We start from the raw sequence: 144,179 nt of genomic DNA, 5'->3' as shown, positions 1-144,179 counted from the left end.
AAATAAATAAATAAGGATAAACAAATTTCTTCTTGAAAATTAACAACGGCCACATCCTGTTTCTATTAGCTTGCCAGATCAAAACTATCAAGCTGGTAACTTGTTTCGTTTTTTTAAAAAAATCCTAACTGAACACCTACGGTGGTAGCTCATTTTTCGTTAAATAGTTGACTATTTTACAAGCTACCAAATTATCATGTCAAACACGCACTTAAATAATTCTCGTACTGTATATTTGAATTTTTACTCTTTAAATAAAAATATTTTTAAAAGATATTTTTCCTTACCAAGTGCTATGACTTCTAATCCCATTAAAGTAACTGATAAAATCATTTGATTATGGTGTTTGGAAGACGTAATAGTTAATTGAGCACTAAATTCTAGAAATTAAAGAAAAAAAAGCATAAAGGAAGCATCAAGGTTAGTTCCATTCCAAAATAGAATAAAAAGAAAAGGTTTGAATATTATCCACGCTGACCTGACCAACAGCCAGTCTTGACTACACTCCCAATTGGTTTTGCTTTGCTACAAAACACACAAAAGGTCACCACCAAAACACTACTTAAAAACCCACTCTTCACTAAGCCTCAATTGTCAACTAAACCATTCAATATAAAAGCCCATTCCCTCTCACCCTTTGTCACTTCCATTTTCATATACATCTCTTTATGCTTCCAATTTCCAATTAGATAAAACCAACTGATCCAATTCATAGTATTATCCCAAACATGAACCCATCCGACATAACCACCGTCCACCCCGACATCATTCAAACTCACATCCTTAATCGACTCGACGGTCCCACCCTTGCCTCCGCCGCCTCCGCCGCGTCTCATCTCCGCCGTCTCTGCACCGAACCCCACCTCTGGCAAAACATCTGCACCGCCTATTGGCCTTCCCTCAACCACCCCCTCGCCACCGACCTCATCTCCGCCTTCCCCGCCACCCACCGCGCCATCTTCTCCGACTCCTTCCCCTCTCTCCACTATTCCCCTCCCAACCACCGCCCAACATCGCAGCCGCCGGAACAACTCGTCTCCGCCGTCGACCTTTATTACAAGGGAAAGCCCATCTTTTCCCGTGTCATCCAAACCGGAACCCGAAAGGGTTGGTTCCTCTGTTCCCCCCTCTGGGTTGACCTACTCGACCCCAACGAGTTGGTTCCCACACCCCTCAAGTTCCCTCACGGCGACGAAGAACACTTGCTCAACCACCTCCAGGAGAATCTCGCTCTAAGCTGGATCATCATCGACCCGAGCCAAAAGCGCGCCGCGAATTTCTCGAGCCGGGTTCCGGTGGCGGCGCGGCGCCACTGGCTAACCGGGGAGATGGAGGTGGTGTTCGCGATGGCCATGGAAACGGTGCAGTGCGTTATAAAGGTCACGTGCTGCGGGAAAATTGGAGGAGCGATGCACGTGAGGGAGATGAGTCTTACCCTGGAGGACACGGAGGGAAGACACGTGCTAGGGAGGGATAGTTTGGTAATTTTGCAAGGGGCGATGGAGAATGGAGAGAGGAAGAAGGTGGATGCGGCGGAAGTGAAGTTGAGATATGAGAAATTCTGTTGCGTTAAGAGAGAGAGAAGAGAGAGAAAGATGAGGAGAGATAGAGCAACGGACAGGGTTGCTATGCTCGTCGCTTTCACCCTTTTCGCGTTCCTCTTCTGGTGTATGACTTTTTGAAATTAACAGAACCAAAACTATATTCAAAATGTTAATAGTACCCAAAGGCAAAATAGAACCTGATAGTTGAAAAACACACACATAATTGTGTGTATCTTATTCCTCTTTCTTGATTCTTTTTCTCTATTGACCCATACCATGTAACCTCACTACATTATATTCATTTTATGATTTTTTTTCCATGTCCTAGTTTTGTTGCCAGTTTTGATGTTTCCACTTTGAAGTTTATACACTACTTTTTTATGGTGGTTCACAATCGCCGATATATGTTTGTTCACCGCATATATACACTTTGATTATAAACTAATTTGTTTTTCGGGTAAAATTAGCATGAGTAAGTGTGTGCTTTCAATTAAGTTTTCACGTTAATCACTTTTAAATAAACGTAATAAATTGTAACTTATATCAAATTATAAAGTAATATCCAATTTAAGTTTGAAGTTCATTTCGATGCTTATTGCATATTGATGTTAGTCAAGTTGTTGAGATTTTAAGAGTATAAAAGTCGTAAATTCTTTTTGAAAAGTATTGTTTTTTTTATGATATTTTTTGTACTTTTCTTCTTTCTTAGAATGAGTTGTAAAACTCTATAGTCAAGAGAAAGGATTAAGTCTAAAATAAGTATATTGAGATTAAATTTTTTGAATTATTGTTTATCTTTTATTTTTATATGCAAAAATTATGAGTTGTTATTTATTATTAAATTAGGGTTCTTATATAATTTTAAAAATTATGTATAAATTAGCTCAAATAATGAATTACATGAATTTTAAGGTTTAGAAATATTTTTTAAATTTTATGTATTTTGTGGATTGATTTTGCGCTTAATCTATATTTATGTTGAGATATAGTCCATTCACTTAAAATTCTTTTATTAATCTAATTTTTTTAATTTAAGTGTATTAAAAATTTAACTAGAATTAAAAAAATTCAAACCGTCCTAATCTACAATATTTTAAATAATAAGATTACCATTTATTTTTTGAAGTTATTATTTATTTTGTTATAAATTTTTATTATGCTTTAATTATAATTTTAGAGTTTTTTAATTCAAATAATTAATATTATCTAAATAAAAATTTTATTGATGAAATATTATTTGATAAGTTAATATTTATTGATGTGTTGCACTTACTAAGTAGTTATCAAATTTTTAGTACCTATATCAGATATTTACTGTTTTATTTTAATTTTTTTTTTTGTGTTATCAAAAGCTAGAATAAGTAATCTTTAAATATTATCTTTAAAGATGTTCTAAGACCAACTTTAACACTAATTTTTAAGAGTTGTTCGGTGCTGAGAGAGAGAAAAATAGTGTAGGAATGATATTTTATCAAAGAAACATTCATGTATAAAAAGTGAAAGATTTGACATATTTTTTATTTATTTTAGTTGCGGTGAATGATGAGAAAGAGAAAAGAAAAATGTTTAGAAGATAAAGTTGCCCTTGCAGGAAGTGTTAAAATGGTGTGCAAGAAACTTGAATTATGTCAAGATACCTGTAGTTATTATTCTGACTTCGAGGTTCAATTCAAGCTAATCATTTATTAATTCGAGTTTGGCCATGATTCAAAACGGAACGCGATTATCAATGGTTTTTTTTTGCTCTGGATCCATTATAAAGTCTCACTTGCAAACTGCAACTCAAATCTTGACTATAATCAATATACGTATGAGTAAATCCTCTTATTAATGACTATTATAAGTTTAATAGTTTATCATTTTCGGTCTTGATTTCAGAGAACGGATCTTCTACAGTTTATAATTTTTATTTTTTTTTTATTTCCTCTTCATCTTAGCTTTCTCTTCTTTCTTCTCACTTTTTTTCTATCTCCTTCTCCTCCCTTTCACCCAACCTCCCTCTTCTTTCCTATCTTAGTCTTTTTTTTTTCTCTCTTCATTTAACTTTCTTACCTTTTATTACTATTCATTTTCAATCACTTTCTCTTTTTATCAAGCCTTTTTCTTTCCTTTTTTCGCTTTCCCTCACCCTCTCTCTCTTCCACTTTGGACTTTATCTCTTTCTCAGTCTTCCTTTCTCTCTCTCTCTCTCTTTTTTTTTAGTTTTTTATGCCTATTTTTGATTTAGACAAATTTTTTCATTTTTATTTAAGAGAATTTTGTTGGCTTAAAAAAATGCACTACAAGATATAGTTTCCTCTAAAACTGAAGAGGATCTGAATTCTTGATTTCTTCTATCTTAGTTTTCAATAGCATTAAAAACTAAATTAAATAACTTTAAGTATTTGGACCTTTTTTTTTAAGCCAAATTTTGAACATACTGATTATAAAATTTGAATTGAAAAGTTTTTATTAATTTTTTATTAATAATTTATAATACATTTTATCATAATTTATTATTTTAACTATTTAACCCTTACCTTAAAGACACTAAAAACAAATTCAAATAATGTTTTTAGTTACGAAAAAATGAACAACTTTTTTATAAAGTCAAAATCAAAATAAAAAATTAAAATTCGAGGAAATAATTAATACTTACGACTAATTCCCAAAATTTAGTAACTATAAATTGAGTGAACGAGTCATGCTCGCATCGCAGTGGTCACCATAAAATCATCATAGAAGCAACTATAAGGAGGCCATGGCCACACGGATCAAGCCCAGAAACAAAGTGTGGTTTTGTGACCCTCTTTCAACATAGTTATTAGTTAGTTTGAGACGTACAATTTAACTATTTAAGGAACTTCCAGACCAATAAATATGTAGTTGCAAACTTGCAATTTTCATATACGACATTTAAGGTTGCAAGCCCACGAAGATAGTTTGAAGGAACTGAAATGCAGAAATAGTCAAACTATTTGTATGAAGGAATAGTTTCGGTATTTCAAATTATAGTTAGTCTCTTATTTAAGAAGTATGAAAAATTTGCATGAAAATAGATAAAGGTTTGGTCAACATAGGCAATCATTATTAATTTCTTAAGCATTGATGGATTGGTTTGACCGATATCTGGCCATCAATTCTATTCGAATTTGTATCCACTATGACTTGGACTCATTTTCCTTTATTAGTTTTTATAAGTAATATATATTCTTTTTAAAAATTTTATTCCATTTATAAATATAAATTTTGAATTTTAAATTCATTTTAAGTGATGACATTATTTCTTTTACAAATAGATGCCTTCAACTTCAATTTTGTCTTAATTGTTCTTTAAAATTGACATAAATAACATTAAATTTTAATATCATTTAAATCCTTGAATGTATTTTTTGCCAATAGCTTGTAATATTATATTAGAAATAAATCATTATAAAACAATTCCAAACATTTATTTATCTCAAATCTCATTCATTTATTGGTTTTTTTTTATTATATCCATTCTTTTTAAATATTAAGTAATTATTTGGTGGGCATGGTATGATATGAAAGGATGAAATATAAAATGTGTAGGATAAATTTATCATGTCATGTTGATTTAATAAACCAAAATAAATGGATAGCAAAAGAAAAAAAAATTATCAAACTTTGTTATCTTATTTTGTCTATAAAATAATTTCTAAAAATATCAAAACTCTAATTTTAGAAGAAAATATAAAAATAATTGAAAAGTATATTATAATTTTTTTTTGTTTTGGACCTTTATTTAATGTCGGGAAAAGGTTATTTCTGAAAAAAGAAAGTTAATAAATGAGAGAGATTTAGGTAAAACAAAAAGTTGGGGTGTATTTTTCCACAGTAATTTAATTCAAACTTAATAGAGTTGACTTTTTACAAAATAAGTTTAATAATTAAGAATCAATTAAAAAATAATAAATTCATTTTAAAAAGAGTTGACTTTTAAAAACTGAAATAAAAATAGAATTTATTAAAATTATTTATAAATACAATAAAATTTAGGAAGGTTATTTTTTTAAAATAAAATAAGTGAGACTAGACAGAAGTGCACAAGGAACTTAAAAAAAATACGTTTAAAAAATATATATATATATATATTTATTTATTTATTTATTTTCACTCTACGTATAAAAATATATTTAAAAATAAATAATAGAAAGGTTATTTTAAGAAAGAGTATACGGGTCACGTGGCAACTCTTTGCAAATAGTGCATGTTCACGTGCTGTTTTTTTAATTATTATTATTTCTTTATGACACGTTCACGTCATTTTTAATATTTCAATCGTTATTTATCTTAATCAGTATGAATATATATAAAAACAATAATCAACTGAATTTTTAAAGGAAAAATTGTTGCTTCTAAAAGTAACTGAATTTTTCACAATAATCAACTGATTCTCCGTTTAGACTTAACCTCTTGTTCTTTTCAAAAAAAAAAAAACAAAGTTAAGCAACTCTATTTATTTTCTTAATGAATAATTTTTAATGGCACATATTTTAAAATTAGGGTGAAATATCGCATAGATATGGATTATTGCCACTTAAGTTGTTGTTCACAATTAACATGATGTTTATTGATTTTTTCTACGATGACTCATACATGTAACATAATTTGTTGGTGAACTTGTGTTTTATTTACCATGGTAGAAAAATATTTTTAAATATAGAAATTAAATCAACATCATAGTAATATTTATAAATAATAACAATCATTTTATAATATATATATATATATATATATGTATATAAATAAAATTAAATAAAAAAAGTAAATTTTGTATTTCTTCTATCTGATTCATCTCTCATTCAAATAAAATATTAAGTTTAAAGTTTATTAGGGGTCCTCACAATCAAGATGCAGCATACTGCACACCGGCCTTGAATATTGTCCAACCACATCCAAACCAAACCTTGGCATTGCTATTTTTCCAAAGATCAGTGCCCCAATATCAATATTCAGAGTGGAACATAAATACAAATCATTTTATGTTACAAAAATCCCCTAAAGTGCTTTTGGCATCACACTGAACAATGTGTACTAGCACTTCAAATTTGTTTGTTTTTTGGGTCCAGGAAAAGTATCAAATATCAATAGCAATAGCCATATCAGTGTCAATTTTGGATACGTAATTGAAGGACCTTGGGCTTCTAATGAGTTGAATGACCAAGTTAATTTTTTTATTAGTGCATGTTCGTAATAATTTAATTTTAGAATAATTATCATTATTCATAAAAAATTACTAAGAATTATTAAAAATAAAAAAACACATTTTTAATATAATGTTTTGTAATTTTTAAAAAATTGATATATAAAATAAATGTATTATTTTTAAAAAATCGAATAATTGTAAAAATATAAATTTAAAAGTGTATTAATAGTATTTTTCTTTAACCTATTGTGCAAGAAAAGACTAACCTTTACTTTGTTTAAGGTATTCTTTGTTGGTAAAAGTTTTCTTTAACCTAAAGGTTTGCTTGTGTGCATGAAAAGTTACTTTTCTTTCGTAAAAGTTTGTATCAACACTAAACGACGGAAGGACTTTTTTCTAAAATGGAACTGTGACATGTTCCCAATGCTGAGTTGAGTTAGTAATCAGTAAGTTGTTCTATTAAAAAAAATGAAGCCAATAAGTTTGTACTGTATTGGAGTTAGTGAAAGAAGTTTACACTACATAAATTTTTAAACACAACTCTAATTTTTTAGACTTAGCTTAAGATTAAAACAACTCATTTTGAGTCATCCTATTATTTGAGTTAGTAGATTACATTGTATGAATTCACGAAAAAGAAGGTCTGAAACATGACAGCATTCTTAGCAAACTGCACATGATTATGATTATGATGAGGACAGCATGGATATTATTATTAAAAGTTATTTATTTAAAAAAAGAAGAAATAAGAAAGTGTGAGCAGCATTCCTTGCTAGTCAATGGTGTGAAACGGTGGAAGGGGGTGAGAGAGCATAGCACTTGAGGTGAGGCCACGTCACAAGATGGAAATGGAACCGAACCTTACCTCACCTTCTCAATACCACTTCTTTGCCATTACACATTCTTCGCCGACTCTCTCAAAAGCTCTACGGCCACGCCACTCTATCTTGCGTGCCACACACAACCAAGCAAAGCACAATCACACACACTTCTTCCTCTGCCTCCAAAATAGAGCCACAAAGGAAATAACTCTTCCAACATCAACAGAGGAGACCATGGAAGTGGTTTCCAAGGAAGCCCAGATGTCGATTGCTGCTTCTTCCATGTTTCCTGGGTTTAGGTTCTGTCCCACCGACGAGGAGTTGATTTCTTATTACCTCAGGAAGAAGCTCGATGGCCATGAAGAAAGTGTTCAAGTCATTTCCGAGGTTGAGCTTTGTAAATATGAACCTTGGGATTTACCAGGTTCAAATACTATCCCTCTCTCTCTCTCTCTCTTCCTTTTTTCGTGTAACCCTTTTCTTCAAATTGTTGATTAGTCATAGTTGTTGTTGCTGCCTGCCACATAGAACTTCAGGGGATGAGCTTTGCTTGTGTCTGTCAACTGTTTGTTTCCACTAGCTGATGTGATGTGATATCTCTCTGTTTATTACATGTCATTTGGAAGATGGTGTATGGAGTATAGGTTGGAGGTTCTTACTTGTGTGTGGAAGTGGGTCAGTGGCAACTAAATCAAAATTTGGCAACTTATATACAAATACAAATATTATTTGAATAATGATATGTTTACACGTATATTTTGGGTCTAGAATGGGTAGAACAATGAGAGATAAAATAGAACAGAGAGAAAATAAGGAATGTGATTAAAAAAAAAATACAAAGAAAGAAAAATGAAAAATAATATAAGAGAAAGTTAGTATAAAAATATAAACGTTGTTTTATGTTTTTTTAGTAAGAATTTTTCAAAGATTTTTGTTTGTTCTTAATATAATAAGACTATCCTATTTTGTTAAAATTTTTAACCTCTTAACAATTAATGTAATAATTGAATGTACTTCAATTAGAGATAAATTTAGAATGCTATGTAATTTATATTTGAAAAATCAATACATAAATTATTTTTAACATGTGTGATTTAATTAAAATATTTTTTAAAAGTATGGAAGAGAGTATTTATTTATTCTCGTGGAGAACTTCCTTCGTGAGGCAAGGCTCAAGGTGGTCATTATATGCCAATGCCACTAGTCATGTTGTAATGTTAGACCCCTATGCAAAATTCTAGAAAACAAATTGCAATTTGAAATTGGTATGCACGTTTAGATATGACACAATACTGAAAAGTGACTCACTAGAACTGGTTTTTTGAAAGCAGCAAAATCGTTCATTCAATCAGATAACGAATGGTTCTTCTTCTCTCCCCGTGGAAGAAAGTATCCAAACGGTTCACAGAGTAAAAGGGCAACTGAATGTGGGTATTGGAAGGCCACTGGAAAAGAGCGTAATGTAAAGTCAGGTTCCAATGTTATAGGTACCAAGCGAACTTTGGTTTTCCACTTAGGACGTGCTCCTAAAGGGGAAAGAACTGAATGGATTATGCATGAGTACTGCATCAATGACAAGTCTCAAGTGAGTATTTTCAAGGAAAATTTATATTCTCTCATTCGATTTCTCTAAAATTTGGAAAGATATAATACTTATATGAGAGAAATGAGTGATTAGTGGATTCTAATTAAATAAATTCTCTGTTTGCTGTAATTAATGTATGTTTTAGGATTCTTTGGTCATTTGTCGGCTCAAGAGGAACATGGAGTTCCGTTTGAGTGATGCTCCAAATAGAGCTTCTTCAAGTCAAAGGCACCCCGTGAATTCACATGAAAGTGATTATGCAATCTCAGAAGGTGGTATTGATCCAAGGGGTGTCTGCGAGCAAGACAAAGAGGTTGGATGTAGCTCCAAGCGGAGTAGTAGCAGTTATGGTTCTCCTTCAATGGAACAAATTGATTCTGTCTCTGAATCCAATCAGCGACAACCTAATGAGCCCACTTTGACTGAATCTTCAGGTCAACCAAAGGTATATTATTCTAGATTTAATGCTATAATATTTCTTAAAATTGCTATCTAATTAGTACTGCATTTGATAAAATTCAACAATTTTCTTGCTTTAGGCTTGTTTGTTTAAAAGTTAAAAAATTACTGGTCGCAATTTTTAATAGAAAACATATTTAGTTCAGATTAATTTATGCATGTATATAAAAATCATTCAACAACTTGAAATCAAATTTATCAAAATCAATTCCACTCATTTGTAAGACTAAGGGGCACTTCATTTATTACTATAACAGTACTGTATTGCAGGTGGATGAAGAGGATTGTTATGCTGAGATACTAAAGGATGATATCATCAAATTGGATGAATCATCAATTTCAAGAGAGGGTCAAACAAGATCACAGGATCCTGCACAGATGCATCCTAGCCAAGGCACAGCACAACGAAGAATAAGATTGAGGATTGGGAATCCCAAGCATTCTCCTGCAAAAGTTCGTTTCCCAAGCACAATGCAATCCTCAAAGAGCACCTTTTTCACCACAATGACCAACCGTTTGGTGCTATTTGCTTTCTTCGCTTTCACTTTGATAGCCCTTTATTTTTTGTCCTTATTAAGTGGACTCAAACGATTTAATTATTATGGGAATGTTTGGGGTGTAAATTATGATTAGTGCTACGCAAGTATGGGCAATGTTAAACCGCTTCCTTTCAAATATGTTGCATTATTAGCCTCTGAGATTTCGGGCTTTAAGAGGACTGTTTGTCATGTAGATTTGGGAAGGATGTTATCATGATGGTAAGGATAATATAGATTTTACATTTCATAGAGGATTTTGATTCTTTGCACGTGAATTCACATTCATTCAATCTAAGCATAAAAGTTAAAATCATGTCTAGGCTTAATGTTAAATTGTCAAACTAAAAACTTGTGTTGCCATATAAGATAAAGCGCGTTTGATTGGGGTGTGGAAATCGGGCATACTCATAAGATAGAGTGATTAGCATTAATTCAGTATGTATTTGAAGTTACCTTCAATCTAATTCATGTTTATTTTAATAGAACAAGTTATAAATTTTGTATTAACATATACAACTAGTTATAATTTTTGTATGAACATGTTTAAAGCTGGGTCAAAAGTGATTCCAAATACTTTATTAGTGGCTTTATGGGAATCAAGTTGAGGAGGGTGAACTTTTTGGCATCTGGGTAGATTATGTGTATGATCACTATACAGGATTCCTGCAGCTAGAAGTTTCCTTTAAGCTTGATGGTGACGGAATGGCTGGGCTTTTGTTTCAATCTTACATTTCATGGTAGGGCACAATCTTGCGGTAGATGCGGTGCTTCTTATTCATTGTTCTGCCATTCTTTTTAAGAGTTTTTAGCAGTGGTTTTGTCAATTTTATTATTATTATTTCCCTTTCCCCTCAAAATTTGATCACAGCCATAAATTTTCCAGTTATAATGTATGTCAAGGTGTAAAGAGTTAAATATAATTCAAATACATGTCCAAAATAATCTCAATAACAAATTTATTTTATACTATACAAATAATTTTATTTTACTAACTAACCAAACTGTATATTTCTCAATTTTTTAAAAATTTATATTTAAATATAAAACTAATTCTATCGAAATTTAAAATAAAAAACTTGCTAACGTTTAGGCAAGTACGCATGTGTTTAAATTTAATTATTTTTAGAGTAAAAATAGAATCGGTTATTGTCATGATTTATTATATGAAATTAATTTTATATTTAAATATATTAAATTATTTATAGTCTTTGATTTTCTATTTAAAATAATAAATTGTTGGAAATAAAATTAAAAACTAACGTTTTAATTTTTAAGTGTATAGCCTCCAAATTTTATAAAACTAAAATTATAATTTAATTTTTTATCACTATTAATAAATAAAAAATGTTATATGCACTAAGTTTATAAATTTATCAAATTGTTATGTGTAAATACATAAAAAGAAAAACATAAAACTGGATAAATTAATCGGAAATGGCGGCACAGAATTGCGTCGTAGGATAGCGTTGGGTGTTCCCAACCGTAACGAATCACAGCCTTCATCTTCCACCAGTTTACTACTGTTGACAAATGCAAGAAAAGTCGAAAGTTGAAAAAGAGAAAAACACGGAGTTACGGTGCGGTGCAGTTTTTGTTCATACTACTCATACTCGTTGCCATCGCCGGTAAACAATTTCTAAGCTTCCGAAATCGTTTTGCGCAGTGCATCACTCACACTGTTCCCAATCCATTCCACAAATCACTTCTTCAATTTCCCTTAACCTCGCGTTCGAAACTCGTTACCCATCGATAATGAATTTAGGTTTTTCTCGCCCACATCCATCTGTAAGGCTTCTCCTTTTTAGTGCAATCTCAATTGATATCCCCTTTTCCCTCGCGATTCGACGATCCAACATATTCAATCGAGTAACCCTAATTTCAATTACTAATTTTAGGACTCAGCATTTAAGTGTGCTTTTTTTGTGATTTTTTATGGTGAATGTTATGCAGGTTTTCACCCTGTAATTTGGAACCATGTCGAGGCCCATGTTGCTTGTTTTCCTGCTACTCGTACTTATAATCACATCACAGTTCGAGTGGAAGCAACAGCTTGTGGCCGATGTTGACTCAAATCCCAGCTTGTCTCAGAAGCAGCATCAGATTTCAAAGCCTGAAGAAACCGTCAAGGAGAAGGTCTAGTGCTTTTCTTACCCTTTGTTTTGTTTGATTCTTCTTAAATATCTCTGTTGATGTAATTAGTAGCTTGGGCTATGTGTTATATAGTATCTCTTTCATGTAGTGTTGTTATTGAGTCATCTGCCTACAGTTTGATTCATGCTGCTTTACAATCATATCCTGCACCTTGCATGAGGTTGCATTTCAATTATGATGTGTTGAGATCATAACAGAGATAAGAGAGGGAGGTGTTGAGATTATAACAGAGATGACTACAAGTTTCTGCATTAGCTGTCCTAGGTATCATATATTTGTTTCGATATGGGTGTATATATGCCTGTTTGGATGTTAACTTTTGGATCCATTCATTTCATTTTACTGTACATAAACGTTACAGTATCAGTAGGCGAACACTGCACTAACATGTTCCTTTTGTTCACTCATTCTTGATTATCAAGTCTTTTTTTTATGTGATCTTTTGGAGGATGAAGGGGAGTTTGATGAACACTTTTCAAGAATGGTTTTTTTATGTCTTTTGTTGACGATAAAATTTCTTGTAATCATGACAAGTGAGTAGGTTTAGTAGTGTAAGGAACCTACAATTAAAATTACACATATATAAAATGCTTCTTTGTACTTTTGTTATTAAGTATAGATGGGTGAGAAAAAAAATGAGGAGGATATCCAGCTATCTGGAAGGTAAGTACAGAGTATAAGTATGAAGACAAATGCAGAAAGGAAGAGTATGGAGGAAAAGAGGTACAACAGAATACATTCCACAAACGCTCCCCACACTTCCAATCATTTGGTGCTATAACTGCTCCGCTCAAAATCCCTTGGTTTGGTGTTACCTTCTTTCCCTTGTGAGCTTCTTCTCAATCCCTGAATTCTTGAATCTGCAGCCATCAGTCTTTCCTTGCTAAATATCTCTGTTTCCACACTTGCCTTTGTGTGGCTTCCTTCATCTAGTTTGGCTGAGTCACCATGTTGGCATTTCCACTGGACAGCACCATGGCATTTCCACACTTTCCTTGAGAGGACAATCTTTTGATTACATAGCTTTGGCATCTCATTGTCTCGGACAATCAATATTTAGATTTTTCATCGTTTGAGGGAATTTTGGCTGTATAGAGCAATTATATGAATTAAAAAGTTGTCTTACTGTGGGAAGTATGGGCTTAGATTTGAATGTCTCATTTTCAAAACTAATGCACACATGTAGCAGATTTGTTCATGGGTAACGCAGCATCATATTCATTGGAAAATTGCAATGTGTCTGTTGAATGGTCAAATGTTGATTAATCGTTTGGTGAGAAAGATTATTATTAAGTAAATTTGAGAACCGTAACAATTCCTGCAGAATGCTAACTACTAAAGACATTTAATGTCGCACCACTAATGAGATAGTTTTTGTGGTGACTTATCTACAATGTACAATACTAGGGTTATATTTACATGCTGTTCACAATTTTTGTGTACCATGTTATAATTGTTCTACCCCCATATATGTACTGAAATTTTCTTGAAATGGATGTTTCTTGCCATAGATTATCTTAGTGCAAGAGAAGACTATTCGAAGACTGAATGAGCTAGTGCGGCATCTCCAGGAACAACTGCAGCAGTGTAGAGGAAGCAATGGAACTACAAATGGCACTTTAAGTCCTCTAGCTGAGCGAATTCTTGAGCTTGAACGACAGCAAATTTTAGAGGATTAAGCAAACACAGCAAGTACGGCAATGGAGTTCATCTTTATGTTCAAGTTGTAAAGTTGTTCCTTAATTCGTTGAGAGGGAACATTGTTGAAGATTTACTCCCAGTCTGAATTACGATTTTGAACTCTATCGCAATGAAAAGTGCAGTGTGTTTTGAATCATCTGTTAACCCCATGAATAACAAAACGGGCTTGCCATTATTATGCCTCAGTATCTTACATTAGCCGGATAGACATTAAGATCCAATGGTGTGATTCCAGGCAGTTATTGTCTGCCACTACCCAGTAGCTTTAACACAAGTATAAATGTCTAATCATTAGGCTTAAAAGAAAATCACTACACCAACAGGCCCTCCTAATGGTTAAAATCTCAGTACTCATCTGTAACCGACGGATAGCAGGCGCCTTCATATCCATCAGAAATTTCATATCATTCATTTCCATCTTCGCAGGGAAAAAAATATATTGATTGGCATATTGCTCGCCAATATCCAAGTAAAAATGACTTTGATTTACATTAGTATCAAACGATCCTAAGCTTTACTGTAAACACGCACAAATTCAGCCTAATTAAACCGTTGCTGTATAAATGGACGAGGGCCCGGCCTCTGAAATTAAACACTGTATATATATAAAATATAAGTAATTTATTATACATTGTCAATACAAACTTGTACACACAGGTATTTAATCAATATTGCTATCTCATTTTTTTTCCACATCAAATATTAAATAAAGTAATTTGACTCCATTAAAACTTAAATAAATAAAGCTAATTTCTTTTGTGCCTTCTCTAAGTGGCAACAGCCATCACGAGACCAACCCTGGCCTAATGAATAGATTTTGTTGTAGTTCTTCTCATTCGTTTGATTTCGTTGTTATATTTTTTATCTCTTTTTTCGCCATTTTCTTTCAATAAGAAATGGCCATATAAGAAGCATGTAAGAAATTTTAGATTAGCACAATATTTTTGTTGATCAAATTTTGCATCATAAATCTTTATGATTAACATTATTGTGATTGCTTCAACAAAAAATGAAGCATTTGATATCGATTCAATGATTAAAACCACTCCATTTTCCTAATTAATGAAATTAATTGACTAATGTTGTCATGGTTGTGAGTGTGTTTTTAAACACGTTGAAAATTTTTGTAAAAACAGATCACATATAAAAATCAAAACCATAAATTTTGAAGTAAATATGAGTTCATGATTATTTGAATGTGAATCTAAACATATTGTTAATAATAATAAAAAAAAAATCAAATCATCAAAATCAAGCACTGGAGAAGTGGGCGAAATGAAATCCTTCATGTACCTGTGCCTCAGCCAGCCACCCCAAGCCCATCACTAACCAAGTTGATAAATTTTGTTGCAGTTCTTCTGATTCATTTCATTTGGCTGTTCTGTTTTTAATCTCTCTCTCTCTCTCTCTCTTTTTGTCATTTTCTTTCAATAATAATGATCATAGAAGAAGCATGTAAGAAATTTTAGATTAGCACAATACTTTTTTTTTTTTTTATCAAAATCCTTATTATAAATATTTATGATTACCATTACTGTAATTGTTTCGATAAAAAAATAAAATTGATGAAGCAATTGTTATCGATTCAATGAAAAAAAAGATTAAAACCGCTGCGTTTTCCTAGTTAAATAAATTAGTTGATTAAAACTGTAATGGTTGTTATCAATTCAATAAAAGAAAAATCAAATTAGCAAAGGCAAGGGAAGGAGAAGTGAGCGGTAGTAGAGGGATTGAGATTTGGAAGAAACAAAAACATTGGCAAAGGGACAAGTTCTACTATGAGACCCTATTTGAAAAACTTATAAATTATTTATCTTTCTCATTAATTAGTTTAAATTTATTATATGATTTATCTTACTTATTTCAATAAATTTATTATTAAATTTATAGTATAAATTATTATTCAAAAAACTTATTACAAAATCACTTAAATAAATCATTTTTGTAACAGAGGAATTTGAGTCAATCTAGTTTACTTAGTAATTTAAATGTAAAAAAAATGAGGCGACAATATTTAATTTAGATATTTATGTAAAAGTGATTTTTATTATTACTATTATAATAAAGTTTAATTAAATATTTAGTCTGTACAAAAATTATATAAATCATCCTTAGTTTTTATAATTTTTTATTAAAATATTATTTTTAGCCTATTTAAATAAAGTAATTCATTAAAATATGGCTAAGTGGTAGATTATAGTTAAACTACGTGAACTAAAAAAACTAATAACAACAGTTTTATATCCTAACAAAATATTTTATAAACATTAAATTTAAATTATATAGCTTTTGTAAAGATTAAACACTTAATTAAGCTTAATAATAATATTGATATAACCCGTGATCATTAATGTACAAAATTGCAAATACGAAAAAGTAAAATTGTGAAATTTATCAGAGGGGTAACTGGAAATGACAATTTTTTGGTGCAATCCATAGAAGAAAAGAAAAAAGAATGATATGGATGCATTGATTATTTAACTACTAACAGTACAACGTTCTTTAACGCATTCATTTCTCAATGTGAATAAGCTGTCTAACACTGTAACAGATGCAAACTAATATCCACTCATTATTCCAAATAATTATTTGTCAGAAATTTTATTCAAATTAAATGTATGGCGCCGCGAAGCCATGTTCGAAGTATCCCATGTCCTATAAAACTAAAAAATAAAAAAGGATCAAGTCAAATGAAGGAAAACAAATTAGACCCATGACATTTTTAAAATATTCAAGGAAAACAAGTTTAGGTAATAAAAATGACAAGACTCAATTTTAAAGTACTAGCCTAGACTAAAATTAAACTTTGAGGAAATATAAATCTATGAGTTTACTAACAAATTAAAGAATATATACATAAAAAAAATTATAAATTTAAATAGTTAATTTTTTAAAAATAAACAAGTCATCAATATTAAAGCTAACTTTCTCTTCAAACTATGTATCAAACTTACACTTGAATTCTAATATTTTGTATATTATTTTATTTTATTGACTAAATTATATATCAGTTTAAAAATTGGGGTGAGGGATGGAAGAACTAATAGTCCATATAACATATTTGTTAGAGAATATTCATGTATCAAAACACGAACAAATAAATTACAAAGTGAATTGAATATTATTTTTAATTTAAAATATTAAAACATTAATATTTTTTGATTAATATGTTATTCAGTTTGAAATTTTTAGATATTCATGTGAGACTTTTTTTAATTTATGCTTGTTATTTCAGTATTTAAACACAATTTACCAATTGAAATATAACAGATAATAAGTATATGCACTGCTTGACATTGCTCTTCTTTCCAAATACGAATTCGCATCTGAAGAGGGACAAGCCTTTTTTACAGTTGCTTAGGACCTTTAGCAGAATTTGAATTCCGTATATAATCGATTAAGAGGGAGCAACTCAAAGGTAGTTTTTGAATATGAGATAATTTTATGTCTAAGTTTACAATCGGAATGCTTAGAACATAAGACTTCTCAAACATAAAATATATTACTTCAAACTCAATTTTAACTAATATTATTTTTGTAAAATGAAGATTATCATCTAAATCAAGTTTGTAAATACTCATCAAATACACATTAATCAAACTAAATTGTAAGTTATGATAAATATTTGGTAGAACACCGTACATGACCATATATATATATATATATATATATATATATATATATGAATATCTAACTGCCTTGGTGATTTGGAAGGAAGGATCGTTAGTATAAACTGGCAACAGCAGCACAAAAATGTGGACTAAAAGCTAAAGGATCAATAATTTAATATGAAAAGGGACTTGAAGGCTGTTTATATGATAACTATTCAAACAATGAAGAAACAAATTTAAACATTGTTTAGCTTTAAATTGTGACGACAATTCATAGCTTCTCCAACTGTTCAATAAGGGAATGGTCAAATTTGACAATTCAATTATCGATCTCATTGGCTTCATCAAACCAAAATATATTGCGTATATAGTTTGGATTGATCGAGTTGCAATATTTCCGTGTCAACATGCCTAAGTCGATCGATCAATATTTCTGCATCATTCAATGAAATGAATAAATACGGAGACTTTTTGGTCGATTCTCAATTTAATTAACAAGCACGAAGGGATCGATGTGATTTGAAACAAACCATTTTTACCCCGTGTGTTAGAACAAAGAAAACGAATAGTGTCTAATTGGATCAACATGCAACTTTTGCAATTAATGAAATGGTAGTTGGCGCAGCAAAATTCCATCGCATTCACATATCTGAGCTGTTCTTGCAAGCCTCAATCGTTGGTACAATGTTTTCTCTTTTATGTGTAGGCTACTAAATAACAACAAATAAATTTGACATTAATTTAAAGTCAATCAAACACATCCTCCTTGTATGACAAGATCACTTTTCCTCTCTGCTTCCTTGCTCTTCAAATCCACTATATAACCATGGTTTTCGCTTAACATAACAAAAACGAAATAACCATAGGTTGGAATTCGAAAAATCCTGTTACTTGTTTCTTCTGGCTCCTCCTCCTAGTTTTTCTCCAATTATATACAAAGGTGTTGTTAACTCTCACTAATCAAGTTATTGTAATTATCTTATTGTAAGTAAATCACGAACTTTTATTTCTTCCTCCCCGCCTCCCTCCCACAAACACAGACATAAACTCGTCCTATGTTGGAGTTTCGGGCAAACATGTTCCCACCGCAGGCTGCAAACTCGTCGGAGTGTTCGACATCATCGGAGGTGTCATGCGTGTCTTGGGAGGGTGATGAAGAGATAAAGGGTATGTTTCTCGTGGGTTGTCTTCGATGCCTGATGTATGTTTTGTTATGGAAGGCTGATCGCACTCCCAGATGCCCCAAATGCAAGAGTACGGTGTTGCTTCACTTCCTTAATAACAAGCAAAGCACCAACGAAACAACCAGCCATGAGATGCAAACTATATTTGATCAGAAAGATTAACTGCGTCTATTTATGCTATATTCTAATTCTATTAGTGTTGTTTAGGGAGGTAACATTTATTTTTTTGCTCTCTACATCTTCAAGAGAATACAAAAGTGAATTTTGAAATCACTCTCAAATTACTTTTTTATTTATAATGCTGAAAAAAGTAGTCATTACAGATTAAAGTAGTACCCTATGATTAAGCTACAAAACAAACCGTAAATCCACGAGTTTAATTAATTCCCAGTAACCCAGTAATGTGTGCCCTTTTCTCATTTCCTACTTTCATCTTTGTTTTAAGTGGCCTCAAATTCAGTCTTATAAAAGCTTTTGAAATAATTTTTACATAATTATCAAACAAGTGACACCATAGTTTATAAAAAAAATAAAATTATAAGAACTTGTGTTTTTTTCTTATAGTTTATCCTAATAAATTTTAGTTAAATTTATGATATGTTATTATTTCATATATAAAAAAAAAAAAACTTAAGCCCTATTTGAGTGAAATAACACTTCTTTCATCAGTTAAAAGTAACTTATTTTTTCAAATTTTAGAAAAGTTAAATAAAATTAATTTTAAAGAAATATAAGTTAATTTAATTTATAAGAAGAATTTTTATATTATTATTTTTCTTATAAAAAATTATCTACAAGCTTACTCAAATAAAACTTCGTTAATAAGATAACTTTATTTTTTAGAAATAATAATAATTTTATAATTTGAAGATAAAATTAATTTTTTTTCTTCTAATTTTACCCTTATAATAATTATTATCTCAAAAATTATTTTATATCTTCTTTCTCTATTCGTTTATTGTATAAACAAATTTTAAAATAAGATTAATAGAAAATTAATAGTTCTTTAAATAAAAAAATATAATTAAATATATTTCTTAATTATTGAACTATAACATAAATAGCTATTTTTAGAGACGGATAGAGTATATAATCAAGTTATGTATCAAAATATATCCTTAATGGATCATGAATTATACTAAAGCAATATGTTTTAGAATTGAATTTAAATTTTAATAAATGTGATTATGTCAAATATTTGGAAAAAAATGTTATTCATAATAACTTTACGTAACTTGAATGAGATTATTTATAATAAAAAATTAACTAAAAGCAAATAATGATAAAATTATTTTCAGAAAAAATAACAAAAAATAAAATTGTGTAAACTCTTTTTTGTTTAATTAGACAATTAATTAGTTGTGACTTACGTTTACTATGTAACTAAAAATCAATTTTTTCCACCATTTCAATAAGGTTATTCTATAATATTTGGAACGAAGAATTCTTTTGTAGAGAAATGTCTTACCCGTCTTTCTCAAAGGTAATTTACAAAGAAAAAAAAACCTCAAGCGAACAAATTACAAGCTAAAATTCTAAAGAACAGCAGGAATAGATGTATGATAAGCTTAGAAAAAACAGGATTAAGGTTCAACATATGCGTGCAACTTGTATGCAAAAAAGTGTCAATGGCTGCTGGTTCTTTATAAGATCTAAATGACATGCATGACTCTAATGATTATTATGACCCTGCCTTCTCTAATATTCCTGAGCTGTTGGATGAACACACTGCGTTTCATTTTTATCGGGAACCATCATTTTTGTCTTTTTCTCTGTGCGATCAATTTTCAGTCTTCATCGAATATTTACTCTTAAAAATGGACAAATACACGTAACTATTTAAACATTTTAAATTATATCTGTCCTTATGATTGTATGGCTTTTTTGTTGTTGGTAATAATTATATATTATTCATTAAATTTAAATATATTTTTTATTTTATAAATATTATAAAAATGAATTTAAATTATTTTAAGAATTATAATTTGAATTGTGTTTATTTTAAAGATAATATTTAGTCTGTATTATTTGAGTCATATTTGTGATACAATGGCGTAGAAAAGTGATGTCATGGTGATAATAATTGGGTTGGGTTGATGGCAATGCACGAACCTCTTCCATCTAAATTATGCAGTACCTAGGACGCACATGGAGGAAGTAAATCAATCATTGTGACTGTGAAGGGGTTCTCCTCAAACCATAAAAAGTAATTAATATTTAGAAACAGGTTACAGCCAACTTTAAACATTAACTGAACCCCTAAATTTTAACTTTTTTGCAGACTGTTATTACAAATTTTTAAATTGTCAATTATTTAATTGTAATAATCATACTCAATAGGTTATTTAGTTTATTTACTGAATGGTTATTAAGGAAAATAGAATAAATCCTTTAAGTGTTAAATTTTTATACTACAAAACTATGTTAAATTTGGGAAAAGTTATTTTAATATAGGATTAAGTAAGAAAAAATATAGTAATATGACCTATTTTGTATTTTTACTATAATATGGCTTTTTAAATAACGCAAATGATGATTTGACGTGAACAGTATAATTGTAGCGGGTCAAAATATTAAAGAAAGTGGTAGGTGCTTTTATAAAAAAGCCATATGTAATTTTTTAGTCACTGTAGCACATGGAATTGGTTTAAAATAGGTCATAACACACTGAAAAATCGCATGTGGCGATTTTTTATCACGTTGTCTGACCGCTACAGGTGATGTTATGTCGTTTGGAACAGGTGGTGTTGTGTCGTTTGGAGCTCTGAATCAATGCAAACTCGCGACCTATGAGTTTTGACCTCTTAATATGCACGCCAAGCATGCAGGAAGTGGCAGAAGCAGGTCTGAAACCTGAAAACTAGCAATTTGCGAGTTTTGAATACTGTTCAAGTACGCAGAGCAACTATTGTCAGGAGAACTCCAAAATTCTTGTGTGTTTTTTGCCCACATATATCACGTCCAATTCTTGTTACATGTGCGAGAGGGTATTTTTGAAGTAAAGAAGAAGCATTTTAAAAATGAAGAAGTAGTAGGGTGTGAGAAAGAGAGAGTATTTTCAGAAAAAATTCAAAAAATTAGCAAAAAATTTTGATATTCATAAGTTAGAATTTGGGAGAAAAAATGGTTAAGGATTCAACTGTTGACTCAATGAAGCATATTTCAGAACAAATTCAAAATCAAAATGTAAGTTTTATTATTTTATTTTATTCATTTTTTATGTATTTTTTGTAGAAATTCTGTAATTTTTTATTTTATTTATTATTTTATTTTGATATTTTTAATTTATATTTTGTAATATTTGTAAAAACTATTATAAATTAGTAATTAAATATAACTGTATATAAATTATAATTTGTAATTAATCAATTATTTAGTAATTTCTAACTTGCATGCAAAATTTATTATAAAAAAACAGAGAGAATTAATTTAAAATAAATTATAACAATATTGTTGAATTTTTTGATTGAAAATAATATTATGTTCTCTAATTAGTTGTTAGAGTTTTGTCAAAATTTTAACTTGAATAATTAATAAAATTAAGTTCCCAAGAAATTATTTATTGCATTTTAAATAATTAACATATTTAATAGTTATTATGTAGGTTTATTGCTAATCAAGATTTTTGGTATTATTTGTAAAAGGTAATAAGATTATTACGGTTTCATCACTTATCAATAATGTCTCCTAAGACAGAAATTATAGAAATTTTATGGCATGCCGGCTTAGATCGGATTTCTCAACTTTGTCAAATGCAAATAATCCGTTCGCTTATTAATGCACTTGTGGAACGGTAGAGGCCTGAAACTCATACATTTCACTTAGTTTGTAGAGAATGCACAATTACATTGCAAGATGTTTATGTGTTACTTGGAATTAAGATCAATAGTGTAGTAGTAATTGGTTCTAGCATAGGAATTGTGTGATAATTTAATAGAGGGCTGACCAGATTCAAACAACATTAAAGGATCAGAAATTAGATTATCATGATTATCACAACACCTTGGTTGGCTTCCTTGTAATTTCGACGTTAGGTTACAACAACATGCTTGTGGGTATATTCTTTACTTGCTTTGATATGTTTTTGATGCCGAATAAAAGTAATGCAGTGGTACATTCAAAATTTTTGCCGTTGTTAATCGATGTTAATCAAATTGAGAATTACAGCTGAAGATTAGCATGCTTGCCCTCTCTGTATAGAGGGTTGGATAATGCTTCTAGATATGATGCCAAAGGAATATGTGAGTGCTTGATACTACTACAGGTGTGGGCATGACATCGCCTCTTATGGCTGACTCCAATCCTGAGTTCACCAATAGTATTTCTACTTGCTCTAAGATGAAGACGTATGCACTATCCAACAAATACACTGTTTAAGAATCTTCAAAATATTATATTAGCATTGGATCAAATGGGTGTTAATGAGATAAAAAGTTCTACTAATTGTTATTAATATGTTACATGATGATATGATTGTCAAACCTTTATATAATGTGTAGAGCATGAGTTTGTGACATTTTTGCTGTAGCGAAAGGAGTCTCGTTGTAGCGAGAAGGTCTTGGGAGAAAATTGTGATTTTGTTGTGTTCTCGCTATAGTGAAAAGGTAACAGAGAGGGGTGCATTTCTGTGTTGCAGTCTCATTGTAACGAGAAGATCTTGCTGTAGCGAGATTCTGCAGAAATCATAGTGCAGTTTCCTCTGAGATTTTTGCTGCAATGAGAGGGGGTGTCGCTATAGCGAGAGATGACTCACTGTAGCGAGATTGTCGCGACTAGAAGAGTATTTTTCCATTTATCTCTTTGAAATCCCTTCAATCCTCTTGACTCTCAACCATATTTCATCATTTAAATTGCCTCCAAAATCGTTTGGGTGTAAGATTGAAAGTTGGAATTACGTTTGGAGGTAAGTTTTGATGGCTAGAGTTTCAGTTTTCATCCCTATCCAACGACCATCCACGGTGTGAACTGAGTAAGTCCCTGAGGTTGAGGGCATCAGAAATAGGTGATCATAGTGTCACAGTGAGCATAGCTAGTGTACAGTGAGCGCACGTGGGCGTTGTACGATGAAATGTTTGATAGTGCAATAGGTACACCTATTTGTGATTGAGAATGAAATGATAAAATTATTACCTTATACTTGTTAATGCATGATTTAAAATATATTAGAAAATATGTGGAATGGGCAAGGTGAGACTTTATGCTTGTTTATGTGTGTGTGTGATAGTGTGGAGCACTCACTAAAGCTCAGTGAAAGGATGGATGATACTACTATAGAGCTTAGAATATTTATTTTTAGAACTAAAATGTATTAATTAAGTCCTGTAGCAATGATTGATTCAAACTTATAATTTATCCTTATCTTAAAAACATTTTATTGAACTATGTATCGGGAATCGCTTGAATTAAAAATTTTATTATTCTCATTTTTACAAAATTTATTTATTTTAAAAAATTAAATTAAGATGTTACATGATACATTTACGACAACCCTTAATTCCTTCTTGTATACATTGTATACTACATTGATTGTATAGACTTTATTCACTTAAGTACGTCAGTCAATGTTTTGACTATAACAGGTAGCAATCACGTGGCGCATAGATATATACCAGTTTGCAAGTTTTCACAATCACAATAATTTCATCTTAGATGAACTAGATATTCCTCATTATTTGATAAATCCTACACATGAAAAGGCTCATTGCGTCTGTCAAACTGAGTCACACGAAGGTTTCTTGAGTCATGCTCATTTGATTCAAAACGAATTATTATATTTTCTGACAATAAATGTCCAACATTCTTACGTGCATAAGTCTCGCTACCTTTATGTGTAAATAATTGTGCCAATTGAAGTAAGTGGGTCTTATAAGTGCTGCAATAGGCAAGTTGCGAGCACCTTTTAAAATAGAGTTAATGCATTCCATGAGATTGGTCGTCATATGACCCCATCAATGGCCATCGTCAAATGCTAAAACTGACTTTTCTCGTGGTATTTCATTAAGCCAATCTGTATAAATTTATCTGCGCTCCTGTATTCGCTCATAATGAATACTAGATTCATGCTCCGTTCTTGAGTAATCTGTAAATAACAAATTATTTCTTGCATTAGCTTAAACAATGTCATGTAAGAGTATATTAATAACATTATTTTAAATATGAAACTCAAGTTTATTACCCATACGAACAACAAGGTTATGCAAGTTGGGAGCCTTGAATCTTTGCAAGAAATTTGTAGCTATGTGCTTGATACAAAACATGTGAAATACTCTTGGAGGTTCCTACTGGCCATTACTTCTTCTTATTGCTGCTATAATTGACTCAAAAATTAGGCCAATGCCATCTTTAGTTACGACGTATTTTCATAAATTTTTAAGAAAATAACTTCAAGAATTTGCTGTCTCACCCTCAACTAATAGAACTCCTTTGTATTTTCCATATAAATGTGTCCCATCGACCTGCATAACTGCCTTACAATGGCGGAATGCTCTAATGCATAGACTAAAATTCTAAAACACTCAACAAAATATTTGAACATTGAGAACTAATTCATCATTACGATAAGCTTGTGCAGCATCTAATTTCACAACCAAACCTCAAATAGCATCACATATTGCTACACATCATTGGGGCAAAGCTTCATATGACGCTTCCTACTGACCAAATAATTTTTCAATTATCTTTTGTTTTGCCAACTACACTTTCTGATAACTTATTGTGTACCCAAATCGAGACTGAATTTCCTCAATCACTACTTTAATTTTAAAAGAAAGATCATATTTTGTCATTGGCTTTATACCTTCTACAATTGTGTATGTATCCAACTTTCTCTGATCTTGAGAAATGATTACAACAATACAAGTGTGTGGATCGTTATGTTTTCAAAAATACTCATTCTTCCTGAAACTAGCTCGAAAAGCTACCTACAATCTAAGTCATACACTATACATTTGCAATAAAATGTATTTGGTTCTAACTCGAACACTTTGTAGTTAACTCCTTTGGATATACTTTGAATAACAACTTCTTTGTCGTTGAATTGCCTTCCAGTTACAATTCATCATCTATCTCAATGTTATCTACTAATAGCGAACATAAACTTATCAACAAAAATATAATTAATTTCACTAACATAAATATAAAATATACATACCTAAGTTTGCATACTCTGGAAACTCAGAAACATTCATAGTATCAACATTTAAATCACGCATGAATGGTGGCTCTCCATATGGATGTAGACCAACCAAATGAGGTCCTCTCCCTCCGCATCATCATCATCAAAATCTTCATGGCTTTCCTTGCTTCCATGTTCACCTTCAAAATCGTTGTCATTACTTTCACAGTTGTTTTTTCCCATTCTATCTCTGTGTGTAGAATGGTCCATACATATTCTTCTTCAACCAAATTATTTTTAAAAATAACATACAACTTAATGGTATCACTTAGAGGATGATGTTGCTCATGTATCTGAAACATTTGTTTAACATCAATATCGTTCGTTATAGAAATTATATGATATTACATAAAACTGCCAAATATCGATACTAGACATCGATACATAACACTTTTTACTATTTTGGAAAACAAAATTTTAATATATTGACTGAGCCAATACTTTAAATCTCCAAATGATACGATGTATGGAATATATATACATGTTGGTTTCTCACATGTAAAAATCACACCTTCACTCGTACTTGGTATAATCTCACCATTGAAATAAACAACAATGGCAACACTCATTTTTTCCTTCTACAGAGACACAAATTTCTCAAAAACTAGGAAGAGATATGTATGCAACCACAAATGGTCGAGAACTACCAAAAGTTTCGTATTTATAGATTCATCACTTAAAAATCGCAAGTTACAATTTTTTACTATGTTTAAACTATTGTCCTTGGTCAAATGTTACCATGGACGAGTTTAGAGTACTATTTCTACTTTCTTTCGTGATCAAATATCACCATATTTTTAAAATTTATTTTTTAATTTAATTTAGTTAAAACTCGCGCAATACGATTTTTATAATTCCACTTTTGCTTTTTGATAACTTGCAAGTTGTGATTTTTGTTATGCAAAATTTGATTTTTGAGAACATAAAATAATTGTTTACCTGACATATAAAAATGTCAGTTGTGATTTTTATAAATCACCATATTCAGATAATATTGCCAAATTTGCCATATTCTCATAATTTGGTTTAAATATAACCATAATTAAAAAAAATACCCTTAAATTTGTGTATATATATCCATTAAATAAAAGTTGATAGAAGTATTTAATATTTTTAATAGAAAAGCATAACCCTGTCAAGTGAAAAGAATACTATGAAAAGATCCATTCCCAACGAAGAAATGACATAATTAAAATATCGACATCCCCCAAAAAAAGAAAGAACAATGCAAGCCTTTTATGTTGTACTCTAATGTTTGTATTGTTTATCAATTAAAATAATATTAAAAGATTTATATTTAATATTATTATAAATTATTAAAATAAAACTATAATCTTAAATAAAAAACAATACCACAAACATTTGGGTCAGAGATACCAGGTTGTGGGACATCCTTCACTTATATATTATTCTATTTCTTTATTATTTATTCAATATATAGCCTCTTCACTTATGTTTAACTTTCAATATATTGCACCAAAATTTATTTCAAACATTAAATTCAGTCGTCTGGCACTGGACTCCCTCACCCCAAAACCTTTGAAAATGACGAAGGGTGTTGGGCTGTTTTTCGAAAGCAATTGGATTCGGCTAGTCAGATTTAATACTATTTTTTTTCAACTAAAATTAAAGTTTTACCATGTTAATGTATTTTAACTTTTTATATTAACTTTTTTTTCTAACTTAGCAAAATAAAACCTTATTTTAATATAAAAAAAGAACATTAACTGTATTTATAGTATTATACCTAAGTTCTATCTTACTTTAAGAAATTCAACCTTAGCTATCTTAGGATTAACAATTCATGATCAAATTAGGACATAGAATTAAGTTAATATCCTAAACAGAATTGATGTTCTGAAAGGAAAAGTCAATTGTGTAGCTATTCTTCATGTAAGTAGGGGGTTCAACCACTATGCGGATATTTTAGCAAAGGAAAGTTGCTTAGACAACTATCTCTGGGCGTGTTGTTAATATGGTTTATTTATTGCCCAGGATGTTGTTCTCAACATATCTATATTCTAAAATTTCAGAATTTGATTTCGGAAAAGAAGAAAAAAATGAACATTATATTATCTGAAAATTTCAGCATTCTAGTAGTTTTTAAATTATAATTTTGTCTAACTTCAAAACTGGATATTGGTTTTGATATGAAATCCCGTTATAATTGGCTCCTAATCAAGCTTAGGCTGTTGGAAATATTGGATTGGCATTTAAAATTATTATAGATGCATAACGAAAACATCAATTGATTTTGTGAAATAAGTACGGAAAATGGCCTAAAAATAGATGCATGATACTTCAAATTAGACGCATATTTTCACTGTTTCCCAGATCTAGGCTGCACTACCATTTCCTGTCAACTTGAATATATAATATTATTTTCGATAAATCCTTTTATTTAATAAATAAATATATTTTATGTTTTTGAGATATCAAATATACATATAATATTTACTTAATTAGATACTGATAAATCGATTAAAAAAGAAGAAGATTTATAATGTTGCTCTTTTCAGGATATGAAGCTTCGATTTAAAAGCGAAAAAAAAAAAAAAGCAAACATAAACATCCTGAATCCACGGTTTTCTCTCCTATTCTACTGTCCTCATAACTCAATTGTCTGTCTTGAAGTTTTCATCTTTGAAAAATTCAAGAAATACGGTACTCTTGCACTTGGGACACTTTGGATCCACCTCTGATAACATAACATACATGAAGCATCGAGGACACCCAACGAGAGCCATGGCCTTTGTTTCACGTTGCACGTTCTCTTGGGGCCCCGAGGAAAGCGCACATGCATCCTCAATCGTCAACTTTGATGAATACGATACTGAAGAAGAAGATGATGATGATGACCACGATGATGATCTCGCACTCTCCGGCGATGAAGGCCTGTTTGGATTCAATTCCGAACCTGGACACTTTCTTTTGTTCATCATGAAGTCAAACCTTCTCAAACCAAACTAAGTGTTCCTCTAACTATGAAGAGCAAGAGCGAGAGACACCAATTAGCAAAGCATAAAGTGAAAAGTAAAGGAGATATCATGTGCTGACCTAACATAGAAATTAAGTTGAACATTTAAATAATTTATCGAAAGGATGAATTTTTGGGAGAAAAATTCAAAAATCTCGTTGCACTAATAGCTTGGTTTTTGCTAGGTTCAAAATAAATAAATATATATTATTAAAAATTATGATGAAAATATATTAATCATATTTTATTTTTTTTAACCAGTATTTTAACGACACTAGACTAGCATTTGTGATATAATAAAGGCCTTACAGGACTAGACAAACCAAAACACACATACATAGAATGACTGGATCACGTTTGGCTGGAAACTTTGAGACAAGTGTATAAAATGGAGGGGGGATCCGAGACCTAAATCCAACTTCCTTGTGTTATAGCAATATGTCAACAAGTTAATTTGATGTCGAATCAAAATTTTATTTACGAACGGTTATCTCAAAACTATGAATCTTTTATTTACTTTTTTTATGTGTGGTAACTGTGTGTGCTTATTGTCAACTTTACCAGCTTGAGTAGGATAGCACAGCGTAATCCAAAATTCACATAAACAAAAGTTGAAGAAGTTAATATGAGAATACCTTATGGAAAGAACCAGATAGCTAGAGCCAGCGCCCGTATATATGTGTGTATAAAGGATTGGAGCTTTGTGGGAATTGTTGGGGGAGAAGGATCAGTGAGTACCCTGATTATACAGTTCCATCATCAGCCAGAGGAACAGCAGCGTATACGTACCAATCGCAATTTGAGAGTAGTAGTTGGTGATTGAGCGAACCGATTGAGGGTCTATAAGTAAAGTTTTGAGATGTGAAATACAGTGAAGGAAAAGAAAATTTATTGCCCTTATCAATGTCAAATTTACTTCGGCCAGAAAGTGGGGCTCTGTGAAGAAAATCTGGTACACTTTGACAATAATAATAATAATAATTCTTTTTAAAATGATTATTGGTACATTAACCCATAATTTAATATATAATAAGATTTAAGTATAATGTTATAAATATGTTTAGTGATATTTTTCAACAAAGATAAGTTTAATTTAAATATTTCACACAATAATGACGATTGAAACATATTATTAAGATAAGTTTAAGTCTTAACTAAAGAATAATATTAAAAATATTTATGACACTTAAATTTAATCATTTTAATTTATGTTAATATTGAATTACAATGCTATTACAACTCTGTATTCCCGAAAATAAATTGTGAATTGACGGAATAGACCACTGCCACCAAAAAATCAACATTAAGATTTCTTCCCTTGATATATTTTTAAAATTTACAGTAACAATGCAAAAGATATATCATACTAAACTTTAACATAATAGTTCTTCATTAACTTAGGGGGTGTAACATTTATCAAACCATCTCAAATAAAGTCTGGTTTAAGGCTTGTTGAAGCGTAATTATGCTTACACGTACACTTAAGGCACCATACATGCTCACTTCACTAAAATTTCAGGGTCTTTTAGTGTTAAGCCGCATGAGCTCTCGCTATAATAACTTAGTTGTGCATCATCCATATTTAAATTTTACATATAATCACTCATTGTCATTAGATGAGGTATGTTATTTATTCCTTCTTAATTATAACTCTATTAGTGTAAACAATAAATTAAAAATTAAAGTGCCTACTGTGACTATTTTTGTCCTTTATCTTGCACATACCAACATTATTATAGCTTGACCTTCAGACCACGCTAAACTCATCTTCCTTGGATCTGTTAGAATGATATTAGATTAAATTAATGATATAATTTTTAAAATACTCAAATTATCTATTTATATAATATATCTAAAATTGTCAAAATAAATCACTCAAACTAATTGAATATAAAATTTCATTGGTCCAGACTAAAAAAATACACTTTTTTATTCAAACTATTAAACATAAACTCAACCCTAGCTAACTTAACCAAACTTTTATAGTTAAATAAAATATAATAAAAAAGTATAAATAGGTCAGGCAAGAGTATTCAAATTTAATTTAAACCTAATATTTAAAACATAAATTTTATATTTTAACCTACTTAATCAAACAAATTTAGTAAGAATAGTCAAATTTATCAAGTCTCATATATCATCTTATCAAAATATATAAAATAATAATTATATATTAACATTTTAATATTTTGAAAGGTTAATCAAATTCTAGATAATGATATACATATATATATATATATATATATATATATGTTCAATTTTATTTAAATATAAAATACCAGTTAGGTTAGAGTTGAAGTTATGTTTAATAATTTGACTAAAAAGTGTGTTTTTAATTAGTCTAGATGAATGAAATCGTGCCTTCAGTTCAATTAAGTGAATGGTATATTAATAGTTTTTTTCGTATTAATTTTCCTTCACTAAATATTCTTTTAATAAAATCAAAAAATTAATTCAATTTTCCATTCTTCGTTGTTTTATATTGCCGACAGTTCTTCTTCATTTATATTTTCAGTGATTAAAGAAATCGAAGAAATTAAAAGTGATTAAATCACACCAAAAATTGGCTTAAAGAAATTAAAATCTAATTATTTTTATTTTAAATATTTAATTTATCATACGTTTATCGAAGGGAGCACAATGTACTTTATATCATGGATTTTTTTTTTAATGAATAGATCAGTGTCAAATTTTTTAATAAAGAAACAATTGGAAAGTTATTTTGTAGCATATTTCTTAAATCTATTTAATAAATCTACACTACATATTTCGATTGAAGTAAAATTATTGAAACCTTTTCTTTTAGATATTTCTTTTAAAATTTTGATTATTTACAAAAAAATAAAGATTAACTAAATTTTTAAAAAAAATATCCATTTATAAAATTAACAAAAACTAAAGAATTAATCGAACCAGAAGTAAAATTTATGATATTTGATTTTAAAAATAAAAAAAACTTTTAAATACTTATTTATATAAAAAAAAAGTAAAATTTAAAAGAATTGAACAGTCTTTAATTAAAAAGAAAAGGCTAGAGAGCCTATTTTGATTTTGTACGTAAAGCATTCAGCCCATTATGACACATCAAGGCAGTGTCGGGGACCGTGGAGCCGCGTGTCGCGCCACACGGAAACCTCACGTGGGTGATTTGAAAGCCAAAAATATCCTTACCACTTCTTCTCTTTCTCTTTCCCCTTTCAGTTATCTTCTTGGCAACTTAGAGCATTGTTGAAGGTTTTTCTTGGCATAGCGATAATTAAAGATTTGATGAATATTGAAATTTGAATCAGTGTCTTCAAAAGTGTATGAAAATGTGAAATTAAATTTAAGTGATGTGTTTAATATTAAAAAATTAATTTTATTACTTAAAGTGATGTTGTCCAACTCAAATATAATTGTTTTCGATAAAGATATATTTAATTAAGTAATATATTTATTTAGAAATATTTGATGATTAATACTTTATTGTCTTAAATGTTTATTCAAATTCAATTCCGTTTACACAGTTATTAGCTGCATTTAATTTTTACTTTGTACTTATATTTTATGTTTGAGTTTATGCCACAATCTTGTGCTCGTTTAATATGAAAAGATTATCTCTAAACATATATGTTAATAGTACATAAAACTTTACTTTAAGGTAATAAGTGCCAATAAAAAAGTGTCACATTAAATAAATAATATATTAATGACAAAAATTAATAATTTAATAACTTTAAAGTTGTAATTAGACGTAGTATATAAGTTTGTTTAAGCGATTATTTTTAAGTTCATTTGTATGTCTCGTATATTTAAACAGTAATGTCAAAAATAATAATTTGTTTAATCAGACTAATTGAAACAAATATTAAAATAAATTGGTGGTATATTTATCAGAGAGAATCCTTATATCAAAGTTAAATAATATATAGATGATAAGGTAGTTTGAAGTTTTAAATTAAACGTGATATTTAGATATTTAAATTTCTTTTCATGTCTCAACACTTTAATGTTTTAAACTTTTAGATAGATTAACAAATTAATATTCTGTGTGTTAACAAATTTTAAGTTTAAATAAAAAAAGAATTTAATACATATACTTATTAGATATCTATAGTTTGTAATTTTTGCCTCTAGCGTGATGTTCATTAGTGATTTATAGCATCTTATAAGATTTAATGAAAAACTCGTATTTATTAGTTTCCTGAACAGTGTATACATTTAATTAAATATTAAAATTAATAACACATTTGCATCATTTTGTACATAAAAATCGCAGAAAAGCAAGTCAAATTTGAAGAAGGTTTTACAAGGATGAAAACATAACACGTTTATTAGCTTAATTTAGTCTTGGTTAATTCTTTTGCTAAATATAACCTTAAATAATCACACCATATATAAACTACTAATGAATGGCTTGGTTCATTTGAAATTTCTATCATTAGTGAGGTAAAAGGAAAAATAAAAAAGATGTTTATAACTAAATTGGGGGGTGGGGGGAGACACTAACATTCAGAGGGAACCAGTTTAGACGACGTCGTTGAACAAAATATGTCTTTTCGACTTTCGACGATAAACTAATGTTTTGAGTAAATTTAGCTGGACCCCATCGTGGAGTAAGTTTGACGGTAACGTAAGCGAAACGGTAAACTTTTGCCAGTGTTTTTTTTTTTTTTTTTTTCTATTTATTTTACTTCTTATATATATATATATATATATTTTTTATTTTTATTTTTTTTCAAAAAAATTAAGGAGCGCAAATTTTTTATTTTAAAAAATTTAAATTATAAAAGTAAAAGAAAAAATAGATAAAAGTAAGAGAGTGCATTTGCTCCCATCAACCTGCTGTTCACAAGATTTTTACTTAAAAAATAAATATAAATATTTTTTTAATAGTATTTTTTTAATAATATTTTATTTTCTTAATCAATGCACCTGTCCCTAAATAAATTATTTTAATTTATTTACATAAAAAAAAGTAATAACTATCTTTAATATAATAAATATATTTCTTAGGCAATAGTTAAAAGTACATTTAAAATTACAAAAAATAAGTTAATGGGTAGTTCACTCTTATATTAATTAAAATTATTTAATAATTTTAAATATATTTTATATCAACGAAAATTGATTTAAGTGATAAATTATTTGATATCATTTAAAAAAAAATTTAAATTTAAATTTTTGTATATATATAAAAAATTTAATAATAAATTTATTCACTATATTTAAGTATATAACTCAAATTAAATCAGAATCAAATTAAATAGGAATAAATAAATAAAATATATATTTTATCTATCTTGATTATTATTTTGATATTAACAGTACATTGACAGACGTCGCCCACTTGTTTTTATGACAACATTATTCACCCTTTCTGTACATGGACCATACAGAAAAGGCTAGGTAACTCCTACTACCTCAAATTTAATTAATCACAGATTTTAATTCCCTCAACCACTATACTTCACCTTCGATTTATTTCTGTTTGAGACTGGACTCACTATAGTGCAATTTCAATATATTACAGCGATTTTTTTATGAATTAAGTTCAAGCAATTAATAATAATAAATTTTAATTAACAAATATTTATTATATTTTTATAATTTTAAAATAAAGAATGTATTTTAATGCAGTTTTTTTAACATTAGATAGTCAAAAGTTAACAAAACAACTTTTTTTTTTAATTCAACGATGGCAATTAATTTTAAAACACTCGATATACATGAATTATTTTGGCATTAATTAGTTTTGTATTTACATTAAGTAATTGTAAAATAATAAAATAAGAAAAAAATAACCAAAAATTCATCATTTATTATAATCTTCAAAATTTTGTTTATTATTGAAAAGTTTTTTTATTGACATAATCTTTATTGATATTTGAATAGTGATATTAATAACTCCTTTTATCAATTAAAGGCTTAATTAACTATATAGACTAAAAACATAGTCAAATCTTGATATATTGAATAAAAATATTTAATATTTTTATGCTGTTGGTATTGTTTTTAATTAAAAATAATTTTTACTACATTTGATTTTACTCTTTCGTTTAACACTTTCCTTAAAATGTATTACGTTGATCGTTATGAGGATTTTATTATTATTGGAAGGCAAGCATTACTCTTAAACTATCATGGTTAATTAATAATTATAATATCTATTTTTATTAATTTTTTTATTTTTAAAAAATATTGTTAATGAACATCTTAAATTATTTAATATTCTCAATAATTTAAAAATAAACATTTTTAATTTGTTTGCAATTTTTTAAATAAAAGCTATATACTTTAAATACCTCAGTTTAAATTTGTCTTTTTATATATATATATATATATTTGGTTTCTTTCACGTTTTAATGAGTTGATGCCTCTAAAATGAAAAGAATGTTGAATTTGCTTATGGAGTGAAGTGGGGTTCACTAAATATTCATATTACAAGCATAGTGCGTGACATTACATGTTGGAATCTAAATTTGGAAATGTGGAAAACGAATAATCAACGACTTGCCGCCGTCTTTTATGCACGTCACAATATACATATATAAGCAGTGTTGTATTATTTTTGGTCGGGAATAATTTTTTTATTTTCTTATTTTTAGTTTCTGTTTATTATTTTTAATTTCTAATTTTACTTTTAATCTTTGTATATTGATATATTTTATAAAATATTAAGTGATTAAAATAAAATAAAAAAGTATAGAAAAGTAGATAGAAACTTAAAAAAAAATACAGATAAAGACTAAAAAAAAGTAGAGAGTAAAAATTTATTAAAGCTTTTATATATATAGGACAAGGAAAGACAGTCGGGTAATATTTATTTATTTTTGGCAGCATGAGAAATAAATTAATGTGATATTTAAAATTTGATAATTAGGGATGTTTATGAATGACCTAGTTTCATGCAATGTAAATTTCAAAATTAAATTAATTAAAAAAATATTTGAAAACATTCAACTAATAACTTTTATTGAATTAGATCAAATTTCGGATTCTGTTTTTTGAAAAATGAACTAATTTAATGTAAATAAATTATATGTGTATATATAAATTTTATTTATAAAATTAACATCTCACTCATATTTATATAATTATAAATTTATAATAATTAATTTTTATGATTTAAATTTCAAAGTTGCATCTTATAGTTATTTTTTAGCACATATTTTATTAATTTAATATACTTGTAAATATGTTTATTTTATATTAATTTAAAATTATTCTTATACATCTTATATTTTAATATATAAATTTTATATAAAAATATTTAATTAAAAATAGTGTAAAAGAGAAAATATATTTTTTATTATTTTATATTAAATTAAAAATCGTATGATCTTATTTAATTTAAATTATTTTGAATCAGATCATAAATCGAATTACGATACATTTTTTAAATCGGAAGATGATCCCAGTTGCAATGCTCCCGTATATATTATACACACTTACGAAATTATGCAGGTATTATTTTATTTTGACTGACAAAAAATTCAACAATAAATAAAAATATCATTCAGTGTAGATAATTTTTATTATTTATGTATTCAATTAATTACAAAGAACATACAAAAGTAAAAGAAAAATTATAAGTCATGTGACTTATTAACCTAACCATTTATATCTTAATTGAAAGTAAAAAAAAAACGTAACGAAAAAAAAAGAAAAAAAGAAAGCGACAATTACTGTAAAATATTTAAAAAATATTGCATTGGAAGTTGTCAATAAAGCCCTGTATTAATTTATCCGTGCCCAGCCTGTAAAGAAAATATGAGTAGCCGTTAATTAGGATATTTAACAAGCGTTTTACGAATAACATTTGAATAAGAATGTAATGTTGGAATTGATTTAAAAAAAGAATAAATAATAATTTAGGGTGTTAAAAATGAAAATGATGAAAGAGTGTTGGAAATGAATAATTGACTGAGAAAACATATCGAGTGGCAGTGATGTTACTTGGGAGAGTCAAAGTTAGTGGACGCGTTGAACATAGACACCAGTTATGCACCCTTCACAATAATATGATTCTCATTCCCCACTTACACTGAACTTGCCCCACCCACCGCTTCAAGCACATACACACTCTTCCCCCTTACCCATCACCCTCACCCTCACCCTCACGTAACCCACTTTCGAAGCAACATCTTCGCCTCCCAACTTTCCTTTCAAATAAATAAAACCCTTCATGATTCCACCACCAACAAAACAACCCTTCGCTTCCTTCATCTTCTTTATTCTCCTCCTCCTCATCGTCCTCATCTCAAAGCCAAAACAGATTCACTTTTCTGAAATGGGTGTGCTGGACGAAGACCCCAATTCAAAACCCATCTTGATCCGCGAGGTGTGGGCCTCCAATCTAGAATCCGAATTCGAGGTTATTCGCGAATTGATCGACAACTACCCTTTCATTTCCATGGACACCGAATTCCCAGGCGTTATTTTCCGCCCCCACGTGGACCCCACTAAACCCTACCTCCGCCGCCACCTCCAACCCTCCGACCACTACCGTTTCCTCAAGTCCAACGTGGATACCCTCAACCTTATCCAAGTCGGTCTCACCCTCTCCGATTTCAACGGGAACCTACCCAACCTCGGAACCGGCAACCGTTTCATCTGGGAATTCAACTTCAGCGACTTCGACGTCGAGCGTGACGCTCACGCGCCGGACTCAATCACTCTCCTCCGGCGCCAGGGGATCGATTTCCGCCGCAACGCCGCCGAGGGAGTGGACTCGGCGCGGTTCGCGGAGCTGATGATGTCGTCGGGGCTTGTCTGCAACGAGTCGGTGAGTTGGGTGACGTTTCACAGCGCCTACGATTTCGGGTATTTGGTTAAGATCCTGACCCGACGGAGCCTGCCGAACGGGTTGGAGGAATTTCTGAGGATGTTGAGGGCGTTTTTCGGAAACAATGTTTATGACATCAAACACATGATGCGGTTCTGCGACACCCTGTACGGCGGTTTGGACCGGCTTGCTCAGAGCCTGAACGTGAACCGGGCGGTTGGGAAATGCCACCAAGCTGGGTCTGACAGCTTGTTGACGTGGCATGCGTTTCAGAAATTGATAGACATTTATTTCGTGAAGGATGGGCCCCAGAAACATGCGGGTGTGTTGTTCGGATTAGAGCTCACTTGTTCTGTCAGTTAAAAATCTGAAAATGAGATAAAAACAGATTATACATAAATAAAAAATTCATTGATTACTTCCTTTTTTTTCTCTTTCTCCCGTGATAAGGAAAGTCCCTTACTCCTCCAATTTGTCTTTTCTATGCGACGATGAAGAAACCCCCTCCGTTGTTTCTTCTTAACGTAACCGAGGATTCGGAGATTAGGAGCAATCTGCCAAATCACCTTTTCATCCCCCATTTTTCATTCTAATTTCATCGCTGCCCTTTATTTCACTCTTTTCGAATTAAAGGTATAGCTTTCAAAATCTATTTTTAACAATAAATAAATATTATTTTCAAATTAGCTTTTAAAAATTGGTTTGTTTAATCAGTGTTTAGATACATGCAATAAAAATTTAATAAATGACTTTTAATTTAATATGAAAAATTATATAATTTTAAATAAATATTTACTTCCTCGAGTCTTTTTTTATAAATATATTTTAATTTAATCACATGATAAAAAATTGTTATAAATAATTAATATCTTGTTTTAAAAATTTTATCATAGAATTTTACGTTTATTTCTTGTATATTATATCAAATTTTGTTTAAAATATTTAAATGAAAATTTGAAGGAAATATTGTATGTACGTATTACTAGATATATTTAAAAATATCATATTAATTTTTATTTTACATTGATTTTTTTGTTGAAACACGTCAATGAGAGAAATTAAAATAAAAATAAAAAAAGAGATAGGGGAAAAATAAAATAAAATAAAATAAAAGTCACTAGAGCATAAAATAATCCTCAAAATTATCATAATTTATTTACTCACTTTTGTTACAGCAAATATTAAGTAATTTTTAAAGAACATGTTTAAGTTTTTGAGCAACAAGTTTATAAACTCTTTTAAATTAATAACAAAACCAAACCATATCAAGTAAGAATTTTATTGTTTTTGGAAATGTCCATAAAATTGTTGCTTATGTTTTAATTGTTTTGTAAAATAATCTTTAAAAGATATTTTTCTAATGAGAAAAATATTATGTTTGATAATACTGTTTCAAAAGTAGTTTTAGAAATTAGAAAATAAAAAAAGAATTTAAAATATATTAAAAAGATTTTTTCTTTTTAATTTAAATATAACTATCTTGTTTTGAAATTTCTTAAAATAATTGAATAATAAATTTTCAATAGTTTTTTTGTTCTAAAAATTTAAAATAAACGAGTTCTTAATTTTCTTAGTTTTAAAATCAACATATGTTTTTAAAAATAATAAAAATATAATAATTAAATAGAAGGTTTTAACGATTTTTTTATGAAATACCTTATAATCATTATATTTTTTCACATGCTCTTAATAAACAAAGTTTGTAAAAGTCCACATTTATCTTTTTAAAGATTAAATTTTATAATACGATTAAATTTAATAGTATTCAATAAAGGTAAAATTATTATACCACAGTATTATTTAAAAAATAACGAACTTTGATTACTTATCTTATAAAAGGAATGAGAGTAGGTAATAATAAGCTTTGAACTCCGAGGGATGTAATTAATGTTTGAACGTTTTAACCTTTTCTAAACTTTTAAATTTGATAAAATAATTGCAGCTAAAGTTTGACTGCTGAGTATTCTGATCTGTCGTGTGCAGTTACGTTTGCCCATGTAGCAGTTTTGCAAAATAAATGGTACAAAATAAAAAGTTACAGCGAAGACGTGGTCCATCACCATGGTATAACTGCCGACAATTAAAGTTAGTTTTTTGTCATGAAATCTGCACTATTCAACGTTACAACTTGCGGGCAGAAATTGTGGCCCAGTGCCACTGGCCCTCCCTGCACCTGCAGGTTGCTTTTCCTCTTCTTAATCTATCTTCTTTATTTTTTTACCCTTTTTTGCCAAATATAACACGAAAAATATAGAAAAATCAGTAAACGGTTGCCCCATTTTCATAATTATTTCTTCAGAAAAAGAAATAATTTCCATAACAACACAAACAGACCCAATAGAACAAAGGAGAAGAAAACTACAACTCACTTCATGTAAGAAAGTGGGAGAATTTTGTCTGGATTATCCATTTTTATAGTACGACGATGATAGAAAGGATTTGAACCCTGTAATAGCCATAACAAGAAAATTGGATAATGGCTGCTTTTTCATTACCATGATAGGAAGATTGGTGGGAGATTTGACAAATTAAAAAATTCATGCTCCGGCATTAATTATACAGAGATTATAAAGCCGCTAAATCAAGTTGAATAGTCGTTAATGAAACCTTTTACTGCTGAGTTAGTGTGGTTAATTTAGATATTTGTTGAGAAAATTAGCCTATATAAGGCATGTACGTTTTTTTACGTACAAGTAATAATATACAATTTCTCTCTCGTTGCTTTTTCTTGCTTCCTTCTCCTTATTTTGCAACATTGCATCCTTAACAAATTGGTATAAAGAGCTTGAAGACCTTCGGGCCAAGATTGGAAAGCATTTCAAATATGTAGTTTGAGTTTTATAGCGATTATCATGACGGGTCTCAACAGTCACATTTATAAAAATTAATTTGCCAATTCTTGATGGCAAGAATCGGGACAAATTAAGTGTTTAGATGAATGCACTTTTTGATTTTGAGGATGATCTTAATATTGTCAAGAATGATTATGAATCACTTGTTAAAACTGCTACTAAAGCTTAGAGACAAACTTTCAAGGAGAATAAAAAAAAATGAGCTTAAGACTCTATTTTTTTTCCATCAATATGTTGATGGTTCTCACTTTGAGAAGATTGTTTCTGCTGAAATTTCAAAAACTACGTGAGATGCCTTGGCTAAAGCTTATTTCGGTGATGACAAGTTAAAGAAAGTGAAATTGCAGACATTGACACAAAAATTTGAGTTGCTCCAGATGGAAAACAATAAAAAAAAATCATAGATTACTCTACAAGAATGTAAATTCTTGTGAATCAAATGAAAGTGTGTGGTGGTACCATTTCAAATTAGTTAATGGTGGAGAAAGTGATGTAAGATTAGAGACAAGCTTTCAAGGAGAATCGAAAAAAAAAAAAAGAGTGTAAGACTCTATTCTTTTTCCATCAATATGTTGATGGTTCTCACTTTGAGAAGATTGTTTCCACTGAAATTTCAAAAGTTACGTGAGATGCCTTGGCTAAATCTTATTTCAGTGATGACAAGCTAAAAAAAGTGAAATTGCAGACATTGACACAAAAATTTGAGTTGCTCCAGATGAAAAACAATGAGAAAAATCATAGATTACTTTAAAAGAATGCAAATTCTTATGAATCAAATGAAAGTGTGTGGTGGTACCATTTCAAATTAGTTAATGGAAAGATCTCAATAATGCAGGTAAAGGAGTTGCAAGGAACTCTTGAAGCACATGAAAAACGTTTGGTTGAAAGAGACCAATAACAAGAGACTCACCATACCTTACAAGCTAAGGTTGGTTTCAAGAGAGATATTGGCAAGAAAAATGGAAGGGCAAAGAGAAAGTGCAGTATCACAAGGATGGTGGCAAGGAAAATACCTCTAATAATGATAATTCTGATGGTGATGAAACTAAAACTTCAAATAAGAAGGGTGGAGGAAAAATAATTGAAAGGCAAAAGGAAGAAAAAATTTGATAAGTTCAAAATTGAGTGTTATAATTGTGGTAAACGTGGACACTTTGCTTGTGAGTGCCGGTCAAGCAAAGGCAAGAGAGAAAATGATGAGGCACATGTAACAGAAGAGGAAGAAAGTTCAGATTCTAAGAATGTTGTGCTTATGGCTACTACAGGATCAGAATCTGAGGATGACTCTTGATACATTGACATAGGGTGTTCCAATCATATGACTGGACACAAAGAGTGGCTTATTGATCTTGATTCAAGTATCAAGAGTAAGGTCAAATTTGTTGATAATAGTTTTGTCATGGCTAAAGGGCTTGGAAAGGTGCTGATCCAAGAGAAGAGAGGTAACACTACAATAATTCAAGTGTCAAACAGCTAGTTGAAAAGGAGTTTTCATTCAAAGTTAATGATGTTGGATTGAATTTATATGATCAACAACATAGACTTGTCTTGAAGGCTCCACTTACAAAGAATAGGGCTTTCAAGACAAGCCTATCAATTGCCTCTAATTGTTTAACAGCTTTAGTGGATGATGTGAGGTGGTTGTCGCACCAGAGATATGATCATTTGAACTTTAAAAGTTTAAAGTTACTTAGTTGAAAGAAGATGGTAATTGGATTGTCTAAAATTTAGATCCCTACAGCACTGTATAAAGAGTGTGATAAGTAAACAACCAAGGAAACCTTTAATTCTACTGCATTATATAAACCAGTTTGTCCACTGGAGATTATCTACTTAGATATTTGTGGACCAATTGAGGTACCTACACTAGGTGGCTGCAGTACCTCATATCTTTTGTTGACGAGTTTACAAGAAAAATTTAAGTATTTGTCATTGGTAGAAAGAGTGTTGCTTTCATAGTGTTTCAAAAATGGAAGAAGTAGGTAGAGAAAGAAAGTGACAAGTGTATTAAGTTCCTAAGAGGGTGATTCTGTGCTCCTTTTACTACAGCGAGATATTGTTGCTGTAGCGAGAGTTCCTTGTGTCGTTGTAGCGATAACTATCGCTGAGCGAAAGACAAATAAAATGACCTAATTTTCATCTTCATGTCTCGCTACAATGAGGAGGTGTCACTGTAGAGAGATAAGTTCGTACAGACCAGTATAAAAGGTGACTTTTATGTTTTTGAAGATGTTATTGTTTCATTTTCATTTCAGAAAGAGAGAGCGGCGTAGGGCATAGGAAAAGAGTAGGAATACTCAATTTTTGATGTTCTACTTCGTTTGTGTCTCAATTCTTGGTGTTATGGTTGCAATGAGCAACTAAACATTGTATGTGATTGAATATAAATCTTCAAACTTGATCTATTCTCAAAAATTTATATAAATATATTTGTTTCTTTTTTATTTCAATTAATTTGGTAATTTCAATTCATTTTAATGGTTGAATCTGTCTATTTGATGGTTTATGGAGTTCAGATCTGAGTTATATTTGAAAAAGTATTATTTAGATCCAGATCTGATTGATATTACTCAATAACTGGTTACTCTAGGAATAGATTTCAAGTTATTGATTGTTTTTAAATCCAGATTTTAATGCTGGATAGTTTGTTAACTATTTGAAAAATCAACATTTAAGAAATTATCTTAGAAATATATTTTCAAAGAATTAAAATATATGATTTTTGTATTTTGCATCAAATTCATTGAAAATGATTGCTATATTTATCACTGAATTACTTAGAATACAGAGAGAGATAAATGAAATTTAATCCCAGTTTCTTAAATCTAAATTTTACTATATTTTACCTTATCATTTTACATTATAATTGTTACTTAAATTTCATGAAAATCGTCAATCAATTCTATTGTATATAAGTTCAATTATTTTGTATCTTATTAATTAATACGTTTGAATTGCTCTCTAAATATGATACTCTAATACTCTATCGGTTATTACTTGCAATAGATCCAGTACACTTGCCATGTTTGAAAGAAAAGTCCTAACAAGTTGCTGAAGAAAGTGTTAGAATTTTAGATGATTTGCCTCTAATTGATGAATTAGAGTATGAGTTGTACAATGAACTTGAAGCTGAAGAAATAACTCCTACAGTGCCTAATAGGAGGTCTTAGAGAACTAGGACTGAAAATGTCAAACTTGGTGATTATGTGAGGTTCTCTGATAATGCAATAAATGAGGAAGGAGATTTGGTTCACTCGGCACTTTCTGCAGAAGTTGAACCAATAGATTTCATTGAAGCAATGAAAAGTGAAGTGTGGAGAAAGGTTATGAAAGAAGAGTTACAAGCCATAAAGAAAAATCAAACTTGGGAATTGGTAGATTTACTTCCAAAGAAGCAATCCATTGCAGTAAAATGGGTGTTCAAAGTGAAACTGCTTCCTAATGGATCAATCTCAAGATACAAGGTCAGGTTAGTAGCAAAAGGAGTTCTTCATAAAGTAGGTGTTGATTATCATGATGTGTTTGCATCAATAGCTAGATTGGAAACAATAGGGCTAGTAATTGCAATTGTTGTTTCAAGAAGATGAAAGTCCTTCCAACTAGATGTTCAATATGCTTTTTTCAATGGAGTTTTGAAGAAGTGTATGTAAAACAACCACTTGATTTTATTCTTAGAGACAAAAAGGAAAAAATATATAAGCTAAAGAAGACACTATATGGATTGATACAGACTCCTAGAGCCTAAAATAAGAGAATTTATTTTTATTTATTACTGTTTGGTTTTAAAAAGCTTGAATAAAGTATGGTGTTTATGTGAAAAATAGCAGCAATGACAATTTGTTAAAATATACTATTTTCTGGTCATATAGACTTAGGTGCTTTAACTTTATTTTCTCCTCATTTAATTTAAATTAAAAATATATACTAATTATTTTGAAATATATATTTTTATTAATATATTATTAAAAAGTACAAAATATCTTCTTAATATCAAAACAATTAAATATATAAATATTCTCTCTCATTATTTATATATATATATATATATATATATATATATATAAAGTTTATCTATGTTTAGATTGGTCAAATAAGAAAAAGTGGAAAAAAAATGATATTTAAATAATCTAAAGAATTTACGTAGGTGCTCCTTATTTATGTCCATTGATAACAGTGGGACGGTGATAAGAGTAATTTTTGTAAGCATGGACACGTCTAATACAACAGCATTACGCATAGTCAATAAAAAATTACAATTAGGTGAAATAAAATTTTAAAAAACAATATAAAATGTTAAAATATGAGAAAACAAATCATTAATTACTTAAATAACTCACAAAATTTATTTTAAACTCTAACAATTATATCTATATTAAATATTTAGAAAGAGAACAAAGTATGATATATGACACCTTATTTAAAAAATAAAGTTTATATATACTTTCACAGAATAAACTGTCATTAAAGTAAATCGAAAAATTATATTTTAAAATTTAAACTGATATAATATTAAAGAACATTATTTAAAGGCTGATATATGGGTTAAGTGTAATTTAGTCAGTATATATTTTTTTTTCTTTTTTCTTTCATGCGTCTGAAACTGTGCGGCTTTTTTTTTTCATGCGTGTTGAGTAATATCTTTTTGGGTCAAGGGGCTGAGTAATTGCTGGCGACAGGATTTATCATAGGGAGGCCCAGTTTGAAAGTACTGCTATATTTTTTTAACTGTATTATCTTTTGACAACAAAAAAAACTGTACTAATCCTTTTTTTTTTCTTTAAGCTTAATTTTTAGAATTATTATTTTTGAAAAATAAAGTATAATTTTTTTATTAATTGATTTAATAATTTATAAATACATAAAATCACTTAAAACAACATTTATAAAATATATTTTCAAAATTATTTAAAACTATTTAATACATGTACTTTAATATATCTATTCCAAATATCGATCTAGTAAATTATACTTCACCAAAAATAACAAAAGTCATACGTTGAATAAATGCGGTCCCTATATTCTCAAATACGAAAGGGTAAGATATTGCTTCAGTACTTTATATAAATTTTCAAAAAAAAAGATAATGTAGCTGCAACTTAAACTCAAGAGTCAAGATATCCCTAGCTCTCCAGCATGTCGCTTATATAACAATTAATCGATAACTAGGCATAGAAGAGTTTCTCGTCAAGCAAATCTAGTAGCAATAAGAAGAAAAAGTCTCACTGGCTAGGCGTAGTTTATCCTTTAAATTAAACATAAACAAATGACAGGTTTGAAGTGGAAATGTAAACCCACTGATTAACAGAATGGGTTAATATGCACAAAACATAAATGTAAATGACTGTGTAAAGAATTTCACAGTGTAAAATTTAACACTAAAAGAAATAGAAACAAATAAAGATAAGAAATAAATTTATACATTACAAAAAATAATTATATCGTTGCATACTAAATGTATATTGTTGCATCATTGAATGAAGTGGCATTACACAATTGAATAAAAGCTTTACACTAAAAATTAAAATTAAATTCTGAAGATAACAGATATATATTTATCTCCTTCATTCGAGGGATATTATACTTGACTTTCCCTCCCTCTGTTTTACAGCAAAAATTCAAATCTCAAACCCTTCAAAAGTTCAATAAATTTTGAACCGTTCTCCAACTCCTTCCAACCCCACCTACATAACAGATAGATAGACGAATAAATGGGAGAGAATGATAAAATGAGATCAACTTGAAACCGTGACGTTTCCATGCAGCTTCTTGCCACGTGTGAATTCAATGCCTTCACGTGGCTTACACATGCATGATCAGCGCTGAGCTAGCATCACCATTCACCGACTCTTTCGAATGTTCATCATCTGGTTCCTGCGACACGGTTCAGAAACACCACCATCATCACTAATATTCTTCTTAGGGAACGCTTCTTCGCAGATCTCTATGAAGGCTTGGACTATGACTTGGTGGTGACACGTGGCATTCAGTTCAAGAAAACATTCGAGAAGCTCTTGAAGATCGGGTTCTGAGTAGATCTCTCTCTCAAAGATCATTTGGAGCATGGAATCTCGGAAATCGTTATATGGGTCCTTTGAGTCCTTCTCAACGGCGATGCTGTCAATGAGTTTTGGGTTCGGTTTTGCCGTTTCATTGTTTTTGTTTTTGTGGTCGTGAAGTGTGTCGGGTTCGGAGACGGTGGTGGAAGTGAAGTCTTCGTCGTCGAAGCCGGAAGTGGTCGATGAATTGAGGCTACTAGGGTTTGTGTTTTGGTAAATGGAAATTTTAGGTTTTGGGGTGGGATCGTGTACATCGGAGGACTTTGGTGTGCTACACCCGCAGCCTCCGTTTCTATTGAATAGGGTTTTCATGAGCCTTCTCTTGTTGGAAAACATTAATATAGTATATAATAATCTATGATCACGAAGAGAGAAGAGGATATGATCTTGCTTCTAGGGTGTGTTTTGGAAGGTATGGATGGTGTTGTTGATAAAGGTTCTTTTCAATTTCTAATCACTTTTGTGTTGAGTAGATGGAAACAGGCAGAGAAAGCGAAAATGTGAATGGAAAAGAAATGTGGGGTTGTGGATAGGAGTTTTTTTGGGAAGGGTTTGGTGAGAGAAAAGGATTTTGGGTTTATGTGGCATTATTTTTTGACTTGGGATGGGAGTGTGAAGGACTAATCATGTGAACGATCTTTCGGAAGAGACCCTCATGATAAGATTCTTTAGCTTTTATTATCAATTAACAATATTTTTTGGGGAAAAATATTTCACGTTTGATTTATTAATTACTTCCCTAGTTGGTGCCTTTCAATGATAACGGCAGAACAAACCTTGTTAACGTATGATAATATGTTAATTACGTTTTTAATAAGCAACAAACTTCACCTCAAATTAAGAAAAATAAATAAATCTAGTGTTAAGACTTGATAGGTTGACTTGGAAGGCGCAAAATAGATAATCTCATTATTATAACTTTAATTCTTAGAATCTTATATGAGTTGCGTTTTCAGCCATCCATCTACTGCATATCCAATCAAATTTTTTCGCTTTTTTTCCCCCTTCTAAAGAAGATTTTGTCTTTACATTTGCGCACAAAGATATTCAAATTAATAGTCCAAGGAAAGAATCACCAGTTTCTTCCGAAGTAAGCTATTTGAAGTTAGACAATGCATGAGCCATAACTCATCGACTTCCAGAAGTAAACAACCTGATGATTGATTTACACACCGTTTCATACGATCAAACTACATCTTTAAAAGAAACAAAAAAACAAAAAAAAGATCAAAATCAAACTGCATCTGATAACGATAAGAGAGGTAAAACTATTCTTTTGTTAAATGTCAAATGATTTATATAATACCTTATTTTGTTACACCGCAAAACTGGCCTGAATAACGTTATTTATCATTTATATATTCAATTATTTGAAAATTAATATTTTATTTTTCCCCGTTCATAAAATAAATAAAATTATACATATAAGTATTAAAATTGGTTATATATTTTGTGTAATTGGAACTCTCAATAAATATTGCAAGGAATTTTGGTAATTTTAAATTAAGAAAAATCAAGAATGAAAATTCCATTTATCAGAAAATTTGGAGTAGAACAAAGGGGGGCTAGTGAGAATTCGGACCTACAAAATGCCATATGAAGAATGCTAAGATAAAAAGTGGTTTTAAGGAGACATTGTGCTCACTGCTCAGCAAAAGGTAGGAACTAGGAGGGCTTAGAACTTAGAAGGGAGTAACATAGAAATCCTGCCGCAGACTCGTAGTCGCTTGCCATAATTGATACTGTTAATATTGAAATGTATGGCTCAAGCGTTTGTTGTCGTTGCAAACATTACGAGCCATATCTTCCATTCCAAAAGCAAAAGCTTCAATAAAAACTAGACTTTTCAGCAATATGAAACTATCAAAATAACTTCTATCACTCTGAATTTTATCCCAATCAATGTAAAAGGTGACTGGTTTGAGATTATGTTAAAGGAAGTACTTCCCTGTTTTCGTACATATATATATGACACAATCCTGAAAAAAATTGTTGTGCAAATTTAATCTATGCAGGTTAAATCAATACTAAATTGGTATCATTATTTTAGACATTAAATATAAAGACACAAAGATTAAATACAGATTAACAACATTAAGATATGTATAAATTTCCAGCATGCTTCAAGAAGAGCAGAAGACGTTAATAATAATGCACCATAATATTCAACTAGAATAAAATTAATCCAAATCAAGCATTTTTAGCAATAGGGAATATATCATCATACCATTTCGCAAGAACAGGATCAACATATGGTTTAACTAAGAAATGATGTAGAAGTATCTTTTATGCTTATAGCTGTGTGTAATACACCAGAGTTTCTCTCTACCATGCTATTGCTTTGAGAGTTTGTCCATGAACTCAGTGCCTGTTATATGTATTGTAGTTCCATACTAGAGTATTTTATAGAAGAACTTGTTAGCCTTTTCTGTTTCAAATTGATTACATAAAGGAAATCACTTAAAAAATTACCAAGAAAGTAAATCATGAAGGGAGGAATTAACCGGAAAATTACATTTTCTTTTTATGAGGGACTCTATTCTGATTCTTACCTAAGTAAAGAGTTTGATTGCTAATTGCTCGTTACGAACGACAATGGCAAAGAGACATCAAGTCAACATCTTCCTGGGCCAAGAACTTGGATATTGTATAAAACTAGAGTGAGAATAAAGGGTCTTTGTTTTTTTTGTCAAAATAATGATGGGTCAAACCAAGAACGAAGAAGAACTAGTTAGAACAGTGTCATTGAGATCAGGCCCATTAAAGCCACACTACATTCCAAAAGAATAAAATAAAAATGTGAGACCCAAAACATAGGTAAATAATTTTCTTTAGAAGTTGTACTTTTCATGTTTAGAATTATTCAGACAATAGTTTTGGAAAATGTGCTCATATTTTATCATCAACCACAAAATTATGGAGTATCTTCTTAAATCGAGATTTGTTATCTACTTATCTTTTTGGTGTACTGGATAGGTCTTTTCCAAGAATTGTATCATTTAATAAGGAAGAAAAGGTCGAACAACAATTTTTCACGGCTTTAATTTGTAACCATATCTAGTGTCCAAGTTTTGTTTTCTTTGGCCCACTTTTTTCTAGTGTCTCAACTATTGTTCTGGATTTAGCATTGGTGACAAATAGATGAAGGCAAAATAGAAGAAGACTCTCAAATTCTGATTACACCAAAACAAAATAGAAGAGTGTGGCTTTCCCAATAGCAATTGCAAATGAGGCAACAAGCCAACCGATCTGTATCCTGTTCAGATCAAGCTGCCACTTGTTTGCTAGTTGTGTCCAAATTCAAACCACCTCCAATAATTATGTAATGCAGCATTATTTTAATCAAGTTTAATTTATATGTCAAGCATTACGCGAAAAATCTTAATATTGAATCGCCAAAACACGTGAATATATCTCACCTTAACTAGTATAGCTTAAAATTTTATTTATTTTTTAATTCTATGATGAAAGAAACCAAAAAGATAATCAATTTAACAGTTAAAATTACTACTTTTAAATGGAACAATTACTTAATTAGGACTGAAAAAAATAAGAAAATGGTTGAGAGTTAGTCAAGATTGTGTTTTAAATCAATGAAAAGAGATAAAATACGTGGAATCTTTGAATGGAATGATATTAACTTTAATTATTTGGATTATTTAAAATAAGATAAATAAAACTGATTTTACTATAAAAATATTTATATAATAAGGTAAAAATTATTCACACAAAAAGTTTTTGATATATACCAAGCTGAAGTAGGATTAGTTCCTAAAGCACGCTAGTCAACGAGAGGAAGGGCATGACAGTGTCAAAATTTCAATCTCAGTTAGTCTTAAAAGGAATTTGTTCATTTTGACCGAATAACAGACGACACATTATTAATGGTGATTAACTTTAGGAATGAAAATAGGTTAGGTCTAGTCTATTTGTATAATGATTTGAGCCTGTCTTAAATCTTAATTAATTAGCATAAATTTAATTTATTTGTTATAAACTTTTTTTAAGGTTTTAATTAGCTTGTTTACAAGCCTGGCCGTTTACGTGGCTCAACATCTTTTTTTTTGTGTGTGTTTCCATTCTCGTTAGTGGATATTTAAAGACATCGTAAAATTTTGAAAAAAATATCATATACATATAATATAACATTATATTATATTAGGATAATATATAATTTTAAAACATTATATTATATTCAAGTTTATTTGAAAAAATACTATAAATAATAAAAAAGTGATAGTATATACCCTATCTGCACTCAATTGGTATCTATTTTGTTGTCATCACAAATAGAGTCCACGTCACAGGGTAAGAGGAAGTTGGTGGGACAAGTGCATTCACCTCTTCTTTTAGAATCTGCTTTATCCTTTTGTAAAGCTTCATGTAAAAGAAACCACAACGAATATTTATCCTTACTCAAAATCATTTGCATTTAATTATGTCAATCTCAAGGAATGACTTCAAAAATCTTTTAAAAAGTGACCTTTGCTCTATAATATCCTTTTGCCATGTGGTCCTCACAAAATGCCCTATCCAACACCCAACAGAACAATATTCCTTATATAATTTATTAATTTTTATAAATAGTATTAACATTTTTTTAATCTTTCTCTTAATGCATTTCCATAAGATGTCTATGAAACATTTCTACTTATTTATCGGTTTATATATTGCTTATAGTTAAAAAAATATAACTCATTATTTACATTATATTGCAATATAGGTGCATGTACCGTCAAAAAGTTAATTATTTTTTTGCCACATATTATTATTATTTATGTTTTTATTTGTTAGAGAAGGGAGTAAGAGAACCTTAAGAATAAGAAACTACAATATAACCAAAAACTTTAAGCAATGAGTAGATGGATTTATCTTTTCATGGACTCTAATTTACTCATATTTTATTTTATGTGAAATTTTATTTACACTTGATTTTAATATAAAAGTGATAAATAAGTCGAATCACAAAAACATAAAAATTTTGTGGGCAGATCACATAATTCTTATACTCTCTCGTTAGCAAGAATTAATCCCATTAGTAGCTCAAAATAAGCCAAATCAGTTTTTTAAAATACATTGTGATCTCTCAAAAGAAAATAAAAAAAATCGAATCATGCAGTGTTAGCTATTGTTGTGCGAACGGAGGACATGATCCAAAATATATGCGGGCACTGTAACACTTAATTAAATCATATCAAAATTAATTAACGTATGATTTACCTTAGCGAAAATGGGACAGGGATGAACACGTACACATATATATAACAATTACAAAATAAACTTTCAAACAATTTCGACCATAACTTTTACGTACTTAACATCAAATGGGAGTGTCCAATTCTTCATTCTTCCCTAGAATAAGGACCCAATATACCAAAGGAAACAGAGTCCCAAGATGACCTTGGTCAACTAAGTAGACAACTCCAACAATTCCATCAAATTCGAGTCAATTTATAACAATATGATTCTTCCATAACACAAATCCCTATGTGAAGGAGAAAGAAGAAAACGGAATATAAATATTAACAAAATTGAAAATTGTTAGAATATAATATATTATATTAAAAGATGTCGGGATGCAAATTCATATCCACAACAGAAACAGTGGGCACATTTCTAAGACATCTATTGTCACAAGTCACTTGCAAAAATTAAAGAGAGTAAAAAAAACATGCGTTAGAACCAGTGAACAACCAAACCAAAACTATCATTTTCAACTATTATAGGGCCTCATATTTCATCTTCGGATTTATAGTTACACCTTCCACGAAAAGGCTCATCCACCCAAGAAAACGAGATCCATTATTTGATAAATACATATTTAAAAAAGCTTTCTTATTGCTTTTTGCGATAAATTTTTAAAAATTAATTATAAGTTCAAAATAAACTAAAACAAGCATGCAATGATATTAAGTTTATTGTACAAATTCACGTACACATATATAAAACTGAAGGAGACTTTATCCAATAATTACTTCCAAAAAGATATTAAAAAAAAGAAAAAAAACAGAACATTTATAAAGATGGTGGTTGAGACCAATTAAGAGGAAGAAATTAAGAACAATAACAATAAAATTAAGCAAATTACTTTGCTTAGCCTTAAATATTACTCCTAAACATCAACAATGCAGCTTTGGAAAAGCTGAAACTTCACCGCCGGCGCCGCAACTCCGATGCCGTAATCTCGGTCGCCGGCGAGCCTGATATACGCTGGACAGTTGACGTTGATATGGTACCTTCCAGAAACCCAAGTCCCCACCTTCCACTTGACCCTTCCGTTGACCTTGACGTTGACCAACACACCCCCTGAAGTCTTGTCCTGTTGAAGCACCTCCAACACGTAGGGCGAAACCGGCACGGCGGTGCCGTACAGAAACGGCGACCACACGGTGGTGTCACGGTGGCCCTGGTAGGTGGGGGGCAGCTCCGTCGCGAGTGAAACTTGTTGGCCACGGTAAGAGGCGTAGACATGAAGTTTACTGTAGTAAATGCCGATGCGGGAATTAGGGTTTAGAGCGGAGAGTGTGACTTGCATGGTGAGAGTGAGAGTGTTGGGTGTGGGAACGGTGAATGAAGGTATGTCTCCGGTGGAGGAGAGGTTGAAGGCGTAGACCGTGGCGTCTTCAAGGATGAAGCGTGGTTTGGTGGGTCGGAGGATGATCCATACGAGGAAGATTACGAGAAGGACGAGGATGATAAAGCCGAGGATAGCGGCGAATACACGGCGGAGGAGCTGTTGTTGCTCCTCCTCGTGGTGGCCGCAATCCTTGGACATGGTTTGTGTGTGGAGAGGAATAATGTGAATGGCTTATTTGTGAATGGTGAGTGGCTTTTGTTGTGTGTTTCTAAAGGCTAAGGGAAAATGCAAACTTTGCGTGTAATGGATTCACCGATTTGGAGAATGTTTCTTCCATAAAGTATGAATTATATAGGTAAATGCACGGCCAAACTAATGGCTTCTTTTCAACTAATGACATTATGAGTTTGCTCTTGTTTAGATAGGTGTTAAGGCTTGTGGTATACGGAAAGTTGGCTAAATTTTAATATTTATATTTGTGGTGAAAAAACTTAGGTATAATATCAGTAGTTTTTCATATTTGTTGAATTAAAATTAAAATTCTTTTGATAACTCTCACAATAAATGTTATTGTTACAATGGGTATGAGTTATTGAAGTAAAATTTTAATTTTAATTGGCATAAAAACTTCTTAAAATATTACAATTAAGTTCTTTATATATTTCATTCTCACTCTCTTTCCTTAATTTACTACGATAAGCTTTTAATAAGGATAATAAAAAAATCTCTGTTTGGTACAGTTCGTAATTGTAATATTTAGATGCGCACGTATTACAGTATTAGCTGGTTATATTAAATTTTTATTTTAACCTTACCAGAATGTTTCTACTTTATGTGATTAACACCTGGAAAATATATATTAAATTAAACACACTTAATTTGGCTACACATAATTGAAATCCCCGTATGTATAATTGAAGTAAAATAAGTTGGGAAGGTGTTAATTTGAGAATGCAGGAACTGAGACCGAAGGTTCCATAGAGGTCTGGGCATGGCAGCGAGGGTCCCTCTAATAATAACTCAAAAGTATAGCGTAGGAAATGCCAATTATGACATACTCCTACACTCACCACCGACCATATGGGTCTCTGCCAAACTACTTTACTCCACCTAAAGGTTAACTTCATTATTGTTGCAAACAAAATTTCCAAAACTACATTAGGAGGGTCTAATTTGATTTGCCTATTTATATATGGATTATCTATTTTTCATTTTAGATTTTTGTTTCGTGTTATAGACAATGTATAATTTATATACTGCTATTATCGTCTGAATATGTAGCATTTTCTTTGAACTTCGTTGATGGACACGCAAGTATTCAATCTCCATTTAATTGGTTTGTATGTAGCTGTAATTAAAATACATAGGTCTGATGAATATTTATTCATGAGTAAGAATTTGTCAGTCTGCGTCGGTAGCCTGTTTGATTATTTTTATTCATAAATTTATAGTTCTTATAAGTTAATTAATACACGAATATAGTGAAAAATTTTAGCCAACTGTTAAAAGTAGACACGAAAGTTAGGGGTTCTTAAATTTGGACGGCAGAATCAATCAATTGACAGGTTTATTTGCAGACGTTTGCAACAATTAAGAAGCAAAGCCTATGCTACACGCATTATAGAGAAATTACTCAGAGTGCCTTATCATATAAAGTTTTGAAATGGATTTTTGCTGTTTTTATTTTAGAATATTTAATTAGCTACAAAACAATTCAAACAAATTTAATACCTACTGCAACAAACTTATATCAATTTGTAAAGAAATAATTATTTCGATCAAGAAAGTGCATTCATGCAGAACATAACCACATCGGTGAGTAATTAGATGCCAAATCAAGTTAAGACTCATCATTGTCCCAAAGAAAGCAAAGCACAATCGTAGGAATATATGCCAATATAAGTGAACTGATGTAAATCTCACCATGAACTTGAATATATAAGAATTAAGATGTACCTAGCATGGGGCCAGCTAGAATCTCAAGATTTAGACAAAATCAATTTAATTAGCATGAAGAGTTTTTTCGGTACGTGCCCTCATAAAGGTTTGACTTCAACACCACATGAAAGGGGGTAACGAAAATAAGAAACTATTTTAGTTTACTAGGGAAGACGATCAACACATTCTCCATTAAGCATTGGATCCAGAGCAGAGATAGCAGGGGCATTCCAGTCACAACAATTCTCGTGAAGATTCATCTCATAATAAAGACATAATAGTTAGTTCCTTGAGACATTAATTAAGAAAAGTAAAAGTTTAAAGTTATTATTACTTCTTGTATTATGAAATACGGATAACTTAAGAATATCGTATGTAAATAAATTAATATTTTTCCTTAAAATCTAGAAACTTTTTTTGATAATGAGATAAAAGATTAAACTGCCATTTTTCTAATATTATGTACTTTCTTATTTTAATTTTTATAAATTATTTGTATACTTTATTAAAAAAATGATTTTCCAACTTAAACATAAAACATATTTACATTAATTTAGATACATATTTCGATTCATTATATTCAACAATTTAAAATTAGTTCTACCAAACATTATACCAAATACTCCTATTATTTTATCTCTTAAAAAGAAGAAAATGGTCTAATTTTATAATTACCAAGACAATATGCTAAGCAAAATGTAGAGAGAATGACAAAGTTGACAAAAAAATAATAAATATTTCTTGCCATGTAACTATTTATTATAAAAAATGCAGACATTATTTACCAATTAGATTTTTGAATAATTTGAAGTATTTACTATGGTATATTTATTGTTGTAAGTGTCTTAGCACAAGCCTAGATTTGGCTAAGGAACATGTAACGAATTCAATTAAATGCCTTAAATTAAAAGTATAAACAAACTTTTCTATAATATAAGTATTTTTTTCTTATTAATTATTTTTTACTTTTGCTTTTGTAGTCAAACATTTAATAATTATTTTTTAAATGTTTAGAATTTTAATAAGATGTATTACATATTCTTCAATCAATCTAAGAAATACTAGCAATAATCTCTAAGGTGTAATCATGTGTTCAACCAACGTTTGTCCAAGGGGTGGGGTAGCAAGAAAGTTTGACAAGTTTATTTGTTACATAATCACTTCCCATTTTTTCTTAATACTTTTTATAATCTCTGAAATGCATTAAAAAGATTATGAAAACACTTTAGTAAAGATGTTACTTTGCCTAAATCAGTAAACAGCAAGCAAAACCATTTGATATATGCCTCCACTAATTAAGATATGAGAAGTACCGGTGATCTGATACATTATCATATTCACATTATTGATTGTCATGGTACATGCTTCTCTACCTCGTTTTTCTCTTGTGTATTATTTTACCCTTTTAGTTTCGCTATCCATTCTGCCTGGGCATTGGAAAGAAAATAACGAAAGGTAAAAGCAGAGTCAAATCAATGGATGTTATATTGAAATTTCTAGTCACATTCAAGTCCATACCGATGTTACCGAAGTCTGGAAGGGTACCCATTGGAAGATCTGCACATACAGATAGACTAGTACATCTTTTTCCATTGATGCTAACAATTGAAGCCTTCAGGGGGGGGCTTTTTCCAACACATGATGAATGAAAGCGTGATACCCAAACTAATTTTCTTAATTAAAGATAGGATGTAGTGGATACTCTAATTCCAATATCATATTTGGGTCCAACAAAATTTGATTAGAAAGAGGTTGACAGAAAAACGAACTTGTGGGACCCTGACAACCATAGGATAGTCCTTCGTGATTGTTATCATTATTATTTGAAGGTGGTTGGATGTGGGTGATGTATACGTTTGGGAAAACAACCGCTTAGTCCCAGATTTGCCTTATCTTTCAAGGGAGACATGTAGGCCTTTAGGAATTTTTGTACGCAAATAATGTCCTCCTAATGCATGGCCACTTTATGTTCACTTTCTGCATGACTCGTTAATTTCCTTAGTCCCTGTATTTTGAGGATATTGTTGTCGTCAACTTGACTATATATTATTTTTTTTAAAAGTTGGAAATTGCAAATCACAGTGAAAGCTCTCCATTCCTTGCAGGTGCATTGCATTACTATGATTTGTTGTTGGTGATTATCTTGGTCTTCCACCGTATATGACACTACATAAATACGAGTGTCTCTTCTGGGCCCTTCCATCGTATATGACAGTATTTTTATATTGCTTCAAAGCAGCACCTTGAAAAGTTTACCGTAAGACGTTTTGGTCCTTACGAGGTAAGGATAAGCCTTCTTACCACGTGGGTTCTTTGTTCCAGAGTATCCAAGAGGATCCAGGTCTTCCTCTAGATTTATTTTTGTCATTTTCATCTTCTTATTTTTTTGGGTCAAAGTACCATCATTTTATCTTCAAATGAACGAGTCTTTCCAGTGGGCTGGCTTATGTTTTTTGTTTGAACCTTCGCTTTGCATATTCATTATCTGATAAATCACAGTAGAAACATGTGCGCCCAACTCTAGTGAGGCGATGGACCAAAGTATCTGACAGCCCACTCATTCGGAGGTAGTGCTGGGCATGCAAACCGTACGGCTTAAGTCCAAGTAAAAATACATGACCCCAAAAAATAAATACATGTGTTTTACAAGCTCGCTTCTGCATCATGGGTTTGCAGACTTGCCCATAGAAGGGCCCACATGCCTACTCTCTTTATTATTTTGTTTCCTTATAGAAATTTGATCTGTGGGCTAAGCTTTGGACCTTGTTACACTGTGCATACGCATCAGCGATCAAGGTCAAACACCTGGAGTAAGACTTGACAAAAAAGAGACACACCAGGAGTAAAGAAAGAGAGACGATCAAAGATAACCCTGAATACCTGACAAAACCCTGAATTCTAACATGAAATCAACCCTACTCAGAAATCACATAAGATACATTTATACAATCTTTGACTGGTCTTAGTAGGAATAACCCTGTTTTGGCTCAGTGTGTGAGAAATCTTAATTAATATACACAACACCAGATTAAAAATAAAATAAAGAAAAAATTAGCGGGAACGACCACTACTTATAAGCTATATAGGAATAAAGTAAAAACAATCACAGGATATCACTTTATTGATGAAAGATTCGAATTGTCTAAAATAAAATGAGAGGAAAAGTAAGTGAAAGAGAGAACTGACTTCAATCCATAACCTGCACCGTAGGAACATACCAAAACTAGCTACACTGCTGAATACAGGACGAACGATACCCGCTGAATAAATAACCGAAGACTACTACTAGTCCATTTTGAAACTGGGTTACCTTCGCCTCTCTACTGCTTATCCTGCCCTCTTCAGTCTTCATTCACCCGTTTCCTTAGTGTTTGTTTGATTTAAAATTTAGTAAAATTAATTTTAAACTGTTAAAGATAAGTAAAATATGTGCCTAAATTAATGCCAACCATAAACTTCATACTGAAACGTGTTTTGTGCTGAGAGAAATTGATTTTAGGTTATTATGACTAAACAGACACTTAGTTTTCCTTCCTTCTGGGTTTAACCAATTCCATAATAGCACTTGCTACCACCACTTGCTATCACTGAGGCAAACATTTCAGTCTTCCAAGATTTTACCTGCCCCAAGACTTTGTCAAATTTCATCCTAACTTGTTCTTAGTTTCTTGCCCACCCAACAAATGAAAATTGGAGCACAACTATTTCTGCACTCAGATATTTTCCAGGGCCAATAGGTACAAAATTTTTCTTCACTGTGGATGAACATAACAAGTAGAAACGGACAACTGCCGAACCATGACCAATTCCCAAGAGGCCGAGAGGGAAAATGGAAGCCCCAGTTTAATTAATTGAAAAGCTTATTTTATTTTTGGGTCTGAAATGTCACTTGTAAAGCTTTTATCGTCCGCAAGACATTCGTTAACCTTTAAAAAAAAAAAAAGATAGAACAAGGGGGCAGATTTCGGAAAATAGGTTTTCACAAGAATCACAACGTAATTTAAAAATTAAACAATTCACCCCAGGCGCAGACTTTTTTTAGCTCCAGGCAGGAAATAGGTTTCATCATTATGCGTTGTAAAGAAAACGACCAAACGACTAACACATCAGTAAACAGGTTTCGTCTCAAGAGTTGGTATGATGGACGCCAACAACATGCCCACATATGTAATGCCCCAAAAAACATATACCCAAACGAAGAAAAAAGGAAAATTCTTTGATTTTCTATCTTACCTATTAATTAATGTATGTAGACGTACGTGCGTACATACATGTGACCTATGCATTTATTTCTGTTCACAAATGCGTCAAACGCCTCTCCTGTCCCAACAAATAAAAAATGTATTGTATGCACAACAGAATTGCTAAACCGCCACTAAGAAAACTCTACCAACCTTTAAAAAAAATGAATGAGAGATCCACCTATTGGCTGGTTTAGCACTTCGCTATTTGCAGCAGATCCCCACTTCCTAAAATGTTACTCACAAACAGTTCATTTCCGTGTTGCTTACATTGTACACAACAGTAGACAGACAATATGCATGAGTGTCTCAGGAGAGCACTCAAAAAGAGAAAATCTTTCCAGATTTTTAATCATAAAACCATTTCATCTATCAAACCTTTGGCAAATGACAATGCAAGTCTTGATCACAATATCCAATGGTGAATAGATTAATCAAATTTCAAATAGCATCTCTTTCTCCTCTTTCAAAATAAAAGAGTAATCTACAGGCTTTTGTGCTACATGAACAATGCATTCACCTTCACAAACTATCAAATCAGCGTGGTAATCAATATTTATGTGTGGAAAAAAAATAAACTAGAACTCCAGGAAGATTTTCCACAATCACACCAATGCTTGCCTCAGTGATACACATGAAATGTTAAAAAGAATTAATCCTTTGAGAAAGTTAGAAGTACACATGGTTTTTTCACAAAGATCACATCCTAATCTATATTCCAAACATATGGTCATGCAGCAGATAACTGATACATACACAAAAACCCAACTCTCCAACATTCATCGTAAAAAACTGACTTATTGTTGACATGGTAAAATTCAATGACGGAAATTTCTGATTTTGCAACAATCATGACTCTCCAATCTCCAAATTAACAGCAAGCCAGGAATTAGTACTCAACCAATAAAAGCCAACAGACACAAGTGACAGACATCCCTTAAGATAAATGTCAACATCAACAGGTTAATGAATCCGTCTATGGTACTTACCAAAGCCAACACAGATCCCAAACAGACTCCACTGACATTCCAATGGCCACCAGAATGTACCACTCTCAACCAGCCTAGTGAAAAGACAATTCAAGACCTACATCCATGTCAATTCAAGCACCTTTCTAGACTTCAGAAAACTGATAGCTATCCAGTAAGTCAGGAACAACTATTGACATCATCAATGCTTTGCTAGGATTTCTTTCATGAATATCATCTGTTTTTATTTTGTGTTAACATATATGTTCACGGCATAAAATGTAATAAAAAAAGAAGGAACCCAAATTTTGTTTCTTACAGAATAAATTGCTAAGATAAACTGATTTTGTCATAATTTCATCAACCCCCACTTGGAAGAGTATCAAGGTACAGCCAAAACCAGAACTATAAATCGACAACAAGTTTCTTTTGCACAATTATAGATGAGTGATCTGACAGATGGGCTGTTATGCATTCCATAGCAACAGACACCTCAAGTCAAAATTGGCAAAGACCCAATATAGCCATTAATTCACGGAATATTAGATGCAGTCATGTTGCCAATTGAACAACACGTACAAAATCTGCCTGCTCGATAATAAAACCGTGAAGCTTTTGGGATCTGGGTCCAAAGATTATGCATAAATAGAAGAGGCTATCTCATCATACTTGAATATTTTCAACTATCAAAGTGAAACTATTTAGGATTTATCCATCAGTAGGACAATTGATGGCCACACACAACAATTTACTTGGGATCAGTCCCTTCATAAGATTGAAGTTTAGTAAGAAGCCCATGAACGATTTGTTGTAATCCAAATAAACTTCATCACCAGAAAAACCATTAACAACAGCATCAATCAATAGTTATTTGTATCTTTTTCTAATGACTCCAAAAACCGCATTCCTTTTTTTTTTATCATGTTTTTGAATAAAAAAATTCATTAATTGATATGAAACATCTTTTTCTGGATAGTATATGTCCGTACTACATTTAGAAGAACAGAGCAGTCATTTGGTCACTGATATCCAAATAAATATTATTTTTTGCCTCTTTCCCTCTCTCCAATTAACACACAGTTGCAAGTTTCCACGGGCAAAGACTTTCAAGCCTCAACCAAATTGAAGCAAGGGAGAACGAAAGGCAAGCAAACAAAATAAGCTATAAAAATTATATATACAGTGATAGACTAACTAACAAAATTCCATTCAAACCTAAAGCAATTCGCATAGATATATATATATATAAAACCATTGAAAGCATCAATAACTAGATAGATTTATAAAATCAATTTCCTCCCTTTTCAAACCTAGGGTTTTAAAAAACGGGCACCCGGAAGCAAATTCGGGTGAACCCGCAACAGAATTCTTTAATTCAAGTCCACACCTGGCATTCCCTGTCTCCGCCGACCAATTCGCCGGAAGTAACATTCGACGAAACGCCGACGGGAACTTTCCGGCACAGAACCTTGAGAACTCGAGTCCTGAACCTCCACGAACCGGAGCGAAACGAAGTGGGGGCCACAATCTGAACGTCGAAGAGAACAGAACCGCGCGACCTTTCCCCATTGAGGGCGTCAACTACGCGCGGTTCAAGGTACGCGCTGGCAGCAGAAAGTGTGGCGTTGAGAGTGGTTTCAGACTTAGTGTCCTGTTTCAAAGGCGCGAGCTGGGACTCGGCGATGTAGTTAGTGCGGTAGAAAACGGAGGAACGGAGAGCGTTATAGGTGATGGTCATTTTCTTGTTGCCGTTACGGACGAGGAAAGATATGTGCCACGTGGCGGAAATGGATTGGGCGGTGGTGGAGAGGTTAGTGAGGGAGAGGGTGTGGATTGTGAAGTGGGGGAGAGAGGGGCGAAGGACGAGCCATGTGATGATGAGGATGACGCCGAAGATGACGGCGAGGCATATCATGGTGGCGAAGAAGGCGCGGAAGAAGGAGCGAGAGGCGAAGGAGGAGCGCGGAGGAGGAGGATAGTAGTATTGTGGCTGAGGAGCGGCGTAAGGGTATGCGGCGACGGATGGCGGTGGTTGACCGCCGTTGGGGTGGTGGAAGGGTTGGGCTGGGTAGCCCGTGGCGGGTCTGGAAGGGTCTTGCATAAGGAACAACTGGATGTTGATAAACAAGAAGAAGACAGTGGAGTGATGTGGAGAAAACTAGAGAACGACAATGCTTGGTGGTTTTTTCTATGCGTAAAGTGGTGAACCCTTTTCATTTTTTTTTTCTTCTAATTTTTGGCTTTTATAAATGGTTTTTTGGACTTTCTTTTTCTATTTTAAAATTGTGTTTAATTTATCTGTTTTTTTTTTTTTCTTGTAAGCTTTCGTAATCGGTAAGTTATATAATAATCAAAGGTTTATTTTTAAAATTTTATAAATAATTTATAAATTTGTTTAATTTGTTTTGATAAAAAAAATTATATATTTTACAGTTAAATTTTTTACATAAATTTCTATTTTAAAATTATACCCTTATTACCACCGATTAATTTATATTAGTTTACATAAAATTGTTATACCTTAATTTAATATGAATTGGAGTTTATTATCTAATTGGAATAGGATTACCATATACTCTAATTTAGTTTGAGACTAATTCAAAAAAAAAAAAAAATTCTTGTGATTATTAACGTTTTATTATATTTAAATTCTTAAAATATGAAGCCTGAGGGGAACATAATTTTTTATTGAATATTTAAAGGTACAAAATAAATAAAAAATAAAATAATTTTTTATTAAATACTCAATTCAATGTATTGATCATATTAAATATTACAATTTAAAATTAAAAAATATTTATTTATCTTATGCAATTTTAAATAGACAGTAAACAAATTGTCAAAATAATATATATTTTCTTAAATTACATTTATCATAAGATTTTCAATAAACGTAGTATACCAATGGACACCAAAAAGAAAATGATCAATTTGTTTTCTAACTAGTCAATTAATTATCATATTGAAAACATTAATAAGGAATGACCATTATTAATACATTAATTAATATTTTTAGAATGATTAATGTTATTCAATTAGTTTAAGAAAAATTTAATTAATATATTAAGATTTTTTTAACATTGGTCATATTTGTCATGGTTGGTCAATCTTCATCAATACGATAATTAATTGACCAATGTCTTCCTTATGATATCCATCGGTATACTGTGCTTTATGCAAAATCATATGATATTTGTCATTTAAGAAAGTATTTATTATTTTTATTTTCAGTTATAAAATATCTGAACAATGCATTATTTAAATTTTTTAAGTTATAATTATTTATCAATTTAGTATATAAAATTATTTAAAATTATGAAATTAGTCATTTTAGTCTTTCAAATTATATATACAATTCAATTTAATTAAAAATTTATAAATATCATTTGATTTAGCTCTTAAATTTTAAAATTAAAAGTTTTAGTGTTTTTAAAATTAATTATTTTATCTTCTAAAACTATAAATAACTATCAAGTTAGTCTGTAAAAATACGACAAAAAATATTGTTCTTAAAATAAAATAAATAAATATGAATTTAGTTCTCACGTTTTAACAATTTTTTTATTTTAGTTCTTTAAAATAATTTTTTTATTTTGCTCCTTATTTTCTAATAATATTTTTTATTTTTAGTCCAAAAAAATTAACATATAACTATATTTTAATGGACCAGGTCAGCATTAGAGATCAAAAATATTTTTGAAAAGTAAAACTGCAACGACAAAAAATTCATTTAAAGGGACTAAAACTAAAAATTTACTAAAATATAAAAAAAAAATTATTTAAATTTAAAAATTAAATAATTTTCATCAAATTTGTGAAATAATGCATTTCAAGTGATTAAGTGTTAATATATATTTTACATAAATTTATACTAATAGAAGTGGTGTGAATAATTTATCACTTTAAGAATGAAAAAATTATTTTTATAACATTGTTAACATTAGTTGGGTTGCTTTTAATAATTAAAAACGAATTTTTTTATAAAAAAAACAACTTTTTGTTTTCCCAGTTATAATTTTAATTTAATAAATATTTCTTTCAAAATAATATATAGTTTTAAATACTTAAAATTAGACCTTAAAACTAATGGTAGCAACATTTAATTTAATTTTATAGGTTAATATAATTGCAATATTATTTTAATTTTGTAAAATAATCTTACGAACATTGTTAATATGAAAGAAAAAGAAGATTATGTAAACTACAATTGATTGGAGAAAAGAGAGTTTATTTTCTGTGCCATTCTCTTTTCCTTGTTTGGTATTTTTACTTTTTTGGAAGTTTAATAAGTTATGTTAATCAATAATCTCACACCACAACCATATATTTTTCTTCTTACGTTTCTTTTCAAGGGAAATATGACAGAGTGAGCAAACATGAAGGTGGTATTTTTTCATCTATATTTAGAAAAACATGTAAATGGTCAAAGGAATATATATATATATATATATATATATATATATATATATATATATATATATATATAAGCACACAAGTTATTAAGAGGATAAAACTAAACTTTTTAAAAAATAAAAAAATAAAAATTGCAAATAGTATAAGTAACAGTAAAATTAGGGAAAATAAAGATTAAGCAGATAAATAAAAAGAGGACAGAGGAGCGGAGCACGGAATCTGGGGAATTCAGCGTTGCCTTTAATCAACCACTTGTTCTCATCCTCAAAATGGAATATATTCATCCATGCGATGTGCCATTTCTACCACTGTTTATTATTAATTATAAATGTTCTTCTTAAAGAGACTTAACCACAGATGTAATTTCATTGTTTAAGAACTAAGGAAAATGTTATTTATACCACTAAAAAGATACTTAAGTATGTCTTTTTAACATTTGTAGCGTATTTTTATGATAAACTATATAAAAACTGAAATAAATATTTTATTTGTAGAATATAGCATTAGCTCAATATTTAGGGAGAACGCTGAAGGTGCACGTCAATTGTTAATGCTCGACATGAGATTAATTGGTTAACTTAACTTATGATATTTAATCTGACTTTCAACAAATATAATTATATTAAATACTTTAATTTGACCGTAAGTCCATGTTATTAATCTGTTTTATTTTTAAATATTTTAAAAAAAAGTTTGTACTCTGATTTTGTATCTTTTCGTCCAAAGACAGAGATGATGTCTATCTTAAAAATGTCTTATTACTGCAAATGCGACGAAAATCTGGCTTTGGTGCCAAAGATACCGCGAACTACATCAAGCGGTCATTTCATCTTTTCAACATTTTGTAGACTGATGGTGTCTTTGGATAGAGACGATGAATTCAAAACCAAAAATGAAAATGAAATGTTGTTACTTGCCACCCTGTTTCTACATACTCACTTATGCTACCACCAATCATCACTTCTTTTACCTTAAACTACTGTCACACCTAGCAGTAACAATAAAAGTCCAATGTTCTCTTTAACATTAAATAAGAATATTAGAGATAAAAAAACCAAATAATACATTGTTTAAATAAAAAAGAATCAGGAAATAATATATTATTTTATATAATTTAACTAGCTAAAATTCTTTTCCTTTTATTATATTATTTTTTATATAAACTTATTTTAAATTTTTTCATAAAAAAAGCTTTATTTTTGTGAACATTTACATCAAAAAACGAAAATTGAAGTTTCCTTTCTCCTCCCATTTCATGTCTACAGGGGAGGATTTTTATTCATTCAAATAATTGACGATATTATTATGTAAGTCAATCTTTGAGTATAATGAATTGTCTTAACTATTCTCATCTCCAAATGGCTAAAAAAATAAGTTAAACAATACAATATGTCAATATCCGTTTAATATTGTTTGTTTTAAAATTTCTTTCTCATTATATTACCTTTTTTTTTTTTATCTTTTAAAGCATAGACACCATTTTCAACTATTAAACTTTGATGTAGTGATTCAATAACAAAGTAGGTGTACTTTGTCGCGAGTTAAAGAATGTTTCTATATGAATCATCGTTAGATTTCTGTGCATAGTACACATTGGTCCAATAACAGACATGATGTGCATTCTGTAGTAGAAAAATAATTAAAACGCAAACTTTAAAAGAGAGCGATGCATTTTTTAAAATATAAATAATAAACTTTATAATCGATTATGATTACCATAAAAATATTCATGACAAGTATTTATATCATTAAAATTACATTATATTCTTTTTAACAAAATCTGATTATTATATCAAATATGATTTTAATTTTATAAACATTTTACTCTTATAAATTAATTTCTTAGCCACTGGTGTACATTATAGTTTTACTTTAAACGATCTCTATACCGTGTTTGTTTAATCGTTTTCATCACATGGGACATATAAACTTTGTTCTCAACTTCCATTTGAAGGGATTCAAACGCAAAACCTATGTATAAGTCAGCTGAATTTAGCTTATACTCCATCTAATACGATTTTATTTGTTAAAAATAAATAATCAATAAAAAATTTAATCTCAGCTATTAGAATTAAATTTAATAATTAATAATAATAATAATTTATTATTAAAAAAATATAATCCACATATTTATAACTTTAACATAATAAACGTGTTATTTTGGGATAAAATTTTACTACACTTGAGTACTTAAATTCAACTCTAAATATTAAAATTAGTTTAAAATATAATATTAAATAAATAAATAAATTTAATTATATAAATAATTAATAAGTATTTTATTAAAATAAATATTATACAGAATTTAATAATAAAATTTAATGGATAAATTAATTAGCATCGTCATTTATAATCATTTCTCATTTAATTTGATTCAATTCAAACTGGCTCTTTCAATTAAACGAAAGATCCATGTAGTTTAGAAAATAAATATAATAATTAAAAAATTCAATATATATTTTTTATAATTTAAGAAAAATGATTATACTTTTTTTTTATAAATAGACGTGTTATTCTTTTAATATTTTATATAATATTAGGAAAATTAAATTTTTTTAATAAAAACATCTGAAATACAAAATGAACTATTTTAATAACGTAAACGTAATATTAAAGTGTGTAAATAATAATAAAGAAAAGTGTGTGGTTGTAGGGAGATTGTGCAGCAGGAAGAATTAGATATGGGAGGGCCACATCCCAAAGAGTTGTAGAGACTGAGAAGGGAAACATGCATGACGTTGATGCTGTCATTTGAGGTTGGAATCAAAATATGATCGAAAGCATATCCATTTTAGTTCACATATTGGATGCAGATTTGCTTTGGCACCTGCCAGTTGATTTTCAGGTGCCTCCACAGATACATAAGACGGCGCTGTCACATTGAAAGCTGTGGTAATCACATGTTTTTTGCAATAATTAAATCTTCACCATTAGTCTCTTTAATCATTTCATTATAAAATGGCTGCATGAGCCATCATTCATATACTTCAATCACACCTCTATAAATTTGTGGATTACCATTTCCTTCTTCACTTCATAACACTTGTGTTGCACTCTTTCCTACCTTGATAATTTAAGTTTCTCCAATGGGGTCTAAATTGATCTTTACCTCTGTTGTTTTGCTCATGCTTTTGTTGTGCTTGCTTCTTATGAGGGACTCTTCTGGTTTGTCAATGTTCTTTTTTCTATTTATTATAATGTGAATGACAATGGACAGATTGTGTATTGTTTTTTCTTCATATAAGTTGCTAGAGTTTGTATATATATATATATAAGCATTCATAACTTGTTTATTTACTGGCAGACTGCAGTGTATCGTATGAATGCATTGGTGCTAATGCAGTTGATCTTAAGAAGATTCGAAATAGGAAGGTGTGTCACTCTCACAAAACTTTCTGACATACACACAAGTATACAACATATGCAGTACATAGTTCAAACTTCAAAGCAGTGACCTAATTTTTATATGATCATGAATGAGAAAGATGTGTATCTTTTTCTAGTTTTTGTTGATTTCATATACTTTGTGGTATCTGGGGTATAGGAAATTAATTGTAGTTTCTTAAATTCTATCTGCTTGTGCAGATGTTGTCTGCTTTGAAGGATAAGAAAACTACTTTGAATGTTAGTCTTCAAGGATCATCTAGCTTCAAGTATGGTGGTGAAAAGTCACTGAGTTGGGAGTTGAGGAAGGTTCCTTCGGGTCCAGACCCGCTGCATCATAACGGTGGAAACCCCAAGAAGCCTCAAACCCCTTAAACTTACCCATGGAACCTGTTTCTATGTACTTGGCCTTGTATTTGTTATGAGTGTAAACATATATCTACGTACTTGTAGCAAGTTTTTAAGTTTAGTACTCTAGTTTTGACTTGTACTAGATATATGTTAGCTAGTTTCTGTACTTCTTAATTTTAATTAAGCAGTATTTAAGCGCAAACGTTGGAATCAAATCTTGTTAAGCAAAGGCAAATATTTTGGTTATAAATGCAAAAGCAAATTTGAATTAATTGAATTTGGCATTTTTTATTTTCTGCTAAAATATTGTGCGTACAGCTCATTCATGGATTAGACAGAAACAATGGTGACATGACGTGCTTTGGCTCCATTAACCCGAATACTACAAAAATATGTATCTGCAGATATTCTTTTCTGTAATAACTAACCTTGAGCTTTTATTCATATGACGTTTACCAGTTAGACATGACAGCAATGTCACTAGAGTGACGCAAGTGAATCATTTCCATTTTGTAGAAAATACCCAAATATATTGTACAAAACAAAATAATTACTGTAACCCATAACCAATTTTGGCAAAATATTCCTTGATTAACAAAGGCGCATATTTTTAAGGATTTCTAAAAGGGTGCATTTTCTTATTCTTATATTCCCGTGAATACTAAATATTATTAATTTACACATCAAGTTTAAGGAGGCAAATATTATTAAGTACACGAGTCACTGTTTTGTGTATGGTTTGATGTTAAGGCTATGGCTAAACCTCACCAACTCGTGCCATTCTACGCTACTCTTCTCGACGCTTGCTCTTCCTCGAAGAACTTGAAGAATCTAAAGCGAATCCACGCGCGCACCATCGTCTTAGGCGTTTCACGCTATGACTTCATTGGAAGCAAGCTTGTATCTTCCTACGCCTCCTGTGCCCAATTACACGAAGCTAATACCATCTTCTCATTCACCGTTCGAAAATCGACTTTTCTATTCAACTCTCTGATCAGAGCCTATTCCTCTCTCAACTTGTTCTCCCAATCCCTCTCTCTCTTTCGCCAGATGCTTCTTGCGTACAAACCCTTTGATCGTTACACTTTACCTGTGGTGCTGAAATCTTGCGCTGGGTTATTGGCTCTGCGGTTTGGGCAACAAGTCCATGGAGCTGTTTTTGTCAATGGGTTTGGCTTAGATTTGGCAAATTCGAATGCTTTGATAAATATGTATGTGAAATGTGGATATTTAGTTAGTGCACGCAAGGTGTTTGATAGAATGTGGAAAAGGAATGTGATTACGTGGTCAACGATGATGGCGGGTTACGGAATGCATGGGGCGTTTGGGGAGGTATTTGAATGTTTTGATAGAATGGTGGAGGCTGGAGAAAGGCCAGATGAAATTACTTTTACAACGGTTTTGAGTGCATGTAGTCATGGGGGTTTTGTAGATAAAGGGAGGGAGTATTTTGAGATGATGGAGGGGAGGTTTGGGGTGAAACCTGGGCGGCAACATTACACGTGTATGGTGGATATTTTGGGGAGGGTTGGCCAGGTGGAGGAAGCTGAGAAGTTAATTTTGAGAATGGAGGTTAGGCCAGATGAAGCTTTGTGGGGTGCTTTGTTAGGGGCATGTAAAACTCATGGGAAGGTCGAGGTGGCTGAGAGGGTTGCAGAGAGAGTGTTTGGGAGGGAACTGAGTGTTGCATCTTCAATTTGAATTTATCCTATAGGGTATTTTTTTGTTCATGGGACGAGCAAAGCATGCGCTGAAGGATAAGCATGTTCATGTATGTCTTCCATGATCATACTTGTTTTCATCCTTTTATATCTTTATTCTTTTGGGGATAAAATCTGGGACGCCATAACCAATATATCATATCTTTTCCAAATTTATTTGCCACAACATGAGAAACAATTTAGTTGCATAAACAACCGTTTAAGGATACTAGAATATTTTGCTCGAAGTATCATTACATTAAAACTCAACGTTACACTTTTTTTTTTTCAGATTAAAGGACTTTCACATGTTAGAGTATACTCTACAGTTTTTAAGATTTATTTACCGAACAAATAAATTCAAATTAAAGGATCCTGACGACGATACCAACAACAATTAAATTCAAAACCTTTTGAATAGAAAGTTTGGCATTTCGGATCTATTCTCAATTCCTATGTCATAAAGGCACGTGGTCAAAGTCTAGCTTACAACGTTTACATGGAACATCAACACTGCATGAATTCTGTTCTCAACAAATAAACCAGAGATGCACGAAAAGTTGGATATCCTTGTGTTCTTGAGGATCATACAGGAAAATTGACTAATTAAACCCTTATTATTAGAACAAATTAAGGATAATGATAGGGTTAAATTTTATAAAAGTGTCAAATAAATATTGAACCAAGCAGACACGGTTCTGAGGGTAGGCTGAGAGTGCGATCGCCAAGGGCCCAGACCTAAAAAGAGCCCAAAATAAAAATTATAATACTTGTAATTTGCAGTTGAAAAAATAAAAAAAATAAAGAAGACTTTTCAATTTCTCACACAATCACACTTTGTTTGCTAAAAACGTAATTACTTCTTCAACTTCTCCAGACCTTTTAACAGTGTGTGTGCAATTCTGTATTTTATCATAATCAAAAAGACAAAATCCACCATTGTTGCAGGTAGTTCTTTCCTCCTCACTTTTCTTTCTTTTTTCTTTCTTCCTCCCTGTTTCTCAATCCTTATTCGGCAAATGTTAAAAAAACCGTTTACCTAAAAAATTGATTTTGTTATTTACTATGTATAGATAACCCACTTACCCACATTTGTTTCAAAGACATCTTTGCTTTTCTTTTTAGTGGGAAAAGTAAGGGAGCTAAAAGAGCTATTCTGCAATTCAAATCCAGTTAGGCGTTTCGCGTTTGGAAGGTGATTAATTCGCTATTTATATAAATGCTTTAGTAGGAATATTTATATTATGAATAAGGAGCGCCATTTTTATTTTTCTTTTGGTTTATTAATTATGTTCCATTTCCTGACTCTTGTTACAGCTGTGTTTTATTGCAGAATTTGTGCTGGTTGCAATGCCATGATTGAATGTGTAATATTTGTGAGTTTCCTGGAGCTGTTTAGCATCCAAAACTAGCGACTGCTGTAATTAGGAATAATCATCACATTAATTAGGAGATTTAATTTACTATAATCCTTTGCATTGTGGTTTTCAAGTTATGCCTTTATGAAATATAGTATATTATATATTATATATAGCATGTTGCATATGAATTATAATTATAGTCTGCAAGTCTACAATATGTCGTTATGCCTTTGATTATCATCTTATTCCCTAATTGATTATCATAATTATATTTTCAGATTCCTAGGGACTGAATTATGCTTGTGAAATTTGCATATGTGAAAGCAAACATTTAAGTTAAATTCTTTTACCAGGTGCTATTGTTCTTTTTCCCTTGTTTTATGATTGTATTGTCTTATTTATCTTTTATATGCAATGTTACCTAAAAAGCATTTATCTGGAAGTGAAAAAAGAAAAAAAAGAAAAGAGTTAAAAAAAAATTTGAATGGATTTTTTTTTGTAATTTTATTAGAAAAAAATTCTATTTACTTAAAAAACATATTATTTTAATAGAATTATGCTTTTATTTTGTTGTATTATGTCATATAATTTTTTTTGAAAGGCCCCAATTTAATATTTTGCCTAGGGCTAAAAAAAATCAGAAACGGGCCTGGAACCAAGTAAAAAAGGTATCCAAACCCTTCTAAGCTCAGAGTTAACATAGCAATCATCTTGTGCATTCGTACAATCAATTACTTTCCTGAACTGGACTATTGTTAGGTCTGTTAACGGGTTGTGTTATTGTACAACGTGTACAACTCAATTTACAAAATTTAACCATCCTCATATGATTCTTTTCCAGAGGAATCGGGAACATAGCCACATAATTGCAGTTCAAAGGACAGAAGCCCCAGTACAGAGTAAATACAGTCGTTCTCCTCGTGAGATTTATCGCCAGCCACGAATTTGTGAATGCTGGAATCAATCTCAATGGAACTAAAGCCTGGTTTCTTTTGTATGCCACGGTCCTTCATTCTTCTCCTAACCTTGTTTGCACCATCCCACTTTCCAACCGCCGCGTATATATTAGAAAGAAGAACATAAATGGACTCTCCCTCAGGATGCAATTCAATAAGATAATTCGTTACATTTTCAGCCAACTCAACTTCCCCTTGAGTCCTACAAGCAGCAAGCAATGACCCCAACACCACTTTATTTGGCTTCATGGGCATATTCTTAATTACATCCAATGCATCCTCCAACCTCCCCGCTCTACTATAGAGATCCACTAGGCAACCATAATGCTCAATTCTAGGCACAATTCTACGAACTCTCTTCATCTTATCAAAGATTCTGAGTCCCTCGTCAATTAGTCCAGCATGACTGCACGCGGTGAGAGCACCTGTGTAGCTTACTCCATCTGGCTCGAACCCTTCCTTCTGCATTGAATTGAAGAAATTCAGGGCCTCATCTGCAAGCCCATTAACAGCAAAACCCACAACGATCGAGTTCCACGATACCACGGTTCGCTGGGGCATTCTGTCAAACACTTGATGAGCAAGCTCTATGCATCCACATCGAGAATACATATCTATCAATGAATTGCAAACTCTAACATTGTTCCTGAAATCTTGAGCCATCACAAGACGGTGTACCCACATGCCAAGTACAAGTGTGCCCAAGTTGGCACACGCTGCAAGAACAGCAATAACGGTTACATAATCAGGGGCCACACCAGCAAGCTGCATTTCTCGAAAGCACTCTAAAGCTTCCTCGTGATAATCTTTCTTCACAAACCCACCAATCAGCGCAGTCCAAGAAATTGCATTCTTCACAGGCAATTCATCAAACACTTGGAGAGCATCCTTAATCTCCCCATTCCTCATATACCCATCAATCATAGTGTTCCAAGACACCAAATTTCTGACACCCATGTGATCGAATGCCAACCTAGCGGAGCCCACACGACCACATTTAGCGTACATGTCAACCAGGGCAGTGCCCACCATAACGTTCTTATCCAAGCCAAGTTTTCGAGCGTGTGCATGAATGGTGGCCCCAAAGGAGATAGTAGCGTGTGAGGGGGAGTGAGCGCAAGCAGAGAGGAGCGTGATGAGAGTGATGTGATTGGGTTCAACACCAGCTTCTCTCATTCGCACGAACTCGGAAGCAGCTTCAACCAAATGGCCACTTCGACAGTGGTGAGCAATGGAATATGTCCATCCTACAGTGGGGTCGATGTGTCTCAGGGAGAGGCTTTGGCTTGTGTTGGGTTTTGTGGGAGAAAATGTAGAGTGAGTTTGATTTGGAAGTGGAATTGGGCAAGCTGGTTTTGGAGGAGTTGTGCACGCTGGAAGTATCATTCTTCGAACCATCAAAATCCTTCTCCAGATTGCGCTTCCAATTAGAACTTAAGAAGGAATATATTTATTTATACTATCTAAACAATATATTGCTAATATTTTTCCTTTCTATTTCCTGTTTTATTTGTAGGAACATTTATCATGAAGGGGAGCAGATTTTCCATATTGTAAAAAACACTTGACATGGTGCTGTATAAACATTTGACTTTTAATTATTAATAAATTAATTATTTTAATGGATAAATTATTGATTTCAATTATCACTGATGAATGTCATTGAAGAGGATCCATTCCCACATGAAGGGGATCAAGGCTGCTGGAGAGTCGTTTGCTACGTCTGGTTCTTGCAGCAAAGAATTCCAAACAAGTATTTAGGGGTATTCAATGTGATTTTCTCGAAAAAAAAATAATGTTGTTTGATTAATGAGTCAATCAAATTTACTCCTAAAAACATGTTTGAGTAAAAATGAAAAAAAAAAAAATTTATGTTTTGCTGAAAATTTTACACTAAATTTTACTATAAATTTGTTTTTAAGATTATTTTTTAAACTATAAATTAGTTTATTTTAAATTTAAATTTGATCAAAATCAAGTTTGTAATCACTTAATCAGATATAGTATTAATCTCCCATGTTTTCCCTTTCATGACCAATTCTTGTTTGGTCTTTCAAATTCTTTTCCCTTTTATGTTTTTGTTTTCTATGACTTCAACTAAAGTTATGCGTTGTTGACGATAATAAAGGGAAGGGAAATAATCTCAATAGGAATTTCAAAATAAACGAGAAGGGAATCAAATTATCTCTGTACCATTTATATACACAATTTTTATTTTTCTAAAATTAGCATAAAGGAAGGAAAAGAAATTTTCATCATTAACATTTAGCTTGAAATAAAACAATAAAGTCCTGTTCCGTTTCCTTATTAATATTAGAAACCAATAGAAAGATAATTATTCTCAAGCCTTTCAGCCCATTTCCAATTGTTCCACTCCATTCTACTAATTAGTCATTACAGAGGGTTAAAAACGACAAAAGTAGAGTATAAGAATATGCTTATAGTTATCTTACGATTCGAGTTCCATTTAGGTCCCCACTAGATCAATAATCTAATAAATTTTAGGTCTCAATCACTTTAATTTTATTTCTATCAAAATTTCATCTAACATGAAAAAATATCATAAAAAAAATATATTTAAGTAAATAATTTAATTAATAACTTATTCATTATACCTTTATCGTATAAGAATTAATTACATGCTATTTACTAAAATAAACTAGAAAAACTTATTTTTATAAATTAAACTAAAAATATTTATTAAATAAGCCTAAATAATCTTATAAGAATGATACTACTTAACAACACTTTATACATGTATCATTTCTTGTCATTTTTTTCTCTACGGTGCACTTTACACATGAATCATCTAGTATCATCATTTTTTTTAAGGTGTACTTGTCATATGTATGATTTACTTGTGTGAGTTAGTCACTTAAATCGACTACATTCTAATATCATTGTTTAATTAGAGAGTATTAAGTAACAAGTCTTAAAATGAATATGACAATATAACTCCATAACCTTAAAGTAATGAATATATGGGTCCAACCTTGCAAACACCTAACTTACTTCATCCTTGATTACAGCAAAAGAACATGGAAGTTTCTGGGTAATACGTAACATTTATCCCATGGCATTAGATGACATCACCATGTGGCCATACATGGTCTTGCTGTTTTGCGGCAGAACAAAATCTTCAATATGGTGGGTCCAACTGAAATGATCAGAACAAAAAGCACTTGATATGCTTCAAAATCATTTTGGTTTTACACTTCTAATACGCGGGCTACGTTACTCCCAGGCATTTTCAATACTATAATCAACCTCCTACAACATGCATAACACGAGAACAATATAGTTATCTTTATGAATGAGTTGTCACGCAGACTCATCACTATCAAATAGAAATTGTTTTTTCTGTATACAAGGCCACAAAAAGAGAAGGAAAGAAAATAATATTTATCTACATCTTCGTATGGTACTTTGGAAGTATTTTAATGTCCAAAAACATAATAAAAAGACTCGAGGGAAATAATTTTTGCCTCTTAGCTGACATGGTGAGAATCCAAGTGAATTTTATTGAGGACACAGCAACAGGTCCCATAAATTGCACCAAAGTTACCTCAAAATCATCGAGCATCAGCAGAAGTAAAGGAGTCTGCAAAACCAATAGGCCTTGCTGCAATACTGCTTCTACTATCTTCAAGACTAGTACCATCATAGCTAAACTCTTTGCTTTCAGCTTCCTTCCAAATTTTCAACATTTGAGGAAGTGGTTGTGTGTAATCAATGCCAGAGTAGTAATCTAATTCATCATTAACCGGTCGCCATTTTTCCACTAATGCTGCCAAAACATTGACTGCATGACTCATATCTGGCCTATGGTGTGCTTCTCTTGCAGTGCAATGTCCAGCAAGTTCAGCTACAATTGTTATGGTCTCAAAAGTCTCTTCAGTTGCTTCCAGAGCTGGATCAATGGCAGCCATGAGCTTCTCTTTGCTTACTTTAATTTGCCAAAACCATTCAGCCAAGTACCTGCTTTCCTCAGGCCGGCTCTCATCAAGTGCCATTAGTCCAGTCAGAAGTTCCATCAATACCACACCGTAGCTGAACACATCAACCTTTGTGGTGATTTTCCCCATCACTGAAGCACACAAAAGCTTACTCAGTATGCAAAGCTAGGAGCATCTAACTGAGAGATGCTGAGACATCACACATTTATGTCTTATGAGAATGATGCAATGGTCTGAGCTGAACTATTAGATAAGGGATACAAAGATCATATTGCTAACAAATTTTGAAACATTGAACTTGTCTTGTAATTCGATATCATTTTCTATTTCAATTATGGTTTTTCAAAAACAAACACAAAAAGTAATTACAATGTAACTGGATATAAACTAGCAAACAACAGAAACTATGTGCTGATATGCAGAGATAGTATAGTTTTTCCATTCTCAATTGCGCCAAACCACAGTCAATGCTCAATTTCTACAATTATGAGATGGCTTGGAGGAACAGATTTTTTTAAGCAAGGCCATACCTGCATATTCAGGGGCAAGGTATCCAAATGTCCCAGCAAGCTTGGTTACTACAGACTTCTCACCATCTGGTGCAAGCTTCACCAAACCAAAATCTGAAACTTCTGCCCGAAAATCATCACCCAACAGAATGTTAGAAGACTTGAGGTCTCGGTGGATAAAGGTTTGGCGGGCAAGGCTATGAAGGTATTCAATCCCTCTAGCAACATCTAGTGCTATTGCCAGCCTCTGTGACCAAGACAAAGGCTCCAATTTCAAGCTTTTCCAATGAAAAAGATGCTGACTTAGAGCACCAAGAGGCATATATTCATAAACCAGAAGTCTTTCATTGCCTTCAACCGAATATCCCAACAAGGATACCAAATGTCGATGACGAACCTTTGAAAGAACAGCTATTTCAGCTTGAAACTCCTCCTGTGCCTTACTGCTTATAACACCATGCTCCATTCTCTTCACTGCTATTTTTGTCCCGTCTTCTAATTCTCCCTTGTAAACAGTTCCAAACCCACCCCGTCCTAGCTCATTTTCCGAACAAAAATTATCGGTAACCTTGCGTAGTACTTGTACAGAGATGACAAGGTTACCAGCCTCAAGCATGTGAGAGTTTTGAGTTTCACCACTAATGTTACTCAGAGAACTTGTCCCAGTCTTCGTTGATAAGCTTCCAGTGTTGTTATTTGAAACTGCAATTTTAATCACATTATCTGGATCAGATGGATCTCGAGGGTGAACCACAATGGAACTTGGAGCATCCAATGAGGCTTTTTGGTTCTTCCTGCAACATAGGAGGAGATAAACAACCAAAAGAGCTATAACAGCAAACACTGCGACTCCAGCCACTACTGCTACTGTTTTGAACCTTTTGAAGCCATTTGGTTTGGAATTGGATTGATTTGATCTTGAATTCTGACTTGGAACAAGTGGCTTATGAGAAGATGGAGGACGTGATGGGTTCTGTGGTGAAGGTGGGCTTCTAATAGGTATTGGACTAGGTGTTGGACTCTCTCCAGTTTGATTTGGAAGAAGAGGATTACCCACAATAACAAACTTCACATCGTTATGAAATTTTGGCAATGGAGGCTCAAGATTGTTATCACTTAAATCTAACAACCTCAAAGATTTTAATTCACTAAACTCACCGGGAACTATGCCAGTTATATTGTTTCCAGCAAGCCTAATTTCAAGGAGTGAATCTAAGCTAGCAAGTGAGGGACTTAGAGTACCATTTAGCTTGTGTCTAGGAAGATTGATTATAGATACCTCCGAATTGGAATTGCAGCTCAATCCAAACCATGTCCCTGTGCTGGCTCTGCATGGTTCATTACCAGACCAATCAGAAATGAGAAATGATGGGTAATTCAGCTTATCCAGAAAATCCAACAGTGTAGTAACCTCAGGGGCACATTCAAGCCCCGGCTTAGTTTGACAAAAGAAATTGTTGTCATAAGAAAAATTGGCAGCCTTAAACTCTGGTATTGGACCCATTAGCTTGTTATTGTTCAACACAAGGATGTCAAGGTTCATATGTGCAAGAGACTCAGGAATCAAGCCAACAAGCTGGTTGCTATTGAGGTTGAGTTCCTGCAGGGAAGTAAGATTACCAATGTCCCTTGGAATTGTCCCAGTGAACTGGTTTCCATGTAGCCAAAGCTGTCTTAGGAAAATCATTGAAGCAATAACATCAATAGGACCAGTCAACCCACCACCTTGTTGATCATTCAACCACAAAACCTGGATGGATGATTGAGCAAAAGTTGCTGGAATGGCACCAGCTAGCTCGTTACCTGAAAGCCTTAGATTTGTGAGGGATGGCAATGTGCCTACAAAATCAGGCAATGGTCCAACCAAATTACATTGCACCAGAGAAAGGTTGGTTAATTGCACTGATTTCTCTAAATCCTTAGGAAACAACCACCCACTACTTGCATTCAGTGGATTTTCTTCCAAAGACAAGACCCTAATGCTGGTGAGTCCATCAAAGAAATCAGATGGGATTGCATCAAATGCATTGTAATCCAAGAAAGCAAATTCCAATTTTGATAAGCCACTAAAAGTAGGCAACATCCCACTAAGGTTATTGCGTTGAAGACCCAAATTGTAGAGTTCTGAGAGCTGGTTAAAGTTTTGAGGCAATGATCCTCTAAGACCCAGATTCTTAGCCTGAATCTGATTCACTCTATCTCCAGAACAGTACACATAAGGCCATGAAGGAGGCCCACAGGGATCATCTCCATTCTCTGGCCATTTCAGAAGATCTGGATTTTCCAACCCTTTTCTGAAATCATTCAAAACTTTGACATCATTTGGGTCTGTAGCACCATAACCCAATGTTACAAATAGACCAAAACAGAATAAGATGCAGACTTGTTCTATCTGGATAACTTCCATGGCTAGCCTAGAAGAAAAAAAGTAGTTAAGAGCTGAACGGTGTCAAAGTAGGAAATTTTCTCAGTTAACTCAGAACCCCATTTATATCTGACCCCAAAATGAGACACTAGTGACTAAGCCCATAAGACCCGGAACATAACATTGAGCATGAGTGTGAGCGTGCATGTGAATGTGAGTGCTGGGTAGTTACTCTTACCTAGAAATAGGCACAAAGAAAGAGGTTTAATTGAGAAAAATGTTGAATTGAATGGCCCTCTGAGGGGAAATTGAAGTTCCCAAAATTGAGAAAAGGACAGAGAGGGGAATGTGTAGTTTCTTCACCTTTTCACATTTTGTTTTTCTTTTCACAAAAGAAGGAAGGAACCCTAAACAAAGTGTCAGTCCACTCCACCATTACTGTCCCCTCTTCAAACCTTTCCTTTTCTTTTTGCCTCTTACTATTCATTCATTGCCATTTCTATAAAAAAAAAAAATTGGACTGTAAAACAAAGAAAAGAGGTAACTAATTTTGTCACATATGTTGTGACTAACAACTAACATGTGGATGATACTGTCCCACGTTGGAATGAAGTGGGCCATAGGGTATCTTGTTTGAGATTTTCATTTATGTCAGAGTGGTATTCGCAGTTTTCGAGGCACTTAAATCGTCGACACGGTATGTCTTGGACTTACAAAGAACTTGGAAATCTTAAAATTCAATGTCTCTCATTTATAAATAAGTAAACAGTATCCTATATATTTAATAATTTATTTTTCTTTTATTATATATATATATATATATATATTATTTTATGCCTTTCTATTTTCAGGTGTAAACACCCAACATTTTCCAAAATCCAATGCAAAATTACTATAACCAAAGGCAACATGCTAATGTTTAATGATGTAGATGTGGACCTCTTTTTGGTTTGCAAAGCCAAAGGAGAAAATTAAACGTGGGGCCCCTCTCTAGTGTATAGAATGTGTAGGCTTTGATAGCGGCTGCTCAATTTAAGGAAAGTTATCCGCTAATGTCGGTAGAAGATATAATTGCTCAAATGCTACTCTCTCTTTTTTCGCAATAAAAATTTGAATGAAAAATTTGAAGAATGTTCACTATTTTGGAATGGAGAGTGCTTGCTTTGATCGTAACATATCCTACTCTTTTCCACATTGGTTTTAGAACTGCTTTAATAAAAATCAATCAAATTAAATTCTTTTAGTTTTCAAAGGGTTTCATAGTTAACCTTCTGATTTAGTTTTCCATTTTTCAAAGAAATTGAATTTAAAAATGGTTTTCTCATAACATTCTTTTTGCAAATTTTAAGTCTTGTGTTTAAGGAATATCAAAGTATTAAATATGGTCCGTCTTATATTATTCGATGTATATCTTTTTGAAAAAAATAAATTATTTTTCATGAAAATGATCACATCAGCTCTTCTGGATTATCTTGTTATGAGAATAGAATTCCGATAAAATATTAACATAAAGTTCGGGATTTATAGTCATAATATTTTATAATTATTATGTCGTGGTAATAATTATTATTCACATCATTAATTTTTTTAAATTATTTATTTAATCGATGACTAAGTAGATTAGTGATTATTCTAGTGAATCGGCTAAAATAAGAGATGGGGTAGATCTCAGCCATTCACATGGCCTTTTAGGCGTGAGTGATAAGTTTAATCACCATCGTATTTTTTTTCAATTCTAGACTATTTAAATTCCTTATTAAATATGCAGACTTTTCTTTGGATGAATAGAAGTTTGGGGGAGAAGACTGTCTCATTTTTAGATCAAGACGGATCATAAGCTTCAGTTAGAATTGCAATGATATTATAAAAATGAATTGCTAATTAAAGATTACAAATGTAAATGAAATCCAATTTGTTTACTTGCTCTTGTTTAATAGAACTTCATTTGTTTCTCATGTCATATATGTGTGTGTGTGTGTGTTTATAAGAGACAAGAATTTGGTTTTAGGATATCCAAGAAGAGGTATGAATCAGAACAGAAGGCATTCTCTGAGCTCATAAACATGAGTCACAAATCTCAGTGATAAGAAGGATGGATTGTTGCTCATAATTTAATCAACGAAGCATTTGATTAAACGATTTTTTTAACATGTATTTAAAGACATATAATAAAAATCTATATGTAATAAATTTTTGTTTAAAATTTTAAGATATTACATAATACAGTACTTTAATAATATTAAATAGTAATTTTAAATAAAAAATTACTTATTAAACTATTAAATATTATTTAGCACATGATATTGTAGTTTAATCGGATGTTATTATAGAAGTTTTTGCATCTACCATCGTAAGATATTGCAACTTGATTGGAGGGGGGAAAGATATATAGAATTTCATAATGTGAGAAAGTTTACTTCACAACTTAGACAAAATTTCTCTCTTCTTTAAAATTACTATTCCTAAAGCATCTTACTTTAGTTTAGCATCCTAAACGTTATGTTAAGAAAACATCGTTGCTTAACGAATCACCTAAAACACCATGTGAATGAGTGAAACCATAGTTAGTTCAATCCTATTCTTAACAATAGGATGATTTAATGTCAAATAATACAATACATATTCTTAAAAAAAAAGTTGTAATTATTAAAACAATAATTATATTTGCGTTATGGAATGCAACATCCAACTATGGTCTAATATATTCAAATAGTAAGAAGTAAGTGTCAAGATTAGCACTGATATTATATATTTAAGCAATTAGATAAATTAAATCTAAGATATCAAAAAGAAAAAAAAAAGCAAGGATAAGACAAAGTGAAAAACAAACGGTTTTTGAAAATAAACAAAATTATTAACTTTAACCATTAAAATTAAGTTTAAGGAACAAATAAAAATTTATTTAAAAAATATTTATTATACTTATATAATTTCTATAGTAAATATATTTTTAATAAAATTTATTATTTTTAAGTACTTAAATTTACTATAAAAAATTTAAATACAAGTAGTTACTAATGCCAGTAGAAAAGTTTTAAGCTACCTCAATCAATAAGGTGAAATTTACGAAAATGATTTGTCCATATATTCAAAAGGTTATAATTTGAGTGAAGCATGAAAGAAATTAAAAAAATAAAATAAATAATGTGATGAAACAATAAAAAATATTAGGCCTTGGCAAAAATAAAAATGAAAATGAATAGCTTGTTTTTTTAATAGTTAACACTTGAGATGAAAATTTTCTTCTCTTTTGACCGAATTTCTGTGATCTGACAAGCATCAAAGAGATTGTCACCTCTTATGTCCTGCACCCTGCCATATGCCATAGCCCATGTCAAAATTTTGTCCAATGCACTCCTCATATTATTAATTTTTTTTAAAAGTATTTTGAGTATAAAATGTATAATTATTATGTATTATTTTTAATTTGATTAAAATTATATTGTACATTTAATAATATTAAAATTTTAAAATATGTATATTATTACTTTTATATTTTGTTTGGTTTTATTAAAATGTAGAAGACTGAATTTAGTATGAAAAATGATGCATTTTTTTGTAAGTCTCGTATGAAGATTTTACTTCTTACGAAATTTTCATCTTTAAAATTTCCCCATCATTAAACTTGTCAAAATACTCTGAAACGTGATTATTTATACTATTGGAAAGACAAAATAGTTTAAATATTTATAATATATTTCTTTTCACTTATATTTTAATTTATCTAAATATACAATCTGTAATTTTTATATTTTTATCTTTGTTTCATATTATCAAAATATTACATAATTCTGCTAATATTTTATTTCTATTAGATTCATCTTTATTTACTTCCAATCCTTTTGATTTCATCCTTCGATCCATCGTTATTGTAATCCGTTACCAATTGGAAATTTGGAATCACGCATGAAAAAGTATTGGCTGGCATTACCCAAGAATTGTCGTTTGTGTTTTTTCACTGCACTGTCGGTGCCGATAATTGGGCACAATCTTCGAAGCCTAACTCGAAAATAGAATATAATTTACATCATGATATGAGGTTTGTTCAAGAGAAACCTGTTTTATTAGCCATTGTAATGCCTATGTTTCTGTTTTGAGACCATCTTTATTAATTCATGTGATCATGTTTTGTCAAAACAGATTAATCACTTGAGAGATGTCAAAGCAAGAGGGCACTATGAAGGGAGCTATGGCCCCAATTTTTTTTTATTTTTTATGTAAATTTTATTTAATATTTTATCATCTTATTTAAATTACACAACATATTAAACATATAAGTGTCCACAAAATTTGAAGCTTGACTTTTTTTTTTAAAACTAATACCCTACATATAAAATTACCTTACATGTGAAATAGTAATTAATATTTTGAATAAATAAAGTAATTATTGTCTTAACATGTAAAATTTTATAACAAAAGATAAAATAAATCTTTTAATAATATTTTACATGTATTTAGCTTTCTCAACTAAAATGATCAAACTCCCCCACTGAGTGTACTCATATCCTGCAATCCACACCTATGCGTGATTGGCGTGCAAAATGAAGGAATTCAGCTGACAATGTTTTGTTTAGACCTTTTCTATGGTCCCTCCAAAGATCAAACTGCATCAATGTATCAAGTATTAGTGCTACTAATAGGCATCCACTAATTACGATTCGTCTTGGTTTCGATGTGAAGCAAACTATCATCTCCTTAACTTTTTATATACCAAAACAACTTTGATATTTTCACATCAAATATTTTTATATTTATCTTATATCTTATTAACCTGATATCTTAATTATTTTTTTTCTTTTCCTGTTGACGTGACATTTGAAGTGTAAAAGGATGTCAAAAAGAAAATCAATGAAATAATTTTCATACCTAAATAATAATAAGATTTTGTTAACTTTAAATATCTATAAATAGTAAAATTTTATTAAAAAGAGAAATATTTATTAATTTATAACTTCAATATAATAACTGTGTACTTTCTTTATAAAATTTTTTTATTTGTAAATACTTAAACTCAGATGTAAGGAATGAAGTTAATAAAATCTGTAATAATAATAATGTCAATATTAGAAGTTAACAATTCACTTGTAGTCCATTCACTTTATATTCATATAAAAAAAAATACACTGCAGTAAGAAAAACTTCAACAAACTGACAAATCCTGTGCCAAATTACCAGGAAGCTCAATCCCTGTACACATGTGATGTTATAAACATTATGGCTAAGCATGTGAGCTCTTTTTCTGTAACAATCAAAGGTTCAAACATGTTGTAAGGTTTTGGAGGAAAGATATCATGAGTTTCTCCAAAGGGGCACTTTTTCTTTTTGATACTTTTTAATGGCTTCTATAACTTTAACAGGAAATGTCTCGTCCTCTGGGTAATAAGCAACAGGATCTTGTAGTAGACACACTGGTAGATTGAGAACCCCCTCAAGTGTTGCATGTAAACAATATGCAGAATATGTGACATGATATCCACCTTCCTGGACAATTAGAAGGCGTCCACCACTGTGCCTTGTTGCAAGAAGATGAAAAATTCGCCCAATTTCTCTATAGCCCTCCATTGTTAAGCATTGCCTTCCATTGGGATCAAACTGAGGCACATGCAGGATATAGTGTAAGTAAATGCAGTTTTATTTTTAATATTGAAACCTTGAAGCAAACATAGGATGTGATAATCCAATGTAACAAAAAATATGGATAATGTAATTAGATTGTTATCAACATTGCAATGCTGCATTTGATCAGAATTAGGAACGAGAATACATGCAAGAACTTTTGTCCTAATGAGGAAGATAATTGGAGTGATTGGTCTAATTGTAATGGCGATCGATCTTTTTTTGAGTGGTCGAAATAAAACAAACCAGTTGTATTTAAACATGCTATAATTAGTTATTTTTGGATTAAAAGTTTACCACTCGGTCAAAAGCTATACCTGATGTCAATGGTGCATTGTTTAGATTCAATTGCGAGATATTGGAAATATGAGATTGTAATGTAAATTTTGTGAAGTAATTCTTTCAAGTTTCTTATCATGTATAATTTATTTTTTTAGGTTTTGTTTGGGAGTTAAGAGAGAAGGAAAAAGAAAGAGCTTTAAGGGTAAGGAAGGAGAGGGAAGAGAAAGAAAAAAAAAAAAGTTAATACAAAATCTCTCAACTTAAGAGAACTTAAAAATATGAGATTATAAGAAATTTTGAAAGTTTATCAACTCTTCTCCTCATCTAAAAACTTTCAAACAAAGATAACAATCACAAAATATTTTCCTTTCCTCTTTTTCCTCCCAAAAATCAACTTCCAAACAAGTCTTTAAGAATTTTGGAAGCCGCAAAGAACTAGATCCATTAAGTCCCATCAAATCCCAAGGGTAACACCAACTAAGAGCTATAGCTGATGGAAACAAATTCTCTCTAGTTGTAGAGATAACTGAATGTCTGGTCCCATTTTTTCTTAGGAAAATGACAAAATTTTTATACAAAATTCACTTAAATGAATTCTAGAGTCCTTAGGCGAATGTCACATCTCTCCTAACCTTTTGCTCTTCCTCTCTCCCATGCCTAACACTTCCTCCGTGACCTTCATATCCAATCATTCTCCTCTTCCCATACTTAATTCCTTTCTTCCTCCCCTAACGCTCTCTTTCTCCCACCTCTACCCTATATCTAACTCTCTTCTTCCTCTCTCCACTCTCATACCACCTTTCCCCTCTTCTTTCCATACTCAACACCTCCACCCCCTGTCCCCATCTCCACCCATCTCTAGCCTCTTCTTGTCCCCACACTCAACCCCCTTCTTCTTCTTCTTATGAGAAACACACAAAATTTGCTTTGCGTAAAAAAATTGTTATTTTTTTTATTTTTTCTTAAGCGAAAATGGAATTAGACATCAATTCCCGCTACAACGGAAAAGGATCTGGATCATATAGCTGACAAACCACTGATCCAAAAGCTATTGTTGACAAATTTGACATTAACCAAATAAAATATCAAGACAAAGAGCACTAGAGAAAAAAGGCAATTGTTAGGAGGACCACTTAGTTGTAACATTGTCCTAGTCCCTAGGAACAGTCTAAGGGCAATGCTTGTGACTTGTGAGGAATAACTTGGTCAAACTGTCAAAAGAAAAATAACTAAACAGTAAACACTATTTGTGTCTTTTTCACCTTCACATTAGAGCCCTGATTTGCTGTATAAATCATGAAGATACCCGCATATAATCATTTTTTAAAACAAAGAGAACCTTAAAAATCATCGTTAGATCTGCTACTTTTCAAACATAAACTTACTAGAACATAATATATAATTTGGGGTTTTTCATATCTGATCATAGTAACTTACTTGACCAATGGAGTAGTTGCAGGTCAGCTAAGAGGCTCTGTTTGCTTTTTGGAGGGTAACATATTTTCAAGATGAAAAATGACAACAACATGCTTTTCATTATTGGCTAAAAATTATTAGATTCAAGGAATCATACAAGTCTCACTCCCTATTTAACAAAGCTCATACATGATTTTGTGTATCTCAATAAATTTTAACTTAAAATAGTACGTTGAAAAGAATAAAGAATAAGTTAGAGTGTTTCTACTTTCTAATATGTCTCTTTCAAAATTCAGCTCAACAGGCTTTTGTAATCAATCACAAAGTATAGATTTTATGGTTCTCTCTTCCCTTGCCCCTCCTCCCCCAAACGGGATTATCAAACTCAGTCTTGTTTGTACTCATCATTTCAACTGTTTGGTTAAATAGCAATATTGCATTTGTTTAGACCATACCATGGTTAAAACTAAATCCGTCCCTTGAAAGTGATATACCAGCATATCAGCTTTTGATTTCTATGATGAAAAAAATATGTATATATATATATATAAACTTGTTAATAAAATGCTAACAACGATCAAATTATAAATAAAAAACCGCAGAAAATGATAATAGAGAGAATAACTTACTGCACTTGAGTCTAGTCCAATAACTAAAACTATCATATCGGGCTCAAACTTATGGATTGAAGGAACGACCAACTCATTGAAGGCATATCTATAACCATCATCCCCAGTTCCATTCGGTAGAGGTATGTTCAAGTTATATCCATAACCTTCTCCTTCACCTAGCTCATCAACAGATCCACTCTGTGGGTGAGAAGGACCCCATGATCCATGGTTCATATGAAGAGAGATAGTAAGAACTTTATTAGATCGATAAAATCCCTCAGCTGTGCCATTTCCATAATGAACATCAATATCTATAACTGCAACCTTCTCACACCCAGAATCTAAAGCCGATTGCACTGCTAAACCGGCATTGTTAAGGAAACAGTACCCATCAGCTTGAGAAGGCTGTGCATGGTGACCAGGGGGCCTAACCAAAGCATAAGCAACTTTTGCATGCCCATCTATTATGTGTTTCATTGCAGACAATGTAGTCCCAGCAGCAAGAAGTGCAGCATCCCATGATCCAGGGTTCAAGAATGTGCCAGCACAGAGAATCTTCCCTCCTTCTTTATCAGCTTCTACCAGTTCATTTACATATTCTAGGGAATCAAAACATTTAAAATTGTATGATTCACTGTCTCATATCAAACACAAAAGTATCTCCAACGTTAGTATATAAATAAAGTAACAGTTTAATCTTAGTGTCCTCACAGTGTAACACTATCAACTAATTAAATTACATTGTGAATGCCATTTTTATAATAATTGCTATAGAAATTAATAAGTCTGGTTGACACGACACTTCAATTAAATTCATAAAATAAAATAAAAATTCAGTTGTTAGCTTGCTTGTTGCTAACCTCCCAAGCCCTAAATTTGGCTTCCAATGTTAGCAACCACTTGGGTTGACTCAAATCTATAAAATTTCAAATTTAATGCGAAGCACCAAAACCCCATTTTCCTCCTAACTATAGAACACTACGATTGTGGCAGTTATGTCAACATAGCCAACATGTGAATACAAAATAACAGGAACTGAAAAAGAGATAGTACCAGAAGTATGAAAAGAAAGGAGCTCATGAATAAGAGCAGGTCTACCAAGATTCCATGAAATGTAAGGTGAGATAGGACCCCTTTTGAGAATGGAAACCATGTTCCTCACTCTATCTGAATTTTCAGGGTGCTTCTCCAACACTTCCAAGAAGCCTGGGTCCATTCCTGTGTCAAAAACTCCATTGCCCGTGTCATGCTTGAGCATTCCTTCGTGCCAGAAAACTTCAATATGGTTCACCGTGGAAGATGCTGCACCAGTATCACTGGCCATGAGCGCCAGTGAGTGAGAATTGGTTGGTACTGTTTAATTTTTGCTATGTAGTCACGTGCCCTTTATGCGTGAGGCTTTGACTGCGAGTTCAGATGAAGCGGAAACGAAAAGAGATTCGAGTGCAAGCTAAGAGAAGAAAAAGTAACAAGGGATCTTGTTTGGATATTGAAAAAATTTATACAATGAGGGACTTAGAAAATTCAAAAAATAGAAGTTTTGAAAAATAAAAATAAAAATTTAAGTCTATACCAAACATCAAAGGGCACTAAAATGACGTCAAAGAACACCAAAATAGCATCAAGAGCCATCAAAATACACCAAAAGTCATTAAAATACATAAAAAAAAAACACCAAAATGCACCAAAAAGACACCAAGATACACCCAAGAGGTATCCACCAGAGTAAATCCTGTTTAAGCGCTTTTATTTTCCTCTAGAATAAACGTAAACAAAAGGTTTATTTTTCAACGCAAACAAAGCCTAAGGGCCTAACCCTTGTATTTGTCTGAAAAATTAAGCCCAATGGACCTGTTGTGGGCCTGTTTACTTTTGTCATTCATTGCCTTTTCAGTTGGATCTTACTGGTCTAGAAGTTCAAGTTAACCCGGTTTGCAGGGGCAAAAGCAAAAGTTAACTTGGTTTACACAACCAAAATTAAGAAGTTAACTTGGTTTTTTCTTGGGTTTAATTGAATATACGAAAGCATTCGGACAATTATTGTTTGAAACAAAATATTATGAACCCAAAAAATAAAAAATAAAAAAGATTAATGTGCACTTTTTAAGAAACTATAGATGTTGAAAGAATTGAAGTTAAAAGAAATAATTTGTATTTAGAAAAAAATTTAAGAAATATTCATTTTATTAAAATAATAGAGAAAAAATAGAATGTAAAAAAATGAGTAAACTCACCTTTATTTAAAATAAATTATTAGGTGAGTTTAATTAATTTTAACCAAACATCATTAGCTATTGTAGCACCTCTTTTTGCTTGATCTTAAGAGGGTTTGGAGTGAAATAAACTAGCTCTTAAACCTAATTTAGGCGTTTTGAGATACTAATACATAAGAATTTTAGTTTGTTTTATAAACATTAAACTTTTTAATTTAAAAAATTAATATAATAATAAAGTTAACTTAAATAAAAATAAATTTAAAATGTTATAATTAATATTTAAAAAATAAATATATCAAATAATTTTAATAACTTTTTAAAATTTTGGGACTTATTTAAAACGTTTTATAATTAGAAGAGGAGGGAGTAGTATTAACAACCAACAAAGACTAAGGGAGCATTTCTACGCCTTTCAAATTCCCTTCCCTGCCGCAACATTAACGTTGTTGACGGATTTTCTTTCAAATTTCCCAACAGAAATTCCACCTCATGTCCTAGTTTAAGACCTTTGGATGCCTTCATCACATATCACCGTGCACCTTTTTTTCCAATTGGGTCCCAATACCATGAAACTAGAATTTCTTATTGTTCACGTGCAAGACTAACCCAAAACAAGTGTTTCAGCTTTGGATTCCAACCTGCACTTGAAAGGACACATAAGTGAAGTAAAAATGAAGATAAGAAGGCCAAGTAGATGTCAAACAAACACACTGCGTTGATATGGTGGAAATGAAGATGTGAATGTGATGAGAACGTAAATATGTAACGTCTGACTTGAGTTTTGACACGTTTAAATGAAAAGATTGACTCTCTTGATTAGAGTCTGAATATTCTATCTTCGTATCTATGATCTCACTTATCACACAGCACCGTTGTTTTAGTAAAGAAATTTATAACTTCATGTTTGAAACTTTTTGTTAAAATCTGACTCCATTTTTAGTGACGAGTTTGTTTTTTTATATGCAAAATCCATTGTGTTGGCCATTCACGACCTATTAACTTCAGGTTCTGATTCAGCTTAAATTCAGGTGTAATATCAAAAGATTCAACCGTTACATGAGTGTTTGGAGAAGAAAAATTTTCTAAGTTATAAAAGTTGTGATCAAATTTTTGTAATAGGAAATAGGTTATGCTTTTTAAAAGAGGAACACACCTCGAAAATTAATAACATAAACATGTCTTTCGACTAAAATTAAAGAGAATCATAAGTACCTATACCTTAACAAGTCAATAACCTATGAAAAATTTAAAGTCAAAAATTGTCAAAAGAACTAATTTTTGACTCGTTTCTATAAAGATTGATAGAAGAGCTTTATTTTTTTTTATTGAAAAGTAGGTTACATTTTGAAGAGTTTTGAGAATTTGTCAAGACTCTAGAATAAAGATAGTCAAAAGTGGTTGATATATAAAAATTGATAAGAAAAATATTCTAAGTTCTAAAATCTTGTTGGAAGAACTATTTTTTAAAAAAATTTGGAGATTGGAGAAGTCTCATTTTTTGTTGAAAAGACTATATTTCGAGGAGATTTGGACGATCATGAAAAAAGCTCTATCCTTCATCAAGAAGAAGGTCATATTTTGAGTAATTTTGAAGGGCCGTGAGGATGCCCATTCTTAGTCAAAAAGAGAGTGACCTTCCAAGGAATTTTTTAAGATTTTTCAAGTTAAACTAAATGAACTTCCAAATTTTCTTCAAAATTGGTCAAAAAATTAGGATGGACAAGAAAATTATTCTAAATACATAAGAATGAGTGAGTTCCTAGATTTTCTTCAGAATTGATCAAAAAAAGAGTTGAACAGAGAATTATTCTAAGTCCAAAAGACATTATAGGGCTTAGAAAGTGATATCGAAAGAATTATAAGGTTCAAAGCGATTATCAGCAGTTACCATCAGTTGAAGGCCTGAGACACAAAGAAAGATCATGAGTATAAAAATTATAGAAAAAGCCACAACCGTCAGCAAGATCATGAGCAATCATGAATAATGAAAAATAATGGTTGAAGGAATACACGTGTAGAAGGCAGTTACTAGTTACTGAGAAGTATCCGTAAAAAGAGAAGAATGGTGGTGGTTCATTTACTTATAAATACTATAAAGCTTTACATCATTAGAGACAATTTTTTGCACCTAAAATTCTCTACACGCTGAAATTTTGCACAAAGCTAGACACTAGCTATCTAGAGACATACGACTATTGTTGTTCTTTGTCGAAGTCGTACATTTATTTTTTTGCACATTTATGTTTCTGTAATTTATTTCAAGTTTATTTTATCCTTTCTGCTCTTGCAGTTTTATTCTTATTCTGCATGTTCTGTAAATTTTTATGTTTAATTCAGTTCTACGTGATTACCATATACTATACTTACTTAATACTTATTTTACAACGTCAATATATTATTATATTAACAACAAACTTAAGAGAACTCAAAAAGAACTTAAAATTCAGTCTTTAAATTATTTTTAAATTTATTTATTTATATTTTATAAATTTTCACTGTAAACAATTGGTATATTTATAATTAATTATATTACAATTGTTAGTCAATCATTTAACTAAAATCATATATAAAGAGTAGCAAATTTTGAATATATCTTCGTATCAACGTGAAAAACACAATTGGAAAACAATACACACATAAATATGGTACCAAAAAAGAAGAGCACTAATTCTTACTTGAAAACCTCCTTGAGGTTATAACAAATTTAAGGAAGAGAAAATGGATGTAGAAGACATTTTCACATTGTCAAAAAGTCTTTTTAATTTTGTGTCTTTTTTAAAGAGTAGCACAATTCGGCTTTGCTGGGAGTTATGCACAGCAGTGCATGTTCAACCTCATATCTTCATTTCAGACGAAAAACAAAAATTCATATTTTGATTTAGTTTTCAATGCCTAGGCCTTGCATAATACTCCATGATCATGCGCATGCTTATGATTGATTTGACGTTGAATCTTGCATCTTCATGTTATATCACAATGATTACAATATTTCATATTTGTGCACACCTTTTGCATAATCACGCATAATATATTGCACTGAATTTTAGTCCATTTATTGTATTTTTTGCTCAAATTTTATTTTACTTTGTTTTATTTTTGCTAAATGTTAATAATAGCACTCAAACTAAAAAAACTGCAATAATGATGGAAAAATTGATGGAGTTCTTGATTATAATTATTCAACTATGTAATATAAGATAAACTAATTATTTTCATATATACAAAGCTAAAATGTCACTTTCTCAATTTGTCACTTTCCAGTATCACATTATGTATATTTTGACAGGATGAAAGGAAAAAAATAAGAAAAAAAAAGAGATTTTAAAATTTGAGTTAAAAATTTAGAAAAAAATGGTTTTATTTCTTACAATATTTTCTCTTTTAATATTTGTTTGATTAAATAATACGAATTTTATTTTTTTTTCTGTTGTTTTTAATTGTTTAACCAAATTAAACCTAAGGTATATGATATAATTAAGTTTGCAAGTCATTGATATATATATAGTTGCAAATTAACGTAAAGTTTATACATGTAGATTTTCACCACTATTTTCAAACCTGTAAATAATTAATATTTAAAGTACAATAATCTGGTAAACCTTTTTTTTAAAAGCAGCATTTCAGTCAAAAAGTTCACATAGTTTCATGAATATTGATTTTCGATCACTTGAATTCAACCAAACGCAGCGGGACGTGAGCCTTGATTGGCTGATAATGTTGATTACGATGTTGACGGATTTGTTAATTTTATAGTTAAAAAATTAATTATCACATTTTTTATAAAAAAGTACACATTTAATAACTAAATTAATTTATATTATAAGTCACATATAATTATACTTAACAACTCAATTAATTACGTTTAACTTTAAACTAAACGGAGGTCTTTTTAATTTTATAAAGTAAATATTAATTCATTTTAATTTTTAAAGCTATAAATATCCATTAATTTAGTTTTTAATTTTATAAAAAAATTAATTTTTAATATGTTTTAAATCTAATTTTGATTATTTATTTATTTTTTATCATTTTATATTAAAAATATAATAAATATCATTTTATAAAGTCAAAGATCAAAGTAAAAATTTTATAAAATTTAAACTAAAATAATTAATACTTACGTTTTACAAGACTAAAATAAGTATTTGAATTGATTTAATTTAATTTTTTATAATATTTTTCTGTCACTCGACTAAGAATCAAACTTTGTCAATATATTTAAGAAATAAAGTTATCTAAAAAGGAAAGATATACAATTATTTATTGGGTACATGTATTGAAATGAAATATTTTAGTTTTTTTAATAAAAATAAATTAACAGTTTATAATTAAAATTAAAAATTAAAAATAAACAAAATTTTCTTAAAACCAAACAACTTTTTAATTAGTTTTTGTTTCCTATCCTACTTTCGTTCCTCTTTTAATATTGAGAGAATTTAAAAGAAGGAAAATAATTTATATTTTAAGATAATATTAATTAAATTATTTTGTAATTTCATTTTTTTACTTTTTACCAATATTTTAAAAAATATAATAATAAATTATCTTTATTTTTTTTCTTCTTGTAACTTAAATAAAGGAATCCTTCTCTACCTTTCACTTAAATCTAACTAAATATGAGAAACATTTTACTTTCGTCTTCTCCTTTTCTCTCCGTTGAAACCCCTTTACTTTTTCTTTATTGAACCAAATATGTTAACAAATGTTTTTTTTTTTTCACATATATATATATAAACCATAATTTGAGGCTTAAATTACAACTTGATAATATTTACTAAATAAATATATATAATTTGTGGATAAAAATTAATTTACAATTTGTGAAACTGAAATTTGAAGTGTGTAAATTATAATTCAAAGAGAATATTACATTTCTTTTTTAAGGATCAAAACAAGAAGCCATAAAAACAAGTCCGCATTTTCACCAGGGCAGAGCAGTAATCACAGGTAATTATAGATGCCAGTGAAAGTAAAACATAAGGCAAGTGCATTCAAGTTTCTCTCTGGAAAAACATGCTTCCACCACACCTCTTCAAGGCTGAAAATTTCATTTGCATCATCAATTTAATTGAAAAACAAAATTGCCATTATTACCCAAGTAGCATAAGTATGTAGGGCTGCCTTGACGATTCGTATAGTTGAATTAAATCTATTTGAAATAAACCTGTTATGTAAATTTAAATCATTTTGTCATTAATTTTTATCTTGAACTTCGTTTAACTAAAATATTGATTGTAAACCGGTTTTTTATTGAATTTATGTAAATTCAAGCGACTTCTGATCATTGAACTAATACATGTACCACAAATTATCAAAGCAAAGTCCAATTATTATTATTATTATTATTATTTTTCTGTGTTCAGAGACAATACTAGATGGCTCCCTTTTTCTCCACAAGTGTCGGTTGCTTATACAATAAATGTAAAAGGCAACGAATAATGTGATAAAAATATAAAAAATATGAATGTAAAAATATAATAATCATTATATAGGTAACCATTACTTATTCGTGAAGCCAGTCCACAAGACTTCAATGGTAATATTTTATAAGATACCTTTGTTTGAGTAAAAAAAAGAAAAGAAAAAGTAAGAAAAGCATAATAAACATCTTAATTTGGTTGGAAATGATCTAAAGATCAAGAACATATTTTGTAATACAAAATTTGATGAGATAACAATAATTAATAAATAGCAATAGACCACCATGATTTTGTTAAAGCAGCGTAATGTAAACCCAATTTTATTATCCAATGTCATTAATAAGTCTTCTTAATTATTGTGTTTAATTTATTTTAATCTTGGTGGTCAATCGGTAACGGTGATGACATGAGCCGAACCATCATGCTCAGAAACTGGTTGCACTGTTCCTCGATGAAGTAATTGGGAAGGCACAAATTTTGCAAGGGATGCTAGTTCGTCAACAGCTTGACAAATATTCTCAACGCAAATTACAACATCAATGAGTAGTGACGCCACCGTAGCCGCTGGTATTATTTCCAGATGATCAGCTCCTTCCCATGGGTTTGTTCTTAGTATGGATTTAAGCGATTCCGCTGCGTTTTTAGCGTTTGCCACATGGGGATTAGGCACTGATGACTTAGTCATTTGTTGAAGTATCAACGATGATTCTCTAAGGGCCTTTCCGGATTCCAAGCTAATATTTGTACATGACTCCTGAATCCTACTTCGCAATTCATACGGGGTCTGTGGGGCAAAGCACAAAAACAAGATAAGAAATGTGAATAGTAATATTATACTCATAATAAGTTTTTATATTTTATAATTCATTTTTTCTCCATCATTTTTCAACATATTACTTATTTTATCCAATACTTCTTTTTTTCTATTTTGTCTTTCTCCGTAATCCTAATTAATTTGTTGTATAAATTGAAATTTACGTATGAATAATATATATTGTCATTCATGTACCATACTTGCTCTGAGTCGAGGAGGTAGATGCTAAGAGCTTTAATTTTGTAAGCACACGAGCGTACAAGGTTCCCGATCTTTAAGTATTGCTTCCATGGGTGGCGAAATCTGAACCGGCCATGACAAGGTTCCCATCTTGCCAAAACAGCCTATAAATGTCAAAATAAATTAATCAAAGATTAACGAGGTGAATTGATGGAGTGATTTTTTTTTGAAACTGATAAAAGGGTAATGCGAAAGAACGTTATTGGTGTCACCATGGTTTCTTCGCTGCTTTTTGAAGAGAGGACACTTTCATATCTACGGAGAAATGGCTTATCACCCTCAGCTTCTGTATTCCCTATGTTGTCGTTGAAGTACTCGCCTCCAAATCCTGCGAATATTGCCACTGCTATCATTAGTTTTAAATCTCTTGTTGATATTAATTAATCATCAGGAACTTGTTTTAGGTACAAATTTCCTTCTTTTGGTACAGAATCAGGAACATAGTTTAGTCTAAAATAATGTTATTTAGGCTATATTTACATATCTAAATGGAGAGTGAAGTGCAGTGAAATAAACAGAGAAAAATAAAGTGTAGTATAGTGAAAAGAATAAAAATAATCTTACGTACAATCATAAGAAATAGAGAAAAGAAAAACATATTTGATCACATTTTACCTAAACTAAAAGGAAAAAGAAAGCGAAATATTAAATGAAATGAGATAAAATCTATATCATTATAATCCATTTTATTTTCTTATTTTAAACAATTTAAACAATGAAATCTTTACTACATTCTTTCTATTCCTTCACTTTCCATATGATCAAACATGACTTAGGTTTTATTGTACCACAAATTAAATCACATTACCTTCCAAAAAGTCTGCGAGCTTTTCAATATTGCCAGCAATCTGATTGTGGAGATCCTGGCCAACCCAAACCGGGCATATGCCGATACATACAGTGATAGCTATACAGCTCCCAATGATGATTGTCAAAAACCTCTCATGAGCCATTTCTTGGAGTTCACTCTCCGTGTTATCCGAAAGAGATACCAAACAGAAGGTCAATATGAATATGATCAACCCATAATCGTATCTCGCCTTTAATCGAGGGGAAAATCTCATAAATGTCACCGTTCCACCTGCAAATTATTGAAAAACAAAATCCCCTCCACGTATGATTTAACAGTTTAACCCATTCTGATACCAAATTAATTACAGCAATTCGATTTGATCTGAATATTAATGAAAACTATTACAATTGGGTTTTTAGCGAGAGTAAATATTTTTCTTGTCTAAATATGTATTTGTTTTATGAAAAAAAACTTAATTTAAGATAAATAAAATTATGATTAACGTAAAAGTTTTTTATTTCAATATTTAATTCATTTAAATACTAAAAATTTGATTTCGAGATCACTCTGGTTTAGTTACTTTAATTGATTCATGTGTTCATACTACGAGAATTAAGATATTTGTTACTGACTTACTCTTGTCAACTTATATGTTGTTAGTATAAATACTTCCACTGAAATAATATTTATAAGTAATTATTATACGATGTTTATTGTTTCAACAATGCACTAAGTAATGAAAAAAGGAATATTTTCAACTTTTATTGTTACTAAGAATAATACAGCTATTTGTTAATAATATCATATAATTATTAGCAAAAATATACTTAAATCACAGTGACATTTTATTTGCTGACACTAATACAACTATTTGCCAACAATATATATGTTTGTGTTTTTGAAGGAGACAAAAAAAAGGTTATTTTTGTGAATTTTCAAGAGAGCATAGAATTTCATTCAACCTTTTCCGTTAATTATAAATTACCTATCACAAAGATAAAGGTTGAAGTCAGTACATCCTTCCCCTTCTCCCCAGAAAGAGCTGCTATTCTATGGGTTGCAACGCCCATAGCACCAGCTAATCCCGTTGCCAACATCCTGTTTAAACCTTTCCCGAGTGTTGCACCTTAAAAAAATGAACCGAAGCATAGCTCATACATAAATATCATATCATTAATTAATTTGTTAACCTAAGTGTGTGTGTGTATATATAGATAGCTATTAAAAGGACTCCTAAATGGCTACTCACCCACAGAAAATTCTAGGACAAGAACCACAGTGAGAACCGCCCAGATAATGTTGTCACCAAAACCATAGAATGAGGGACGAAGATGTTCCAAAATAGAGATCAACACTAGAGCCAATCCGAACTTAAAGGAATGAATAACCCGTCTTGGGTCATCTTGTCCAATTTTCTTTACCATTTTTGTGAACTTCAATAACCTAGCCCGTGATTTCTCTGGTAAGGTTCGCCATGTGTGAGTGCAGCCTGTAGTGTATTCAGCACCTGCTGCCAAGGCCATTTTTTTATTGCTCTTCCAAATGAAGTAAATGATTGGAAGATCAAAATGAATGCATGCTTGGGAAGGTAATTCCGGGTTTATATAGATGGAGGTAATGTCTAAGAAAAACACGGGTAAACATGTTTGACACTGTTATAGAAAATAAAACATGTTTCATGACGTTAAAATAGAGTGAAAAAGTTGTAGTGTAGAAGAGGTTCATGTACCATGTGATACACATCTGAAACATTGTTGATGATCATTGATGGGGATGGCATTGATGCATTAGCGGGTTAGCATCTTTCAAAAATATTAACATTGATGCTTGCAATGAAGTATATACATTTATTATATACTAAAAATAATATTTTTTTTCTCAATTAAATTTTATCACTTTTAAGATACTTCAAATTTATTTATACTATTATTGTATTATTACTACTGTTATCATTATTAACCAGATGTTATAATAAAATTAATATATATTAATAATGTGATCATTATTGTATTATTACTACTGTTATTATTTATTTAAATAAAGTAAATTTATTAGACATAATATTTTTTTACTAAATAAGATTTTAGAAAATACTTCTACTTAATTTATTCAATAAACAAGCTTAGGATAAGTTAGGCTTAAATGTAAGATCGACTATGGGTCATCCATGGATTGTTCATCATACGCCTATCTAAATAATTGTGTCTTTATCTTTTATAACATGATTAAAACTAATGAGAGGATTTCTAAACTTTCTCAGCTTATTTGAAATCATCAAGATTAACAAGCTTGTATTCATGTATACGCGTTTGATAGTTGATGGAGAAGACTTAAAAAGGAGAAATTTTAGGCGATTATGGACAAAGAAATATCTATAACTGATTATATTTTTAATGCTTTAACTAAGATAACATTTAATAATATAATTGTAACAAGCGATTAGTAATCGATCATTGGATCTCTCACGACTTGGCTGCACAAGTGATTATGGACTCGCCACGTTTTCAACTTTTCACTTTGTGAAAGGCATTTTTTAAGCCAACGGCTAAATGGACCATCGTCAAAGTGGTCCATCCTTTTAAAGCCACGGAGATAACTTTGCAAACATTATTTATATACACTTATAATAGATGAGACCCATAGCATAATTTATTTCTCTTTCTAATTTATTATAAAAAATAATTAAGTATCAAATTAATAAAAATAATTTTATTTTATAATTTGATATTATATTTTAGAAAGAACTGAAGATTAAATTAATTTAAGAGTAATTTTGACGATAGCTACTTTGTTAAGTAACTCTTTATAAATATGAAATCTGTCCAATTCAATTGTTAAATTAAAAGTATCTTTTTTATAAATTTGCAAAAATTATATAAATAAAAAATAATTAATAATTTTATTTAACATCAATATACATATTTAAAATATAAAAATATATTGATTATAAAATTATATATTTACAATCTAAAATTTGATATACAACATCTTAAATAATTTTTTATAAATATTAAATTTTATCAATTAAACTGTGAATAATGTTATATTAATATGTGAATCATACATGTTTATATAAATCTAACAGTTATAAATATGTAATTTTGAATTTAATAAAAAAGTTAAACAAAATAACATTCATAAAAGCTATTATTAAAGTAAATTCATTTTCACTTGTATATTTAATGAAAGAGTATATTAACTTATATTAGTGTTAAGCAAGTTATTTTTTAATATATATCTTAATTATAGGAAATGAAATATAAAAAATTTACTAATTTATGCATTTAAAATGAATATATATATTTCTTATGATCAAAATAAAAATAGTGATAGTTAATTAAAAATAAATAAATATACACATACTTAAGATGTTCAAAATGGAACATATAAAAGAAATTATACACGTACATACAGCGGATAGGGGGGAACCATCGATGAATGTATGTTAAGACTGTGTGCAAGAGAGACATTAAAAAGCATGTCATACAAAATTAAAATATTGTAAACATATTAAAAAATAAGTGTGAACTGTGTTACATATACATAGACTTACAAATTATTTTAGAGAAACATGACAAAAGTATAAACAGCATACAAGACAAAACTATGTCGTTCTATATTCCTGTTCGAACGTTTGAATTGCAAATCATAGCATGTTCCTGTCTGAAACATTGGAACCATATTTTTCAACAAAACTGAGCTGAAGAACATCCTTTCAATTACGTCCGATCTAGAACCATATTATTGATGCACTTGATTTTAACAGTAAATGTTTAGTTTCATTATATATGTAATAACAATGAGATTTGGCTAATTTCTTATATTAAACATTTTAAATATCGTGAAACCGTCTTGAGACAAAAATCATCGATTCAACGCGCCTATGGTTTTTCTGTAAGGATAAAGTCTAACTTATGTTTTCTGTAGAGTAATTAGTTATCGCGTTTCCATTTATATTTCATACTAAGACTAAACATAACATGTTTTAGTAATGCTCAGTTAGTTTTAACGTTCCTCTGTTATGTTAGATTAATAGCTTCAATTTCTTGTTCTAGCTGCGTACATAACTTATGCTCGTTTTTCTTCTTCTTCTTAATCGAGTACTTTAGCTGTACACTTATGGCATCATTTAGACGCTTGTTCGTGAGGCTTTGGTACTGATTCAACATCCTTAATTAGCGGCCTATTTCAACTGGCCAACTTAGTTGAAATTAATAGCTTAATTTGCAGCATAAAACACTTTTTTTATGTTACTTTTAGTTCTATTTAATTTTTTTTTTCAAAATATGAGAAATAAAAAATTGTTTTAAATATATTAATTGATAGATTTTTTATTTAATTTATTTAATATATAAATTAATTTATATCATCAATATTTTTGAAATGGAAATAAATCTTAATATATAAATAATTTTAATAAATTAAATATTTATTTCTTTTGAAAATACTAGATATAGTATATTCAATAAAAGTGGGTAAATTATAACGCAAAAGGTTTTAGAAATTGGTTCTTGAACTACTAGCGGCGAAAATTTTCTTTTCACTAATTTAATTTCAATTACCGGTCAAACCAGTTAGTTATGTATTTTGACCGCAGATCTTATGGGTACAAAACCATCCATTCCGATGTTCCCGCTCGTTTAACCCCTGATGTAACTGAAATTTGAGAAATAAAATCATTATTTTAATTTTTGAGATAAAAAAACTATTGTATTTTAGTCTTTTAAATTTTATAAGTATCACCTTAACTTTTTATTTTTAATTTTATTAGGTATTTTAATCTTTAAATTTAAATATTGTCAAGTAAATAAAACATAGTTATAGTATATGATTGATTATGTAATAAAAATAAATTTACATAGTATATGATTGATTATGTAATAAATTTACATAGTTTGATATTGGAAAAAAATCACAATTATTTTTTTGAAAAATACTTTTCATTTGTTTTAGTTTGCTGGATTTTCATTGGACTAAAATTTATCTTCATTATATTATATAAGCAAAGTATTATTTCAAGGATAGTTTTTGGCGAGTAATATTCCCGACAGCAGAATAGCGACAAGAACAAATGTTTCGTATATCCTTTGTTTGCTTTTTAACAAGCAAACAAAGCACCGTCCTCAGAAAATTACATAATTTTTCTTTGGAATATAATTTGTACAGAGATTATTCATAAAAGTTTATGCATATTTTTTTATCCACTGCTTTTAAGAAAAGCCAATTATTTAATGACAATTATACGTTTTATTCACTCTTTTTTTATTTTGTCAAGTTTTATTTACTATAGATGTGCAAAAGATCTGTATAATTGGGCTAAGTTCGGCACTTGCCTACAATATATAGCGCAAGGTTCCGTTGCTCAATTGGGCCTAGTTATCTCGCTTTATTTTGTTTTGTAATTCCTTTCTTTGACCAAAAACAGAGACTCTTTGCTTTTGTGTCTTGGGCCTTTGGGCTTTTCTTTGTTCTTAATCTTTTTGAAAAAAAAAAGGCAGTGTTTAAAAAAAGAGGGAGATCTATTGGTCATACAAAAGTATTTAAATTCACTGAATTTCTGGACCAAAAAGAAAATGCATTGAATTTGGCTTCTCTATAATTTTACTTAACCACATAAAATATTATATATGGAAAAAGAAAATCGAATTAAAGGTATAACGAAATGCATGTTATGTATCATAGTGTGATTTCCTTTGTGTGCTCACGACTTAAATCTTTAATTTTTATTATCATTAATGGTGTGGACATGAAGCGAGCCTTCTCCATCGGAAATTGATTGTACTGTTGCAAGAAATTCCAGTTGGTCAACGGCTTGATTTTTTCAAAGCAAAGCAGTGTTATTAGCAGTGAAGGCAGTGCAGTTGGTGATATTATTTGCACATGATCATAAGCTCCTTCCCATGGCTATTTGGCATTGATTACTTTTCTCATCTGTCTAACAAAGATTATTCTTTATTTAAGGGCTTTCCCACGTTCCAGGCTAATACTTAAGCTTTGCTCTTTAATCTTGCTTCCATGTTCGTGCGGGATCTGTAAGGCAAAGCACAACAACAAAAATTACAAGAACTGGAATAAGAAATTGTAAGAACACCAAGAAAGAGAACAATAAATTACAAGAACACAAAAGAAATTGCAAGAACAAGAAGAAGGAGGAAAAGGAAAAGAAATAGCGAGAAATAGAAAAAGAATATGAACAAGAAATTGCACAAACAAAAAAAAAGTAGATCGAGAGAGCCAAAAAAATGTAAGAACACGAAGAATAAATTACAAGGAAAAAAAAATAAGAATAAAAAATTTCACGAACAAGAAAAAAGAATATCAAGAACATGGAAAATAAACAGTAAGAACGAGAAGAAATTCCAAGAGCAACAAGAAGGAGAATAAGAAATTGCAAAAACAAGGAAATGAAATAGCAAGAAAAAGAATAAAAACAAGAAATCACATAAAACAAAATAAAGAATATCAAGAACAAGGAGAACATGGCATTGCAAGAACAAATAAAAGAAATAGCAAGAACAAGAAAAAGAATAAGAACAAGAAATTACATGAACAAGAAGAAAAAAATATCAAGAACACGGAAAAAAATTTATAAGAACAACAAGAAGGAGAACAAGAAATTACAAGAACAAGGAAAAGAACAGGAAATTACACAAATGAGAACAAAAGATTACACGAACAAGCAAAAAAATATCAAGAACATGGAAAGAAGTTGCAAGAACAAGAAGAAGAAAAAGAGGGCATTGCAAGAACAACGAAAAGGAATAGCAAGAACAAGATCAAGAACAAGAAATGCAAAATTAAGAACAGGATTAAGAATAAAAACAAGAAATTGCAAGAACAATAACAATGAAATGACGAAGATAACTTACATTCTTCATCATCCACTGGTGCAATCCAAACTTCAACTAAAAAAAGAGAAAAAGAACGAGAGTTGAGACGTTGATCGTTAGGACGTTAATTTGCTTTGTTTGTGAGATTGGGCCTAGTTATCACTATTTTTTTTCGTTTGAGAAAAGCAATGACTTCGATTTTTCTACTAGAAAAATGAGAAGTATTTATTATAACGAACGATCAATTGATCACGTCGAAAAAAGAGAGATCTATTGATCATACATAAGTGTTTAAATACACTGAATTTTGCTTCTCTGTAATTTTACTTTACCACATGTTATATACTTCTACTGGAAAAAATCGAATTCAATGTAATGAAATTACATGTTATGTATCTTGGTGTGCTCACGACTTAAATGTCGAATTTTGTTGTCATATTTTTGGAGGTCCCTCGTTAATGGTGTGGACATGAAGCGAACCATCACCATCGGAAATTGATTGTACTTTTGCAAGGGATTCAAGTTGGTCAACAGCTTGACAAATTTTCTCAATACAAAACACTGTTTTAATTAGTAGTGAAGCCACTGCAGTTGCCGATATTATTTCAACTTGATCATAAGCTCCTTCCCATGGGTTCGCTCTTAGTGCGGATTTAAGAGATTCAACACCATTTTTAGCATTTGTAACATGCCTATTTTGCATTGATGATTTTCTCATCTCTCTCATTTTCAAAGATGATTCTTTAAGGGCCTTCCCACATTCCAGGCTAATACTTGTGCATGACTCTTTAATCTTGCTTCCAAGTTCGGACGGAATCTGAACACAAAAACAAAGGTTTTTGGGTTTGAAAATACAATAAAAAAATTTATAAACATATCTATAAATTTAATATAAAAATTATAATTAATAATATTGAAGGAAACGTGAATTTATGTTTATTTAAATATAAATACAAACATGTTATTAGTGTAAGAATTCATTAGAATAACGTACATGCTTAGAGCTGGCGAGGTAGACACTAATAGCTTCAATTTTGTAAGCACACAACCGCGTTAAGTTACCAATCTTTGTGTATTGCTTCCATGGATGGCGAAATCGGAACCGGCCATGGCAAGGTTCCCATCTTGCCAAAAACACCTACAATAAAATATAGTGATGATGATTATATGTTAGAAAAAATGCTAACATTTTTTTTCACTCTCCCTTAATTTTCGGTTTAAGGTTGTGCTACGAGATCTAATAATATAATTATTAATATTCTAGCTTTTTACAAAATGTTAATTAAATCTTTATTATATCCCTTGTTTCTTATATTAACTAATTTGTCTAAAAACACACACTATTATTAAGATGACATTTTAAAAATATATAATTTTTTTTATTGATTTTATAAAATGATAATTAAAATTATAAAATAAACAATTATTACTAAAACATCAAATAGTAAATAATGAAAAGAGTACTCCTTAATATAATATTTTATTATTGTCTGGAATTTATTAGAAAAATATAAAATGTTGTTGTTTCACATCTTATTTTATAAATTTTTCTCATAAATTTTAATTAATAATAAAAGAACATGTTAGAATAGAGAAGGATTGATGAGTGATTTTTATTTTTATTTTTTTCTAAGATCTATGCAAGAAAACAGCGTTGACGATGTTTACCATTGTTTCATCACTGCTTTTTGAAGAGAGGACGCTCTTGTATCTGTGGAGAAGTGGTTTATCACCCATAGCTTCCGAAATCTCAGAATTGTTGAAGTATTCGTCACCAAATCCTGTGGTTTTGGTCAATATGCGAGGGCAATGCTAAATTAAAATAAGCAGATACATTTGGCATATGCATTTTAGTTGCACCTCAAAATTCCAGTACCTTCAAAAAAATCGGCAAGCTTTTCCATGTCGCTAGCAATCTGATTGTGAAGATCGTGGCCAACCCAAACAGGGCATATGCAAATAGATACGACAATAGCTACACAACTCCCAACAATGATCGTTAAAAACCTCTCCACTGCTATTTCTAGCATTTCACTCTTCGTATAATCCAAAAGACATATCAAGCAAAAGTTCAATATGAAGATGGTCAACCCATAATCGTATCTCGCCTTCAACCATGGAGAAAGTCTAACGTATGTCACGATTCCACCTGCAAATTAAAATAATAGTAATAATCCTCCTCATATTATAAAACACTTAATTAATTAATCATTGTTCAAGTCATTCAGATTTCAGAGAACATAGTTAGCTCTACCTAAAATTTTAACACTTAATTAACTTAGCTAATTTAATAATTATACCTATCACAAAGACAAAGAACGAAGAAAACACAGCCTTTCCTTTCTCCCCAGAAAGAATCGCTATGCTACGGGTTGCAACACCCAGTCCACCAGCTAGCCCCGTCGCCAATATCTCGCTTATACCTTTCGCCAGTGTTGGGCCTGAAAATTATTATTACAAAACAAATATACATAGATAAACAAATAGATATATCAAATATTATTCTTATTTAAATAAATAAAATTTAAAAAATTACACGTAACATTTATAAATAGTCATATGCTGATATGAATGAGATATGTAAATAATATCACATCTTTTATATCTTTAAATAAAATTTTAGACCATATAAAAATAATAATTTAGGGACTTATTTGAAAAAATAATAATAAAAACAAAGAATTAAATAAAAACTCATAATTTTTTAAAGATTGAAACTTTATTTAAACCTTTTAACTAGTATATAGTCTAACTTTACAAGTTTTACAAATAAAAATAATTTACACTAGATACATAAATGTGTGTACGTAGGTAGGTAAAGATGATAGCATTTGTTAAATGGGTATTGAGGTCTCCAAAATGGTAACTCACCAACGGAAAATTCAAAGATGAAAGAGATGGTAATTGCTGCCCATATTATATTGGAACCAAAACCGTAGAAGGAGGGACGAAAATGTTGCAAAATGGAAATCAATACTAATGCCAATCCCACCTTACAGGCATAAATAACTCTTCTGGGGTCATCTTGTGCAAGTTTCTTTACCATCTTTGTCATCTTCACTAACTTATCCCACCACTTCTCGGGCCTTGTAGTGTATTCAGCAACTGCTGGCAACGCCATTTTTGTTTGTCCTTTGAAGGAACCAAGCGATTAGAAGTTGAAAAAGAATGCAACATTAATACGAAGGTCATTGTGTGCTTGTATATATATATATATATCATGTCCAGCCTCTACCTCTACAATGGAGTGTGCAACCATAACTCTTTTTAGACTATGTCACTTAATACAGAAATGTTTTTCATGTGACAATAGAAAAAACAGCGAAATAAACAAGGAGAAAATTATTATTATTTAATAAATTGGCGTAAATACTTCATAATTATTTTTTAAAATGTATACATATGTTTTAAGTTCTTAACATGTTATGTTTATTTCAATCTAAAAATATGAAGATGGTAATTTCTCTCTTTCAATCTCTCTCAATGAGCTTTATTAAAATTAATTCTAAAGATAATTATATACATACACACACTACTAAGTTAAAAGGAAATGAATAAGTAAAGAATGGTGTATTATTTGTTTGTACGTTAAAGATGAAGAAAAGCGTACGAAACATTTCTTTTTAACTTTACTCGGCATTTATGAATATTATCCTTTGTCAAAAGACTTGCATTTAGTGGTAACAAACTAAATTGTTTTATTTACTTATTTCAAAAATTACTTTTAAAAAATATAAATATGTTCGTACACATTTCATTCAACTTATTTGAAATAAATAATGGTTTTCTTTTATCAACATCTTCAAAGAAAATAAAAAATAATAAATGCTGCCAGGAACATGAATGCTGGCGTATACAAAACGGACTTGAAATCCCGTGTTCACGGATTTTGCTTTGTTTGTGTTACATGCACACACATCACAAAACACATACATCTTTTGGAATTTAGTTCAAAGACCAATTTTTAAAACGCTTAAAAGTGCTATTTACATATATATGTTTCATTTAAAAATAATAATAACGTGATGTTTGAACTCAAGCTACTTTAATGAACTATTGACCCTTGAGAAAAATAAAAATGGTGCTGCCGAATAATGTTGCTAATTTGGTTATTTCAAAAACTGTTGGCTTCGGACAACCATCGTGTAGATAAATAAATTATGGGGAGTTGAATAAAGCAATTGAAATTCTTTTCTTAATTATCGATATGTTCTAAAACTTTTGGCTATTAAAAAACTAATAAAGTGATAATTTTTACATTGACCGCTTTCAATACTACAACATTTATTAAAATGACTTACCAATGAGAAAAATCAATTTTACATAACATTAAAAGAATTTACATTTCGTTGAAATTATTTTGATCATACATTTTAAACACGAGTTCCCAATTTTGGGATTTAACTTTATTAACCCGCATTTAAGTGACTAATTAACCTATAAAAAATAATGAGTAAAATTTAAGCAATTAGGAATTTCCATTATGTGACAAGTTTACTGCAGAAGGTTGGTTGATTGTAATAACATGATGAAGCCCAATGTTGTCACAACAACATGGTTTTGGAGCTTCCTCTTGATGAGGACGCTTTGGGTCCTCTTTATCGTCCTTGTTCTTAAATTTTGCTAGGGTGGATAGTTCTTGTATTGACTCTTCTAGTTTCTCAGTATAAGAAACCACATCAACCAACAGAGAAGCCACAGTAAGAACAGGAATAACCTCAAAGAGATTGGTGTCTTCCCATAATCCTGTTTTGATGATGGACCTGAGGTTTGTGGCAGCAATCTTGGATTTGGCAATGTGAGGGTCTGCAGCTGATGGTGGAACCATTTTATGCATTGCCACTGCTAATTCCTTTAAAGCCTTCCCTGTTTCTGTGCTCATCTTGATGCATGGCTCTTCTATTTTGCTTCTGATTTCTAATGGTGTCTACAGATTAAACATAATAAAATTAAGTCATTTTTGAAAAAAAAAAATACAATTTTTCTAACGTGTAGGCACGTAATAAAAACTAATGTATGATAATTTTTTAAAATATAATAAAATATCACAAAATTGAATACATTAATAACATTTAATACTACAATTTTTAATACTTGTCACACAATAAACACACGTTAAAAAGAATTCTTAACATTTAACAATAAACACGTTAAAAAAATTGAAAAAAATATAATACTTGTCACACAATAAAATGAACAAGTACCTTAGTAGAGTTAAGAAAGCCACATAGGGCATCAATACGATAGGCACATTGCCTTGAGAGGTTTCCAATCTTTAGATATTGTTGCCAAGGATGACGAAATCTAAAACTACCATGGCAGGGTTCCCACCTTGCAAAATTAGCCTGCAAAATATTTAATATAAATGAATGAATGATTATTAATGAGCATGACAATGTGACAGGGGAGTCTAGAACATAATTTTGGTTTCTTTTCCTCACCAAGTTTTCTTCAACTTGTTTTGAATTAAGAACACTTTTATACCCTTGCATAAATGATTTATTTGATTCTCCACCTCCGAAATATTCCTCTCCAAAATCTGCAATTAGCTATACATGTCAATTTCGACAATTATAAAATATTGGAGCTATTGCATATACATAACTCCAAAGTCCAAAAGAATGCTACTAAAGTACACGAAATTTAAGAAATTATTAGATATGCACCTTCCAAAAAGTTCCCAAGTTTTTCAATATTTTGTGATTGTAGATTGTGAAGATCACCACCGGCCCATATAGGGTACACGAAAATGCTGACTAAAATGGAAATTAAACCACCTGAGAGGATTGTGGTTACCCTTTTCAGTGCAATGTCTAGGATCTCACGGTCTCTGTAGCTTGACACAGACACCATACAGAATGTCAAAATAAACACCAGCAACCCGTAATCATATCTCGCCTTCATTTGAGGAAAAAATCGAATATACGTGACTCCTGCAGCTGCAATTCATCATTCAAATTTTAGTGTTGTTTAGCTTTTTAATTAGCTAGCTACTTCTTAATAGCGAAATTTTATTTTACACGTAAACATTACTTGTTAGAAAAATTAAGGTTCCAAGAAGTATGGGTGCTACTATATTTCCCGCTGAAATTGAATGCACCATGTAATAAAATCCAAGCCCCAGAGCTCCAGCCAAAAATGTTGCTAAACCTCTATTCAAACCTTTTCCAAGCGTTGCTCCTGCATGGGTCACGCATTCAAATTGTTGATGAACCATTAATCAATCAAGTTCACTTTCTATATACTTGCATAATGCTAAATTTGTGTTGAAAAATTAGATAAAAAAAAATATTAACAAAAAAAAACTTGCCTACAGAGAATTCGGATACAACAATGACAGTGAAAACAGCCCACATTGCAGATGAACCAAAGCCATTGTAAAGAGGCTTTATATAGTAAAATGTGGAAACTAAGGAGATAGCAAGTGCTACTTTCAAAGCATGAACGACCCTTCTAGGATCTTCTTTTCCTAGTTTCTTTAGTTGTGACATCACATTCAATACCTTTGCATTAAATTCACTAGTCAAGGCCATCAACCCTTGCCAACCCTTGGTGACACTGGCAGCAACTATGCCATCATTGATTTTATTTGCTTCAGAAGCCATTTCAATGAAAATTGTGCAACCCCTTTTAAAAATTTGCTAAGTGTTTGAATCCACTACTCTCTCAATTTTAAAGGGTATGGAAGGAACCACATATAGCCCTACAAAAGCTCATCCTCCATATCATATTTATAATAAAGTGTAGCACACAACCTGGGAATCACAATATATATGATGATTCTAACAAAGGTTGACTTTTTGTGACTAGTGTAAACCACATATGATATATAAATAATTTTTTTAATAGGGGCGTGCCCAGTCCACTTGGATGTTCTACTGTTTCTTGCGCCAACTTTAATTGTTAGAACTAATGCACTTAACATTGCCATTAATGGAGACGTAGAGGGTTTGGATTTTTGAAGGAGGCTATATTGTTATTTGTTAGGTTCCACGAAACATTCTTCGTACTAAAAGTGAATACCCAGAAGAGCACTTTGGTATCCTACAAGTGCTTTGGCTTTCTAGTAGTGCTATACAAACGGCAAGCCGCCGGCGTCATACAAACGGTGAGCCACCGGGTTTGAAGTAAATATACACTTTTTTTTTTAATCAGTTGCCTTTTAAGTAGTGTAATATAATGGTATGATTCTAAGTTTAATTATTTGGATCGATTAAAATAAAAGAAGAAAACCTTATTGATGAAAAGGAATAATGAAACTTAACTATATTAGGTTATATTCTGATAATGTAGTATAATGGAGTGCATTTTACTTTATTTGTTTTTGTCTTTTTTATTATTTAAAGGTCGGTCATCGATGAAGTAAACTTTGTTCATAAAATTATTTAAATAATGAATATTAAGATTATTTCATTATTTTACTCATTATCTATGATTGAATGTGTGCATTTTCTATTACTTTTCACCTAACTAAAAGTTATTAATATCAAAATTAGATAGAAATCAGTTTTTTTTTTTGTGAAAAATAACAATATATTGCATATTATTTTTTAAAAATTTAAGTTTAATTGTACTTTTAGTTCCTAATTTAATGTATGTACAATTTTAGTCTCCTAATTTTAATTACTCATATTCAGTTTCTCTATTTTTTAAAAATGTTCATTTAACTCTTTCAGCCAAAACTCAATGCCATGCTCTGAAGGAGGATTGGTGGCCACATTTCAATGTAAAAAGTTGCTTCTTCGGCACCTGGATTTAATAGAGCATCAGCATCACCACTTGCAGTATCTTCTTTTCCTGTTAGTAGTGCCTGTCATTAGCGGCTCAGAGAATTAGGTTCAGCCACCATCAATTTTAAAACATAAAACACTATCATTTTACATTCTTTTACTTTTGTGTTTATAAATTTTATTAATTATTAAATAATAAATATAAGTACTTTTTATTTGATATTTACTTTATTAAACAGTAAAAATATCATTAAAAAGATATAACAAAGCTCTCCAAAAACTAATGCGGTGTCTGCAGTATATATGAAAAAATAAAATAATAATGGGGTGTCATGCCTTTGATCAACCCACTGACTGTTTGGTGTAAACTTTGATAAAGGCATGCACTAGCATGCCAACTCACTTATGCCAGTCATTTATAAATTTCTGAAGTTTGATAGATTTAATTAAACTTATAATACTTTATATAATAATATTTTTTTTCATTATTATATCGATTATTTTATCTCATAGTTTTTCATTTGTTTTCTTTTACTTTGGTGTATAAGATCGAAGTTGTACAAAAACTATTGCATAAATACATTTTTTCAATTGAATCAAGGCACTTTTATATTGTTTTTAATAATTTACTCTATAGGTATCATTTGCTTTATTTGATCAAAACACCACCTTTTATGTGTTGATTTATTTAATTATTTTGTTCTTGTTCAACGCAGTTGTGCTTTAAAGTTTTTATAGGGCATACAAAAAACAATAGACCTAAAAGAAATGTATTGAACTTACATAGTATAACAAAAAAGGCATGGTTGGATGATATAGAAAGGATTGGTTAAGTCCTGAAAAAATGGTAAGGAAAAATAAGATGCTTGGACTCACATACATCAGGTGATTCAAGTGGCGAACCAGAAACAACTGCCAAGTTTGAAACGCTAATTATTGGCCGACAAAAACAAATGGCAGCACATTAAAGAAGAAGCAACAGAGAGATGTGCATAGCAGTTATCTTTAATGATAAAAAAAGGGAGGCGGGGTGGCAAAATGTTAAGGGTAAAAAGTTAAGTAATTAAAAGTAATAACTTGGTATTCAAAATATTTATTATTTTAAGAATATAAAAGTATAATAAATATTATATTTTTAATAAAAAAATATTATTTACAGATGTTTAAATTCAATCTTCAAGATTGAAATTAATAATAAGAGCATTAAAAAAATGACAAAATTGCTACAACAGTCTCTTATTTTTAATATTTATTAATAATTTTAAATTTTCTTATTTCATCTAATTGCTGAACCAAAAATTTATTGAATGTATTTTATATTTTAAGATGGTAAATATAATTTTTATTTAATATTTATTTTATAAAATAAAAAAATTATTAAAGGATAAGTAAGAAACTGTAACAACGTTTTTCTTTTTTGCTGAGAGTGGAGTTATATTAAAAGGTTTGTGACACTAAATCGTAGGTGGCCGAATTAAGCAAATGATTAAATAAATGTTTTTTTAATTGCAAGAATAAATGAGTCTTTAAGAACAAATGTAAGTGTAACTTTATAGGAACATTAAAACAATATAAAACCTGACTTATTACTAAAGAAATACTTAGAAGGATAGGATTGTTTAAAAAAAAACAATTTTTCCTTTCTCAATGCTCATAGTTGCACCAAAATGAATGTAAACATAATTTTTTTAGTTGTGATCTTGAATTAAAAAGTTTATATAAAGCAACTTAAAGGCTTTCCATTAGATGTACATACTAGGAGGTTAAGGAGAGTAAGCCTATATTTCTAATTAATGCCAAAAGACAAATACTATAAAATCATAAATAAAAATATTTTATTTAAAATTAATAACATTTAATATTATTAATACATTAAATTATATAATATTCAATAGAAACTGTATATATAAATTTTTATTAAATGTTCTTCCACACATTAGAAAAGCAGTCAGAACATCTTTCAAAAGCTTGAAATTAGATATGAAAGATGCATCCTATGTGGCAGGAGTTAAAAATTTTAGAGAATTATTAGGATTATCTAAAAGGTAGAGAATTTTAGAGAAATTCAACATGGCATGTGCTAGAATTGTAATAATTTCAAAATAGATCAAATTTGAACTTTGTGATTTCTGAAGAATGAGACAGTGAAAATAGATAAAATCAATTCCACATGCACAACCTGCACAACATTGAAATATTTGGCAGGTGGCAAAATGCTCTTAGAATTGAAGGGCAGCAATGTGGAAGGTAAGTTTTATGATTAGATCATGGTATGAAGAATTATATGCTCATGTAGTATGGAGAGTAAAGGTTTCACTCCATCACACTAGAATATTAGATCACAAATCAAATGGCTCAAACTGCTGCATTTAGCACTGATTACAATGTTGTACAAACCACAAGTAGAACTTACATATTTATAATAACACGGTATTAGTCATAACATTACCAAATTCATGCCCCAATAAAAAAAACCAGGAGTAAAAGGGCAAAACAAGAAAAAGTACAAAACAAGCTAATAAGCACATGAAACCTCTCTTTCCATATCCTACAAAATCTATACATCTGATCTGAATCACAAGACCAACTGCTTCGGTATTAACCCCACATAATAAAAAAAATGAATACAAGTCAACTAAGTGTTCAGTAAATAATGCCAACACATGATACATTATGTTGGCTAGCAATGTAGGAAACTCAAATACAATATAAGAATACATATTAATCTTGAGATGCTCTTCACTACCACTACCTAGTACCTAACATTCCCCTTCAAAATGAGCTCAGATATGAGACATATAACAGTTAGACAAAGTTAAGACCACCCAAAATCTAAGATTGGATTTGATGTCAGTCATGGCAAGCAAAGCATTTTTACCTTACTTGCTCTCAACACATCCATACTAAGAAACCATGTAAAATGTCGTTCATTGCAGACTACTAGACTTTCCAGTTGCTGGTATCTGTGTAGCCTGTGGGAGAGAGTGATAAACCATCATGTTATCAATTGCATTGGATGAAGATGCATTCCCCTTCACCGTTTGCTCCAAAAGACGAACAAGTGACATAAATATTTCCATCCTTGTTACATCCCGGTTTGCCTGCAAATTAAGTACATTGGATTACTTAATCCTTATGATGATCTTTGCTACCAAAATCAACACACAGGAAAGCATGCAATGCCTTTTGCTGCATATCAAGAATGTTGAGATCAATTATTTTCAGTATCCTACATTCCAATATCAGTCTAAAAATTCCTACATACTGAATGCCTGCTAGACATATTATCTAATCAATGCACAGACAAGTTCAGGTAGTCAGACATGTCCCTTTCTAGAGTATTACCTCAACAGCAAAACGTGCCCATATTTTGTCATTGTGAGCTTCCATTACCCCCTTCAAGATGGTTAAACCTAACCCTCTGATTAAATCAGCTATTTCCAGAAATAAACCGCGTTCTTCACATAGCATCTGTAAGAATAACCAAGTAAACAGATTATAGAGGTGATAATGAAACATGTTAGGACCAAAAAGAATTTTATAAATTTATAAAGCATCCTCAGTACCTCCACTAGCATTTGACGAGGAGAATTCAGATCTTCGACTATAATAGGACAAACCATTGATTGTGAACCAACTTCATATGCCCATGTAGCCCCTCCCTCAAAGTTGTCTTTCAAAAGCATCCCACCATCCTTATTAATAATCTGCATATTCAAGGAAGAAAAGATCACAGTTATTTCATAATTAATAATCCCTCAAATAAAAAGGTATCAGCTACACATTCTTCTTTATAGTCCCTCAGAGGAGAATGATGCAAACCAAATTTTATTTGTATAAAGGGCTTTAGTTGGTATGTGGTTTGAGCTTACCATATAAAAAGACAAGAAAACCTCTCAAAATGCTAACAAATTCATTTTTTTATCTGTTTGTTGTTTCCCTTTAAAATAAAACGTTACCATATCATAACTAGATCAACTGCCTAAGATACAAAGCACATGAGTGAATACTGTTCCATACCTTAGACTCTCCTGTTTGTTTCAACTTGTCAGCATGCTTTGTCACACTTTGCAAGAAAAGCATATGTTTAATGGTCCGTTCCAAAAGTGCATCTATGCTACACTGATAAATCAAAAAAGGAGATGAGAAAAAAAAAATCAGTACCTGAATATGATATTTAAGTTTTAAAACATAAATTCTGGGATAAGATATGAGAGGAAATACTTTTGCTCCATTTGGCACAATTTCGCGTAACTCTTTCACACGATCTTGAATCATTTGGCGATCTTTAGGTCGAGGCCTGGGATTCTCTCCTGGTTTAAGCCTTTTACGATTTGATTTGCAAGCTTCATCTGGTCGCTTTGAGTATCCAGTTGAAACACTACTTTCACGCTTCACATTGCCACTATTTTCAACCCACGAACTAAGTTGAGACCCATAAACAGTAGTAGTTTGAGAACTGTTTCCAGTATCATCCTTGCTACATCCGGACCTAAGAAAACTAGTTTCTGTGGCACCCATTTTACCACCATTCTTAGGAAAATCAAACAATCCCCCTGGGTAATGACCAGACTTAAACTGCTTGCACGCAAGGGAGGGAACAGAGGCGGTACTATTCCTAGTCAATGTTGTCCTGCAAGACATGTCATCAGAATCCTGTTTCACAACAGATTTGGCCTTTGAGACCACAGCATCCAAGAGGTGGTCTGTTCCCATCTCAGAAAAGACACCGCTGTCTGATATTGCTTCTTTAACTGAATAAACATCAGGATGTGTACCATGCATATTTGTAGGTGCGACCTTTTTATCCATATTTTCTGCATTTGCATCTGATTCATGAGCAAACAGTTTATTCCAATTTCCATTCAGCAGTTTGTTTTTAAAATCCACCCCTAACACATCAAACAGGTCATCACCTAATGGAGGTCCAGCACAAGCTAGTTTGTGTTTAGGATTCATTGCCATCACAGATTGATTACTACCATCTTTATGAAGGCAATCGTGGGCAAAACCAGGGATTTGAGCACTAATAGGTGCATGCTCCTCAACATGAAATGTGGGAATGCTAGGGGGCTGAAGCGAATCATAATCTATCTTTTGATCTGTTGAAGCACACTTTAAACCTACAGGGAGAATCTTCCTATCAGAACCTTCTACAGGCATGGAAAAGACACCTGACTGACTAGTCAAATTAACTGGAGAATAACCCCTTGCATTAGTTGAATCATCAATTTGAAGTCCAATCCCAACTTCTTTTACTCTAGATGAATCAGCTATGTATACTTTGGAAGACTTTGAACCAGAAGAATCAATCATATTTGTCCTCAAAAGAGTACTCAACCCATCATATATTGGGATTCCTCCAAGTAAAGAAATACCGACAGAATTCAGATTGTGGCCAACTATATGGCCTCCACCTGTTTTTGGTTGAGACATGTCTGAGGTACTTGACACATTTATACAAGGATTAACATTATCTCGATTCCCCATTGCTGCCGTGATTTGTTGTTCCATATATTTTAGACTATGCTCACTTAGACCAGATTGGCCAAAAGACCCAGAACCAGGTAAGTTACTAAATACAGATCTAGCATTATAAGGAACAGAACACTGTCGTAGGCATGAATCATGATTTGAGGGTATAACTTTTGCCTCTGCGACTCTATTCTCTTGTTGGCCAGAAAACCTCGTGTTACTCATTTGAATAACTTTTGGTTGGCAAACATTATTGGATATACGGCTCAAGCTATGGTTTTGGGGTGTCAATACAGAACCCTGGCAAGTATTTATCTCTTCCTTTAGAGGACATGGTGTTTGAACAAAAGGCCTTGAAGCATTAGATAAATTACTCTGCTGATTGAAGCCATTTGCTACCAAGGGAGTGCAGTTTGAGGAAATGACTGGTGGATCAACAGACACATGCACACCAGCAGTGGCAGTTTTTGCTGAATAGTCTTCAGATAGCAGGGCACCAGGGATACATCCCAAATGCAGGATCAAGCTTTTCACATCATTCACAAATCCCATATTCTCCATTATCTGTAACATTAGTATTGGCTGCATTAGTTGAGGAACACTGGAACAGGACAGCATACAGCAAGCGTCTTGAATAATGGCACATTTACAAGAATGCTCAAGCCAAGAGAAAGCTAATATTAACTTGCAAAGCTCCATAAGATGAACATTCAGGAAACCAAGAAACTCTAAAACAGACAGCTAAACCAGAATAGGCTTTGAACTGCTGATGTTCCAAGTTATTCACTAATTAGTAATTACTGTCCCAAATTGTCATCAAGGAATCTTGAAAAGATATCACTCAGGTCAGACAGCATTTAGATCAAGAAAGTGAATTACAAGACAACAGGGATCTACATGATTGAAAAAAGCTCACTCACCAATGTCTCAAGTTTCAAGGCTGGATATCCTAAGTTTATGCAACGGATCACACTATTGTGATACTCATATCATACGTAATTTTAAGTGCTTAAGTTAACCTGGGGCATTCACTCTTGACCCATTTATTACAAGGTGAGAAAAGTTTGACCACTGACCATAATCCATTGCTTTAGCATGAAATCATTGGAGGTATTATGTTACATCTCTCCAGAACTACAGAACAAAAGAACAGGACTTACAGGCAAGAAAGAACCAAGTTGAACAACCCCATGAGGAAGCACAGGTATAACTGCTACTGTCTGTGAAAACAATACCATAAAGTATCATGAAACTGCAATAAAAAATTCTATAACAAAACATTAAGCACAATGAAAATCACAAACCTGAATTCCAGATGAAAATTGGTGATGCACCTCAGCATATACCTAGAACGAGCACACCAATATAAGAAATCAAAAAGAAGTTCACAAACATATATACTCCCAAGTCTTTAAACTTGGAAAAGTGTGTGTGTGTGTGTGTGTGTGTATATATATATATTGAGGAGTACTAACAACACACTCTCAATTATTGATTAAAATTTATTGAAAACCACAAAAGTATGCATAAGAATCCTTGAATTAGAAGTGAGAAACATTAAATTAAGAGTGGAACCCACATGCATATGTCATTTTTAATAAATTTTAGCTAAAAACCAGGAGTATGTTAGAAAAAGTGTGTTGCAAGCATTTCTCATATATACTTACTCTACCTTGTAAAAGAGGTGAACATCATTCAGTTTTATAAATTTGTACACATTCATTGAGAATTTGAGACAACAATTAGAGTCAAAAACTCACCAATTAACTTTATCAAGAATATACAGGGCAAAAGTTTTCAAAATATTTCCTTAGCACCAAACTTTAATGATAAACTACAACACTCATAATATACAGTCACTAGAAGCGGATAATAAACTTCATACCTCTTGTGGATATACATCTTTAGTGAAATTGTTCAAAAGAATCCACTGATGGTTGCCTGTAAATGCAGCCCGTCCAATTATACTGAGTAACAGCAAAAAACAGAACTTGAGTAACGTGGGAACAACAACAAAGCACTTCAATTTTTTGTTAGAAACCTGAATTAACTGCAAATAGATTAAAAACAGAAAGCACCTACCCTTCACCTGCAACAATGACTGAATTATTTACTGTCATTTTGTTAATCAGAGAACTGACTCTGTCCTCCTCTTGAATCCCTAGATGAGATGACTGAGACTCCGAAGAAAACCAGCATCCTTCCCCATTCAGGTGAGGCAAATCAGACCTCCCAAGAATGCGTGATGGGATAGAGCACGGCAAGGGTTCATAGTAGCATTCTTCCCAGATTAATAGCCTGTCAGGTCAAATCATACTTAACTAACTCAAACGAAGATATTTTAACAACAAAGAGTATAAAGTCAAAAGCTTAACATTAACTCCATTTTGGTTGCTGAGTTCAATGGACAAGCAACAAAAATATTTCAATCCCATAGAAAAAGGTTTGAGAGGACCAAAACAAGAAAATAAAGCTGATATTTTTTTAATCCATATCTGGCTGTAATCCAGTATGCAGTGACACATCATAAGTTGTTAGCATGACAAAGATGGATCAGCAGATTAACCGCTTATTAGCTGATGAAAAAAAGAAGTGCAGCTTTTTATAAATAGAACAATAAGGCCAAACAGAATCAAACGAGAAAGACAAATTCTGAATTAGCAAATTCGTTACAGAATCACAGACAATCAATCCAATACGTAGTCTACCTGGCAAACCAATGGCAAATAAACTTCTTTATTAAATATATATAAAATATAAAAACTAAGATTCTTGAAGACAAAACAGAAGCAATCAAAACACAAGGTTCCAAAATACTGTGTAGTAAAGGGTATATGGCAGAATACGAATACGAATCAAATACAAGGAAGCAGTGAACAATAATAAATAAGACCATAACATGTCAACCATATCAACCCCAAAACAGAATCTAATATGAAAACGGATTTCGTATACCTGAGAAAGTACAACTGTACAAACATGAAAAGCAAACGTATAACCATATATATTTAAAAAAGCTGATTCGGAAAACCACAATTTTCTCACAATTTTTCACTCCGTCAAGTTCATAAAAAATCACGAAGAAAGTACAGGGTACATGCAAGGAACAGCAACACACAACACAAAGAGGATGAAATAAGAAAAAACATTATATTAGCCTTTTTCCCAGAACCGAAAACAGAGCATGGTGAATGTAGAAAGCAAAAGCTGCAATAAAAAAAAAAAACAACAACAACAACAAAACAAAACGAAGCATTTTACTTTTGAAATTATTGCACGAATCTTACTTGGAATTGTGGCAACCGATCTTCCAAAACACGGCATAAGACCACTGATTCCGACCGCACAGAGTCTTCAAAGCTTCTTTCAACAAAAATCCCATCTTTTTCTTTCTTTCTTTTTTTCAAAGATGGGGATTCTCAAAACCACGGGAGAGTTTTCTTACTTTTTCTCGAACCTAATGGAAGAATAGAACAACAACAATAGCATGCAGCAGGAACAGAAAAAACAAAAGGGTAAGAATCAAAGCCAGAAAGCATGCATTTTCCGGCGAGTTTGAATTCCAAGTCCTAACTACCACGGCACGATCCTCTTCCCGCCTGTTTCGTCCTCAACCCTCCACTTCTTTTTGTCTGGGGATCCAAGTTCCCGGCGATCAGTTTCCGGCATGCCATACTCCGGCGGAGGAAGTTGTAGAGAGAGAGAAAATGGAAGTAAGGTAGGAAGAAGGGTTGGAGAGAGAGCTAAAACCCCTTTTTGACAGAGTTTCTAAACGATGCCACGAGCTTCTAGTTTGTAGAGAGCGATGTTTTTCTCCATTTGAATTGATGGGGTTGTGGAAGGTGGTGATTCTGATAGTGGAAGAGAGGTGGTGTGCGACTTGAACGGGGTTTGATGTGGAAGTTTGATATCATTCTCTCCTGTGGCTTTTCATTTGTGAGAAAAATAAATGCAAGTGTTGAAGTGAGAGGTTTGAGAAAGAGGACAAGCTTTTGGGGGTATATTACATTGAGAGCCACTGAGAAGAGAGACTGAGAAGCGAGGAGGCAGAGGTTGCTTTTGTCGGGTTCTGAAACAGTGTCGGGAGAGAGAGAGATGTGTTTTGTTTGGTTTTGTTTTGTTTTGTTTGGTGAGTCTTATGAGTCCAAAGGAGTGAAGAGTAGAGCAAAGGGAAGAGAAGAGAGAGTAGTGGGCATGATCCATGAACCAACCTTAGTGCGACTTTCCATCATGCTTAAGTCAGAGTCATGGCTATGAAATTACATTACTGCCATTCTACTAAGGTTTCTTTGTGTTTTGATGAGTGATAGACGCTGTTTGTGGAGAACTTGAATAATACTCATTGGACATGATTTGATGACCGTCGCGGCAAATCATTATGTAAAAAATAACTCTTTTCTGTATTCTGTTTCCTCACCCAACCCAAGTAATGCTAGTAATGTCCAGTTAAATGCTAGTCATTTCTTTGGGACATTTCAATTTAATAATTAGTTTAAATCTTTTTTTATTCTTTATATTTTATTAATTTTTTTAAATTTCTTCAAACAAATTTTTTATTTTTTATTTTTAATACTAATATAATTCATTGAGATATTATTACATGTCAGTTTTTTATTTGACTGTGTCAACATTAGAAATTAAAAACAAAAATTTATTAAAAAAATATTTAAAAAGATTAAAATAAAAAATTCAACGAAATATAAGAATATAAAAATACTTAAGTCTTAACAATTTATTGTAAAATCTATTTACTGAGTCATTGCTAATTATGATGAAGTATTTTCGTTGTGTATTTGGTTAATTTCTATATTCAAATTTTCTAACTGTATTAAGTGTTTTAATGCAAAATTTATGAATACAAATAATTTATGCATACGTAATAATTATATTTAATAATTTTAAATTAACTATATTTGAGATAATTTTATCTAACTTTAAATTAAATAAACTCTAAATAATAATCATCGATACTGGTTGAGATTTAGAGAATGAAAACATTTAGCTTATTTTTATTAACCGAAGTTTCGGTGCATGTAATCGAATCTAAGCTCTTTTATGAGAAAAATAAGAGTTAATGAATATTTATTTTAAATGACAATTTTTTAAAAAATGGGTTTTTTATTTCTGAAATGTAAAATATATTTGGCTTGAGTATTTTATGGTCTTTATTTATTTCTCTGTTGTTATATTACATGTTAATGTTGGTGCCTTTCCCTGTCATTGATTGTAATCCATCTCATGGGATCACTTTCATTTAATATTGATATACAAAATATAGATATTTCAAAAGGCAAGGGTTGTTTGTCATAAATAAATAGCACACCACTGGGATCTTTATCAACATTTAAGTTCAGCATATTTAGTTATAAAAGAGATGCAATTTAATAATTAATTAAAATTGAGAATGTTTATGCATGTGAAAGGGACAAAGTTTAAGAGGTTGAGAATTATTATTATTTTATTTACATATGTAGTATAGATATAATTATTTAACCAAAAAAAAATTAAAAGAGAGAATGATACTTACGTTCAAAGAAAAAAAGTTATCAAACTAAAGATAAAAAACACGTAAATTTATTATTTGTTAAATATGAAATATTATCTTACTCAATTCGACGAAATCCTTAGTATTATTTTTACAGCTATATATCATTTGTTTATATGCAAGATTCTATAAATTGAATGGTTCTAAATAATCATTTCATAGTTGAAATCATAAATCAGATTTGGTAAAGGAAAAAATTCAGGTATAATTTTTTTGGTATATTTAGTGTTACTGTTAATTAAAACTAAAATTTTATTTAAATATATATATATATATATATAAAATAAAGATAATCATTTAATATTAAAGGAAATAAACTCTAATTTTAATTTAAAAAGAATATTAAAATACTAAAATTTATCTTTTAATAAAATAATTATCACGAATATTTAAAATTTCTCTGATTGTGCATTCCCTTTTTACTGAAGTCATGATCTATATGTACTAATTATCTGATTATATTAATTAACTAGCCAGCTTGACACTGATGTGTTCTAATTTATTTCAAGCAAGAACATTTTAGTCCACATCATTTGGATGCTCACATTTTAGCTGAAAAAGAAAGCAGAAAACTTTTCTAATTACATATGCCTCTTTGGTCAACTTGAAAGTTAAGTTGGCCTGTGTTTGTATAGATAGATCAAGACCATCATCACCTTGAAGCGTAACAATCAAGGACCACTCCATGGACACAGAAAAATAAGCACTCACAAAATAAAATACACTAAGATTTTCCTTCATTCAATCAATTAGAAACTACTTTATACGTGGATTTTAAGATAATTAATACTTTTTAATTATATGATAAATATGATCTATGATCAGACATTAAAATAAAAAATACATAATTAACAGGTCATTAATATAGAACATAGTTGAGCTTTTTCTGCAATCATATTAGAAAGAAATGTCAAGTCTATGATTTTGTAATTTTGTAGGGATTTGATTTGGACAAAAGGAAGAGTCTAGAAAGCAACCAAACTCGACAAGTTGCCTGCATTTTCCCCCCTTTACTAAAAATGTTGCTGTTAAAAATTCAAAACGAGACAGAATTAGTTCATCACTATATCTGAAATTCCCAAATTAAGCTACGTACAATGATTTTCCTTTTTTCCATTTCCTAAATTTACGGTTAAACTATATTCAATTTTCTTATTATATGTTTAAATTGATTTTTTTATTCTAAACAATTATGCTCCTCGACCTTTCCTAAGTAATTAACATGTATTAATTTATTTTAACTCAAATGAACCTTTAAGGAATAATATTTTTCTTTTGATTATTTTTTGTATTATTGACAATAATTTTTAAACTATTTCTATTAATTTTAAAAATTAAAAAACGAAATAAATATTTTAGGTGAAATTATAAAATTTATATGATGAATATTCAAAACAGTATTTCATGTTTTAAATCAAATCATTAGTAAGATATTAAAAATTAAATCGTTACGTTAGAAATTTAAAAAAGAAAGGAAAAAATGTTCCTAAAAAAGGCCCGTTTATCCTAATTTCTATAATAATGTAATTTTTATAATTCAAAAATATAATTCAATAATCCCTTAATAAATATTACTGTAATTTATCCTAATTTTAATTTATATAATTTGCTTTTATTTTGGGCTAAAAAGAGTTTAAAAATGATGAACACATTATATTGCGTTATTCTATAGATTATAAAATAATTTAGAGTGAGAACAGAGAAATCAAGGAAATTATGTTATTGATATAATTTTTAAATCTCATTCTTAAAAATAAAGTGTATCGAATGGCTAAAACAATTAAAGTTTGAATTTTATTTTATTTTTTATTGTTCCTACCTTAAAGTGTACGTCACTTTTCTGTTAAGATCGAGGTGCCAGCCAACAGTTGAAACTATGTAAAGAAGCATTTAAGAGCTCTTGTCTTTGATCTTTATGTGTGTAATTCTACAATTTTAACAAGAGATTTTGAAAGCATTTCAGCTATCATATTCTGAAACTTACCCTAATATTTATATGGGAATGTTTTGATACCTATAAATATATATTATTATCCTAACAGTGGACTTAACATACTCATTGTCTTCCATTGTTAAAAATATATAATTTTCTCTCGGAGTTTCGAATCGTAAGTGTCTGGGGCATCTCATCTGTTTAAGAACATTTGTATACTTTAATCCTCACAGTAATAACTATTCTTCGTACTCCGTTTGTTAATTTGTGTGCATTGTTCTGCCTGCAATCAAGTACGTGCATGATGCACCTATGAACCTAACCTGGAAGTGAAGAATTCAAAGCTTAGGATTGTATATTGGAAAACAAAAAGAATAGGTTTCATATGTTAATGCACCACTTTTTGTTCTCAATTTATATTTTGTTCTTAGTTTATGACGTCTTTATAGAATCGAACAAAAAGGAAGAAATGTTTTTTTTATTCTTTTTAAAATCGAATTAAAGATAATCAAAACAAAAAAAACAAATGCCTCTATTATTTTTTAAATTGTGGTTCTGTGTTTTATTCTTTTCCTGTCCCTAGTGCTTTTTTATTTGATATTATTGGTTTTAATAGTCCCAAGTGCAATTTTTTATTTGGTCTTGTGTGAGTCTGGTTGGCTGACATCCCAGTCATTGTCCCAAACTTTTTCATTAAATTAATGCTTAAAGTATCTTTTTCTAATTGAGACACTTAAATAACTTTCTTGGGCGGTTGTGAATACGTTTATTTTTATATATATCCTTTGATTACTCAAAATTATCACTAATCATGAAACTTAAAGAAGTAATATGATAGAATATCCAACCTAAGGTTATGTGGTCACGTATGAGAGGTTCTCATGATGGATAGGAAATTTTTATTAAGCCGTCTGGTTAATAAAAAAGGGCCATGTGTAAACCAAGCAACCAGATGGCAATGAAAATGGTATGTCGATGATTGGTTGGTCACGGTTCTGTCTTTCACTTTGTGTATGAGAAATAAACAAAAAGTGAAAAGGCATAAAAAGATGGAGCACTAGTTGGAGACACGAGTATGAGTTTCTTTACGTGGTTCCTTTTTTACTTTTTTATTTTACCTAACAGTAGGGCATAGTAATTTTGTGGGGAAACGAGAAAAAAAAAATAGATTCGATCCTATTCACAAAGGGTCTCATGAATTATGTCCAACCTCTAACGTTTGTTAGATGTTATTCTTTTTTTACTCTATTTTTAATTTGGACTGTGTTTCTATGCTGATACTATCTATGTAAGTAACCTAACTTCACCAATACAATTTTATACATGTATTAATTTAATATGATAAAATATATTTAAATTAAAATTGTAAAGTTGTTTGTAAAAAAAATTCAGTTTTAAAATGCATGGAGTAAATTTTACTCAAACAAGTTCATTTGAACAAAATTATGATAATCTCGGAAACAACATGAAAAGAAGGATGAGGAAGGAAGCATTGATCAAACAGATTCATGTGTAATCTAATCAATACGTGGATAAAAGAAATAGGAGAGGGAACATTTCCCAAAACTTATCCTCATAAGTATCATCACATCCATATGTTTATTTAATTTATCAGAAAAATAATTATCTTGGAGAACATGACATGAAATGAATATCGTTTTTGCAGAGTTTTTTATTATTTATAATTGTTAGTTAAGTAATGTCTATAATCATTAAATAGAAGCAATAAATCAGGTAAAAAATTAAAAAGTTCAGAGTTTTCGTATTCTTTTTAAAGTAAAATTGAAAAATATATATAAAGACAAAACATTAAAAGGAAAAGAATTTGCAAAAGATAAAACGAAAAAAGAAACTAACGAATGAACAAATAAATTACGAAGCAGCATGAAATGTACCCCATAAAACAATTGAATACCCAAAAAGTAAATAAATACAGATATTCGGCCTTAATGATGTCATCTTATCAACACATCATGCCAAACCAATCTAACCAAATGTCTCATCTCAACCAAATCAGCCCTAGTCCATGAAACTTGCTATTTCAGCGTACTTGATATATTTCAACTCAGCAATTAATTAACGTGCTAATCATGCCAGTACAATTAATAAACTCTACCAAAATTCAGTTGAGGCATTATAATTAGTTTTTTTTTTTCATAGATATTAATCACATTGATATAACACAACCATAGTTAGATACACACTTGTACCAAGGAAAATAAAATTAGAACCATCATAAATGAGAAACTCCTATGCTTTTGCAAATTCTTCTCAAATAATGATGGTAACATAGCTATCTCTCTAAGAGTTCAGTTAAATGATATTATGATATTCACACAAGAGCTTGTACAGCTTCTGTGGTAATCTCACAAGATATTCTGCAATTATTAACGACTTTTTATTTTGGGCTAAAACTTTCGTTGGTAAACATTACATTGCCGGTGGCTTTACTTGACAATAAATATTCTGCAATTATTAATTAATGTTTGCTTGATAAACATACATCTTTTACTTTAGTTAGTAAGTAAAAGATGGCTAGATGGGGCACAGTATGGGAGTTGGTAGTAATTTTCTATGATAATCATATAAAAAAATTTCATTGATCCCTTAATGTCTATATTAAAATTAGACATGTATAAAAAAATAGGTATTACATTAAGTTATGAAATTTAGGATGGATCAGAGTATTTTCGTCATAGTTGTTCTTGTAATCAGGATCATTAGATGAGTTAGACATTATCAACAGTTGATACAAATTTATGCATCTTGTGTGTGTTAGCTAAATATGATCTATGTACCAAAGATTTGTGGAAGCAATCAAAATTAAATAAGAAGATGATATAACTAGCATAAGGATTATGATAATTATTTATGGCCCCATAGTGTGAGACATGCAATGGGTTGAGATAACCTGAGACTAACCTTTGATTTAATTTTATTACAAGCTACGGGTTTAACCTTCAAAAACGTGGGTGGATAATCTAAGACATGAGAGAGGTTCTGCGAAAGCATGTGAAGAGTTAAGAAGACTCTGAGGCCAAAGTAAAATTCACGATGACTACGCAACACAGTAATTGAGATGAGAAAAAACGAATTTCAAATTTGAATACACGATATTTCTTTATAATGAAACCATAGTTGTTTTAGTTTCATTCCAATCATGTTTGGCTGCCATTAGTCTTCGATGCTTTTTGATACTCTAAGCATATTCTTACTTTTTTTATTCGCTTGTTTCGTTACTCATGTTTGATTATCATTATTAAGTATAGTGCGGGCATGAAACAAATGATCAAAATGTAAAAATAAACTTTTGAGGATTAAAAGTCACTATGGAGAAATAACATTTGCAGCTTGCAATATTTAAATACAAAATTAATAAGTTCAAACAACCTTTTAAGAATTAGTTTCACTAAACTTGGATTTATACTAACTCTTCCAACAACAGCTTTTTGACTGAACATCTCCACACACACATATTCCTGATAGTGATCGTCTGCAATTGATTAGGAAAAACTATACTCAGAACATTATTTTTACTTTATTTTTTAATATGTAAAAATCAATAAAAATTTATTTTCAATTTTTTTCATATGAATATTTAAAAGTTAAAAAGTGAACATTTTTATAGTAATGTTATTTTATCATCTTATACTATATACTCTATACAAATTAAAAAGCAGTCATGCTATATTTGTATAGGGTGTATGATATAAATCTCAAACCCAATATTAAAATTGCATTACTCATAATCGCTTTATTTAATTGCGAGGTGTTCTTTCTTTCAAAAAGAAATTAGGGGTTTTACTTTACAATACAAATAACAGCAGATAATGAGGGACGTGACATTTGTTAAAAAAGAAAATAACATAAGGATGAACAGACATTTGAGGTAGCTTGCCGTGAAGCAGAGAAAAATAATTTCATTTTGCAAGACAACCTTCTGATGATTACAATGCACAGGTAATAAAGTCAAAGTAGTTGAGTTAATTTCCACATTTTTTATTAGTATATTTTTACAACAATTTCCACGAATTTAAATGACGGGCTTAGCGGTTTTGGCAACTGGGCTTTATTAGTTCTTATATGAATTTCGCTACTATACTACACTTATTACGTGCAAGTATTCATTATAAAAGAAAAATTAAGTTGGGTTGTTTTAAAATTTGTGCAGAAATCACATTAAGTTCAAATTTCAATTTTGTGACACGAACATATTTACTATATATGTGCATCATAAGATGGACCCAAAATCATTAAGAATCTAGCGATAATGACCAAAGAAACCTAGAAAGGGCAGAAGAAAGTGTCCAAAGCAAAGCAAACGGAGCAGCGACCCTACGAGGTTAACCATAAGTCAAAATTTCTGCATATCCAATGTACACAATGATAAGGAAAGAAAAATGGAAAAGAAGGACAAAGAAAAAATAGAGACAAAAAGATCTTGGAGTAGGATTTTGCAAGGATTATAATTCGCAATTTGGTGGTGAATGGTGCGAAAAATAAGGATATAAGAGAGGGTGTAGGTGGGGTGTGTGGCTCACTCCACCATACAAAATAGAAAAGGCACCTCAAATGATTTTGATGAGAATGATGATTGGACGGAAAGGGCACAAGAAAAGTCACTGTACTGAAGAGAAGGGGATAAGGCCACATTGGGACAAAGAAGCATGAGAATCTTGACTATGGCTTAATGCCAACAACCAAATTAACAACGTGCAAATGAATCAATTTCCCACTATACCCGTTTTGGTTTTTCCCATTTTTCCAAGTCTACACGTAAATTCACAGGCCAAATATTATCCAAACCAAATCAATTCTCTTTTTATTGTTCTTTGTTACAGTCCATTCAAATTATTTTAATAAGTGATATCGTTATCTTTCTTCTATAAAACTGCCATTTAAGCTTACACTATACATCACAATCTAACAAAAAGAAGCCAAATAGTTTCCCTTTACCTTTTATCTTTTTAAATTTAATTCACATTCAAAACTATTCAATTAATATCACGTTTTCAAATTATATTTTTGTTAATACCGTTAACATATTAACTGCATATGTCTCCACGTAACAAAGTTTTGCTTCTTCAAACTATTATATTAATAGTATGTGTACGATAATGCAATATCAACAAGTGATCAAATTATTATTTTTTAAGATAATTTTAAAAAACTGAAGTTAATAACTTGAGTTAATATTTCATCAGTGATATAAACAAAATTATGATATTTTAATTTAAATGTGCTAAAATATATTTTTCATAAAACATTATTTTTCAAAAACATAATTGAACTAAAATAGATTGTATACCAAACATTCTCTCCAACTATGCAATTTCGTATAACTTGTTTAGATATTTAAATTTTGGATTTGCCACTTCAAAGAACAGCTCCAGTAATATAATTATTGCTGGCTCCCAACTCAATAATTAGTTGCACAGTCATGTTTGTGATGGTACAAATACCAAGTTAGAGACAAAATAAAATAAAATGCCACAATGACAATATTAAATGCAGTTAGTAAATTTGATTACACATGAAATCCAAATTTAAAAATCTAACAAGTTGAATGCAAAATAATTATACAAGGATAGAAAGCTTTTAAGAAGCAAAATTATTTTTTCAATTATCTAAAAATACTGACTTCCATTTTTATCATAATTAAGAGATGGTTGCATATCTTAAATTTATGTTTTATTTTAAAAATATTACAGTATAAATAATTAAAATAGTGTTTATATATTAAATAAATGAAAGATAAATAGTTTGATAAAAAAAATTATAATAAATAAATATATTAAAATAATTTAATGATTATTATTTAAAAAACGATTTTTATCAATTTTATAAATAAATTTATAAAATAAAAAATGTGACACGATGTGACGTGTTTGAATTCCAACTCCTACCTGTTTGCTAGTGGTGACTGGTGACCGGTGACCGGTGTATATATTGTCGAAGAGTACGGAATGCCACGTGTTATATAAAAGGTAATTTGACAGGTGTCAAATCACCATTCATAACTATGGTCCCACGTTCCGCTAATAACGGGTTCCCACTCCCACTAACATTTACCAATGCATGGAAGTCATGCCATAATCAATCACAACATCAATATTTTCATTTATTTTATGGATTCCAATCACATTTTCATTTAATACTTTTTGATTTTTAGTTTTCGTTTTATATTTCATTTTGTATAAATTTCGACATTTTTATATTAATTTCATTTTTTAGTATTTTACTCAATAAAATTTATTTTTTCATGGAAAATAAAATTATTGCTTTGATGTGTGATAAAATAAGAGCATCTACTTGTCATCGAAATTAAAATTCACATAAATCAATATTTAATAGATAATGTATAAACAAATTTCAAAATATTATAAAGACTATATAATCTAATTAACTAATTTAAACTTAATTTGCTTATGTAATGAAAACTTTATATTGTTAATAAATTATTGTGAACAATAAAGTTTTCTGTGAGTTGATTTATAATTTTGATAACAAAGCTAAACGGTCGTTCCATTTTTTTTAATTTAAAATCTTTTTATTTTCAATTTTGCATACGCATATATCATTTTTACACACGTATAATAGTGTTATCTTATCATATTTTTTATTAAGTCATTTTTCAATAAAACAAGAAAAATGTCAGGTTATCACTTTTTTTTTAAGTGAAGAATGCTGTTGAAAAAATAATTCAATAGATGTTTGTTTTCACATTATTTCACGTAAATTATCTAATCTCAAGTATCATGTTTTTTATCATAAAAAAGTATTGTAGAATAGTGTTTGTAGTGTGTTTAATTTACTATAAATGGAAAATTAACTATAACTTTTATGAATTGATGAAAATAACAAATATAAAATATTTATATAAAAATTGTAGAATGGTATAAATTAGTGTATTCACGTTACGCATAAAAATAAATTTATATTGATTATATATAAATGATTTATACTAAAATATTATATATACATATATCCAAAATAATATATTAACACAAAGTATTAAACTTAATACTTTAATAAAAAAAAATTTATATAATATGAGATTGATTTATTAAACACGAGTAGATTGAAAAAATAAAATTCTCACAAGGTGAGCTCGCTATTAAATTTGTTAATGGGCCTTGTTCGTTGCATTAGGATTCCTTGGGCTGATTGGAAGACACCGAAGTAATAGATTCTAATCACTCCCTTCTAAGCAATATTGAGAGCTGTGACAAAATAAATAAAAGCTTGAGAGTGACTTACCCTCCTTAATTCTCCCAATTAATTATCCACACTTAATTTTTATACCATTTAATCAATAAACTAATGAAATAATGTTTAATCAAGAACCAAATTTGCACTCCACTTTCATCCGCTGTTTTGTTCAAAATATGTAGTTCTTTGTAAGAGAAAACCTTCTTGAAGATTTATTAGCATCATAGCCGAATATATTAATATATAATTAGCTACTTATTGCGTCAATCAGTAATTAATAGTGATAAACATGAATTTTAATGGTTGTAATTATATTTAGGCATCAATTTTCTGGTGTTTGATCCGGCACTGAGGCAAAAAAAAAATAAAAAATGGATAAGCCATAGCATACGCATATGGATATGGAACCTTGATGAGGGATAAGTGCCTACCTTGACATGACAATTGAAATTGCCACTGGTTTAATGTGTGCCAAGTATTATTCTTCTATGTATTAAGAAACATATTTCTTTTAATTTAGAGGGTTTTATTTATTTAAAACGTGATTAGTAGCATATTTAACATCATCCAAATGTGCACCCTATGTATATTCTCCACTTTGATATACGGCCGGTAAGAGGGTCTTGTCAATTATGCTTTACTTTCATATGCTTATGTTAAAAGAATTTTTAGTTGTTTCTAGAAAAATGTTATCAATTTATTCCATATATTTTTTAATAAGTATGCATTAATCAGTTCTATGAACCGTTACAGCTTTTAATTGTAATTACATTTTAAATATTAGCTGATGTATTACATTACTTTTAGTATTATATAATAAGATTCTGAGAAAAATTAAGAATTTTTCTCAAAGAGAGATTGACATAAGAAGCTAAGAGCTAAGTTTCAACAATAAAGTCTGCCTTCTCTAGCTTTAAAGTGGCCTTTAAAATCGACTAAAATTTCATACAATATTGACAATATTAAGATTTAAAATATAAAAAAGTTGTAATACATGTTTACCTTTTGAAGACATTCTTCTAATAACACAATCTCATCTGTTAATGAAAGTGTATGCATACGTTATGAGCAATTATAGTGTTACGAACAATTATATATATGAAAAAAAAAAAATACAATTATAGTGTTAAATGCGAAAAAGGAAGATTTTAAGCTAACAATAACGATAGCCCTTGTTTCCACTCGTTGCCAAACTAGAGTTAATTATCTTGTGCTATTTTTTAGTACACGCACTTCTTAGACTCTAACCCAATAAACATATATCTAACTATACATGATAATTTTCAGCAAACATAATAAAATTACATAATTTTATAATTTTTTTAAAAAATATTATATTATTTATTCAACCCATTTTTATAAATTTAAATCCACCAATTAATAAAAAGTAAGATAAACAAAATTTAACATGCATCCCATAAGTCACTAGAATATTTGAGATCAAATAATTCACTTGGCTCGTTAGTAATATAATCAATTCACCTTCTTTTGCTGAGATGATTTAGGTTTTAGAGTGAAGGGACAATGAAGAGCCACACATAAGATAAGTGGTATTAGCTCATGCAATTAATTGGTGGCTCAAATGTTTTCGCGAGTCAACTTTGTGGGTCACTAGCGTTAAGAGTGTATGATGCAAATATTTATTTAATAATTTAATTATTAATATATTTTTATGTATCTTTTTTCTCGTGATATACATTTCATTTGTAGTTTAAATACTTGTTTACCTTTTTGAGGTTTTTTTTTATTGATGTACGAAATCGATACTTATCCTTACATATGATTAAGAAATTAGTACATATATTTAATATTGACGTAAAGTCTCTACATATATTTTAATTTTCATGTGTTATATATGTTTGTCTTTGATTTATGTGTGCATTCAAAGCTTTCATTCATCCATGATGTAATAAAAATGTATATTTTGGTTTAAGTTTTCATCTTATGTAATATGAATATTTATTATTATAATTAGATATTAATATAGTTCCATAGAAACATGTGAAGTTTTTGTTATTGTATAATATAATATAAATATTTTATAATTATTTCAGATATTTCCATAAATATTTGATGAAAGTGATTAAATGGGATAATAATTTAAAAAGAAAGAGAAAAGTTAATATAACTAATTTTAGACACAAAATATCCTTGATCGTATAATATAATATCATTATTTAAGAAAATAAATGTAACCTTTGTCAATATTTAAGAAAATAATGTGATAAGAAATGTAATGAAAAATACCTATCTGAAGAAGTTACAACGTGTGACACATGGTACTAATATAAATTAAGAGAAAGACGAAAAAAAAACCGACTTCATTAATTTAATACCCATTTAAAAAGAATGTGAAACAACAAATTTAAATAGAACACAACTTACAACATATTGAATAAAAGCAAATGCTAACCAATAAACAATTAAAAGTAATTTTAAAAAAATATCATTAATACACTTTTTGTGTATTTGTAAAGAAAAAAAATTGACTTTTGATTAATCTTAGGAAACAAGATCCTTAAATAAACAGTAAAAATAGTTTAATGAAAGTGAAATTCTTAATATCCATAAATGTTGTTTTGCTCAATAAGTTCACCACAAAAAGTGTAGGTTCCTGAAAAATTCTTTTTTTTATCTTTGTATTTTAATGAATTTTACAGATCGGGCATCGCTTCTGTAATCCTTAAGAGACAGTAACAAGAATAATTTAGAAAGAAAAAATAAAATTGCAATCATACGTACGGAACGTAGTTTATTGAAAGAAATTGACCTATTCATCCTAGCATATAACTTTATATCCCACATCATGGAGATGCATTATCATCCTTATCACGCAAGACACATTGAAAATGTTTCCTTTGGTAATGATTTTTCTTAGTTAGTGTAGTTAATGTGTAATCCATAATTTGAAGCGTGAAATGAACATAACCCCAGACTTTAATATAATTATATATGCGTAAAGGAAGTATGCTATTATATATTATAGTCTTCTTTTTCCTCTCTTTGGGCTGCTTCATCATAGGTCAACATGATATTTATTAATAGCGTTGACCCATAATTAGGAACATAATCTAGTTTTCTATTTCAGAGTCAAGTTTACCTCAGCATCATCGACACTTTCATCAGACGTAAAAAGGATGAAAGAACAACACTTGAGCTAACAACGAGGTAAATGTATGTGATTAGTGTGAGGGTAGCTTAGATATCTCCTTACACTAGAAAAATGGGCACATAGCATGATGGTCCATCATTGTGTCTACAAAAAGCATGAATCTATTAAAGTTGGAGTGGCAAAATCAGCTTTTTCCTTTTTATCCTTTTCTTTTTTCTTGTTTGAATTTTTTTTATTATGTATAATGGGTATATGGATCATTCACAAGCAACACTGTTCCTACAGGTAGAGCATAAATTTAAATACATAGCACAAAGTCAAGGTAAGGAGACACCATTAATCCCATTAGATGGGTAAACGCATCGAGTAATCGATTCATGACGTTGCAGACACTATTTATTATGGAAATCATAGAAGTTAAAGTGGGATACGTCTTCATGAATCCAGTCAAAAAAATACACAACTTAAAGAATTATAATTATTTAATGGAAAAGAAAAGAGCCATGCGCGTTCTTATCACCGTATGTGAGTTCATTATTTGATATTGTGAACATTTTTTTAAAGTAATAATATAAATTCTTTATAATCATTGTAAAAATTGTCATTTACCAATAATTTATTATTAAAATAATTTTTTAATAAAATCTTTAATTAACCAAAACTAAGGTATTAATATAAACGTTATATATTTATACTAATAATAGAAGATAGAATTATACTAAAGAGATAATTTTATTAATATAAAAAAATTGATTTATAAGATCAATGCATCAAATATTAATATGATATATAATACTATACACATCAACTATGTTGACCCCTATTTTTTTTTTGTGTGGGTGTGATGACCCGTTTGAACTCACCTGGTAGCCTAAAACCTTGTTAACCCAAATGAGTCTTGCAGACGGAATCAGCCCATCCAATTAATAGCCTCAATTTGATTCATTTCTGGGTTGAATAGCCCAAATGCAACTAAATTGGATTGCTGTTAGCCCTCAGAACATTTTTGTTGACAAAAAAGTATTTTTTTTTCCTCACGACCTAGAAACAAATATTTATCCTTGTATTGTTGTTGAGCAATTTCATTATTGAATTTTCATTTTACTGTCAGTAGTTCAACCAAGGAATTGAGTATTGATGAGCCCAGAAAAACGAATATTCACTGAGATTAAGAAAATGGATTTGTTGACCCAAAAAAGAAAACGGATTTAAGTTCATATTTGAGGTCATTTATGAGCCCACAATAATCAAGCCCCTTGATACCTTTCTGATTGCAATTCTTGCTTGATTCAATCATTGTATTGTTTGATTATGTCTTTGATATCTTTAGAACTCTAATCAAAATCAATCCTTCCAACTACTGCTTAAATAGTGAAAAAATGCTGGAAAATTTGAAATCATCTAATCCTTGTGACAATGTTATTTTACTCCTGATTACTTGAAGGACTTGATATACTTGTCAAGGAGTTAACAAATACCTCTTCTCTCCTTTTAGTTCATCCTTGCATATTTCAATGCTTTTTTTTCACTTTCTCTTATTTTCATTCACTTTTGCACTGTTTTTTCGCCTCCATTTTCTTTTCTATTGCACTATGTCCACCTAAAAATCTTATAATTCCATATACTTTACACTTCTTATGATGGTTTTTCATAACATAATTATATATCTTGATTTTTAATGATTTAATTAAAATTAAATGATATTTACAATAATGTTCTTGTGTTATCATTCTTTTCGTTTTTAAGTATTTTTATTTTAAAAATATTAAAATAAGTTTTTTCATTTTCAAATTTTAGTTGGATTTTAAAAATATTTAAAATAATAATATTTTTTAAAATCTTATTCTTTTTTTTCAAAAAATAAGCAAATCAAACATAACCTAACGTACTTAACAAAAGAAATTCAAGGGAATAATGAGTGAATGTTAAATATCAAGTATAAATCAAATCCTCACATTATCTTCTAGATAAAGTGACTAATATGTTTGGTGGTGTTTCACCACCTTTTTTTATTTTTTTAAAGTTTTAAGTAAAACTTAACTCACTTATATCACTTGCTTATGACTCAATGTTGTGATTACGCTTTCTTTCTCTGAATGAGTGTAAACCTCCTCCCATCTTTAACTCAACATCGAGTTCATTGTGAGCTAACACGCAACTCAATGTTCTACAATTCAACGAATTAACTCAAAATTTTCACGATAAAACAAAAACTAAACTCAAAATTTTACCAATAATGATGATCGGATGTTACCATTTCGTAGGTAATCAAATAGTCTCTAAAAAAAATAAGCTGTTTTTTGTAACAAAATATATGCAATATAATAAATTCAACCTCAATTTATTGAACTAAAAATAAAAAGATTGAATTAATATAAAGCTTAAGGTAATGTGAGCTTTATTTATTTTGGGGTTGTCAATGTGAGGTTCAATAAAAAAAAAGTGGCTCGATTTCTTAACGAGCCAGGGTTGAACATAGCTTTCGGCCTTGTTTGAAGGAGCTTATAGTTCACTAGTAATTCCATTAGCCCGAGTCTGAATGACAAATTGGCACCAGTTGATGAGCCAACTATACCCTTTTTTTCAGTTGGAGAAACACAACTTGTGATCACTGTAAAAACTATTTGCCTCACGCGATCGTTTTCCAATATTTTAAGTCATTTTTCAGATAATATTCAAGAATAAAAGAGATATGCATTATACTTTTTTAATATAATAAAATCTTCATGTAACTATGTGATCTTATTTATGTTATTCATTCTTAATGAATATGAATATGATATCTAAATTTTTAATACAAACTAACAAACAATTAAAAAAATAATTTTGTTGACCCGAGTAGAAGAAGGGAAGGAGAGACGAGGGTGAGGGTCAAAGCAAATCGAAAACCGTTTTTGAAAACTGATATCTAATTTATTTTTATTTTTTTTTATTCGGTTTAATTTGAGTCGGCGAGTGAGCTTGATTTTTTTTCATATTAAGGATTCAAATTTAAAATTTTACCTAAACGATATTAAATTAATTGTTCATCAGACTAATCTATATATAATTATTTATTAATATTAAAAGCATAAAATAAAAAAAATAAAATTTATTATTATTGTAGCATGTGTTTGGTTTCATGATAAATATCAAGTAAATGCACAAATTATTTTTCAACAGTATTACCGCACGTTTCAAATGTGTTAATTATTTTCTGTAGCGTTAAAACTTACGCACGTCTAAAGCAAAGAACGTGAGAGCAAATATATAAGTTTAACGAGTCAATCATGGATTGAATTCCTCTGAAAGCCTAGAGGCCCAAAGCCTACAAAAATGGGCCGAGAAAGCAGAAAGCCCAAATTCGAAAGAATTCAGCAATATACTAACGAATCTCGCAGAGCAACACGTATCAGTCGAACAGCAAGAATAAATTTACATTAGTTTTGGACTGCAGAGAAGGAGAGGATAATATTTCTGTTTTAAATAAATATATTTTAATTTATAAATTTTTAAAATTTAAAATAATGATAAATTAGCATGAATATTATTAAATTAATTATCTAGTTGTATCATCAACATGATAAAACTCTATTAATTTAAAAACTAAAAAATGTTTCTTTCCTTCTCTCTTTCTTAAACTTTACTCCTAAACAATTCTTAAAGGCGTATTAATTGTAAGCTTATGTTATATCATACCAGACCCAAAAGAAAAAAAAATAAAAATTATAAGTGCTTTCATTTTGACCGGCCAAGCAACATTACTCTCAAGTAATAGGTATATTTGTTGGGGCATCCATGATCTATAATATGTCTACACTTTGTCAAGCACACCTTGTAGCGTGCGTACACATGTGACAAGATATGCACTTGATGTGGTATTTGATTACGGAATAAAAACACATATATCTTTCACACGTAAGTCATAGTAATCATCATATCATATATATTACACATAAAATCACAACTTTGTGTTATCACGGGGGTCACATCTTTTTCTTTTTGCAAATATGATTATACAAAAATATAAAGAACCCTGGTTAAGGTATTGTATTTGCTTATCAGTTATCATGATCAATATTATGTTTGGTCTTCCAACCTAAGCAAATCATGAATGATTGAAACCCATTAAAAATATCATATATACACATGATCTCTGAATAATATCTCCCCTCCCCTTTTAAGTCCTTTCATAGTTGGTGATGACTGAAGAAAGAATCTTCGGCATATGTGTATGCCATATAAAACGTTTAATGTGCCCTTCCACGTTCAATATCCCATAAAATGAATAAGAAAAAAAAACCAGTATAATAACCTTAGTGGTCGCTGAACTTTGATCTTTCTGACTAGACCTAACCAGAGGCCTGTGGAAAAACTCTCTAAATGACAAAGTTGTGAAAGGTGAGGTAATTCAAAGTAAGATATCTGTGGACCAACAATTGGTGAAAATGACATCCTTAACGAATTTTATGTGTTTAATCTTATCCACAGGAAGAACCATATCTGGGTCAGGTCGAAATAGGCACTTCCAGAGACTTAGTAAAAATTGAAGTCCCCTTCTGAGAAACAGGAAAATAGCCTTGTTTGCCTAAAATTGCAGTGTTGATGAGCTCTAAGAAATTAGAACTACCATATAATTTCTCTGTATACCATGGATTTAGAAATGACTAAAGGAATTGAACTTTTATTGCACCATGCTTCAATCAATCAATTCTTCTGTAAGCTTTTTAAAGAAAATACTATTGGCTTCCAAATACATAAAATGGGGATTTTGAGATAACGAGTTGAAATCAATACAAGTCAAGTTTCTTTCAAATGTAAAGTGAATGCTGTGACTTGTGAGCCTTTTCCTCCTTCAAGTTTAAATAAATAATACTTTATAGGTTCATGAACCAACATCATTCATCAATTCTTTGCTGCTGCAGCACAAAATAAAGCTAACACCCATTGAGAAGAGCTCTATCATTTATACACTTGCGGTTTTTTTTTTTTTTTTTGTTAAATCTTATTCACCTTTTCTTTTTTTCCTTGTCTGCAATTTTAGCTTTACACTGTAAACACTAACTCCGATCCCTCCCTTTCATTTTTCACTTGCATGATTATTAGTGGTCATTATGATAATCAAGAAAGCTAAAAGGCAAAAATAAATTATAAAAAATGGAATCAACTTCTATTTGTTATTTGTCTAGCCTTGGATGCTTATCTAAGAAAGCTTTTAAGTTTTAAGTGTTCTGAATGACAACGCTTTTTGTTACTCTATGTCTCGCGTCATTGAATGCGTATCATATCTTACTGTGAATATAATTAAAGTGATGGATAATAGTACAGAATAACATAAACCTCTTTCAGACCTCTCTATGCATAATGTTGAGTCTCTTATTACTACAGTTAACTGTTTTGCTAATAATTGGTTTAACTTTTACTTTTAAGTAACTGTTTGATCACTGACATATTTATCACGCACTTATATTACTATTGGATCTGAAAAAAGAACATGAATCACGAAGAATTTGAATTTGAAGCCTCAAAAGGATGCGAAAAGAAAAAGAAGCCAATATTTTCTAGTGCCATACACCATACCATCTTCTATTACTAATTCAAAATAAGACTTGTCTGTGTCATGTTCATGGATTAATTTTGTCAATTAGCCAGCATATTGAGTGCTAAGATGCTAAAAGCTTTTCACATTTCAAAGTTCATGAACTGAATTCTCTAATTGCTATAACTCATAGAAAAATTACTTTCTTTTACTTAAAATAAAGTTTTAAAATTTTATAACTTTTTTATATATGCATTTTTGAGAAACTAAAAATAATAATTTCTCTAAGAAATTTAAAAAGTATATCATAAATTTGTTTTTCAAAATATATTCAAATACACAAGTTCAAAGTCTGAAAGTAGAGTTATACATATTAGGCTGTCAACCCAACCCGTATACTTGTCTCAATACATACATCACCTATATATGTTAAGTGAGTAGTTATTTAAAGTCACAAAACTCTTTAACATTGAAAATTCAGTTTCAGGTTTTGAGTCACTTCGACTTTCATTATCAATGTACACAAAATTCAAACAAACAAAGCGATAATGATAGAAGGAGATATAGAGGATAATGCTACAAAACTAGAGTACCAACAAAAGTTTTTATGGTCCACCACTACTTTGACAAGGGGGTTGATTTATGATATTATATTCTATTTAGCCTTATGCATAGTAACAAAAATATTACAAGACAAAGAGATAGGCAAAGATAATTTTGGAAATGGAATAGGATCTCACTGATTAATATTTTATCCGTTTGGAATCTTCAATTCAAACGGTTGAAAGGAGCAGGTTTCTAAGTATAGAGGCATATTTTTTGCAATCATAAATTCGTAGAAAAATAAAAAGATATATTAGCAAATATGGTTTAAAATCTCCTAAGCACTGTATTATATAGACTAGTCTTGAGACGGCGATGATTCCCTTACTATCCATTTTCCAAGGTGAACAAGAGGATATTCAAGACTCATGAACATTTATATTGGATTGCAAAGGAAATTTATCAAAGAAACAGAGTACCAGAGGCAGAGATACTCAATAATATAGGATTGCTCGTTTATATTTGATAGCTAAGGAATTAGTCGGTGTGTGTTTGCACTTAAATTAAAAATCTATAAATATAAATTTATCAAAAAAAGATATATAATTAATAACACTAAATTAAATTAAACGTAAATTCAGACATGCATCTAACACATTGAATTGAATAAAAAAAAATGGCACCAAAATTAGATGACGTGCGTTTGCACGTGTTCTACTCTTGGGAGTCTCAGTTTCTAAAATGTCTTCCTTTTATCTTGGTTTTTCCGTTAATACCATCTATCTTGTTCAGTTTCAACGAGAATACCGGATTTCAACACCTACGTGTGTTAAGTAACCTAAAATTCAATTTTTGCATTTACCTTTGGTTTAAACACACCAGTGACACCACCAACTCCTATTCTGTTGAATTTTCAATAGGAATTTTCTTTTTCTTTATTTCATAAAATGTTTTGACCATGGCATCCTTGGAAAGCCTAGCATAAGGGGTTGAAAATCTTGCTGCAATGTGCCAAGTGCATTCTATATGGTCAAATGATTAAAGGTGAAAATGAGACCAAGATGAGAGGTGTATATATAAAAACCATCTATCTAACTAACCCTACCCGTTATTATTATATACAAATTCGTTCTATAACTACTTGGTGTGAGTGGAAATTTATAGTTAATAATAATACCTTATAACTACGAATTGACATGCATGACACAGTTAAAAAGAAAACGTATCCTCTAATAAGGGCCTTTTTAACTAGAAACTTTATTACTGATTAAGGAAAAATTAAAAAATTGCATATAAAAAGTTAAGTTAAATATATTTTTTATTCTGTCACTATTAAATAATGATATGGTTAACTTAAATGTTATCATATGTTAATTTTTTTCCAAACTATATCAGTCAATGAAACTAAAATTAACAACTTTTAAAAATGTAAGAATTAAAATAAAAAATAATTTTATTGAAACTAAAATAAACATTTAATACAGTTTGAGGAATTAAAATTATATTTAAAAGTAAAAAAATTCTCTTAATTTATTAACTATTATCAATATTAAATACGGCTTTAAAATGTTTTTATGCAATTTTTATAATTTTTTGTTAATTTTGATCTAAATAAATATTATATCATCGCCATATTGTTATCATTACTTGTCATATTAAAGGATCGTCACTAAAAAAGGTAAATTAATAAATAATGATGTAAAATAAAAATTATTATATTTACAAAAACCAAAATTATAATAAATTCAATTTTAATACGTGAATTTTAGAACTTTAAAAAATGAAAATCATGGTCGCTTCAATAGTTCGCATCGTACTTCTATTCCTCTGTTGATTTGTTATTTTCTTGTTGGATTTTGGTGTCCCGTTTATAATAAGAATAAAAAATAGATTAAACTCATATTTTAGTAATTAAAATTATAAATCATTTAAAATTTTCATTTTATAATTTTTTATTTTACTTTATAATGTTACAAAATTTTATTTTATTAATTTATATACAAAATAATAAAAATTACATTAAAAATTAAAATAAATTCATTTTTTTGTAAAATAAATATTATAAAGTTAAAATTAAATTGATTAATTGTTATACTTTAAGAAGTAGAATGAAGGTTTATTTGTTTTTTTTTTTTAAAAATCCCTTTATCGTAACAAGGAGGAATAATTATAGTAAAATATTTACAAATAAAAATTGAAATGTAAAATGATAATTTGCTGATAAACAGAAAAATAATTGTGATATTATGTGGTAAGGCCCCACAAGGACCTCATTGGCTGCAACATTGACCTATGAGTAGAGTGGTCCCACACAGTTCCCTCTTCCTCTCTGATTGATCTGCGGGACCCGCATACGCGAGTTGCACGAATCTTACGGTGGGCCCGCACTTACGGGAACGGGGTGGCAAGTGGACGCGTGTTTAAGGAGTGATTGTCGACCACGGGACCCACAACAGAGGCTTTGTTGTTTTATTGACACGTGTTTCATTCTTGTATGTTGTGGGGTCCCTTCCTTTCTTTAAAGTCCAATAACTTTCGAAAAGTCGCGGTAGCTGGCACGTGGGGATAGCGTGGGACCCCCTTCACTTCCCTAACTTCTTTCATTAGTGCGTTTTAGAGCGTGGCTACATCTAAACCGCTCTTTCTATATTGCCATCTAGATATCTAGGTTTGTAACTAAACTTTTTCATTTTATTTTTTTTAAATTATTTGTTTTAGAAAATGAATTTTTTTATTTTGTAATTTTTTGTTTTTAAAATTATTTTTAGTTTGATAAAAATTATTTAAAATATATATTATTTTTTTAAAAAAGTATGTTGTTGATATTTTTTTTCTAATTGAAAAAGATAAGGAATATTTCAAGGTACAGGATGGTGTACCCTGTATTTCATCAGCTTTATGGCTGCCAGGGAATTATTGGTCTTTCAACGACTTTTTTAAGAAATTAAATACAAAAGAATTTAATAAACGGAAATATAATATTTAAATATATTGCATTTTTTAAAAATTTTATTTACATTTAATATTTTTATTTTCAATAAGTGAATTTATCTACATTTCTTTAATTTTAATTCTGAACACAAAATTTAGTTATAATAAGTAATATGCAAAACGTTTTTCAGAATAAAAAAGCGATGTATGTATATAGAAGGAATATAAATTATGATAATAATTTTTATAATATGCCTCTCATCAACTTGGCTTTGTGCTCGGTGAGAAAAGTTTGGGTAAATTTATTAGTTACATTGATGTGGAGCATGAAGCGCGACTAAACGCAATGCCAATTGCTTTTATTTAAAAGGGTAAAAAAGTGTGCTCCCAAGCAACTATTGGATATGAAAATTTTAAAAAGCAGAAGTTATTTTTTATATAGCTAAACGTGTGATTTCACATTCTGTATCCATCAGCATCTTTTGGGGGGAAAGAATGATAGTATGGAATTTACCTTACTGTTTACGGCATGTTTGGAGTAACGTTAATTATATCGATGCATATACACAACATATATAGAATAGCTTTTACAGTGGAAACGTATATATTCAGGTAGCTATCACAAAAACAAACATGGGCTTAATTTTGAAATA

General features: G+C 30.5%; 16 protein-coding genes across 19 annotated transcripts; 5 read left to right on the top strand and 11 right to left on the bottom strand.

Annotated features, from left to right (window-relative positions):
- The first annotated feature begins 413 nt into the window (after positions 1 to 413).
- LOC113856343 (F-box protein At2g27310) lies at positions 414 to 1,995 on the top strand. The gene has a single exon (XM_027488128.1). It carries the CDS (start codon positions 729 to 731, stop codon positions 1,680 to 1,682), a length of 954 nt encoding a protein of 317 aa, XP_027343929.1. The 5' UTR covers positions 414 to 728; the 3' UTR covers positions 1,683 to 1,995.
- Positions 1,996 to 7,610: 5,615 nt separating this feature from the next.
- LOC113855930 (NAC domain-containing protein 40) lies at positions 7,611 to 14,092 on the top strand. Its single transcript, XM_027487559.1, has 7 exons — positions 7,611 to 7,938; positions 8,846 to 9,099; positions 9,245 to 9,544; positions 9,829 to 10,167; positions 10,680 to 10,802; positions 12,063 to 12,230; positions 13,760 to 14,092. Exons 1-7 carry the CDS (start codon positions 7,749 to 7,751, stop codon positions 13,925 to 13,927), a joined length of 1,542 nt encoding a protein of 513 aa, XP_027343360.1. The 5' UTR covers positions 7,611 to 7,748; the 3' UTR covers positions 13,928 to 14,092.
- A 22,835-nt stretch (positions 14,093 to 36,927) lies between these two features.
- Positions 36,928 to 38,079, top strand: LOC113856098 (probable CCR4-associated factor 1 homolog 11). Its single transcript, XM_027487768.1, has one exon. It carries the CDS (start codon positions 37,063 to 37,065, stop codon positions 38,023 to 38,025), a length of 963 nt encoding a protein of 320 aa, XP_027343569.1. The 5' UTR covers positions 36,928 to 37,062; the 3' UTR covers positions 38,026 to 38,079.
- Positions 38,080 to 46,351: 8,272 nt separating this feature from the next.
- On the bottom strand, positions 46,352 to 46,976 carry LOC113855929 (transcription repressor OFP8-like). Its single transcript, XM_027487557.1, has one exon. The coding sequence runs from the start codon at positions 46,904 to 46,906 to the stop codon at positions 46,352 to 46,354; it is 555 nt and encodes a 184-aa protein (XP_027343358.1). The 5' UTR covers positions 46,907 to 46,976.
- Positions 46,977 to 52,682: 5,706 nt separating this feature from the next.
- Positions 52,683 to 53,450, bottom strand: LOC113856325 (NDR1/HIN1-like protein 1). The gene has a single exon (XM_027488110.1). It carries the CDS (start codon positions 53,343 to 53,345, stop codon positions 52,683 to 52,685), a length of 663 nt encoding a protein of 220 aa, XP_027343911.1. The 5' UTR covers positions 53,346 to 53,450.
- A 7,978-nt stretch (positions 53,451 to 61,428) lies between these two features.
- On the bottom strand, positions 61,429 to 62,471 carry LOC113856227 (NDR1/HIN1-like protein 12). The gene has a single exon (XM_027487961.1). It carries the CDS (start codon positions 62,393 to 62,395, stop codon positions 61,670 to 61,672), a length of 726 nt encoding a protein of 241 aa, XP_027343762.1. The 5' UTR covers positions 62,396 to 62,471; the 3' UTR covers positions 61,429 to 61,669.
- A 5,322-nt stretch (positions 62,472 to 67,793) lies between these two features.
- LOC113856653 (protein CLAVATA 3) lies at positions 67,794 to 68,466 on the top strand. Its single transcript, XM_027488596.1, has 3 exons — positions 67,794 to 67,872; positions 68,012 to 68,079; positions 68,293 to 68,466. Exons 1-3 carry the CDS (start codon positions 67,794 to 67,796, stop codon positions 68,464 to 68,466), a joined length of 321 nt encoding a protein of 106 aa, XP_027344397.1.
- A 285-nt stretch (positions 68,467 to 68,751) lies between these two features.
- LOC113856373 (pentatricopeptide repeat-containing protein At1g03540-like) lies at positions 68,752 to 70,885 on the top strand. Its single transcript, XM_027488165.1, has one exon. It carries the CDS (start codon positions 69,196 to 69,198, stop codon positions 70,141 to 70,143), a length of 948 nt encoding a protein of 315 aa, XP_027343966.1. The 5' UTR covers positions 68,752 to 69,195; the 3' UTR covers positions 70,144 to 70,885.
- Positions 70,886 to 72,267: 1,382 nt separating this feature from the next.
- On the bottom strand, positions 72,268 to 73,864 carry LOC113855461 (pentatricopeptide repeat-containing protein At1g05750, chloroplastic). The gene has a single exon (XM_027487104.1). The coding sequence runs from the start codon at positions 73,855 to 73,857 to the stop codon at positions 72,316 to 72,318; it is 1,542 nt and encodes a 513-aa protein (XP_027342905.1). The 5' UTR covers positions 73,858 to 73,864; the 3' UTR covers positions 72,268 to 72,315.
- Positions 73,865 to 75,768: 1,904 nt separating this feature from the next.
- On the bottom strand, positions 75,769 to 79,782 carry LOC113855156 (receptor-like kinase TMK3). Of its 2 annotated transcripts, none has more exons than XM_027486659.1 (3): positions 79,528 to 79,782; positions 76,946 to 79,338; positions 75,769 to 76,546 (listed from the first exon to the last, which is right to left on the bottom strand). In XM_027486659.1, the coding sequence occupies exons 2-3, from the start codon at positions 79,329 to 79,331 to the stop codon at positions 76,032 to 76,034; spliced, it is 2,901 nt and encodes a 966-aa protein (XP_027342460.1). In that variant the 5' UTR covers positions 79,332 to 79,338; positions 79,528 to 79,782; the 3' UTR covers positions 75,769 to 76,031. The 2 variants fall into 2 exon arrangements, with proteins under 2 accessions (XP_027342460.1, XP_027342461.1); XM_027486660.1 differs by having other exon boundaries at positions 75,771 to 76,546; positions 79,653 to 79,750.
- A 4,542-nt stretch (positions 79,783 to 84,324) lies between these two features.
- Positions 84,325 to 88,609, bottom strand: LOC113855430 (histone deacetylase 8). The gene is made up of 3 exons (XM_027487073.1): positions 88,268 to 88,609; positions 87,233 to 87,813; positions 84,325 to 84,881 (listed from the first exon to the last, which is right to left on the bottom strand). Exons 1-3 carry the CDS (start codon positions 88,536 to 88,538, stop codon positions 84,579 to 84,581), a joined length of 1,155 nt encoding a protein of 384 aa, XP_027342874.1. The 5' UTR covers positions 88,539 to 88,609; the 3' UTR covers positions 84,325 to 84,578.
- A 6,626-nt stretch (positions 88,610 to 95,235) lies between these two features.
- LOC113856630 (aluminum-activated malate transporter 8-like) lies at positions 95,236 to 95,535 on the bottom strand. The gene has a single exon (XM_027488547.1). It carries the CDS (start codon positions 95,533 to 95,535, stop codon positions 95,236 to 95,238), a length of 300 nt encoding a protein of 99 aa, XP_027344348.1.
- A 403-nt stretch (positions 95,536 to 95,938) lies between these two features.
- On the bottom strand, positions 95,939 to 98,220 carry LOC113855928 (aluminum-activated malate transporter 2-like). Its single transcript, XM_027487556.1, has 5 exons — positions 97,947 to 98,220; positions 97,683 to 97,823; positions 96,713 to 96,985; positions 96,103 to 96,232; positions 95,939 to 96,008 (listed from the first exon to the last, which is right to left on the bottom strand). The coding sequence occupies exons 1-5, from the start codon at positions 98,218 to 98,220 to the stop codon at positions 95,939 to 95,941; spliced, it is 888 nt and encodes a 295-aa protein (XP_027343357.1).
- Positions 98,221 to 103,960: 5,740 nt separating this feature from the next.
- Positions 103,961 to 106,648, bottom strand: LOC113855927 (aluminum-activated malate transporter 8-like). The gene is made up of 6 exons (XM_027487555.1): positions 106,399 to 106,648; positions 105,828 to 105,968; positions 105,404 to 105,676; positions 105,196 to 105,308; positions 104,522 to 104,665; positions 103,961 to 104,344 (listed from the first exon to the last, which is right to left on the bottom strand). Exons 1-6 carry the CDS (start codon positions 106,646 to 106,648, stop codon positions 103,961 to 103,963), a joined length of 1,305 nt encoding a protein of 434 aa, XP_027343356.1.
- Positions 106,649 to 107,995: 1,347 nt separating this feature from the next.
- LOC113855925 (aluminum-activated malate transporter 2-like) lies at positions 107,996 to 110,132 on the bottom strand. The gene is made up of 6 exons (XM_027487554.1): positions 109,838 to 110,132; positions 109,561 to 109,707; positions 109,194 to 109,466; positions 108,969 to 109,066; positions 108,732 to 108,872; positions 107,996 to 108,454 (listed from the first exon to the last, which is right to left on the bottom strand). The coding sequence occupies exons 1-6, from the start codon at positions 110,130 to 110,132 to the stop codon at positions 107,996 to 107,998; spliced, it is 1,413 nt and encodes a 470-aa protein (XP_027343355.1).
- Positions 110,133 to 113,594: 3,462 nt separating this feature from the next.
- LOC113855119 (transcription factor LHW-like) lies at positions 113,595 to 121,149 on the bottom strand. 3 transcript variants are annotated; one of them, XM_027486605.1, is made up of 11 exons: positions 120,020 to 120,849; positions 118,815 to 119,030; positions 118,618 to 118,699; positions 118,037 to 118,078; positions 117,893 to 117,952; positions 116,465 to 117,296; positions 115,482 to 116,380; positions 115,278 to 115,379; positions 114,824 to 114,964; positions 114,603 to 114,728; positions 113,758 to 114,358 (listed from the first exon to the last, which is right to left on the bottom strand). In XM_027486605.1, the coding sequence occupies exons 1-11, from the start codon at positions 120,112 to 120,114 to the stop codon at positions 114,185 to 114,187; spliced, it is 2,769 nt and encodes a 922-aa protein (XP_027342406.1). In that variant the 5' UTR covers positions 120,115 to 120,849; the 3' UTR covers positions 113,758 to 114,184. The 3 variants fall into 3 exon arrangements, with proteins under 3 accessions (XP_027342405.1, XP_027342406.1, XP_027342407.1); XM_027486604.1 differs by having other exon boundaries at positions 113,595 to 114,358; positions 115,482 to 117,296; positions 120,020 to 121,149; XM_027486606.1 differs by having other exon boundaries at positions 114,225 to 114,446; positions 115,482 to 117,296.
- Between the last annotated feature and the right edge of the window lie 23,030 nt (positions 121,150 to 144,179).

This window comes from Abrus precatorius, unplaced genomic scaffold (assembly GCF_003935025.1).
Source record: "Abrus precatorius isolate BTA unplaced genomic scaffold, Abrus_2018 Scaffold11, whole genome shotgun sequence".
Classification (NCBI taxonomy): Eukaryota; Viridiplantae; Streptophyta; class Magnoliopsida; order Fabales; family Fabaceae; genus Abrus; species Abrus precatorius.
The sequence above is the reverse complement of the archived record's forward strand: the minus strand, read 5'-3'. Positions and strand labels throughout refer to the sequence as shown.

Bases quoted from the DNA above. Each gene is read 5' to 3' on its own strand.
- LOC113856343 (XM_027488128.1), top strand. From the start codon at position 729: ATGAACCCATCCGACATAACCACCGTCCACCCCGACATCATTCAAACT.
- LOC113855930 (XM_027487559.1), top strand. From the start codon at position 7,749: ATGGAAGTGGTTTCCAAGGAAGCCCAGATGTCGATTGCTGCTTCTTCC. The intron at 9,545-9,828 runs GTATATTATTCT...ACTGTATTGCAG, and splicing joins AATCTTCAGGTCAACCAAAG to GTGGATGAAGAGGATTGTTA. The intron at 10,803-12,062 runs GCTGGGCTTTTG...TTCACCCTGTAA, and splicing joins AGCTTGATGGTGACGGAATG to TTTGGAACCATGTCGAGGCC.
- LOC113856098 (XM_027487768.1), top strand. From the start codon at position 37,063: ATGATTCCACCACCAACAAAACAACCCTTCGCTTCCTTCATCTTCTTT.
- LOC113855929 (XM_027487557.1), bottom strand. From the start codon at position 46,906: ATGTTTTCCAACAAGAGAAGGCTCATGAAAACCCTATTCAATAGAAAC.
- LOC113856325 (XM_027488110.1), bottom strand. From the start codon at position 53,345: ATGTCCAAGGATTGCGGCCACCACGAGGAGGAGCAACAACAGCTCCTC.
- LOC113856227 (XM_027487961.1), bottom strand. From the start codon at position 62,395: ATGCAAGACCCTTCCAGACCCGCCACGGGCTACCCAGCCCAACCCTTC.
- LOC113856653 (XM_027488596.1), top strand. From the start codon at position 67,794: ATGGGGTCTAAATTGATCTTTACCTCTGTTGTTTTGCTCATGCTTTTG. The intron at 67,873-68,011 runs GTTTGTCAATGT...ATTTACTGGCAG, and splicing joins TCTTATGAGGGACTCTTCTG to ACTGCAGTGTATCGTATGAA. The intron at 68,080-68,292 runs GTGTGTCACTCT...CTGCTTGTGCAG, and splicing joins AGAAGATTCGAAATAGGAAG to ATGTTGTCTGCTTTGAAGGA.
- LOC113856373 (XM_027488165.1), top strand. From the start codon at position 69,196: ATGGCTAAACCTCACCAACTCGTGCCATTCTACGCTACTCTTCTCGAC.
- LOC113855461 (XM_027487104.1), bottom strand. From the start codon at position 73,857: ATGGTTCGAAGAATGATACTTCCAGCGTGCACAACTCCTCCAAAACCA.
- LOC113855156 (XM_027486659.1), bottom strand. From the start codon at position 79,331: ATGGAAGTTATCCAGATAGAACAAGTCTGCATCTTATTCTGTTTTGGT. The intron at 76,547-76,945 runs GTATGGCCTTGC...TGTGTGCTTCAG, and splicing joins CCTTGCCCCTGAATATGCAG to TGATGGGGAAAATCACCACA.
- LOC113855430 (XM_027487073.1), bottom strand. From the start codon at position 88,538: ATGGCCAGTGATACTGGTGCAGCATCTTCCACGGTGAACCATATTGAA. The intron at 87,814-88,267 runs GTACTATCTCTT...TTGATTCCCTAG, and splicing joins CCTTTCTTTTCATACTTCTG to AATATGTAAATGAACTGGTA. The intron at 84,882-87,232 runs GTAAGTTATTCT...CATGTGCCTCAG, and splicing joins TTGGACTAGACTCAAGTGCA to TTTGATCCCAATGGAAGGCA.
- LOC113856630 (XM_027488547.1), bottom strand. From the start codon at position 95,535: ATGACTAAGTCATCAGTGCCTAATCCCCATGTGGCAAACGCTAAAAAC.
- LOC113855928 (XM_027487556.1), bottom strand. From the start codon at position 98,220: ATGGCCTTGGCAGCAGGTGCTGAATACACTACAGGCTGCACTCACACA. The intron at 96,986-97,682 runs GTAATTTATAAT...AATAATTTGCAG, and splicing joins AACCTTTATCTTTGTGATAG to GTGGAACGGTGACATTTATG. The intron at 96,009-96,102 runs GTTCTTTCGCAT...TGACATTTATAG, and splicing joins ACCATGGTGACACCAATAAC to GCTGTTTTGGCAAGATGGGA.
- LOC113855927 (XM_027487555.1), bottom strand. From the start codon at position 106,648: ATGGCGTTGCCAGCAGTTGCTGAATACACTACAAGGCCCGAGAAGTGG. The intron at 105,309-105,403 runs GTACTGGAATTT...CCAAAACCACAG, and splicing joins GCTTGCCGATTTTTTTGAAG to GATTTGGTGACGAATACTTC. The intron at 104,666-105,195 runs GTAAACATCGTC...ATTTTATTGTAG, and splicing joins AAAGCAGTGATGAAACAATG to GTGTTTTTGGCAAGATGGGA.
- LOC113855925 (XM_027487554.1), bottom strand. From the start codon at position 110,132: ATGGCTTCTGAAGCAAATAAAATCAATGATGGCATAGTTGCTGCCAGT. The intron at 109,708-109,837 runs GCAAGTTTTTTT...TGACCCATGCAG, and splicing joins TGTATCCGAATTCTCTGTAG to GAGCAACGCTTGGAAAAGGT. The intron at 108,455-108,731 runs GTACTTGTTCAT...TTTAATCTGTAG, and splicing joins GCTTTCTTAACTCTACTAAG to ACACCATTAGAAATCAGAAG.
- LOC113855119 (XM_027486604.1), bottom strand. From the start codon at position 120,114: ATGGGATTTTTGTTGAAAGAAGCTTTGAAGACTCTGTGCGGTCGGAAT. The intron at 118,700-118,814 runs GTAGGTGCTTTC...GCTGTTACTCAG, and splicing joins GTCATTGTTGCAGGTGAAGG to TATAATTGGACGGGCTGCAT. The intron at 114,965-115,277 runs GTATGGAACAGT...TTGAATATGCAG, and splicing joins AACAAACAGGAGAGTCTAAG to ATTATTAATAAGGATGGTGG.